Source organism: Trachinotus anak, unplaced genomic scaffold (assembly GCF_046630095.1).
Source record: "Trachinotus anak isolate AG129_WGS33_773 ecotype Australia unplaced genomic scaffold, CSIRO_AGI_Tana_v1 ptg000028l, whole genome shotgun sequence".
Taxonomy (NCBI): Eukaryota; Metazoa; Chordata; class Actinopteri; order Carangiformes; family Carangidae; genus Trachinotus; species Trachinotus anak.
This window is the reverse complement of record NW_027273879.1, coordinates 23,202,907-23,347,085: the sequence shown is the minus strand read 5'-3', so window position 1 is coordinate 23,347,085 and position 144,179 is coordinate 23,202,907. Positions and strand designations below refer to the sequence as shown.

General features: G+C 41.6%; 5 protein-coding genes across 12 annotated transcripts in view; 4 read left to right on the top strand and 1 right to left on the bottom strand.

Annotated features, from left to right (window-relative positions):
- The window catches only part of LOC139611851 (rab9 effector protein with kelch motifs), a 30,320-nt gene extending 5,703 nt beyond the window's left edge, over positions 1-24,617 (bottom strand). The window contains exons 1-17 of one of the 4 annotated variants that reach the window (XM_071466795.1): positions 24,099-24,617; positions 23,469-23,570; positions 23,278-23,350; positions 23,132-23,174; positions 21,186-21,264; positions 20,638-20,726; positions 20,350-20,496; positions 20,125-20,176; positions 19,784-19,887; positions 17,696-17,781; positions 3,365-3,446; positions 3,174-3,259; positions 2,997-3,084; positions 2,743-2,791; positions 2,525-2,615; positions 1,145-1,245; positions 803-887 (exon numbers count right to left, since the gene is read on the bottom strand). In XM_071466795.1, coding sequence (XP_071322896.1) covers positions 803-887; positions 1,145-1,245; positions 2,525-2,615; positions 2,743-2,791; positions 2,997-3,084; positions 3,174-3,259; positions 3,365-3,446; positions 17,696-17,781; positions 19,784-19,887; positions 20,125-20,176; positions 20,350-20,496; positions 20,638-20,726; positions 21,186-21,264; positions 23,132-23,174; positions 23,278-23,350; positions 23,469-23,530 — 1,317 coding nt within the window. In that variant the 5' untranslated portion in view covers positions 23,531-23,570; positions 24,099-24,617. The remainder of the gene's footprint in view (positions 1-802; positions 888-1,144; positions 1,246-2,524; positions 2,616-2,742; positions 2,792-2,996; positions 3,085-3,173; positions 3,260-3,364; positions 3,447-17,695; positions 17,782-19,783; positions 19,888-20,124; positions 20,177-20,349; positions 20,497-20,637; positions 20,727-21,185; positions 21,265-23,131; positions 23,175-23,277; positions 23,351-23,468; positions 23,571-24,098) is intronic. The other 3 variants (XM_071466796.1, XM_071466797.1, XM_071466798.1) reach the window with 3 other exon arrangements.
- A 3,382-nt stretch (positions 24,618-27,999) lies between these two features.
- mfsd14ba (major facilitator superfamily domain containing 14Ba) lies at positions 28,000-44,063 on the top strand. The gene is made up of 12 exons (XM_071465717.1): positions 28,000-28,424; positions 33,003-33,101; positions 33,728-33,790; positions 34,424-34,551; positions 34,726-34,840; positions 35,658-35,876; positions 36,254-36,367; positions 36,750-36,821; positions 37,139-37,251; positions 38,071-38,168; positions 38,539-38,702; positions 40,730-44,063. The coding sequence occupies exons 1-12, from the start codon at positions 28,350-28,352 to the stop codon at positions 41,000-41,002; spliced, it is 1,533 nt and encodes a 510-aa protein (XP_071321818.1). The 5' UTR covers positions 28,000-28,349; the 3' UTR covers positions 41,003-44,063.
- A 648-nt stretch (positions 44,064-44,711) lies between these two features.
- LOC139611237 (uncharacterized) lies at positions 44,712-53,152 on the top strand. Of its 3 annotated transcripts, XM_071465715.1 has the most exons (8): positions 44,740-44,869; positions 44,950-45,576; positions 45,795-45,914; positions 45,999-46,358; positions 46,498-46,611; positions 50,221-50,757; positions 51,827-51,943; positions 52,214-53,152. In XM_071465715.1, the coding sequence occupies exons 4-8, from the start codon at positions 46,058-46,060 to the stop codon at positions 52,816-52,818; spliced, it is 1,674 nt and encodes a 557-aa protein (XP_071321816.1). In that variant the 5' UTR covers positions 44,740-44,869; positions 44,950-45,576; positions 45,795-45,914; positions 45,999-46,057; the 3' UTR covers positions 52,819-53,152. The 3 variants fall into 3 exon arrangements, with proteins under 3 accessions (XP_071321815.1, XP_071321816.1, XP_071321817.1); XM_071465714.1 differs by lacking the exon at positions 44,950-45,576 and having other exon boundaries at positions 44,712-44,869; XM_071465716.1 differs by lacking the exon at positions 44,740-44,869 and having other exon boundaries at positions 44,876-45,576.
- A 4,704-nt stretch (positions 53,153-57,856) lies between these two features.
- shroom3 (shroom family member 3) lies at positions 57,857-123,051 on the top strand. Of its 3 annotated transcripts, none has more exons than XM_071465859.1 (26): positions 57,857-58,722; positions 65,838-65,992; positions 80,184-80,378; positions 93,926-94,051; positions 99,377-99,595; positions 100,137-100,462; positions 100,552-100,786; positions 101,511-101,560; positions 101,849-102,326; positions 103,339-103,623; positions 104,451-104,892; positions 105,049-105,182; positions 105,376-105,525; positions 105,676-106,145; positions 106,995-107,222; positions 107,422-107,629; positions 107,880-108,180; positions 111,892-111,968; positions 114,309-114,400; positions 114,576-115,374; positions 115,479-115,665; positions 116,349-116,494; positions 118,580-118,679; positions 119,009-119,174; positions 119,360-119,481; positions 119,884-123,051. In XM_071465859.1, exons 1-26 carry the CDS (start codon positions 58,558-58,560, stop codon positions 120,286-120,288), a joined length of 6,261 nt encoding a protein of 2,086 aa, XP_071321960.1. In that variant the 5' UTR covers positions 57,857-58,557; the 3' UTR covers positions 120,289-123,051. The 3 variants fall into 3 exon arrangements, with proteins under 3 accessions (XP_071321960.1, XP_071321959.1, XP_071321961.1); XM_071465858.1 differs by having other exon boundaries at positions 101,511-101,566; XM_071465860.1 differs by lacking the exons at positions 57,857-58,722; positions 65,838-65,992; positions 80,184-80,378 and adding an exon at positions 89,005-89,902 and having other exon boundaries at positions 101,511-101,566.
- A 1,967-nt stretch (positions 123,052-125,018) lies between these two features.
- Positions 125,019-134,238, top strand: LOC139611583 (ankyrin repeat domain-containing protein SOWAHB-like). Its single transcript, XM_071466368.1, has 5 exons — positions 125,019-126,517; positions 127,521-127,727; positions 130,161-130,549; positions 131,063-131,250; positions 132,269-134,238. The coding sequence occupies exons 1-5, from the start codon at positions 125,074-125,076 to the stop codon at positions 132,732-132,734; spliced, it is 2,694 nt and encodes an 897-aa protein (XP_071322469.1). The 5' UTR covers positions 125,019-125,073; the 3' UTR covers positions 132,735-134,238.
- The last annotated feature ends 9,941 nt before the right edge of the window (positions 134,239-144,179 follow it).

The following is a 144,179-nucleotide window of genomic DNA, read 5'->3' as shown; positions in this document are numbered from 1 at the left end:
GATGGCCTTCAGTGAATGAACCAACAAGCTTCTGAACCTCCAAGACCAAGGAGATGGTCACTGACTTTTGCAGGTCTAAACCCACACTTCAGCCAGTCAATGTTTGAGGGAAGGACACTGAGATGGTGCACACTTATAAATACCTAGGTGTGCACTTGGACAGTAAGCTGGATTGGTCCCTGAACACAGATACCATCTACAGGAAGCGACAGAGCCGGATCTTTTTCCTCAGAAAGCTCAGGTCCTTTGACATTTGCAGAGAAATGCTGCACATGTTTTATCAGTCAGTGGTGGGGATGCTCTTTTTTATGCTGTGGTCTGCTGTGGCAGCAGCATGTCACATAAGAACACAAAGAGACTGGACAAGCTGGTTAGAAAGGCTGGGTCTTTGCTTGGAAGGAGCCTGGACTCACTGAACACTTGTGGAAAGATGCATGCACTGTAAGATGCAGCCATCTTGGACAATACCAACCATCCTCTCCACAACATCCTTCAGGCCAGAGAAGCAGCTACAGCATCTCATCTCTCTGCTGCAGGACTGAGAGGTTCAGGAAATCCTTTGTTCCCACTACCATAAGACTATTTAACAACTCAGACAAAGGCAGTGGATCATGACACAGTCTCAAATGTTAACTAAATACATGAATAAGCTACTGAATAATTTGAATTTCCCTATTGGGGAATTATATTTTATCTTTATTTATCTTTATCTTTACTTACTGTGCCAAAACGACTCAGATAGATAGAATGGATTCAGTTAGATACATAAAGTCAATCAGTTGAGATTAGAGCAGTAATGGACCTGTTGCTGCTGTTGTCTGTGGGCCTCATGAACTTCTTTCTCTCTTTGCAGAGAAGCAGCAGCTTTAGACAACTCTGACTTCTCTCTGGAAAAAAAGGTGGAGAAACATTTAGCTGTAAAATCAACACACCTTTGATAGTTATATTGATATTCAAAGAGTTGAAATCAATCAATCAACCAATCAACCAATCAATCAATCAGTCAAATTATCTTTTCAGATATGATCCACAATTGTGACCAATATACAAACGCTGGGACATGTGTGAGAAACAATCTTAACACATGCATTAACATGTGGTCTGATATATAGATGTGAAACAAACTAAGTAAAGGAAAACGAACCGATCCAGTTTCTGGAACTCCTGGTCCAGCAGAGTGAAGGCTGTCTGGATCATTTTCATGGCCTGATCTCGAACTGCACTGAAGTCTCTGTGGACAAACACCTGCAGAAGGAAACAAGCACAAATATCACCTGTTATTATTGTTAGTGTGAGCCATAGAATGGATGTAAGTGTGAGCAGAGAGCAGCTGCTACGAGTATATCAGCTTGTGCTGCCACTGCTGTTCCCAATACTACTACTTCCAATACTATGTGGGAAACATTCTAATTCCTGTGTCACTTATCTTTTTTGTTTTAATCACTTATGAGTGTTTGTGTTATGTTTACTTACTTTATCAGAAATATAAATGATCATGTGTAACCATTTATTTAATATCATAATAGAACTAGGTCAAGACATGATGGTGTATGCAGTCAGGTGGTGCTTTTCATTTCTTGAATGTGCTTCAGGATACAATAAAACATAGAAGTAATTGGTCCTGGGATGTAACTGATATTCAACTTTTTCCTTTTTTTTTTTAACTTTGAAAAAGATTGTTGTGCTTTTCTAAAAGATATTTTTTGGGCGTTTTTGCAGTTATTGGATAGGACAGTAGAGAGTGACAGGAAAGGGCCAGAGAGAGGGGGAATAACAGGAAAGAGTCAGGCCAGTTGGGAGTCAAATCAGCAGCTCAGCTGCTAAGAGCATCAGCTCATGTGGTACGCACCCTAACCACTCGGCTATCAGGTCGCCCCAGACTGCTTTCGTTTTAATTGAGTCTACCCATCATGTGGTAGAGGATCTCAACTTATCAGGTGAATAATTCTCTCCCACAACAACTGCTACTCCACTGCTGCTACAGCTCCTGCCAGGAGAGACAGGGTGGCTGAAACCAGCCCAGAGCACCTGCAGAACAAACACCTGAGACTCCTCTCAGATAAACTATATTTATGATATTAGTTAACTAAACTTACTAATTGTGTGATATTACTAACCGCTCCCTCCACTTCAAGCTACAACCCACACTATTTGGTTACGTGATGAGATTAGACTAGGTGGCTAGCAGCAAGCCGTAGCTTAGATAGAATCAGACATTAACTATTAACAGTGGAGGCAGAGTTTTGCCTTGCTGCCACCCAGTCAACAAAAAAGAACAATGATGTTGCTGAGTGACAGACACAGCAGAAGCAGTTTGATGTCTGAAAGCACCTTTACTATCACTGCTGCTGCTACATCGACTACTGCTATTGCTTTACTGCTAAATTTTACTTTGGGGCGCTAGAAGTTTGCCACAGGCTGGCCCTTATCTTTCTGCTAATACCACTCTCAGTACTGTGATCATTAGTTTATTAGTTAGGTAGACATAAGGCTCTCTTCATGTGTGTGTTTGTGTTGTCATCACCTGCACATTAGCTGCTGTACTTGTGGACTGGCTGAAAGGAGCAGACTCACTCAGCTCATAGCGGACGTTGGGGACCTTTGTGGGGGTGAAGCTGTCACAGTCAAAACCAGAATGAAACCAAAGTGTTAAAACTGAGAGTCAAACAGAGCATGACACAAGACTGAAACTGCAGACGCACACACCAACACAAAGATCAGATCAGAAATGCAGGTGCTGACCTGTGGCTGACTCCCTGGAGACCAAACTCTGACAGAATCTCCTTCATCACTGGAGAGAAAAAGTTGTATTTTTTCAAAATTTCCCACAACTACCTCTGTCAGCTCCTCTACTGGTAAGACTAAGAATACTTAATTCATCCATGTGTTATTTTTTCTTTCAAACACTTTCATGTAGTCAGTGTATTCAACACTGCATCCTCTGGACCACAGTGTTAATGTTATTCTAAGATAAAATAAATGAATGAATAATACACCTGGTTGTCTCTCTGAGGGGTTGATCAGTTTCATCACCTTCAGGTCATTAAACTCCTGCTCTTCATTCTTTCCTCCAAATACGTACAGCTGTCAACCCAACAAACACACACAAAAAACTATATTTTATATGATAAGATATGGAAATAATAAAAATATCTATTTTAATACAATGTTACATGGCTGTGGAGGATGAAGGCTGTGTGTCCATGTCGACGTGCCGGAGGAATCCCAACATACAGTGGAACCTTCCACTTCATCTTAGCTGGAGAGACACATTGTGAAGTCATTGAAAAAAACTACTCAATCCTCTGAGTTTCGCTTGATACTATAGATACTATTTATCAGTTAATCTGAGTGTTTCACTCACCAATACTCAGTTTATGGATTTCATTAGATGATGTCACTGTGCCGTCCTCATTTCTGCTTCTGCCACCAAACCAGTAGATGTCCTTCATGGGATTGAATAAAGGGGGAATGAGGAACTTTGAGTATAATGAAACAAGGCTAGGTCAAAACTTAGTATGTGGCCCAGATCGCCTATGGTCAAATCCTGATTTTATAACTGACAAAAATCTGACAAAATCACCAAACACATCAATTAAAGACAAAGAACTGTGTGCTGTGATTTCAGATTTCACTTATAAAATGATCACTCAGTGAGAAAGTTAGAAGAGACAGACTATCTTTCTTTTCTTTTTTTTTTTAACTTTTTTTATTGGAAGTAATTTCATGAGGTACAACAGAGCAATATAACTATATACTTCCATCCTTCCATTTTTCCCCATCTTTTTTATCCCTCCCTCATTCCCATCCCATCCCTAGCACACACAACAAACACATAAACAAGAAAAACAACCAAATATACATTAAAAAATAAAGAAAGAAAGAAAATAAAGAAAAAAAAGGGGGAGAATTAATAATTAAAATAAAATAAATGGGGGGAGGGGGGGCTCAGTCATCACAGTAATGCAGAGATGTCAAAGACTCAATATGATTTAAGAGAGGTCTCAAAGTCTTTTCAAATGAATTTAAGGAGCCATTAAGGGAAAATCTAAGCTTTTCAAGACTCATGAACAGTAATACTTCTTCAACCCACCTACTATGAGATGGAGGTTGAGGGTGTTTCCATTTAAGGAGTATGAGGCATCTGGCTAACAGGGTGGTAAAGGCAAGGACAGTCTGTATAACTCTAGATGTAAAAGGCTGTAGGGGGGCCCCAAACAAAGCCAAGAGAGGTTCAGGAGAGATAGTAGTGTTATATGCTGTGCTAAGAGTTTTAAAGATTTACTCTCTGAGCTCGCTTGAACAGTTTCGTCATCTAAACCATCGACTTGTCTTCTTGACCCCGTTCCAACAAGGCTGCTCAAAGAAGTTTTTCCTTTAATCGACAACTCTATATTAAGTCTGATTAACTTATCTTTATTAACTGGTTATGTACCGCAGGCTTTTAAAGTTGCAGTAATTAAACCTCTACTTAAAAAGCCTACTCTTGATCCGGATGTTTTAGCCAATTATAGACCTATATCCAACCTCCCCTTTATTTCCAAAATCCTTGAGAAGGTTGTTGCAAACCAATTATGTGATTATCTGCACAGAAATGGTTTGTTTGAAGATTTTCAGTCAGGTTTTAGAGTCCATCATAGCACAGAAACAGCTCTGGCTAAGGTTACCAATGATCTCCTCATAGCCTCAGACAATGGACTTGTCTCTATACTTGTCCTACTAGATCTTAGTGCCGCATTTGACACCATTGATCATAAGATTTTATTACAGAGACTAGAACATATGGTCGGCATCAAAGGAACCGCACTAAGCTGGTTTAAGTCATATTTGTCAGATAGACTGCAATTTGTTCATGTTAATAATGACTCCTCTATCATCACAAAAGTCAGTCATGGAGTTCCACAAGGTTCGGTGCTAGGACCAATACTTTTCACTCTATATATGCTTCCTCTAGGAAACATTATTAGGAGGCACCAGATAAATTTCCATTGTTACGCAGATGACACCCAGCTGTACTTATCCATGAAGCCAGGTGAGACTAACCAGGTAGCCAAGCTTCAGGTGTGTCTTAAGGACATAAAAACCTGGATGACCAGTAATTTCTTACTCTTAAATTCAGACAAAACTGAAGTTATTGTACTTGGCCCAAAACACCTCAGAGATACACTATGTGATAATATACTGACTCTGGATGACATCACCTTGGCCTCCAGTGCTACAGTCAGAAACCTTGGTGTCATTTTTGACCAGGACTTGTCCTTTACTTCAGAATCAGAATCAGAATCAGAATCAGTTTTATTGCCAAGTATGTTTTCACATACAAGGAATTTTTTCTGGTGATTGGTGCAATTGATCAGCAACAGTGGGGCTCTCTAGCCTTGTTGATGAGGCTGATAGCAGATGGGAAGAAGCTATTTTTGTGGCGAGAGGTTTTGGTCCTGAAGGACCGCAGCCTCCTGCCAGAGGGGAGTGTCACAAAGAGTTTGTGTCCAGGGTGGGAGGAGTCAGCTACAATCTTCCCTGCACGCCTCAGAGTCCTTGAGGCGTACAGGTCCTGGAGGGACGGAAGATTGCAGCCAATCACCTTCTCAGCAGAGTGGATGATACGCTGCAGTCTGTTATTGTCCCTCTCCGTGGCAGCAGCGTACCAGATGGTGATGGAGGAGGTGAGGATGGACTCAATGATGGAGGTGTAGAAGTTCACCATCATAGTCCTTGGCAGGTTGAACTTCTTCAACTGCCTCAGGAAATACATCCTCTGCTGAGCTTTTTTGATGAGGGAGCTGATGTTTAGCTCCCATTTGAGATCCTGTGTGATGGTGGTTCCCAAGAAGCGAAAATGCTCCACGGTAGCCACGGGGGAGTCACACAGGGAGATGGGGGTGGGTGGGGCTGGGCTCTTCCTGAAGTCCACTATCATTTCCACTGTCTTCAGAGCGTTTAGCTCTAGGTTGTTCTGCCTGCACCAGGTCACCAGACGCTCAGTCTCCCACCTGTAGGCAGACTCATCGCCATCAGAGATGAGTCCAATGAGAGTGGTGTCGTCTGCAAACTTCAGGAGCTTGACAGACTGATGGCTGGAGGTGCAGGTGTTGGTGTACAGGGAGAAGAGCAGAGGAGAAAGAACGCAGCCTTGCGGGGATCCAGTGCTGATGGTCTGGGAGTCAGACACGTGCTTTCCTAGCTTCACGTGCTGCCTCCTGTCAGACAGGAAGTCGGTGATCCACCTGCAGGTGGAGTCAGGCACGCTCAGCTGGGAGAGCTTGTCCTGCAGCAGAGCCGGGATGATGGTGTTGAAGGCAGAGCTGAAGTCCACAAACAGGATCCTGGCATAGGTCCCTGAGGAGTCCAGGTGCTGGAGGATGAAGTGGAGAGCCATGTTGACGGCGTCATCTACAGACCTGTTGGCTCTGTAGGCGAACTGCAGGGGGTCCAGGAGTGGGTCAGTGATGGATTTGAGATGGGACAGGACAAGGCGCTCAAATGATTTCATGACCACAGAGGTCAGGGCAATGGGTCTGTAGTCATTTAGACCTGTGGGCCTTGGTTTTTTGGGGACAGGGATGACGGTGGAGGATTTGAAGCAGGCTGGCACGTGGCAGGTCTCCAGTGAGGTGTTGAAGATGTCCGTGAACACCGGAGACAGCTGATCAGCACAGTGCTTCAGGGATGATGGAGAGACAGAGTCAGGACCGGCTGCTTTGCGGGGGTTCTGCTTCTTAAAAAGCCTGTTGACATCTCTCTCCAGGATAGAGAGAGACGTTCCTTTGGTAGGGGAGGAGGGGGGTTCTGATGTGGCTCTGATGTGGAGGTTAGTGTCAGGCTTGTCCCACTGTCTTTCAAAGCGGCAGTAGAACTCATTCAGATCGTTGGCCAGACGGAAGTCGTTAATGGAGTGGGGGGGTTTCGGTTTGTAGTTTGTGATCTTTCTGAGCCCTTTCCAGACAGAAGCAGAGTCATTGGCTGAGAACTGGAGCTGAAGTTTCTCAGAGTACAGTTGTTTAGCTTCTCTCACCGCCTTGCTAAACCTGTACTTGGACTCTTTAAACCTGTCCCTGTCCCCACTCCTGAAAGCTTCCTCCTTTTGCCTCCTGAGCTGACTGAGCTTAGCTGTGAACCAGGGTTTGTCATTGTTATAACTCACCCTGGTGCATGATGGGATACAGCAGTCCTCACAGAAGCTGATGTATGACGTCACAGCCTCTGTGAACTCATCCAGACTGTTGGAAGCAATCCTGAACACCTCCCAGTCAGTGCAGTCCAAACATGCCCGCAGATCCTCTATGGCTTCACTGCTCCACTGCTTCGATGTCCTCACAACAGGTTTACACAGTTTTAGTTTCTGCCTGTATGTGGGAATCAGGTGGACCATGACATGGTCAGAGTGGCCCAGTGCAGCCCGGGGGACGGCGTGATAAGCACCACTGATTGTGGTGTAACAGTGGTCCAGAGTGTTCCCCTCTCTGGTCGGGCAGTTAACAAACTATCTGTATTTGGGCAGTTCATGGCTGAGGTTCCCTTTGTTAAAGTCACCAAGGACAATAACTAAGGAGTCCGGGTTGGTCTGCTCCACACACAGTATCTGATCGGCGAGCGCCCGCTGTGCCTCCTGCACGTTGGCCTGTGGTGGGATGTAAACACCGACCAGGATGATTGAGGTGAACTCACGGGGGGAGTAGAAGGGCCTGCAGTTTATGATGAAAGTCTCCAGGTCAGGAGAACAGTGCTGCAGGATCACTGTCACGTCTCTGCACCAGCCACTGTTTGCATAAAAACAGATTCCTCCACCTTTGGTTTTGCCGGACAGCTCTGTGTCGCGATCCGCTCTGAAGAGCTGGAAGCCGGCCAGCTCCAGCGCAGAGTCCGGATCGATCCACACAGCCACGTCTCCGTGAAGCACAGGACGGAAGATGAAGAAAAGTCTCTGTTCTTCTGCACCAGCAGCTGAAGTTCATCCAGCTTGTTGGGCAGTGAACGCACCTTGGAGAGAAAGATACCTGGGAGAGGTGTGTGGAGTCCGCGCCGGCGGAGACGCGCAGGCGCACCGGCACGTTTTCCTCTCCTCCGGCGTTTCACTGCGAGAGCAACGGTCAGTGCACCTCTGACCAAAATGTCCAATAATCCCACAGATGAGTCGAGAAAAGTAGGAAAAAAATCCTCTGGAGTTGTTTCTCTGATATTAATGAGCTCTTCTCTGGTGAAAGAGCTCCGGAAACCAAAGCAGAAAACTGAATTTATAAAGAAAATAAGGCAAAAAAATGCGCACCAACACACCGAGGCAGCCATCCGCGGTGCCATGGCAACAGAATACTTCACATATAAAGCAAGTCTCTAGGACAGCCTTCTTCCATCTGCGCAATATTGCTAAAATCAGAGCCATTCTGTGTCTAAAGGATGCTGAAAAACTAGTTCATGCGTTTGCTACCTCAAGACTGGACTACTGTAACTCTTTATTGTCAGGATGTCCCAAAAATGCAGTAAAAAGCCTCCAATTGATCCAAAATGCGGCAGCACGAGTACTGACAGGAACTAGGAAACGAGATCACATCTCTCCTGTGTTAGCTTCTCTGCATTGGCTCCCTGTAAAATCCAGGATAGAATTTAAAATCCTCCTCCTCACCTACAAAGCCATCAATGGTCAGGCACCATCGTACCTTGGAGAGCTTATAGTTCCCTATTTTCCCAATAGGACACTTCGCTCTCTAAATGCAGGTCAACTTGTGGTTCCCAGAGTTAGTAAGAGTAGAATGGGGGGCAGAGCCTTCAGCTATCAGGCTCCTCTCCTGTGGAACCAGCTCCCAGTGTGGGTTCGGGAGGCAGACCCCCTCTCCACCTTTAAGATCAGGCTTAAAACTGTCCTGTTTAGTAAAGCTTATAGTTAGGGCTGGCTCGAGTATGTCCTGACCCATCCCTTAGTTATGCTGCTATAGCGCTAGACTGCTGGGGGATTCCCATGATGCACTGGGCACTCTCTCTCTATTTCTGTCTCTCTCCCTCTCTCTCTCTCAATGACTTCATGCCATTAACTTTGTATTTTTTTCTCTCCCGTAGTTTGTGCTTCTCCTCTCTCTCCCTCTCTCTGTCCTCATTCTGCAGGTATCTCTGCCTCTGGAGCAGCAGGATCCAGATCCACCACTACTCATCATTACTATTAACCACTGTTACCTGTCATTATTATTGATAACACCATTACCTACACAGCTGTTCCTGGTCTCTCTCTCTCTCTCTCTCTCTTTTCTCTCCTCTCTCCTCCCCCCACCCCCTCTTTTTATCTTCTCCTAAACCCAACCGGTCGAAGCAGACAGCCGCCCACCCTGAGCCCGGTTCTGTTGCAGGTTTCTTCCTGTTAAAAGGGAGTTTTTCCTCCCCCCTGTCGCCAAGCGCTTGCTCTTTGTGGGAACTGTTGGGTTTTTCTCTGTAACAAAGTGAGGTCTTGACCTTACCCTGTAAAGTGCCTTGAGATAATGTGTATTATGATTTGGCGCTATACAAATAAAATTGAATTGAATTGAATTGAAAGATTTCAGACCAGAATGTGGCAAGCCTGGGACAGGACCAGAACATATGCAAATGGTCAGCTGGGGATTGTTTGCACTGACTCGCAGGAGTCAGTTACATTGGGATAAATTCGAGATAGCCTCAAATTAGTGTAGTGAACTTTGTGCACTACTTTACATTGTAGGAGGCCGTGCCTCGCACAAATTGAAGAGGAATGAACCAACCGTAACACTTGTTCCCAGTAATCATCAGGTAGTGTGACTCCAAGCTCTTGCTCCCAAGAATCCTTGGGGCCTGATGCTGGGCTATCAAGAGAAGAGTTGATAAGACTGTAAATGCTAGAAATGAGCCGCTTTTTATTCAGGATCAAGAGCCAGTAGTGAGTCAATCAGTGTTTCTGGGGGACGACTGGGGAATTTGGGGTTCTGATTCTGAATAAAATGCCTTGTCTGAAAAAAACAAAATAGATGGGAATTAGGCAAGTCAAATTTTTTGGAGAGCTCTGAAAAGGACATAAAAGTCCCTTGGTTGTAAAGGTCCTTAAATTTGGTAATCCCTTTGTTGAACCATGTCCGAAAGGTCAAATCAGTGCAAGAGTGCGGAAATAGGTGATTATTAGCAATAGGGGAGAGGTCTGAGCCCCTCTGAAGGCCTAGGTTCTTCCTAATTTGAATCCAGATTCTAACTGAGTTAGTTACCACTGGGTTGGAGGTAAAGTTGGAGGCAGTTAGAGGGAGCTGGGAGCAAACCAGGGAATGAAGAGAGAACTTGGAAGATGCAAGTTCCATATCCACTCACCCGCGCTGGTCATCTGCTGTGTTATTAATCCAGTATAAAAGTTTATGAATATTACAGGACCAGTAATCATGTAGGAAATTGGGCAAAGCTAAGCCACCAAATCCTTTGGGAGCTGTAGCACTGATCTTCTGATACGTAGATTTTTATTGCCCCAAAGGAAAGAACTTATTAGTTGATCAGTGATCTAAAAAAGGACTTTTTAATAAGGACAGGGATATGTGAAAAAAAATATAAAAACTTGGGTAAAACAACCATCTTAACCAAATTAACTCGACCCACAAGGGATAGTGGAAGACCAGACCATCTGACAAAATCTAGTTTACATTTCTCAACTAAAGGAATGAAATTTTTTGAGAAAAGTTGACTCATTGAATTAGTAATATGCACCCCCAAATATTTAAATCCACCTGCAGCATATTTGAAAGGGAATAAGGACGGAGGTATATTTTTGGCTGCAGAATTGATGGGAAGAACTTCACTCTTGTGGAGGTTAAGTTTATAACCTGAATAGGACCCAAATTTGTCAAAAATATCTAGAACCACAGGGAGAGAGGCAGCTGGATTAGACATGTATAAGAGGAGGTCATCAGCATACAACGAGAATTTGTGAACTTTCCCATCTCTGATGATGCCCTCAAACCCACCCTCCTGGCGTAGTCAGATGGCTAGAGGCCCAATAGCTAAGGCAAATAGGAGGGGGGAAAGAGGGCAGCCCTGTCTGGTTCCTCTATAAAGGGGAAATGAAACAGACTGGAGTCCGTTTGTGTGGACAGAGGCAACTGGGCTGGCATAAAGCAATTTAATCCAAGATATAAATTCCGGATTGAAACCAAATTTCTGCAAAACAAAAAAAAGGAAGCTCCACTCCACCCTATCGAAGGCCTTCTCTGCGTTCAGTGAAATAACCACCTGAACCAGAAGAACCAATGATATTTAAGAGCTTCCTTGTGTTATGAAAAGAGTGCCTTCCAAGAATGAAACCCGTTTGATCAGTTGATATTATACTTGACAGGACCCGCTGTAGGTGTTGGGCTAAGATCTTTGACAGGATCTTTAAGTCAACATTCAAGAGGGAAATGGGCCTATAACTACCACACAAAAGAGGGTCCTTATCACTCTTAAGCAGAAGAGAAATAGGGTGGGAGGCAGTCGGCCCTCAGCAAAGGACTCATTATACATTCTCTGGAGGGCAGGTGCAATGGCGGCAGAGAATAACTTAAAAAACTCAACAGTGAACCCATCAGGGCCTGGAGTTTTACCATTCTGAAGTGACATAATTGCCTCCTGAACCTCCCTGATAGAGACCGGACTCCCCAGCTCCCCACCCAAATCTTCAAAAAGAAGGGAAGAATAAAGAAAATTGTGAATCAGACCGTCCAATCTCTATATTAAACGTAGATTACAAGTTGTTTACATCTATTATCTCTAAAAGAATTGAACATCTCCTGCCTGACTTAATTAATGAGGATCAGACAGGGTTTATAAAAGGATGTCAAATTCAAGACAACATCAGACTTTACACATTATAGAACAGATCAATAAAAAACATCTAAGAGCAGTTCTGGCCAGTTTAGACGCGGAAAAGGCTTTTGATGGGGTCTGTTGGAATTAACATAGCAAATGAGGACCATGTAATAGGACTCTTTGCGGATGACATTACCATCTATCTCCAGAATCCTAACTTAACACTGCCTAAACTAGTATGCTAGTAAACTGAGTATGCTCAAAAGTCAGGATATAAATTGAACATAGCCAAAACACAAATACTCTCTTTTAATTACACTCCAAGTAAAGACATTAGGCTGAAATATAAAGTGAAGTGGGATGCAAAATCCATAAAATACTTGGGAGTGTTGATTAGTCAGGAACTCAGGATCAAATATATGAAATAAACTACAAAATAATAAATGATAAGATACAGGAGGATATTAAAAAATGGTCCACACTGGGGTTAGACTTTACTTCTAGGATTGAGGCAGTGAAAATGAACGTGCTGCCAACGTTGTTGTACCTCTTTTTGACTTTACCTGTCAGAATCCCAGATTCACAGTTTTCAATGTGGGACAAACAGTTATCTATATGGGCTGGAGCAAGACCAAGGGTAAGATTTAAAACACTCCAAATTGACAAAGACCATGGAGGTCTTGCAGTCCCAAATCTAAGGGAATACTATTATGCTGCCCAGAGGAGATACTTCGTCTACTGGTGCTCTCCGGAGTACCAAGCTAAGTGGAAGCACATTGAATTGAACATGGTTAATCCTCAACTTCAAACCAGGTTAGGTGGGAAAGAACATACGGACTATAAGGGAAAAAATTTAATCTTGGAGAATGCATTAAACAATTGGTATGAGATAGTTAAAAAATATAAATTAGAAGGAGATAGTAAACTTCTAATTTGGCCTTCTCAAACTTCTCAATTTAGTCCTGGAGAAACTGACATCACATTTGCAAGGTGGAGAGATAAAGGGATTACAGCGATGTGTACACTCCTAGAGGGGAAAACTTTCAAATCTTTTGAAAAACTCAAAAGAGAATTTGATTTAGATAATGGTGACCTGTTCAGATACTTACAGCTAAGACATTTCTATGAGACAGAGATCAAAAGAGGAGTTTCTGCAGAAGGAAACGAAGTGATTGAAATATTTACTAATGCATATAAATGTACACCTGTAAAGATTGTCTCTAAGCTGTATAGAGATCTACAAAATCAAAATGGAAGAAACTCATTGTATGTGAAATTGAAATGGGAGTTAGAACTGAATATTAAACTGTCCGAGAGTGATTGGCATTCTATGTGCAGAACTCAGCAAACTTCCACCAGCTCTAAAAGGTGGAGGGAGTTTGGATGGAAGAATTTAATTCGCTTCTTCATCACACCACACATCAAAAATAAACAATTAGGTGAACAGCAGCAATGCTGGAGACAATGCGGACAGAGTGCCAATCACACAGATGTTTTCTGGACTTGTGTAAAATTGCAGGGGTTCTGGGACAGAGTGGTTCAGATTTTGGGAGATATTTTTTCCTACAAGATACCCAGAGACCCCCGGATAATGTACCTGGGTCTGGCCCCAGAAGGAACTATTAAAAAGAAGGACCTGTATCTTTTCAAAATACTGATCTTGGCATGTAAAAAGGCCATAACAAAAAACTGGCTGAAAATTGACCCTCCAAGCCCAGGACAGTGGCTGGGTATTGTTGAGGAGATTTACTCAATGGAACGACTGACTTATTACCTCAGAATGAAAACAGGGACCCTGGACCAACAGTGGCACAAATGGACTGTGTATATGAAAAAAGAAGGGTCTAATACTCAACAGACCTAATAGTCAGTGGAAAAAGCTGAAACAAGAGTGGTGTGCCCCACCTCCACTTATTATTTTATTTTATTCCTCTTTTCTATTTATTTTATTTTTATTTTTACCTCCCCATGTTGCCATTGCACCGTTGTGCAGTTGACATGGTTTTGTAAAAAAAAAAAAAAAAGCAAAATAAATAAAAAGTTTTTTAAAAAAAAGAGTAGACAGGCCGTCTGTAAGTTTGCTTCAATATTTTCCTCGAATAAAGAAACCATCCAAAAAAGGTGGATGGAGGAGATTAGAAAGAAATATCACATAAAACCATAATAATTAAATGCCTAAAAAGAAAAAGCAACGATAATTATGAGCACTTCAGAGGCACATCAGCCAGACTAAGGTCTCATTGAAACCCACTTAGCTTGTTTACCATCATAATCAGAACAAAAAAGATGGTGATAACATAACATATGGCATCTACACTGTACATTTGGAAGTAAAATACGAAAAGTCCACATTGCTCCTGCAGCATGATGACGGTAAACCATAAACTGTAAACACAGCTCCCGTGCCTACCCGTTTCCAAGGTTACCATGACTCTGGTTGAAGAAGACTGCAGGACAGCAAGTCCAAGGGCAGCACACAGTGGCGGGAGCACACAGTACCATCGAAACAAGTGGGGGTGAAGCCCACCAATGTGGGCGGTAGCCGGGAATATCCTGATTTGCTCTACTTTCTGTCCATCACCCGCTCCTTGTAAAATGCATCCGCTCAAAAGTGAACACTTCATCCTCATATGATACTTGCAGGCGAGCGGGAAACAGAAGCCTGAACTTCACGCCTTTCTGGTAGAGGGCCTGCTTGATTTTGTTGAAAGCGGCTCGTTTCTTCGCAGTGATGGCGCTGACGTCTGGGTACACCTGCAGCACTGTTTTGCGGTACTTAAGCTTGTGTTGTTTGGCCCAACAAAGCACTTTCTCCCTCTCCTGAAAATGATGAAAGCATATCACATAGGGCCTGGGTCTGCCTCCCGGTCCGGGTTTAGGAGCTAGGGAGCGGTGCGCTCTCTCGAGCTCCGGGGGTTTGGAAAGGATGTCAGGGCCGAGGTTTTCCATCAGCAAATTAGATATGAACTCAGTCGGGTCCTGGCCCTTTTCACTGCCCTCAGGAATATTTATAATCCAGAGGTTAACTCTACAGGACCTGTTTTCAAGATCGTCGAGGCGGTCTTGCAGAGACTTGTTCTGGGCCTGTAGTATCTTCACTGTGTTTTCCGTGCTTGTTATGCGCTCAAAGTTGCCCCTGGCCAGGGACTCTGCAGCGGCGAGGCAACCATTAAAGTGATTCACCGTCTTGCGAAGTGCGTCCACTGAAGTCTGTTAGGGTTTAACGGACTCCTGGATTAACACAGACATGTCTTCCCAAAGCGGGGCTCGTTGCTTCTCTAGTTCAGAAACCAGCTGGCTCATTGAAAAAATGTCCGGTGCGCCTTTGACGAGACCAGGTGTGCTGCTAGCATCAGAGCTCGCGGCCGCCATTTTACCAAGTTTGCTAGCTACAGTAGCTGCAGCGCCTCGAGTAACTGGACAGCTCGGTGTATTGCCCACTTTTTAGAACCACTCATTTCATGGCTGTGTTGAAGTTATAACTGTAATCATTCACTTTCCCGAATCAATTGTGGTATATACAGGTAGATATTAAGAGTTCAACTGGGAGACCTCTTTCGAGCGGCTTTCTCCTACATCGTCACCACCGGAAGTCTTTCTTTTCTTTTTAAAAAAGTCATTTTTTCAGGCTGTGTTTCAGGCCTTTATTACAGTCATAGTGAGAGAGAGAGAGAGAGAGTGAGGGGATGACACACAGCAAGAGTACAGCCTTGTTTTCAGTTGCTCTCTTGTGCCGTGTTAAAGTTACTGCATTGCATGTTAAAACAAACTCAACACTTCCTGTAATTATTTCAAATTCAATGCCCCCCCCCCAAAAAAAAAAAAATGTAATTACAGACTTTTTCAGTCAGCAAATGAAATTTACTGTATAATTCATGCATCTAATGAAAAAATATAAAATTTTATTAATGTTCATTCATAAATGAACCTGAATTCTTCACTATCCCAAACTATACACACTGTTACCATGGGAACAAGAATTAGGTTTTGGTTAGAGTCAGGCCAGGAACACACTGGATGCGTGGCGTGTGTGTGGCAACTGCACATGGTAACAGAAACACTGCCTGACACATGTGTGAGTCACAGCTGCATCTAGAGATTCAGCTTCTCACCTATTTTCACGCGTACAGTTCACAGCATAAATACGCATAAACATGTTGATGATACATTAGCATGGCCTAATTTTACGCATGATCCATGTTGATGATGATACAAAAAACTAGAAGATGCATGGCAAAATACCATTGTTGATATTTTTGTAAACTTTACTGAGTGTGTTACCTGCAGTAGATTCAGATCAGTGTGCTGCCAGTTTAGAGAAGCAGCCAGGAGCACGGGAGCTGAGCAATGTGCTGCTGTGCACAGGGCCACATGAAAACAGATACTGGATTGCTTTGGTTGTGTCTTTTAAATCTGTCTAAGACACGTTTTTACTGCTGGCCCCGTGCACAGCAGCACATTGCTTTGCTGCTCTGCTAGTGTGTTGTGTTCCCTGCTGCACCTCTAAACTGGAGTAGCATTTTGGTGGTTTCCAAAAATATTAACAATGTTATTTTGCAGTTTTTTGAATGTTCATCAACAAGGATCATGTGTGAAATTAAGCTATGCTAATGTATCATTCATGTATGGTGGCAGTTTATCCCTATTTCACTTTAGTAAAGATAATGTTACACAAGTGGTGTGGCTCGTTAAAGAACAGCTCTGTGTATAGGCTGTGAGTCATGGAGCGAGAGAGAGCAAGTATACACAGTGAAGCTGGCGACCTGAGCAGAGTTAGCCAAAGCCGGGCTCCTGTGTCTTGCTTGCCACACTACAGTTCGAAGTGAAGGGGGTCAGACCCTAAGTCTGGGACAACTTTGGTTAACAGAGTGGGCCCATTTTGAAGTTTCTGACTATGTTTTGAGTGGGATCTGAATGAGTAAATTATTGATTTTTGTCACTATAGCATGCTATACCTCGTTAGATCGGTTAGAGTCTCTAGAATTCAAATACGCAGTTCATTTTGCGCCAACCATCAGCACATAAATATGATTTATTAATATCTACCAGCATGGTGTACGAGATAAAACAGACAAATATCACCAGATAACATGAACCCCAGTTAAACTGGAACACCGGCTCATTCCATTATGCGTGTCCTTCCTGCTTCATCAGCGCTGTGTCAGAGGGGGTGTATCTGTTTGTTGGCTCTCTGTGAACACACTGGGAGCCTCCCTGCAAATATCGGATCAGATTCACTCCACAAGACACCAAGCGTACCCGAGTGAAAATGCGATGACACGATTATTCACGTCGGAGAAAGCGCTGCTATTGGTTACTGCCTCTGGCAAGCATTCTAGGAAGACAGACGTCTGAAGTTTCCAACAAGACCAAACAAGTTTGGCCCAGAGGTCTGAAACCTGAAAACTGCGCTTCTGACAAGGTGTAGAGATAATCTGGAGCTTCCCATAGTTCTTAGATAAAGTATCCTAGTCATTGTTATCAAATATCTTTTTTTTTTCAGGTGAGGACAAAAAATACAAAAAATACCACGTATGAGCTGATGTAGCATAAACTAGAAAGTTTATCAAATGATTTTCAAATGATGTCCCATAAGACCATTTTAGACTTACAGTTCTTCTGTTATAAGCTTATTACATTTAAATTAGGTTAAAAACAGGTTAACAGTAGGTACATGCAAGCTATTCTTACCATCACCATCACAGTAGGGTGGTGCTGCGTTGCAAATGCCCCCCCCCACACACACAGAAAAAAAGGGAGCTCCCCTATACGCCATGGTTCACACACTGGTTAGGGTAGGGGTTAGGCACTCAGATGTGATGGTTAAGGTTAGGGTAAGGGGCTAGGAAATGCATTATGTCAATGAGTGTCCTCACAAAGAGTACAAGTATGTGTGTGTGTGTGTGTGTGTGTGTGTGTGTGTGTGTGTGTTTACTTTATCATGGTGGGCAGTCAATGTTTGTCTGCTACAGGCTGCAGGTGAGTCTCCCTTGACCTCCCATTTCTGCCACAGCAGATTCTCTAAAAACCAGATAGACAGACACAAAGGTCAGAGGTCAGAGGTCAGAATATTGAATAATCTGTGAAGATAAAACTGTTGAATCCTAGCTTTGTTAAAGGTTTGCTGAGGCATTTTTGACCTCTAGCAGTGCTATGGAATTGCTGTTCTATGAGTAGACCCTTGTTTTGTTTGAGTCGTGCATAAGGGAGCATATGCACATGTGTGCACGTGGATGATGCAGTAATCTTCAAATGGCTCTAATATGCTAAGATATGCAGCAATTCAACAAAGGCTGGAAAGAGGAGGAATGCAAGCTACGAAACATGGATGAAAACAATACTGGATTTAAGAGACTTAAAAATCAGCTTTGTTTGATTTGTGTTATGAGAAAAGAAATGCATTTAACACATTTGTTAGAGCTTAGGAATGCACACAGTGCACAGTGCATTTTGATGAGTAATACTAAACGTAAACATTACTTTTATTTGTTTACAAAGAAAATTCCATAGGGCACCTTTAAACTTTTGAAAGGCTGCACATTTTGTATGGAAGTCTGGGCTGACTATATACGACTGAAATCAGTCTATAAAATATTACATTATGTTCTCTACTCAATTTCATTTACATTTTTAGGGGTCTGAGCAGCAAATGCTAATGACAGTTACGTTTTTGCAATTTTCTCAAAAAGTAAAAGGGTTAGAGTGAAAATTCTTTTGCCATTTCAATTATTGAAATTATATGTATGTTTGCTATAATAGTCCTCTGTTTTAAATATGCCTATTTTTGCAGTCATTTTCAAAAAATCTAATATGAAAACCCAAACTCCGTCAGCTACAGACATTGCTGTGATTGAAAGAATTTTAATTTATTAATCTGTTTTGAAGTTATAAACTTTTAAACCTGGGTTGTTAACATCTATTTTACATAGATGTTCATAAATCAAAATTGGCTAAAGCTAACATAACAAAACTCAATGCACGACTCGTCGTAGTCTCTCGGGTTATTCTGTGCCTAGGGGGCGCTACAAACTCTAAAAGTTTGTATCACAGAGTCGGCTAAACTGAATCATATAAAATTTGGCTCAGATGATCTGAGGTCATTGCTCAGTCTCTGCATTAACTTTGGTAATGATTGATTAAAGTGGGCGTGATTATTACAAAACATATACATCATTCCACCTTCCAAACTTTAAAACATCACAATCAATCACCCGTACGTCCTACAGAGCTGGGAATTTGAGCACATCCACTGAATGATGATGAAAGTTTGCTTCACTGTAACCTGCGGTCAATTGAGAGGTCCATCACTCCATACTTTTCAAACTATGCAAAATCGTTGTTTGTTTGGATCAGACAAACGGTGAGTCCACAGTGACACTGATAATCTTGCTGTAGTTTTTACTGTATGCACAACATTTTTTTTCTCTCAACGTTGGATTAAAAGTCACCAAAATATTTGATGACACTCCCCACACCCCCGGAGTGATGTGTGATGTTTTTAAGGACTTTCACACCAACTTTTTGACCATTGTAAGTGTTTTAAAGTGAAACAGGCAAAAGTGCCCTGGTTTTGCACATGTGAGGTCACAGCCTCAACTTTTGTGAAGGCATCTGTAGCCCACTGTTACCCAGTGGTGCAACCAATAAGTCACCTTCTCTGGGGATACCAAGGTGAGGAGTTTGAAACTCCAGATAGTTTAAGTCTTGGCAGGACAGAAGCAGGATTTTCTGTAATACTTGATGCATATGGTATTGAAATGCTCGCTCAGACCCTGATAATTGCAGCTTGCAGCTATCTTTAAAAATCATTTCTGTCAAATTTTAAAACTCAAATGGAGCCTCTATTGATTTTAAAGACTTCAAAGTATAATCCTGACATATTTGAAGAAAAACACATCATGAAATAGACTAATTTTCAGTATGTGTGAGTACTGTCTAAACACCCCTTGATTTCCACCAAGTGTGTTTAGTTGGATATATGTATGAGTATTTCACATCAGAGATCATCTGAATCAGTGTCTACCTGTGTTGAGGACATGAAGGTCTTTACAGAAGTCTCCACCTGCTCCGTAACCTCCAAACATGAACACCCCCTGATCACCAACTAGGGCAAAACTCTGACTGTACCTACAGACACGCAACACACAAGAAACACACACACAGCCACAATCAACCCACAAATGCTCTTTTTTCTTCTCAGTGTGTGGTAGTGTTAATACACTCACACATGTGTCAGTGTTAATACACACATACTGGGTGCACTGAGTGACAATAAAAATTACACATTTTAATATAATTTGATGCAGCATTCCTCTAATGTGAAACTGTGAAACTTGTAATATTCAGTGGAACAAAGAGTCTCACAGGGCAGGAGGCAGCGACCCACTAGTTTTAACCGGCGTCCAGGTGAGAGACACTGAAACACAGCAGAGAGTCAGAGAGTTTGAGAGGTTTATACAGAAACTGGTCAAGAAATTACTGTTATTTCAGGAGGAAGTTTGCAGATTTTGTAAGTAGATTTTTAGAGAAATTAAGGGAAAGACAACAATCAAGATAACAATGATGTACATGTATTTTTATTTTTTGGACCTGTGCTGAAGACCAGGAGGTCGTCGACTGGACTCCCTCCCAGAATGCCTCCATACACATAAATATTGTCTCCCACAGCAACAGAGCTGTGTCTGAGGGTTCTGAGAGCCACACCCCCCATTGCTAAGCAATCCCAGGTCAAAGACACTGTCATAAAAAGGATAGGAAAGAAAAAAAGTAATACTGTCACTGTCTTTTCAACGCACACACACACACACACACACACACACACACACACACATACACACAAAGGGTTCTCTTCCTCCAACTGCTGTGTAACATCCTCACCTATATCAAAGGTGTAGACTCCTGGGAGACACTCAGTGGCGTTGGGGCTGGACACTCCACCAAATAGATACAACTTGCCTTTCACAAGACTGAGAGGGGAATAAGACAGAATTAGTACAGTGACAATGCATTAGATTATTTGTTATACAGAGTATTGTCATTGCTAGCGCTGCTCATCCCAGTTAGCTTGTGTCAGCTTCTGTAATGGCAGCACAAGCTAACTATGCTGCTATTATGGACCTAAACTGTGGCTTGCCTATAAATATCCAATATGCAAAATTGTTTGAGAAACATCTTTCACATTTTTACCTTTTCACTTTTTTTTAAGTTGTCTTTGATATTTAAATTTTTGTTTCAATGATTTCATTTTTATGCAGTATTAGGTAAAGCAGCTTGAGCTTCATCTATTTGTGAGGTGCTTTTTAAATAAGGGGTGTTAGCTATATTTGGGCAAACATAGACTTTATAAGTTTGTGTTAAAGAGCTAAATAACTGAGGAGGACAATAACACAAAATCACTAAGGTTGGGAGTCAGTGCTGTGGTTTACCAGAGAGTGTGTCCCTCTCTGGCTGAGGGAACTTCTCCACTCTGAGGAATCTCCTCCCATGTCACAGCATCAGGAGAAACTACAAACAAAAACAAAACCTCTGATTATTATTGATTTCTCTCAGCTCCATCAGGTCAGCAACAGTGTCTGATCAGAGTTTGTCTTATCAGGGAATCTGCTGATTGAACTGTCTGTGATGCTCCATCTGGAGGAGCAAATCTGACTTCCTAGGTATGGAGTCATAGGAATGCCATAGAAAAGATGAAATGTGTAAAAGATGCAAATAAATGTAGAAACATAAACCAGAATGAATAAAAGAATAAATAAGTAAATAAAAAAAATTGGAAATATAAAGAGAAATAAATAAAACAATAAAAAACACTTTTATCTTTTGCTTTTACTGTATTACTTTTGGTTTTACCGCACTGCTTTTGCTTACAGGCATGATTAATCAATTATCATAATAGATGTTGAATAATTTAATAACCAATCAATCATTTAATCTTTGCAGCTCTACATCATAATTGTAATTTTTATCAATGTAGTGACATATTAGAGCAGTGAATAGAACATTTCACACAAAATATCCATATCACTGCCAACTTTTACAGAATAAATACTATTCTATAAATCTGACAAACACAGTTGACATTTTAGCTTACCTTGTGCAAGACTTTATATCATTGTGGGAAGCAGCAAACTGCTCCAACCTGAACTTGAAGCTGATAGATATTTCTTTTTTTTTTTTTTGTTGTAATTTTTGTTGTAGCTCCGCAGTCTCCACAGGGAAATCTTCATTGTCATCCAGAGCGTGATCAAGGGCAGCAGGATGTGCAGTGGAGCAGTAGTCATGGTCACAATAAACCTCATCCACAAAGGGATCCTCATTTTGGACTGAGACTTCTGTGTCCTGTCGCTCGGTTCTTTGCCAAACTCCGGGCTGGTTAGCAAGCAGAGTAAAGTCTGTGTCTTGCTGGAGTTTGAGGCTCGAGCTAGTCTGCACATTGAAAATGTCGTCTGCAGACTCTGGTGTGATTGGTTATGGTTGATTTTTCACGTCGTATATTCCAGGACCACTTTGTATGCAGTTCTTTGTGCTTTGGAAATGTATGGAAAGTGAGAATACCTGGTAGAGATGGCCTGAGGTGCTGTCCTCCCGTCTTTGAAGCAAAAACTAAGACGTTTTGAGCCCACTTACTAACATATATCGAAACTAAAGTGGAATAGAATATGCCAAGTCAAAGTACTTTAGGTTGTTTTTAAGCTACAATGTAAGTAGCATATCTTTGTTAGCACAGCATAGTGCTACATGGCCGGCAAAGTTCTCAAGCTGCCTCAGACGACCTGAATAGAAATACATCATTTGCTGCAGAGCATCGAGTAAAGGCAAACACGAGAAAAGCAAAAGCAAAGAGGTAAAAGCAAAAGCAATATGTGCAGCTCAAAGCAAAGCAATATGGTGAAAACATAAGGTATTTATTTCTTTCTTTTTATTATCCATTATTTTGCTCATTCCTGTTGATATTGCCACATACATTTTTCTATTCTTTTACAGATTTATTCTTTTTTATGGCACACCTATGACTCCATACTAGGGAATAAAAATGAATGAAAATAAATTAGTAAATAAGTAAAAGTAAAATCCATTTTAAAAATATATAAATAAAAATATGCGAAATAAAGAAAAAATTATTCTTCATTTCATTGCACAAAACATGTTTTGTGATATGATAAGTGATGTTTTGTTTTGTTTTTTGCCATTACACCTGGTTTTTCTCAAAATAATATATATAAAATATATATATATATATAAAAACAAAATGGAGACCTTCTTGACAGCACAAGTAGAAGGAGAGGTCTACATGGCACACATGCACATAACAAAAACTATCTTTCAGACCTTTGGTAACTCCATAGCATACAATGTAGTCCACTTTCATTTGTACCTGTTAACATGTAGAAGTCGCAGAAGTAAACAGATTTGTTCTCCTAAATAAATGAGAGGAAGTTAGCAAAGTTACCTTGCAGAGTTCATATTTCAGTCATGTTTTATTGAAAAGAAATGAAAAAGAGGAGGAAAAATTCACATCACCTCTTGGTTGATGCTGGAGGCTCCTCCAAACAGAAAGGCAACATCTCCTGCCACAGTTAATGCATGTCCATACCTGTGAGAGGAGACATGAACACCACAGGGCTCAAACATGCAACAAAACAGCATCTTGTCTAGTTTCATCTGAAAACTGTACTTAACTTTTCATCTGTAAGAGGAAGAATGGGACGCACCTGGGACTTGGGGCTTCTCCCCTCATCTCTTTCTCCAGCCAGTGACCGCTGGCCAGTGCCATCTTCACATCTACTCTCTCACACACAGACAGACACAGGAATCTGATTCGTGTCAGTGACCACTTGTATGACATGGGCCCCAACTTTCCCCCTCTGTTGCTTTGTCTTTCAGTCAACAGAATATCTAAAGACTTACAGTATTTATCACATTTGAATCAAATGTGCTGGAAGTGTAAGAAGTGATTAGTTGTTAGCACCATATGGCATTAATGAGGCATCACACAGCGTCCCTGAACTGTGAGTCAAAGAAGCAACAGTCTGGTGGAACATTTTTTATCACTATTCCTACAAATTTCATGACCTGTTTTACATCACCTACCATTACTCTTAAACACAGTGTGCAGGTGCAAGTGAAATGAACCTGCAAAATATGATGCCATTTCACCTCTAGGTAGAACTGCAGCAATATGACAAACTTAATATGATATATCTTGATGCAAACTAATAAAGTCACTACATTTTATGGAATAAACAACACACTGAGAGGACTGTGTAACCTTGAAGGACGTATTCACTCTGGATGTTTTCCAGTTACCTTCATAAAAACAACATTGTCAGGATGAAACCTACCTGTTGAGGATTGTGTCTGTCAATGTTGTCTTCTTGGTCTTCTGGTTCTATCGTTTTGTTGAAGCTGCACTAAACAATAGATGAGTCATCTCAGCTCCAAGTCTAACAGCTGTTCTCTGCGTCTCAGTTTACAGGTAAACTACACTTTCCTCTGCAGGTACACTGTTACCTAGCAACGCCTCCAAACATACTGCTGACCCGAGCAGATGAGCATCTAACAGGACAGTGAGTGAACAGGAGCGAGAACAGAGAAAAAAGGGAAATCTGTTGCCATGGAGGCTTTGACAGAAGAATTACTTATAATAACTAAAGTAGTATAAAAACAAATGATTCTCATCATTAGAAACAGAATCACACAACAGTTGCTGGATATCTGCAGGTCTCTCTGCCTCGGGAGCAGCAGGATCCAGATCCACCACTACTCATCATTACTATTAACCACTGTTATCTGTCATTATTATTGATAACACCATTACCTACACAGCTGTTCCTGGTCTTTCTCTCTCTCTTTTCTCCTCTCTCCTCCCCCCACCCCCCCTTTTTTATCTCCTCCTAAACCCAACCGGTCGAGGCAGACGGCCGCCCACCCTGAGCCCGGTTCTGTTGCAGGTTTCTTCCTGTTAAAAGGGAGTTTTTCCTCCCCCCTGTCGCCAAGCGCTTGCTCTTTGTGGGAACTGTTGGGTTTTTCTCTATAACAAGGTAAGGTCTTGACCTGACCCTGTAAAGTGCCTTGAGATAATGTATATTATGATTTGGCGCTATACAAATAAAATTGGATTGAATTGAATTGAAATGTCTGACTGCATAGCAAGAAAAAAAAAAAAACAAGAGAGTCATCAATCTACTGATATAAAGGGATGTGTGCACAGGTAAATAACACTGCAACCTTGAGTCAGTGATGATTGTGCAGAACATATAACCCTGTAATTCAGTATTTTCAGAGCAGGACTGTGACGTGTTTTTTTTAACCTCTGAGGGAGATGAAGATTAACCTAATGTGAAGAACTGAAGAAAGAATCAGAGAGAAACAGAACGAATGGAGAGAGACAAAGACAGGGACGGAGATGGACCTCCAAAACCATTTCATTCAGGAATACTGCTTTAAACCATCAAGTCTAAATGTTTTTTTAAGGTTTACTTACATTACATTTGTACAAATTACTGTTTCTTTACCAGTAATTATGTTCAAACTGAACATAATAAATGCATTAGCTACAGCAGGTTGCTCTCAGTCAATAACAAAAGACGATGTTGGGTGACATCATGAAATAGTGTGGGATCATGGGAGTTGTTGTCTTCATTACCACTGCCGTAAGCTTCTCCCGTTAAACAGAGCCTTAAAATCACTGAAAGCAGTTTAACATCTAAAGTCAGTGTTTTGCCGCAGCTGCATCGTGGACACAGGACATCGTGGAAGAGTTGGAAGCTCAGACTGCTAATCTAATTACCTAACTGTTAATTTATGAACCAGATGTTCCAGCAGTTTTACCAGCAGCTGAGTTATCCACAGAGGTGTTATAAATGGATCAGGGGATTAAGACCAGTAGAGACATTAAATAAACCAGCGTCAGTTTAAATATTTGTGATTCACAGATGATGTACCTTGGACACAGGACATCAGGGAGGGGTTGGGAGCTAAAACTACTAATCTAACTGCTAACCTGTGGACCAGATGTTCCAGAGTTTTTTACCGGCAGCCGAACTACCCACAGAGGTGTCCTCCTCTGCATACCTAACAGAGCACGGGACTGAAACCAGTAGAAACACTGTTGTGATGAGTTTTCCCTGCCCGCTGATAAATGCATGCCCATCGCAGGAATGTGCACAACCTAATCAGAAACTCCAGAAACTGTGATGTTCTTTTGTCGGTTTTATAAATGATAGGTCGTAAATTATAAATGATCTATAGTTTTTGAATGTTTCGAGATGTAAGACTCCAGCATGCTTGATACGCTTAATGTGAACATGCTCACGTGTCTGTACACAAATGCAGACAGGGGGTGCATTATTCGGCAGGGATGATTTTGGAGCTGCCGAGACTTGCATACCCTGGTTTTAAAGCCAAGATGAAATGCTACTTGTATGTAATTCACACTGATAAGCTACAACAGCGTAATTCTGCAGGCTTGATGACACAGCATTTCATCTTGGTTTAAAAACCAGGGTATGCAAGTCTGCTAAAGTCTATAAACTATAGACCTCGGACAACTTATAATTTATAAAACTGACAAAAGAACGTTGCATTGTTTCCAAGGCATAGTTTGCCTCAGAACATATGTCTAGTCATTTTTAGACATTTGAATGTGGAAAAGTTACATATTATAACTTTAAAGTCATGTTCCACAGAAGGAAAAACATCCTCACTGAATATGAATTTTTTGTTTATGTGTTGATGAAATGTCCAGTCAAGTGTCAAGTGTGGTTGCGAAGCTAGGTTATCATCATAATTATCATTATTGTTGCTGTTGTTACTAAAATATCACATTCTTTGTCCTCACTGGGCAGATTGGTCACTATTAATGCAAATATTAGGTGAGTTATTTACCACACAGAGCTTTAATTACAAATATTGACCTCATGTTTTTATTTCCAGTGCATGCTGGGATAGTAGATGCCGGCCTGCCTGTCAAAGGGATTAACAAGAGCAAGAAAATGAAATAATAATTCTTATCTTACACGGGAATGTTCAAAAATACAACAGTGTAAACGTGGCTCTGAGCCTCATCTGTTTCTGTTTCTGATTCTGATTGATGATGTAAGACGGTCACGTTTCCCACCGTCACCACTCTTTTTTTATCATGTTTTATTCACTGACACACACACACACACACACACACACACACAACCACAGTTGCTGACACGTGACAAACCGGAATACTGCCTCATTTTCAAAATAAAGAGCACATGTTGACAATTTCAAAGTCCGATGTGTTTCCTGTTCTTCGTCAATCTCATTGTTAAGGTTTTCGACCCAAACGTATCTTGTTTTCTGTGTTCTTTACCGTTTTGACCCGGGTCAGGCAGGTACAGACCTGGGTCAGGTCTTTAAGAACCCATATTTACTCACACCGTGCCGCTTTGACAACGTCTAGTACCGCCAGTGAGACAGGATGTAGAGCGACTTGACTTTCAAAATAAGTGTCTTAATAAAAAATAAATGAAACCGTTATTTAAATTTATCAAATTGAAGTATTAATCCAGGACGAGTTGTCCGGTCTGTCGGAAAAATGTTTTTTTTAACAACTGAAATACATTATACATATATTATTACTATGATAACAATAGTTTACTAAGGTTGCCTATTGTTAATGGGATTTTAAGGGAACCTTTAAAATTGAACAGATTTTAAATATTAATGTATATTAAATGGCTTGGTTTAGGAACCTTTAAAGGCTAAAAATACAGGCCACGCTATATTATGTAATTGCTTATGAAATTAAGGTGTTTAAGGGGTTTAGCTTTTGCTCTTTGAATAAAGTGACAGATTAAGGGACCTCTCACTGCCAGATGCCCTAACATAGGTTCTGGTTTGTTTAAAGTATTTTAAACAATTACATTTATCATAGTATAGAAGATCGGTCTAGGACCCAAAACCTTGTTCTTTATCACAAATAATTGTACAAAGAATTGAGGGAAGAAACAAATGTTGGCTAAATAGTCTACATGCATTGTTATATTGTGACAATGAATGTGACAAGCTAAGCCTATTGCTTTGAATTTTGATTCGTGAAATGAAATTTGGCCGAAAGCTGATCTTTTAAAACAGATTCCTTGTCATATTCAGTGATTTTTTTTTCCAAAGAAGGTAATGCATATTGTGGTAAAATAAGCAAATGCGTAGGGTTTCTCTAAGTTCCACAAAGTTTACATTCACATTTATATTATGTTTCTGAAAAAAATCATTAGTTGGGTCAAACCGGTGGTCAGTAGGGTCAGAGTGTAGCATATTGTAGCACAAATTACGATTTTGATCTGAAAAGAAAGTCAACCCAAACAGGAAGTGCGTTGCTGTCTCCTTCTAGCTTGACAGTGTTAGTGAGCTTACCAGACGAGCTGCGAACCGACGCAACCTGGCGGAGAATCTATCGGGAGAAGTTGTGGATAATATCTGTCACGGTTCATATTTGTTATTATCCTTTAACCCAGTTTAGCCTACTTGGGGCTAAATAACGAGACATCCTGGAAGCACCTGGAGAACCGCGGATATCTACGCGGCATGGATGCTTCGTGACCCGCGGCAGGTGTGAAGAGATGGCGGGGGAGCCACCAGCGGGCACCGGCCGGGTGGTGCTGGTCAAGAAGATCGTCATGAAGGATGGAGCCGCGGTGGGTGGATGGCCCGCCATTTTACTCATTTTGTTATTACTTGAACAACCTGTACGATTGTTTATCCTGCTTCTATCCAGGGGATTTTATATTCATTTTCTAATTCCGTAGGCTGTATGTTAAATTCAGTCCAACCAAAAGCACCGTACACTTTCGCGTCAAGTTAGAATAATCTGTATTTTTTATAAAAAGAAAAAAAAAACGCGCAGTGTGTGTGTGACATAACAGGGTTTTCAAACACGACGCACGGCACATTTCTGAATTCACTGGTGCTTAAAGAAGCGGACATTCTTGTTATTTTCACAGCAAAATACTCATAAATAGGAGCATTGGCAAAGCAGCGCTGCCCAGAACAGCTCCGATTTTCTCTGTTGACGATCACTGCTGGGGTTTGTGCTTTGTGGCAAACGTCTCTGTGATACAGTACAATTGTTAGATTGTTGGTAAAATGAATGAATGAGTGACTGAATGAGGCGAAAACGAGCCCGAACAGAGCCGATCTGGTCCCAAATGGCTGTGTTTGCTGGCTGGAGATGAGCCTGTGCTGTAATGGAGACATGGCAGAGTGGGTTTAAGGTGGCCCACGGACAGCTCGGCTTAGTGCGATGATGCTGATGTGGATCCATTATCTGTTACGTAACAGCTCTCTGCCTGAAATACACCGAGGGCAGGCGCAGACTTCAACCCTCCCCAGCCTCCGTGGCTTCGGCAGCGTCCATTTTAACATCCTTCATGAAAAATGCTCAGACATTTACATTGTTTTAAGACCATGTCGAACAACAGTGTAGTTTGTAATTGTCTATCTAGTAGAAATAAAAAATTGATAGGAACAGATACTTGCTATTTAAAATGACTTTTGTCTCAAATGTGAGAAATTGTATTGTTACAGCATCAAGCAAACATGACTGAAAACTGATACTGTTCGGGTTTGAGTAGTCAGACAAAATGGGACAGGTGAGTACATCACCTTGGAATATGTTAAATTATGATGTGCATTGATAAATTATTTATAAAGATGAACATTAATAAATAAGTTCATCAGATGAATTGATAATGACAGTAATCATTAGCTGCAGTCTTACAGACACTCAAGGAGGTAGATGAGAAATTTAAAAAAAAAAAAAAAACCAATAAATAGGCTCAATAATGAGCAACTGTACTAAATTGATCAATCATTACTGTAATCTTTAAGCAAAAATGCTAAATATTTACCAGAGACAGCTTCTAAAATGTAGAGATTTGCTGCTTATATTGTTTTTATCACTGTGGTCAATCTAGTATAACTGATTTTTTTTTGTTTTGGTGTGGAGACAGTTAATTGCATAATTGGACATAATTGGAAATGTCAATTTCCACCCAGGGAATCTGATGGACATTTTTCATTATTTTCTGATGTTTTGTTGAGCAAATAATGAATCGATTAATTTTAGTTTCCCCAAGAGATCCTGACACAGCTAGTCTCATGATATATTATTTGCTGAGTAAATAGTAGAGTTGTTGTATCAGAAATGCCTTGTAGTCTATGCACCAGTCCAGTAACATGCAGTTTATTAATAAACTTTATAGTTTCACACCTGGATAAACTGCAGTTTTCCCATAGATCAATCCCTCTTTGTTGCTCTACGACACTAGTCTACACTGACTGTTTCAGAGTGACAAAGGATAATTGATTTCCAGTAAATGGTGTGATGTTAGCTGTCAAAATGTCAGCACTTTGGCAGCTGACATTAGAAAGTCCCACCAGTAAAAAGGCAACATGTACAGTAGGCAAGGCTTCCGTTTCAAGGGATGGCACAAGTGTTGGGACAACCAGTGTAGGAACTGTTATTCCTAGTTTTATTTTTTATGACTGACAGTAAAATTAGAATCAAAGATTCTGTAGCATTTATGCTTAACCTGAGCCAACAATGAATCACATCACATCCATACAAGGTTACTAGTGTACAGCTATTGAATTGTTTTTCACTGGTGTTCATCAGTACTCGGTATCGGCCAATACACACGTTCAGGTATCGGATGGTATCAGAACATCTCTAGCAGATAGTGGTTTCATGGCATCTGCTGTATGAAATAGCTCCTCTTATTTTTGGGGAAGTTAGTGAGTTCTTTAACTTCAAGAGTGTGTTATTTTTTATGATGATGTTAGTGAAAGGTCTTTGTGTCATTCTAGGTGGCCCACCTCCTCTTTAAACAGTGTGAAAATCCCTGTATGTACGATAATGCTACATGGTAATATACTGTAGTGGAGTTCTCAAAAGGGACACTGGTCAGAACTGAGGGAAGGATGGAGCCAAATATGAAGAGGTCCTTGAGGAGAGCCTTCTCCAGAGACGACCTGAGACTGGGGGTTCACCTTTTGGCACCACAGTGACCTGGAGCATATGACCAGCACGCTGCTGAAGGGGCCTCAGGACTCTCACAGTCTCTAGTGGTCCAGGGAAATCCCAGAATTAAAACCCACAGGACGTCTGTGCAGAGAGCTGAAGATGGCCATTCAGTGATACTGCTGATCCAATAACACGATAAACTGCCCAAACTCAGGTGTGCTAAGCTTGTGGAGACTTGTAGAGAGGATGAAACCAAATGATAATGTTTCCTCTGTCAGGACATTTTTATTTCAGCTGCTGGTACGGCTCCAAGAACAAAGCTGCAACTGATTCTTTTCATTATTGATTCATCTTTTGCTTATTTTTTCAATGAAGTCATTATCTGTTCAGCAATGATGGGAGCTGTGTGAGGCTGTGCACGGTGCTGCACCGATCCGAACTAGGTGTTAACTTCAGTTTGCTAACATGCTCACAATAACAATGCTAAAATGCAAATGGAAAACATCACTGTAAATGTTGGACAGATTCAAATTGTGACCTGATGGTGGTGATCTATTAAAAAGTCAGGGGATCGTCCATAGTGTCCAAGATGTTGTCTCCAGATATCATGATTGAAACCCAAAGATATTCAGCTCACGATGACGTAAAAATGAGAAAGCTAATCTCAGCTGCAAATCCTCACACCAAAGAAGCTGGAACCAAAGAATGTTTTGTGTTTTTGCTTGAGAAGAAACAATGAATCGATCATTAGAATTAATGGTGATGAAAATTCTGTACACAGACTATTCAATTTGTGGACTTATTGTACAGCAGTAGACCAAACAATAACACATTTATCAGGTACTTCACCTCCTCGTTTTGGTTGTACAGTTGTAGAAGAAAATATACCATTCATTACAGTTCCCTTAAAATGTTACCAGGATTACAGTATGTAGACAAATCATGTTATACTTTGTAAAATTTAGAAAAATAAATAAAGAAAAAATGCTTTATCTGCAGGGTTTCAAGTATCAAAGGCAACAAAATAAATAAATAAATAAAGTAAGTATTCACCCCTCTAATGATCCTCCTTTAATATCACACAGACATTATCCAAGTAATCTGAACCTTAGTTAGTAGAACATTATTCATTATCATTATTCACAGCAAAGATAGAAAATAGTCCACATCTCCACTTAAATCTGTGTCACTAGGCTGATAATCATTTCATCAGCAGTGCTCCAGTTTAATACTCGCTCTATTTTAATCGGCCAACATGTTCAGCTGTGTTGGAAAATGGGTTTATTTCCTCGTCTGTGCCTGTACACCATAAGAGAGTGTAATCATGCAAAGGTTGTCATTGGTGTGTTTTTATTCATATTTTGTGTTTTTAAATCTATAGTTAAAATGACACGTTAATTCTCTTAAATTATGTTAAAGGGAAAATCCAGATAATGCAGATAATCCAGATTTACTGATAGCATTGACATCCGTGGCGTGCTGGGTCCCAACCAGAATATCACAACTTTCGCAAGCATAAATTTTGACCAGGTGCAAGGCTCCCCAAGTTTGAGTAATTTTTCTGCTGGTCAGCAGTGAGCCAAGCTCAGCAGTGACAACGATGTTTAGACTTTCATGCTTCCCGACAAAAGAAAAGGGAAGGGTTCACCCAGAGTTCACCCAGTCTGTGAGAGGCAACCAAAGGTCAGTGGGTTTCAGTGACCGGCAGACTTGTTTCAGTTCTTGTCCTCACAGTGGGCTCAGCCTGTGGCGATGGCTCAAATGATTCCTCAAATACAGTGTGGTTCCAAGTACGTTGACAAATGCTGACAGACACAGATTTTTTTTTTTTTGCTCCAAACTTCTGACATCTAAATTTTGGAAAAATCAATACATTTTTTTTCCAATCACATGAAATTACAACTCTTAAGTGCAAAAATATCTTGCATATAAATGTGGGCTTTAGGTGGAAGGATGGAGATCAATCTAAAATCTGATCAGTGATTTAGAAAATGATCAGATGGGCCATAACTTGAAGTTAAAGGGGAACTCCCAAGCAGCAGAGAACCTAAAATACTGAATTCCACATTTTTCAAATCTTTGATTTGTTGCATGGAAACACCCATATATAACTCTTGTGATGTCAAAGTGATGTCACAGATGGTGTAATACAAATACAAATGGTGCCCCTTTAATTGAGGTGTCACGTGAAACTCTTAGTCACATTAAAATGTAACAGTGATTCTAAAATATGTGTGTGTGTGTATTTTAGCTCCAGCAGGGTATCGGCAGGCCCAGTGTGTATCATGCAGTGGTGGTGATCTTCCTGGAGTTCTTTGCCTGGGGTCTACTCACCACACCCATGCTAACGGTGAGTAACACTGTAACACTGCTACCTGGCTGCAGCACCTCACTGTGTTGCCGTCAGTGTCCCGTTTAATTGGACTCCTGTTCTCCAGACCAATGTTGAGAAAGGTCCATCTGCATTTAGCTTAAAAGTAGATCTAAATGTGAACGTCAGCAGCCACCTTTGTGAGTTCCAGTGACCAGTGTGTGTGGCTGAAGGGACACTAGTAGACACTTTTCACTCAGATGTTAGTTTTGCATTGGATCATTTCTGCGTCCCAGGTGTTTCAACCTCGGTTGCTGCCCTTTCAAGCTCTGGCAAACTTGACTTAAAAAAATGCATCGCTACTGGTGCGCAGCGCGGGAAGGTCCTGTGGGAAGTGTGTAAAAGTCCCACACTCCCATCAAGAAAGTATCAACTTGTATTGACACCAAAATTCAGATATGTTATTTGTCTATGGAAAGATTTCAAATTAGATAAGAAAGAAAGAAAAATACTCAGACTTTTTTTCAGCCTTTTGAATATCAATGCTCACCCTTGAAAAGTTAAAGATATATAGTTTGTATCTTGTGGAGAAGATACAGAGTTTGAACATTGAAGCAGGATAGATCTTTTGTATTTGGTTTTATAAATGTTTTCTGTTTTTGTAGGTTTTACATGAAACATTTCCACAGCACACGTTCCTGATGAACGGACTCATTCAGGGTGTGAAGGTAAGAAATTCAACACTTCTGTTTTGTGACTCATGCTGTAGATAACGACACATGTCAGAAGAGTAATCCAGTGATCTTAGGGCCTGTGTCCATATCGTGTTTTTTTCCCTATTAGAAGAGAGCTTATGCTGCCGCCTAGAGAGAAAGCGTTGCAACCCCACCATCTTTTTTTAGAGTGCTATGCCTTTTTTGTGTGGCTGCTCCGAGCACTTCTAGTTGAAAACCTTGGAGCTTTTTCCTCGTGTCATGGCTGTCAGATCAAGGATTGACAGGCTCGTCCAGATAAAGTACGAGGGCAAGCATCCTCTGGTTGGTGCTCATGGTGGAAATCGATGTCAAACAAACAGTAGTAAAAGGCAAAGAGGCGATGCTAGTCTATCACACATCAGTGGTATTGATATGTTGTCAAGATATTGGTGTCACAAACAAAACCCATGTGCAATGCTTCTTTTGATGGCGTGCTGGGATGTAGCGCTCCCCAGCGTCCTGCCAGAGAAAAACACAATGTGGACACACTCTTAATGGTTAAAAGATGAATCCTTGTGGAATCTTGTTTAATCAGAGACAAAATGAATAGATTTCCATAAAGCCAGGGTTGTTTATATTGTTACTGATTTATCTCTTCCTGTTAAGGGTCTGCTGTCATTCATGTCTGCTCCTCTGATTGGGGCGCTGTCAGACGTGTGGGGCAGGCGCTCCTTCCTGTTGGTCACCGTCTTCTTCACCTGCGCTCCGATCCCACTGATGAGACTCAGCCCTTGGTAGGACTCACTGTTTTCTGTTGGCACAGTAACGTTGATGCTATACACAGAGATACAGTGATGAAAAACGATGGCACTCACAGGACAGTTGCAGTGGTTCAGGTTCTTTTCAGGCTCAGAGAAGCAGAGACCTGAAGCTGTTCAAAGTGTTTCTCACGCCTGCTTCTCCTCCAGGTGGTACTTCGCCATGATCTCCATGTCTGGAGCTTTCTCTGTCACCTTCTCGGTCATCTTTGCCTACGTTGCCGATGTGACAACGGAGAGAGAGAGGAGTACAGCCTACGGTCTGGTGAGGACTCGTCTTTGACGTTTTTGTCCCTGGATTTAGAGAAAATATATAACATAAGTTTGTTAAATGTAATGCTCACAAAATGACATCGGCTAAGAAAAGCCTCTTTCTGTCGGTCTGATGATCAAACAGTTGCCATTCTCTTTCACCTCATTGTGCAGTCTGACTGTGTGTTCATGCCAGCTGATGTGAGTGGACTCAGAAGCTGTGGTAGTGGATCCTCAGAGCACAAAATGTAGCATTTTTCAAAATTTTACAAAATATGCTTGTAAGTATGCTTGTTACCATTTTTCTGCCTGTTTGAACTTAAATGTCCTTTCAATGATTTATATCTGATTTATAAACTTTTATATCATTGTAAGGACCATTGATTACAAAAGTTAATTTACAAACAGGTTTTAAAGATACAAGATTTCTGCGAAAATGCTAGCTAGTGTAGCTTCAGTAAAAGCCTCTGAGGGGAAGATTCATGAGATAACAGTCAGAAGAGGAGCCGTCAAACTTTAGCTGAACGACTAGCAACTAACTACCTGACCTTAGCTTGATAACTTATATTTAGCACAGAGTTACTCCCTTTGGACAGGCTTTGGTTTGGTCCCACCAGACCTTGCAGCCATCTGAGACCTGTTTTCAAGTTTCAATTTGCCCAATAAGTGTATGACCTAATACCTGCAGAACTAATGACGCTGCCAATTTCAAATGAAATTTCTGTTTATTGCTAATCAGCTAACAGCTGACTTTTCAGACACTGTTCTGTTATATCTTCTGATCTTTTCTCCAGACCTCTAAAATGAGTCTTCTCTCTCTCTCTCTCTAGGTGTCGGCTACTTTTGCAGCCAGCCTGGTGACGAGTCCGGCCATCGGGGCATATCTGTCAGCCTGGTATGGGGACAACTTGGTGGTTCTGGTGGCCACACTGATCGCTCTGGCAGACATCTGCTTCATCCTCCTGGCCATGCCCGAGTCTCTGCCGGACAAGATGAGGCTCAACACCTGGGGGGCACCCATATCCTGGGAGCAGGCCGACCCCTTTGCTGTCAGTAACAAATAGCATACAGTATATATGTCTGATTGTTTGGTAGGTTGAATAATACATTTATAGCAGACTGATTTGTTTTGTAGTTGCATGAAGTCTTTTCTCAATGATTTGATTCTCTGCTCTGTTTTTGGACACATTATATAGACTGGAGGCACAGTAACATTATTTTAATGATTAAATGATGCAATAGCATTACAGTACATGTGGAAGCCCTTTCCAAATATGGTAATTATAAAATAAAATGAGATAGTGGATATGAGTCGGATACATTTCACAGCCAAGGCATTATTGATGACTAACTGATCACCTGACAGCACCAGTGTTGTATTTCCTGTCTCTCTGTACCTCTCTCTGTCTGTCTCTCTCTCCTGCAGTCGCTGAGAAAGGTGGGTCAGGACTCAACTGTCTTACTGATCTGTATCACTGTGTTCCTGTCTTACCTGCCTGAGGCTGGGCAGTACTCAAGCTTCTTCCTCTACCTGAGACAGGTGAGGCACACCATTGGCTAATGCTGATTTGATGTTTCTACTAGCAGCAGATTGTTCTGCAAATCTCCTGTTGAACACTGTGTTAAACTAACTGGTTTCGAGTCCTTTGCACTGTACTACAGGAAAAATCACTGAAACACAAATTAGAAATAGTGATTCCTCTAAGGGACTTTAGAATTCTGGTTTTGTACTTAGGATTTTACCTGTGACACAACATTGTGTTGTGTCTGTGACAGCCTTTAAATATATGTTGAAATGTAAACAATATGCTAAATGTCGTGTGATTTTCATTTGTGTGTGCAGATTATTATTTTTTTCTCTCGACCCCTGCCAAGCTACCCAAAAAGTTAATAATAATACTTATTTCTGTCTGTGCCTCCAGGTCATAAATTTCTCCTCCACAACCATTGCTGTTTTTATTGGAGTGGTGGGCATTCTGTCCATCGTAGCTCAGGTGACACACACACAGACACTGCAGAGTATATTTATTTACCCATCGGTCATTTCAAGTGTCACAAATCTAGATCAACATGTTTACATACACACACACACACACACACACACACACACACACACACACACACACACACACACACACACACACACATACACACACATACAAGCATCTTTGTCAGCCACATCACAAATCTGAGCTAAGTGTAAACAACCTAATCAAATATGCTCATACTAATACAACTTACTTTAACTACTTACTGTAATAATAAATATTAGTGGTAGAAATGGTTTCTCTTCCTTCCTCTCTCTCTTTAGACTCTCTTTCTCACTCTCCTGATGAGAACTCTGGGTAATAAGAACACTGTTCTGTTGGGTTTGGGCTTCCAAATCCTTCAGCTGGCCTGGTACGGCTTTGGATCAGAACCATGGTGAGATCTGGGTGTGTGTGTTCTCAGTGTGTGTGTGTAAGCTGACATTCATCATACAGGTGTAAACTGATTTTAGACAGTGAGATATTACTGCTGTGTTGGCTTGCATTATTTTGAATGAGCTACAGCAGGGAGCAAATCCAGCTGCCTACGATCCTACCAGTGATCTGGATTATATGATACAGGTTATCCACCGACTCTAATATCATCTGACCAAGAAGAGCAGGTTGTAGTTGAAAATAGAGCAAATGTTTAATATGGCAGAATTAATATAGCAGTCTGATGTCATAAAAATTGTTTATTGGTACAGGACCATTAGAGTTAGAAATCGATGATTCCATTAACATATTTGTTCGCTGCTGGTGAAGAAGAGTATAAGACCAGTAATGGTTTTACTGGTACTCAGGTACCAGTCTGTGGTTGTTGATAAAAGACTTAACAATTAATTGACCATCACAAGTCCCGCCCCTGGTATTTGCTTGTGCTACACCTCACACGACACGTAGTTCACCATAACAACAGTACCACCTGAAATTTTGTGTCATTTTTGAAATCACTGATTTTAAACAGCTAATCAAGCTAAAGTTAGTTCCAGTTGATGGTTGGAACATTGTCTCTGGCTGATTGTATTATGTTTCCAGTTGACTGTATTACAACGAGGACCCTGTAAAAGGGGTCTTGAACTTAATGACTGTATGTATGATGATGTTCTCTGAGGCTAAAGCTACATGTCCCAGACAAAAAGTCAGCATGACGTTTGAATAAAGGACAGTTCTTATACTTGTGTGTGTGTGTGTGTGTGTGTGTGTGTGTTGACAGGATGATGTGGGCAGCTGGTGCCGTAGCAGCGATGTCCTCCATCACGTTCCCAGCTGTTTCTGCTCTGGTGTCACAGTCTGCTGATCCTGATAAACAAGGTGACAAAGAAAATCTCTTCCTCCTCCTCTCCTCTCTCCTCTCTCCTCTCTCCTCTCCTCTCCTCTCTTCTTCTCTCCTCTCCTGTCCCCTCCTCTCCCCTCCTCTCCTGTCCTCTCCTCTCCTCCCGTGCCCCCTCCTCTCCTGTCCTCTCCTCTCCTCTCCTCTCCTCTCCTCTCCTCTCCTCTCCTCTCCTGTCTGCCTCCCTGGATCAATAGGTCAGTGTGTTACTAGAGATTTCTCTGATGGAAGTATGTATTACTCGACCAGGCAGTGAAATAAATCCACTGCCAGCTGAATATGCCAGCAAAATATCAGAACATACACTGTTCCCTGTGTCAGCAGTGACCTGACCTGTCTCCTTCTCTGCAGGTGTGGTTCAGGGGATGATCACAGGGATCAGAGGTTTGTGTAACGGCCTGGGCCCAGCTCTTTATGGATTCATCTTCTTCCTATTCAATGTTGAGCTCAACACCATGGACCCCATCCAGGGAGACTACAGCATTGACCCCCTGCCTCTGCACAGTCCCACTGAGGTACTTGTAACAATGATCCATTTCACCTGCACAGTATTTCAAACAGTAATGGAGGTGTGGCATGTGAGGTTTGGGATTGCGGGACCGCCTGGTAGCCACAGAAAAATTCTTGGACATGCATCTGACTGCCCAGGACAGGCCCATATTTTTGGCTGGACCACAACAGCGCTGCCAGCCTTATAAAGATCCCATTAGTGACTAGCAACAAATCTAGTGACTTCTTGTTAAAACCTTAGCTAATTTCTATAGAAGAGAGTCGTGGTGTTGCCTCACTAGAGTTTGGGCTATCCCTCCACACACCTCTCTGTGCTGACAACACAGCAGCTGACATTAATGAGACTCTAACTTTCTCTCTGAGTGATCAGTCTACAAGTAAATATAGCTGAAATCCCAGCCTGGTCGATGTCTTTGATTTATGTGTCAGCTTAGAAATGGTTTGGATGTGACTGCTTGTTTATATGAAGCCTCAATGGGCCATGTTTCAGTGACTCTGTCCTATTTGTTGTTTGACAACAGAAACAGAGAAACGTGTAAATAAGAAAGGCTTTGTTATGAATTCAGCTGCATTAAAATACTGTGTTTATGAGCACAGACAGGAGAGAGGCAAACAGATAGAGGACTGAAACCAGCCAACACCAGGCAGAATCAGATATGTCCTGAATATGGAAATTAGCTTATTGCATCATCCTGCAACATTTAGCAGCTTTTCCAGCAGGTGTTAGTTAGGTTCCAGTCCACAGCAGTTTTCAACTACATACTCACATTGACTATATACAGTCCAACGATACACTAGGTTTTCACCTAGTCTTGTTTTTTTTCTTTTTCACTCTTTACTTTACTAGATGAGTGGTTGGTGAAAGATCTCAGATTGTGCAGGCTTATGGCCTGTTGTCCTCCCTATACTCTGCAGTTCTATGTCAGAAGGTTTGGTTGTTTTTTTATTGCCTCCGCGCTCCAGTTGTCTGTACATACATCTGTCCGTCCCATTCATGTGAACTCTCAGTAACGCCATGAGGGAACTTCTTCAAATTTGGCACAAACATTCATTTGGACTCAAGGATGAACTGATTAAAATTTGATGGTCAAAGGTGAAGGTCATTATGGCCTCACAAAGCACATTCATTTAACTCAAATGTTTATAAGGACAAAACGAAGTGATGACAGTTCATATCCAATATGGTCAAAGGTCAACTTCACTGTAACAAGGCTGTAACTCAGGAAGGGGAGACTTTGAACATATTTCCTGCAAGTTGGCTGGTTGGCAGAGGCAAACAACCACAAGCCAGTCATTGAATTTTTTTGTTAAATGAAGTCAAGCTGAAATTAAATTGCATGTTTCTTTCTGCTACATATATATCTGCTCTGTCCTACGCTCGCTGTTGATAAAAAATGAGAAAGCAAATGGGAGAAATAAACAATTAAATTTTTTTTTGTCTTAATTTGAAAATAAAATTCAAAAACCTTTGCAAAAAAACTACAAAATATTATGAAATAAATTAATATGATTTCAATTGGTCTTGATGGCCAGATTGATAAATTTATCATGGTTCTTTGCGTTGATGCAGAAAGTATATTTTGCACTCATGTCAGTACAGTTACAACTGAGTTACAATTAAACATGTTTGATAAATAAAGTGAAAAAACATGGACATACTTCAAGTCACTTATGCTCCAGATGAAAGATCTGTCCATCATCTGTACCACTTATCTGTACAGGGACATGGGGGGCCAGTCCCAGCTGACATTGGGCGAGGGTGGAGCACACCCTGGACCCTATCATACAGCTGACATATACAGACAAACAACCATTCACACCTACAGGTGTTACAGAAATTAGAATCTCCAATTAACCTAATGTACATGTTTTTGGATCGTGGCAGGAAGCCGGAGAACCTGAAGGAAAGGTCCAGAACCCAGACCCTTCTTGCTGTGAGGCGACAATGCTAACCACTGCACCACTGTACCGCCCAGATGAAAGATAAAAAAATATTAAAAAAATATCTGTTTTTTTTCTGTTTCACTCTCAGCGAGCGCTCATCCCTGGCCCACCCTTCCTGTTGGGGGCGTGTACCGTGGTCATCGCCTTCCTCGTTGCTCTCTTCATCCCTGAGAAGCCATCCTGCTCGTCCTCTTCCTCCCAGATGTCCCTCAGCGACAAGCCCCACCCAGACAGCAAAGAGTCTATGTCCTCACTGGCTGGCATCCACATCAACACGCCCCTCCCAGGCAGTGATGAGGAGACCCCTCCCACCGCCAGTGACGAGGACTTCGAGCCACTGCTGCAGGACAGTATCGTTTGAGTGACTGGTTGAAGAGCAGCAGGGGGAGGGGCTAACATCTTGTTTTTTATTGATTTACATTTTGCAAAAAAAGTCTAAGAACTAGTAACATATTTGCCACAGGGTGGAACTAAGTGTACTTTGATGGTCAGGAAATTGTTGTTGACAGCGAGAAGCTCCAATAGCATCGTTTCTTTTGCCAGAGGGAGGAACTAATGTATTACTTAACCGATCGGGAGCAGAAAGTAACATCTTGTGCGCGACCAATAAGGATGGTTCTATAAAGACAGGCCGGGAGCAAAGAGCTGCAAATAACGGTGGACGGTGGGGTCAACAGGAAGACCACAGTTTAAACAGAAGCCATTATTTGATTGACAAGAGGAGGGACCAGCTGTGTTCTTTAATGGAATAGTTGTGGTTTGGGATAAACCCACATAGTCATCTAGAGGGAGAGAGAAGTATCTTAAAGGTTTTCATGGAAGGATTATTGTTCATCTTAAAGCTTGAAGTTGTTGATTGTTTTTGTGATAAACAAGAAAAGGTGTTTTTACCTTCAGCTGTATCATTTTGAAGCTGTATTTTAATGTTGCATTTTATTTCTTACTGGTATTTGTATAAAGGAAACATGTCTGCAACATATTTACAGCAGCCAAAACATTGGTGTTAATTTGTACTCTATTTTGTTGAAAAACACTTTTTTTGTTACAGTATTTTCTTTTTGCTAGAGTGAAGGGATTTTTATTGTTTTTGTACAGTATCTTACCTTCTATGAGCTTTCAATGCCAAGGTATGAATGTGAAGATCTGAGAGTAATCTGGATTTTCATCTCACTGTAATTTTCTCGGCCAAATTTCCTCTTTAATTGTAATTTTGTTAAATCTGTTCTAAAACAAGGGAGATGTTTCAAGCTGTGGTAACATTGGTAACAGACTCAAAATGTATTCATTGTAGATATTTTAGAAGATTATGAGAAACAAAAGAATCCTGAATGATACCGAAGTTACATAAAACACCTTGCTGGATAGTTTTCCATTTGAATTTCCCTAGTTATTGTCACTGTTTGTCACTCTACCTCAGATAAGCGTCTTTAAATCAAACTCATATTTAATCACTTTTTTTTCCAGTTTGATATCCAAGTTACTTTATGAAAGTGCTGCTGGCTGCTGGCAGTGGGAAGACCTCAGTGTTGAACTTGTTAGCAGTCCAAGCACCAACAGTGTTTGCTCATAGTCTTATTTTTTCAGTGAAAAATGGTAGCAGCTCAAACTTCAAGGCATAAAGGTATAAATGTAAACCTTGCAAGTTAAGTACAAGAAAAAAAACCTTACCTCACAATAGTTTGTTTGATTTGGTGCAAGTCCAACAACGACTGGCACTGTAACACATTTTGTCCTATTATCTCAGGATTACATTCTTAAAATGTTACCAGTTTTGGTGTGTATATCCAGTTGGTGCTAACTGGTCAGCAGGTGGCACTAAATTTTTGAATATTTTATGACATTGATTTAGCTCCAGGTCACCGCTGGATTCTGAAAATAACATCAGCTTTGGTGTTCACGTCCTGTGTGTACTCCAGATTCTCACTACCAGACTTGGTGGCACTGTGACACAATCTTGCTGTCAGCTCAGCAGTACATTTGGTTTGCACATATCGTATGTCCACCAGTATTGTAATACCAAACCTGGAGAAAATCTGACTTTTTACATTTTCTTACACATAAAATGAATTTATAACATTACTTGGCTTCCCATGGTGTCATGCTATCATCTACTGCCTCTCCAGAATGTGGGTTTAGAAATACAACTAGCTGGCAGCATGACACCATGGAGTTCTGATTGCCCAGGGTCAGTGTGCCTTCGATTCCAAGTGGTGCCGGGTGCTTGGACTCTCGTACACTCTCTTACAAGCGTAGTCTTTCTTTTGTTTCTGTGACTGTGGGTTTCTCGTTCCACAGTCCTTTATTGTGTGATTAGAAAAACATTGAGGTTAGCTGTACAGTTATTTGTCTTCACATGAGGTTTTTCCCTGACAGCAGTGATAATCCTGTGAATGAACATATACTTGAAGCATCAGACAGAGATTTTACGAGCACTTTTGAGAAGATTTAGGAAAAATACTAAAGAGTATATATAACAGTATATAACAACTACAGAGCGTGCATAGTTTTTTGCTTTATGACCTGGAAATGTAAAGCTACGTGTGAATATATGGTGTGTGTATTATGTAGGTGAAGTGTGCGACTGGCTTGTTTGTTGTGGCTTATAAGAACATTTTCCTTCATTGTTTTGTCCAGTGAAGCTCAATGGGGGAGGGGTTCAGTTTCCCTAGTGCAGCTAAAACATTAGGAAAGACCAACAATCATTCTACTTTGGTTGTTCATGTTCATTACTTGATGATTCCTTCACCTGAGTGTTTACATGCACACTTTTACCTTATCCTGTCTTTGGACATATTTGGCACATGATGTTTAAAGGAAACAAAAAGAAACTGCTTATTCGTATCCCTGCAACTCTGACATTTTTTAAATAAAATTTGAATTGTGTTGGAACAGATTAATTTATCTGTCATTATACAAACTTAAACATATCTGCATTTCACTTCTGCCATCTAATCTCATCCATTGTGTTATTGTCTTTCATTAATTAAAAAAAAGTTCCATTTCATTACCGTGACAAACTGTTTTTGCTTCCATTATCATTCGGGATTTTTTGCTTTTTCCCTAGTTTACAAGTTTCTTTTGAAATAACCTAAATCACAAGGATGAGTGGTAATCCTGGTTTCTGTAGCCAGGATATGATGTTTATACGAACAAATACTCAAAAACCCAGATCGTAAGTAGGATATTAGTGTGCATTTGAATACTCAATGTTATTTACTTGACAACGGCACCCTCTCAGCTAGTTCAGCAGCAGTAAAACTGACTCAGCAGTGTAAATAGTGTAGATGCACTGGATGTCTGTACCTGTGACAAAATGAAATAGATGTAAGGATTCACTGTAAATACACTTTGTCTAGTGTCTCGTCTGGAAGTGTACCAGACATTTGTTGGTTATTGGAAATTAAAACAGAGCAACACATGCATGATGTGCCTCATTTTTTTCAGTTTTTTTTTTCCATATTCCAGCTGGTTGTTGTTTACATCTTTGCATCCCCCTGAGAGGAAGACAAAAAGCCTTGGGCACAGCAGATGACAAAACAGTATCACCACAAGGTCCATTAGTAGCTGTTCTGGCCCTTTCAACTGTATTAAATGAGCCTCTTCGGAAGATAGCGTGACCTGTTTGTCATTGAATTGTACATGTTCAAATTTGCATTTTTCTGAGCATGTTAAGGACCTTCCCTGCATTTTGGCTTAAAAATTGAGGTTGATGGTTCATTCTTGAAAGCTCCAGCACAGCTGCTAAATGGACTTTGCAATGAGACAGTGAACTGATGTTTTCAAAGTCAAGGTCAATGAACTTTGAATCTGGACATTTATTCTAGTCACATTATTAATTATTAATATTAAAAAATACATATTTTTAATTTTCTCATGTTCTTAGAATAATTTAGAATATATAAATTTTTAATCATTTAAAATTAAATCATCGACTGAGCTGTATTAAACAGTTTTTTTTTTTTAATTACATGAAGTGTAAAGAGAAGTGGCTCTGTGTGCTGTGGTGTTGACATACGGTCAGTGCCCTCTACTGGGCAATGTGGGTCATTGTTCAGGAGGATCCAGCAGTCGTCCAATCACAGCCTTGGATTGTAGGCCATGTGACCTAGCAGCCGGGCAAAGACGGACCAAATGGCAACAACAAATATGGAGGGATCTCCGTTCAGCTTTACACCAGAAAGATACTGGACGGAGGAGAAAGAGAGGACGCTCATAGCGTTTTTCTCCAGTAAGTCAACTTTCAAACTGCGACTTTTCATTCCGCAGTTAAATAAATGGAAAACTGATGTTTTCATCGATGTCTTGTAGGAAGCTGCAACATTTGCTGGCAACCGTTGCTCGATGAGACCAACAGCTGTTAGCAATGAGCGACACGGACAGATAATAGCGATGGCGACTAGCAACTGAAGTCAAGTTAGCTGTTTCTCCTTAAAATACGTCCACAACCGCTTCTTGAGCTCAGTTCATGGTTTATGAACTTGTCGTCTGTAGGTCTGAATATGGATAAGTTAAATTTAAGAAGTTTGTAGGCTTTCTAAATTAATCTAAATGGTTTGGAAATAGTGTGAAGGGGAGAAATCCACAGAAATTCAGTTCTTCGACATTTTTGTTCACAGTGAATACATGCATTATATCTATCTAGTCAACTCCATCCTTATTTTATGTAGCCATACTATTCATTGATAATTATTCTGGACATTTTAGTCTTAAATGTAACACACATTATACAATAATTGTTCAGAGTGATTTAAGACTTGTGAACAAAAAAAACTCTCACCACGTAAACAACATTTACACCTGATCAAAGCAACTCAGCTCACCAGAGACCAAAAAGCACCACAAGACCCCTGAGCACCAATGAATGGCATCCTCCCAACCACCACTGTCTAAGCATCATCACTGCGCTCTGTTTACAAGCCAGTGTACACTTCACAGGTAACACTGTAGATCAACTGACCTACAAACCCACTAACTTTAAGTTAGACAATTTTAAACTACTTAAAAATATTTGAAGGTGTTCTGGACAAATGTCTGGTTGAATTTTATGTGCGACATTGTGAAGCGTTTTGTATGATGATACAATAGCCAATAAAAATAAGAAATCTTAAGCAGCATTGCAGTGGTCAAGGATCTGGTTTGTTTTCATTTCCCAGAGCACAGTTGTCTGTGGAACCACAAGTCAGAGAGCTACAAGAACCGACAGCTGCGCTGGAAAACTCTGGAGCACCTGAGGATCCTTCTGTCAGCTCACCCCCCACCTGTTCCTTTCACAGGTAAGGCTGCAGGCTGATTTAATGACTTTTAAAGCTGGAGGAAAATTTTGGAGGAGAAAAATCTTAACTTAAACTTCTTTCCAGTGGAAGACATTAAGAATAAGTTCAAGAACCTTCGCACCACCTTTCAGCGTCAGTACAAAATGGTGAAGGCGAGCAAGGTTTGCAGGGCAGAGGATGTGTTTGTGCCGCAGTGGAAGCACTACCAGCAGCTGATGTTCCTGCAGGGCTGCTGGGACCAGGACAGCTGTGTTGATGAGCAGCCGCTGTCCCCGCTGCCTCTTCCACAGGAAGAGACACAGTCTGTCCCTACATCGCCAGGACTGATTATCTCCTTCCTTCCCACCCCATCCACGTCCTTCCCCTCCACCTCATCCTCCAACATGATGGTTAAATGTCACTGGACTGAAGAGAGGGAGCGTGCCCTGATAGCCTTCTACTCCGGTAAACAAAACACTTATAATATATATTAATACTTACTTGTTATGGCAGAGGAATTGATATACAAGACAACTAATGACAAGTTGGATTCCTACAGTGACTGTGTTCAATATCTGATTGAAGTCTTTGTTGTTGTGCACAGAGCACAACTGTTTGTGGAACAAGAAGTCTGAAAACCACAATAACCGGCAGGTCAGACTGAGGCTGCTGGAGGACCTGAGAGGCCAGCTGTCTGATCACTCAGTGTCTTTCTCAGGTAAATGTCACATGGTCCTGCTTCTTCTGATGGAGACATAACATCACATTATCATCAGGGGTAGTGTTTGAATTCCAATAAAAGAGTTGGCAGTATTCACATTCAGTATTCTTGGCCCGAGGGTTGTATATTATTTGGCATAGGAAGACTTACATTCAAGTGGCAAACCAAGGAATGCTGGAAATATTTCTAGCTGAATATCAGCCAGACACAGTGACTGTGTGCAGCTTCCTGATGTCTCGTCATCACAGTGATATGACATGATAACATCATAGTTGTACAGAGATCAAGAATAAAACCTGAGCTCATGTATATGAGCTATTTATATATATATATATATATATATATATATATATATATATATATATATATATATATATACACACACACACACACACACACACACACACTCACCAGCCACTTTATTAGGTACACCTGTTCAGCTGCTCGTGAACACAAATATCTAATCAGCCAATCACATGGCAGCAACTCAGTGCATTTAGTCATGTAGACATGGTCAATACAACCTGCTGAAGTTCAAACCCAGCATCAGAATGAGGAAGAAAGGTGATTTAAGTGACTTTGAACGTAGCATGGTTGTGCCAGACGGGCTGGTCTGAGTATTTCACAAACTGCTGATCTACTGGGATTTTCCTGCACAACCATCTCTAGTGTTTACAGAGAATGGTCTGAAAAAGAGGAAATATCCAGTGAGCAGCAGTTCTCTAGGAGAAAATGCTTTGTTGATGCCAGAGGTCAGAGGAGAATGGCCAGACTGCTTCAAGCTGATAGGAAGGCAACAGTAACTCAAATAACCACTGCTTACAACCAAGGTCTGCAGAGGAGCATCTCTGAACGCACAACACGTCGAACCATGAAACAGATGAGCTACAGCAGCAGAAGACCACACCAGGTACCACTCCGGTCAGCTAAGAACAGGAAACTGAGGCTACAGTTCACACAGGCTCAACAAAACTGGACAATAGAAGACTGGAAAAACGTTGCCTGGTCTGATGAGTCTTGGTCTCCAACATTCAGATGAAAGGGTCAGAGGTCAACAACATGAATGCATGGATCCATCCTGCCTTGTATCAACTGTTCAGGCTGGTGGTGGTGGTGTAATGGTGTTGGGGACATTTTCTTGCACACTTTGGGCCCCTTAGTACCAACTGAGCATCGTTTAAACGCCACAGCCTACCTGAGTATTGTTGCTGACCATGTCCATCCCTTTATGACCACAGTGAACCATCTTCTGATGCTGCTTCCAGCAGGATAACGCACCATGTCACAAAGCTCAGATCATCTCAAACTGGTTTCTTGAACATGACATGAGTTCACTGTACTCAAATGGCCTCTACAGCCACCAGATCTCAGTCCAACAGAGAACCTTTGGGATGTGTTGGAACGAGAGATTCACATCATGGATGTGCAGCTGACAGATCTGCAGCAACTGTGTGATGCTGTCATGTCAACATGGACCAAAATCTGTGAGGAATGTTTCCAGCACCTTGATGAATTTATGCCACGAAGACTTGAGGCAGTTCTGAAGGCAAAACCTGTACGTATCAGTCTGAATTGGTCTTATTAAATGAGGAAAAGTCATGGGGTCAGGGACAGGGGCCTCTGCCAGACGCTCCCAGGTCACCCTCACTGCCTTGCCCGCCATCTGATCCAACTCACCACTAGGTGGTGATGAGTTGACAGCTCTGCCCCTCTCTTCACCCAAGTGTCCAAATATGGCCACAGATCTCATGAAACCACAAAGTCGATCATGGACCTTTGGCCTAAGGTGCTGGGGTACCAGGTACACCTATGTGCTACCTTGTGTTTGACATGGTGTTTGTTTTGGCCAAACTATGATGATTATAGCCAATGACTAGCACAGAAGTCCAATAACAAAGCACTGCTCGGGTTTAGATCAAGGAGGCTGTTCCTACCTGTCACGCCCCTCCAGGTTTCTCCATCATTGCCCACATGGACGTTGAAGTCCCCCAGCAGAACTATAGAGTCCCAGAGACACCAAGAAGGCCTGATACTCTGAGCTGCTGTTTGGTGCATAGGCACACACAACAGTCAGAGCCTTCCCCTGTGCAACTCTCAGTCACAGAGGGACGACCCTCTCATTAGCCAAGGAGAACTCCAACACCGTGGTGCTCCACCAGGGGCTTGTGAGTATCCCCACACCCGCCTGGTGTCTGTCACCCTGGGCAACTATCTAGTCGGTACTGCTCCAACTCCCGCACCAGCTCAGGCTCCTCTTCCCCTTCGTCTGTCACCCAGTCAGCACTGATTCTTGGAGGGGGCCAGCAACACATTTCAAAAAGTTGGGACGGGGTCATATTTACCACTGTGTTCATCACCTCTTCTTTTAACAACACTGTGTAAACGTCTGGGAGCTGAGGAGATCAATCACTGGAGTTTTGAAAGTGAAATATTTCAGGATTTCAGCTGCTCAACAGTTTGGGGTCTCCTTTGTCGTATTTTTTGATTCACAATATGCTAAATGTTTCAGTAGGTGACAGGTCTGGACTGCAGACAGGTCAGTTTAGTGTCCAGTCTCTTCTACTACGGAGCTCTTGTAATACTCTCAGAATGTGGTTTGACATTGTCTTGCTGAAATATGCAAGGTACACACACACACCATCACAGATGCCGGCTTTTGAGCTATGTGCTGATAACAAGCTGGATGGTCCCTCTCCTCTGTAGCCCGGAGGACACAGTGTCCATGATTTCCAAAAAGAATTAGAAATTTTGATTCCTCAGACCACAGGACAGTTTTCCATTTCACCTCAGACCATCTTAAATGAGCTCAGGCCCAGAGAAGTCGGAGACGTTTCTGGATCATGTTTTGATTTGGTTTCTTCTTTGCATGGTAGAGTTTCAACCTGCATTTGTGGATAAAACAACAAACTGTGTTCACAGACAATGGTTTTCAGAAGTGTTCCTGAGCCCATGCAGTGATTTCCACTATAGAATCATGTCTTTTTTTAATGCAGTGCTGCCTGAGGACCCGAAGATCACGACCATCCTGTCCTGGTTTTCAGCCTTGTCCCTTGCTCACAGAGATTTCTCTGGATTCTCTGGATCTTTTAATGATATTATGAACCATAGATGCTGAGATTCCCAAAGGAGGAACATTAAACTGTTGCACTATTTGTCCACACAGTCTTTCACAGAGTGGTGAACCTCTCCCCATCTTCACTGCACAGAGACTCTTTCTCTCTGGAGCCTCTTCTTATACCCAATCATCTACTGACCTGTTGCCAGTTAACCTCATTAGTTGTGAGATATTCAACCAGGTGTTTTTTTTAGCATTGCACAACTTCTCCAGTCTTTTGTTGCCCCTGTCCCAACTTTTTTAAAACTTGTTGCTGGCATCAAATTCAAATTTAGCAAATATTTTTAATAAAACATTTCGACATTTGATATGTTGTCTTTGTTCTATTTTCAGTTAAATATTTGTTTGCATGATTTGCACATCATCACATTCTGTTTTTATCTACATTTTATACAGAGTCCCAACTTTTTTGGAAACAGGGTTGTATGTTATAATATATATAATATAATAATCCATGGACTCATGTCATGTCCCTGTGTTGTGTTTTACAGTGGAAGACATAAAGTGCAAATTCAAGAACCTCCGGACAGTTTTTAACCGTGAATATAAGGCGGTGCAGGGGAGCAGGGTGTCTGACAAACTCTACGTGTCCAAATGGAAACACTACCAGCAGCTGCTCTTCCTCTGTGAGTCCTGCGATGAAGGCAACAGCACAGATGACCTACAGATACTGATGCCACAGGAGGACAAGGATCTGGACCATGGAAACCAAACACCATCCTCCACCCTAAGCAGCCTGTCTTCCAGCTCCGCCCAAACCAATAGCATGGAGGTCAATAACACCTCTGCTCTCTCCAGCTCCAGCCAGAGCAATGTCAGAACCAGCCCTGCACTAGCAAGTCAAACAGCTCGTTCCACACTCCCAGCCTCTAAATCTACTTCACCATTGGGCAGCAAACCTTGTACAAACCCCTCTCCTCTAAATTTCTCTGTGTCCGGTCCAGTTCAGTCAGACAGACGACAGAGCACAGAGCCGCGCTGCCACTGGAGTGAGGACAAAGTTCAGCAGCTCATATCATTTTACTCTGGTAGGTGGCACCATTGTTGATGTTCAAGTGGTTGAAGCTGGTGGTGAATTTGTTAAATGTGAGACTGTGTGGGTGAGTACTGACAAGGCTTGAATGACATTTACTTCACTCTCCTGTTGGTTTTGTTCCACTTGTTAGAATGGGAAGAATTAAAAATTTAGTTAGAGTTGTCAATAGTAACTGAAATAATAAGTACAATCATCAACTAATTGTAATAATATAATTTCAGCTGGTGTGGTCAGGCTTACACAGCCAGCCCCTGTATTCAGTCTGTCAACAATAATGACAATAATGGGTAAAACACGTCTATCTGGATATTATCAAACTAACTCCGGCCTACTCTCTGACTGGCAGGGCTGTCGGCTCTCTTCAGCTTTTCCAGTGACATTTTCCTCATGCGTCTCCACCTGACAGTGACCAACTGCACTGATGGGCCTTTATTCTTCCCAACTTGTAAAAACTCCTCTTTTTTGACTGTACTTTGTGTGAAGCACTGTACGTGGTGATGGTCAAAAAAACCAATGTCACCTGAGCCAAATCAATTCCTGAAGAGACTTCAGGACCATGTGTGTTCCTGCTGTTCATAGTGACAGTGTAAAAACATGTCAAGCTAATCTTTTGTCACAAAAAGATTTATTCTGGTATCATTGTGAACGTTATGATGTGTTCTTCTGCTGAGTAACAGCATTGTGATTGTGAGTAGGTTTTAGTGAGTTGGAGTGCTTTGGACCTCCTCTTCTCACAGGAGGTAAGTTTAGTTCAAATATTTTGTGAAATACTCTCAGAGCAAAAGCTGAGGAGCTTTTAAGTTTGGCCTGACACAAACTTTACTTTTTGGAGTTTATCTAAAATTGGCCAGTTAGGAGATACTTTTGGTCTTAGGAAGTTTTGTAAGTTCTGCCCAGGAAGAGGTGAAAAGGATGACTGAGTATTTGGGAGCTGGTTCTGGGAGCTGGTGTTATGTAAACCACTTTTACATGACATGAGAGGACTAATGCAGAGGGAAGATGTCACAGGTGTGTTTTCATTTTGTTTTAATGTGAGAATTGAAGGTGTCTCCCTTCTCCAGAGCACAGCTGTCTGTGGAACCACAAGTCAGAGAGCTACAGAAACCGTCTGCTCAGACAGAGCCTGTTGGAGACGCTCAGCAGCCTCCTGTCTGAAAATGAGCCCGTCCCATTCACAGGTAACGATGACAGACTTGGTGTGATTATGTTGTTGTGACGAGATAACTTTGGTGATGAGAAATATTCTATAAATTTGATGAGGCAGTACAAGAGCAAACAACAAAAACCAGACAACTTCTGATCTGAGTGAGACATGTTTTAATTGATCAGTTTCAGATATTACAAGTTCAAAGCAAGCTGTAAACTCAACAAAATAATTTATTACGCTGTTTGCCACAAGTGGTTTTATCAGCTGAGACTATCAAGTTCTGTTATTCTTGATTCTTCAGTGGAGGACATCAAGACAAAGTTCAGGAACCTGCGAACCATTTTCCAGCGTGAGCACAAGGCAGTGAGCTCCAACAAAACGTGTGGCTCGGAGGACTTTTACCTTCCAAAGTGGAAACACTACCGGGAGCTGATGTTTCTCTGTGACTCCTGTGATGAGGATGAGCGACCTGAAGGCCTCCACTTCCACGAGCCTGGCCTCCTCCACCTGGACAGCCAAGCCCCACTCTCCTCCCTACACTACCACACTGCCAATCAAACTACTACCAAAGTGAACATCATACCACGAAGCCACGAAGCACCACCCTCACCTACTCCCCCAGACTCCCAGCACTCCTCCCCCTCTTCCTCCCCGTCTCCCTCCACATCCTCCTCTCATACTGACAGCCAAGTGTCAGGACGCAAACGAGTGAGCTGCCAGGCTCCGCCCACCATGAGTGAGATGTTGGATTTCATGAGGACGTTCTCTCAAAGTCAAGTGGTGTCACCACATGCCGGGTTCCTCAAATACGTGGAGGAGTGTCTGAATGAGACGGCACCAGACAAAGTAAAAAAACTGAAGAAGAGGATAATTGAGACGATCCACAGCGTGTCGGAGGAAGCTTAGTGTTTCCTGTGTGAGGAGCTTAAGACTTGGTGTATTGATCTTGTTCTCGTTGCTTTAGCCATCATTCCTAACAGTATTCACCAACTCTCACCTCATTCCAAGTTACAGGCCTCTGACACTCTGACACTGTTGCTATCATTTCGCTTATTGGTTACTCTACATTATTGTTATTGTCAAGAAATTTCATGAAAAGACCCAGACCAACAATGATAAGTAACTAACTCTCAGCACTTTCTAACTTCTCCACCCTGTCTGTGGGTGCATTTCCACCCACATGTTTGTATGTGCATTTTCAGTTTGTGCATAACAAATCTTAATTAGACATACTGAGAACTTGCAATGAAAAGTGCAATGGAGACAAACTTAGTGACTACGTCATGTTATATCAAGCTTCCATTCCACTGAAGAGACCAAAAACATCAGGTCTGTGGAGCAATGAGGAGAGTGTAACCTTCCCTCCTTTAATACATGAAACACACATGCAGGTCATATCTGCATCATGTTGGTGTACATTTTTTGAAGTTTGACTCTTTAATGGTTTGATGGAGAACTAGTGCCACCAGTTGTTTATTTTAATGAACTGACACCTAATATTAGTGAAACAGTAATGATTGTAAAGAAATTTCTACAACTTTGTGGTTTTCTTTGGTGACCTTCATATATCCCTTCCCACCCTGTGGTACGCACACACACACACACACACACACACACATATATATATATATATATATATATATATATATAAAATATGCAAATTTTAAGTTTTAAATACACATTGGTCATGCAGTCACATGCTGACAGTATACTAATGTGTCTGCTTGCATTACTAATGCTTGTGTGTGAAACATTGGTACTAAGAATTAGTTCACTTATTTAATGTTCAGATTTATACAGACATGAATTAGCATGTCATTTTGTATGTGTTCAACATCAAAATGCAAATATGAACAAGTTAGCATGATATGTTACACACTAGCATATTACCTTACCAAAGGAAGCACCTTAATGCTAACAATAGCTAGTAACATGCATAAGGTTAGCATCTCAGTAATTAGATTTAGAGGCTTTCTGTCATGCACCAAGACAGTTTGACAAGTGGACATTGTTATTGACACCAGAAAAGGCAGGGGGTCACCAAAGTCATGACCATGTGGGGCTGATTTACAGCTTCAGCTGGATGTCACCAGTGTGGGTAAAACCATAACACATTTTACAACAGACAGAAGTATTCTTAAAGCACCATAGTATTTTAAGAAATTTGTTGTGACTAGCTTGTTGGCAAAAAGACAAAATTGCATGGAATCAGGAAAGAGAGTTTGAGAAAAAGAACTTCATTCCCTGTGCTCATATACATTTTTACTAACTGAGCTAATCTCAAAGAATTCTACCCGCATCTAATGCTTTGTGTTATTCAAGAGAAATTTTCTGTTCAGAGGCATTTAATCACAAGTCAGCTGTCAAAGTTGAACATGGTGTTTTTATAGCTAACTTCTGTCCAGCACTGGATGGAAAATGATCCTCAGCTGCAAAATTGCCACCAGAGAATCTGTCAACCTTCACTGAAAGACCTCAACCTCCAGTTTCCTGGTGAATTTGATGCTTACAGAACAGTGGGTTTTTTTTTAACTTGAAGAATGCAGCCATTAAAAACTCACTTTTGTCACTTTTGTTTCATGAAGGACATTTGAACAAACTTCTTCGACATGTAATGTCCTCTTTATTTATTTCAATGTTAGCGTTTATAGGAGAAAATCTATATTATTACCAAAACAGTTTATTGAAATGTTGAAAGAGTTTGACTGTCGGTCATTGATAAGAACTGATAAGATTATGTCAAAATGTAACATATTTTAATGTGCCTCATTATTTGACATGGTATGATGTTAATGGGAAATTCTACCATTTAAGCACTGTAAATTTGAAATATTATCAGTCCGAGATGTTATATTAAGCTTTTCTTTTATAATCAATTTGTTGAGGTTTTATTCCAGTGTCTAGATCATTATCAGCTGCTGCACAGCTGTAAAAATATTTAAGGGTTTTAGATCTGTAAGTTGTCCTTTTTAAAGAAAAAAACAAACATCTATGCATGTAAAAAAATAAATAAATTCTATTCCTGCTCTGTGTTATATATGCAGGTCATGGTTAAATCTAAATTTCTTGAAGCAATAATGATTATTTTGTAAAACCAGTTGTGATTAACTGTTTTTTAATAATGTTTTTTGAATTGCACATTTATATAAGAATGTTCTTTCTGAGGCGTTTGCACGTTTGTTAAAATGTTAACTCAGTGCCTTATCAGAATCACAATAACTACATATCTAGTAACTTTGGATTTAATATATTATAAAATTAAATGAACAAATGTGAGGGGCTGAATAAAATTTTGTTTCTTAATTTTGTTCTTTTAAGCCTAAATTTTATATTAATAGTTTTTGTGATGAGAAGATGATTTTCTAAAGGGCAACTCACTGACTTGTGAGTATAATCAGCTCAAATTTATCTCATGTAACTCCAACTTGAATTTCCATTTGGGAAAATATGATTTATCTTCTGCAATAACGGTTGAAAAGTTGATTGTAATTCTCTGATGTTCCTCTAGATGGTGATCTGTGACCACAAGCTGCATACTTTGCTGCCTCTTCCTCAGCACTGTCCTCCAAAGGAAAAACTGAAACTTTACACAGTAATCAGCTCAAGGTCCACTTTCATGCTTGTCCTGGAGTATTTGATAGTATGACAGATTTATCCTAGACTATAAGCTTCTTATTCACACACATGAACATATATATATATATATAGATATATATATATATATATATATATATATAGACACACACACACACACATAGTTGTAAAGAAGACGGACAGACAGCGTCATCTGTCTTCTGTTTGACCTACATCCATCAGACTGAGTTTCAGGCAAAAAAACATCACTGTACCTGAAGTCTCCTGACATTTAATGAAATACCTTGTGTCACCTGAAACTATTTTATTCAGAAACCAGACTCCTCTCTCGTCTTTATAAAGCAGCTGTGACCTGTGACCCCTGTTAGCTGATATACTTGATGATACTTGAATCAAACCACATTCCCCAGAACACACCCAGCTCTGCAGGACGGCTGCTTCACTGGAACCTTTAGAAGTCAACAGTAGTGTTGAGTGACTGCTCACTGTCATAGCGAAACCCAAAGCTTTTACCTATACTGCCTACACCAGCAGCCAGGTCTGAGCCCGTCACTTTACAGGTAAGAGTCTTACATACCTGTAAGTGATTCAGAGCTACTTCATATTGTAACATGTGAATCCTGGCCCATGCAGGACACCTATGTCCTCAGTGGGGCTCACAGCTGGCAACTTAAGTTGACAACAATGCAGCTGCAACAGCAGCTGAATTTAATGAAATTGTATTGTTTGTTTCTGTATAATTTTCTCATTACAAATTTTTTCAACATAAAAGAACACAGGGTCAGAGAAGGGTTGCTACAATTTTCTAATTGTGTAATTGAACAGGTGTTTTTCCCCTGTGTGTTGTTTCAGCTCTTTAGCAGCTAAATCTAGGCAAATACTACTGACAACATTTCGCATCTCCATATACTATATCTCACAGAGTGTGCATATTACTTATTGAACCTTATAATGCAGAAGCATCCCACAGTGGTTTAAATCAACTGCAGGTTTACTGACAAAATTGAGTGGTCCAGTTCTCTTAACTGCACAAACTTGTCATAAAATGCTGGTTTCAACTTGATGAATGACACTTTGAGTTGTTTCAGGTTTGTGAGATATGATCTTCAGCTCAGGTGACACCCCTAAATTGCCATATATGGCTACCTGTTCTCATTCATTTTCAAGTTCAAGTTTCATTCACAAAAATGTCTAGTCATGGTGGCATATAGCTATATAAGGTATCCCAGACATCCTTCCTCCCATCCTCCAGCTCTTCCCCAAAACATTCTCAAGCCTGATCAGATTTGATTCCTCCAGTGGGGACGTGCCTGGACAACCTCTGAATGGAGGCAACATGGAGGGAAAGGGGAGGGATAGACCCTTGCTGGGCCACCTCAGTTGACCGCCACAGCCCTGGGTGGGGGGGGCTGGGCCCCCTTGCCTGCCCCTCTGGGGCTCTGGTGTGGCCCCTCTTCACCCCCATCCCAACTACATTAATATAATATATATAATTAACCATCATGATTTCCATTATTACATATTATTGTCCTGTATTATAATATCATCATCATACATTATTATTATTAATGCATTGCCTGAATATATGTGTGACTGCATTATACTCATTATCATTATTATTATTATTGTCATCTTTAAAATTACTGTAATGTCTAAGTTATCATTACTATAATACCTATAATGGCTATCATTATTATTTTAATTACTATTATTAGGATACACAATTGACTCCCACTACTCCACCACACACACACACACACACACACACACTGTTTTCACTTTATGTTGCTTAATAATAAAAAAATAAAATAAAATGAAAAATAAATAAATGGAGGCAACACAAGGCGCTGAGACTTTCAAAGTTTCCATATGATGAATCCTCATAACTTCAGTGGTCACCTGACTTTTCCTTTGGCTCCTCCATGAGGTGTAAAATGTCTTAACAGCTACTGGATGGATTGCAGGGAAATTTAGTACAGATGTCCCCCCTTATCCCTTAACTTCTATCTAGGTGAAAGTCTCAAATTGTCCAGTACTTTGGACAACTATAAATGTTCTGATGCAAGATGGATGTTAGAGTGGATGAATGATATAGAAACTAGTTCATCTGAAACATAGTGAGACCTTAATTTGTAATTTTCTGTTGCCAATGAGAAGATTCCTGACAAACATTAACCCGATCATGGAACAGCCGATGTAAACTCTGGCTGTCAGTGTATTGTGAATCATGCTTGATCCACTAGTCTGTCTCTGCCTTTTAATCTGGTTCCTGTGTGGATGGAAACAGTGGCAGACCCAAGGCTGCAGAGTTCAGCTCTGCTGTGGAGGACTGGCTCACTCATCAGCACACAGAGGAAACACTGCTTCAGTCCTCTGTCCCTCTTTTATTCACACCTCTTGCTTTAAATTTTTAGGATTTTTTAGGAGTTTTCTTTTCTTCTTTCTTTCTTTCTTCCTTCCTTCCTTCTTTCTTTCCTACCTTCCTCTGTGCTTTCTTTTTCTTTTCTTTCTTCCTCTCTGTCCACCCTCTCTCTCCCTCTCTCTCTGTCTCACTCTACCTCACTCCACCTCTCTCTCGCTCTCCCTCTTGTGTCTCTCTTTTCTCTTTGCTCAGTGAGTCGCAGTAAATCGTATTGTGATGCTAAACTGATTTTCGAGCTAGAGAGAGAGAGGGGGAGAGAGAGAGAGGGAGAGGTTTGAATATCAGTTTGAACAAATCTGATCTGACCTCCGTTCATCTTGGAGTTTCATCACTTTCTCCTCTCACTACACTTTTAAACCGTCTCTCCAGACTGCAGCGGCCAGTTTCGGGCTGCCGCTGGAGCCTGTTCGCTCTCTGCGCTCAAAGCAATGCACTTTGCAGGAAGCACAGCTCGTTGCTCGGACACCTTCAGCTTTCCTTGTTCTTAACGGGGAGTTCTAAATGAATGAAGGAAATGCATTCGTGAAGGAGACATCGTTTTCGTCAGTACGGTTCCCCCCTCCTCAGTCCGCCGGGCCGCAGCCGGGCTGAGGACAGAGGAGCCCGGAGCGAGCGCTCCCTGGCCTGGCATGGAGAGCGGCGGTGGCCGGGCGGGGATCCAGCAGGCGGCGGACAGGGGAGGAAGAGGAGGCGGCGGCTGGGTGCTGGTGGAGGCCCGGCTGCAGGGAGGAGCGCCGTGGGGCTTCACCCTGCAGGGCGGCCTGGAGCACGGAGAGCCGCTCGTCATCTCCAAGGTACGACACAGGAAGAGTCACTGTGGTTTGGACGCGTCATCGGCCGCTTACCTGAATTAGTCATGACACGCAGGACCATTTCCACTCACGTAAAGTAGGCTACACGATGGTAATGGTAAAAGTGGTAATGCCTGATGATACTTAAATTAACGATTATTGACGTCATGGTTTAGTGTCAATGATTGTTCAATTAATCAAGGAATGTTTCTTTATAATTCACTGGCGAAGTGGTGTCAGCGGTGAAAGACGTGGTCTATTCAGACAAAGAATAAATAGCACAATGTTAATCAGAGGACATTTCATTTAAATGTTCACGTCATTAAAAGTTTCTATTGACAAGAAAAGTGTCACAAGTGTGCACAAGACAGCCTCCTTCTGACCTAGCAGGCTGCATTTTAAAGGGCTACTCCAACAGTTTTAATACTGCTCCTCCATGACGTTAGATGCCTCTCACAGCACAGATTTTTTTGAATGACCAAAACCAAGTTCAGCAATAGAGGCTAAGATATCCTGATTTTTAGGTCAAACTCCAAACACACGGGATCCTACATTAGGTCCCACCCTAATAAACTCCAATCCCTCAGCTGTAACACAGGCTTTTATGCTGTATATTTAGTCCACAACCCCAAGCCGTTGACTTTTAAAGGACTTGTATTTTTGGCTAGTTAGTATTTAATAAAATTTCAAATTTTGATCATGGTATTCAAATTAGCGATAACAGCAACATAAGTCTAGTTATGGTAATAAAAACACACTGACTGACAAACTTACTTTAAATACTTGACTGATGGCCCATTCTGATACAGTTCAGTTGACAGTTCTAGCTGCTGAGCAAGCATTAAATTCACAGACTGGAAGCTCAACCAGCTTCGCTGCCTGAATCCTGGGGGAGCCTAAAATCATGGGTCCCGAGTCAGGATTTTATGGTGATAAGCGTAAAACACTGACATAATGTTTTTACATTTTAACTAGAAGATTCCCACTGCTGTTCACTACTCAGCATGTGTCGGTTATTCACGCTCAGCTCCGGAAAATGACATGATGCAACCAGCTGGCCCTGTATATAATTTATCTCAGACACTGTCTGACTGTGATCTTTTTTCACAAAACCATCTTTATCCAAGTGTAAATAATACAGACACCAGTGTCCCCTATCAATATGTATTTCCCATGATCTTAACCTGCACCCAACCTTGTCCCTACCCCTGGACCAGTTGTGACCACAGCACTCAATATTCCAAATGTTGCACAGCACATCTGCAGATCATTTGTAGCAGCACAAAAATACCTTTGAAAATGTGACCTGCTGATGATAATAGCTGAAAAATAACACTTGATTTTCCACCAAGGTTGACATAAGGAATGATATCTTACAAAATAAATTATTGAGAATCACTGAGGCTACCCCGACCACTCATCCCTGCGACACCTAACCATAACGTGGCCTTAAACCTAACCCCAGTTTACAGAGGCAGCACTATGGAAGGCACTTGGCAAAACACGATTCAACATTATTTCATCTCTTTCAGGCTGTTATGGTTAATAATGTGAGTATTAGCCTAAAAATCTGTGGCTCTTGTATTCTGAAAAATAATGTGATGTAGATTGAGTTACACTCTCAGCCCTGGGCTTGGATATGATTTAGGGACTGGTACAATGAGTATGACAGTCAATGGTGTTTTATTGAAATTTGGTTTGTCAGGCTATTTTAGCTAGCTGAGCTACTGTAATAAGGAAAATGACCACTAACGACCCCCCCACCACCCTCTGTCCTTACAGCCATCGTGGCCTCATTTTATTAATATGCAAATCAGCAGGCTGGTGTGTGTGTCTGTGTGTGAAGGTTATTCTGGGACGGAGGCCAAACGGCTGTAAAATAGGACAAGAATGTGAATTATGTGTTTTCCTGGGTGCTTTTCGAACACACTCATGCTATTATTTTGTACTGTATGAGTGTTACCACAGTTCTCCATGTTTCACCCAACAAGCTGTCAGTTCAACTGTGCCTTTGTCTTTCAGTTTCTGTGTATTTCACAAAATATCTTTAATTTCTCTTCTGTTTTCCCTTCCAGTCTGTCTCCTTTCTTCTGTTTCTTGCCACATATTTAACTATCATCTCTGTGTTGTCATCATCACCCGTGCTGTAGTTAGATTTTTCTGATTTGTGCTTGTTAGAAAGAATAAAACAGTGCTTTGACTAGGTGAAGAATAATCATATGAGGCTTTTTTTTTCAGAAATAGACCATATTTCACCCTCAGCTTGTTTAGCATCAGTGCAGTAGCCTACAATTGTTGTGGTTCTTGATTTGGGGTCAGAGGTCACAGTGAAGATTTGTGTTAATCCAGGCAGTTCAGATCAGGTTAAACAGTCTTAATGAGTCTTAATCTGAAGGTCTGAAGGTGAATATCTGCTGCAGCTGGTTCAACTTTGATCGACTCTTCTTACAGTAATTATAATAGTTAAATTAAAAAGTAATAGACATCTTACTTGGGCTCCCCCATGTGTCCATTTCCAATATTCCAATATTTGATAACTTGGTCAAATATGATTATGGTGCCTTGTGGATTAGACACTAGGTGTGAAGATTTGTACCAAACCTAAAAAGAATCCATGAGAAACTTAACCTGAGACAACAAAGTTAGATCTGAGCTCATGAAAACCTGAAAAAAAATCATGTATTTCAGTGAATATCTCCAGTTCATTTGATGCTCCTGGGAAAGCCTCTGACAGCTTTTCAACTGGTCCACTCAAAAGTTATAGTGGGTGATTCTCATGAGCATTGATTGATGTTTTCATCCCCTGAAACCTGTAACAGTAGACCACAACCCTACCCAGTTGGACTTAATATAATTTGGACCTGGTCTGACTTGATCAGATGATTCAGAGTTGAACTCTGATCCAGAGCTGAGACCTATGAAGACTAGAGTATAGATGTAACATGTTTTGCTAATATTAGACTGTTTGGGTCTAATATTAAATGTCCAATATTAAATGTCCAATCCAAATGTAAGCACAGTCCAGAGTCCTAGAGCTCTCCTCCCCTTCTAGGTGGCAATGAGGTGGACTAGAGAAAAAAATGAACCTGAGATGCAGTTCTGGTCAGTTCCTCAGGTTTTTGAAGGGTTATACCCTGAAGACCTGGTGTGGCAGTGAAGCTGCTGAGTAAAATATCATCATAACTGAGATGAATGATGCTTTAAAAACACATAAGAGCCAGGCTAAAAAGACAAGAGGCTGCAGACATGCACTGTGCACTGTGTTATAGTAAATACAATCAAATGTCACACTACTCCAGTGGTTCCACCGCTGGGGGTCAGGATCCCCCACAGGGTTCCCAGATGAGGCTGAGCTGTACCGTTACCCCAGCAGGACGGGCCTGCCACTTTGATGTCTGGACTTTTCTCAAGGTTTTGGCTCTTGTTGTGTAGAAACACTGGGAATATTCACCTCTAAATATCATCCAGATGAAACAATGTAATAAGGAAGCAATCACTCTCCTACTCAAAAGAAATTCAGTAACTTTTTCTCAGCAAAGCCCCCTGCTGCTGAGGATATTTTCCCAAATCACACAGTCTTTATTGATTAGAGGCGGTATGTTGTTTCAGTCACAGTATGAACCGGCTGAGTCGCTTCGTTTGGATATCGCCGTCTGCAGGATAATGAGTTTCAGCTGGAATACCAAAGTCACAGACACACACACACACACACACACACACACACACACACACAGTTACTAAGTGATACCGCGAGCCTTATTTGGGTATATTTATTCCTGAAAAAGGCAAACAGTGCAGGCATGTGATGATTCTACAGAGCTGAGGAACTGTTTATATTTTAACAGTTTTTCTGAGAGGATGTGTCATTTCGCTCACAGCACATTAGAAACAACCCACATTTAAGTTAATTTTTTGTTTTGTCCTATTATTACATGTCAGCACTAACAGAGATACATTTGAAAAGTACATAGTAGAAGCACATAGAATAAATGAACATGAACACTTTTTGCTAGAAGACCCTTCAGATTTTGGGGCTGCAGTGTGAGGCCCAAAACACATGATGCTTTTGCTGCAAAGTAACACGTGTTGTCATTGAGAAGAGGGTCAGACACACCCTGTGAGAAATTCTTGGCAGTTGTTTTAACATCCAAGAGTCCCAGTTGGGCGAGGTTTAATTTTTCAGAACAGTGCTAGATACTTTGCTTGATCAGAGTATGTAAAAACAACTATTAATAAAAGCACATTGTGGTTATAGTATTTCACCCCTCATGGTGAACCTGACCTTTCCCAGGTCATGTGATTTGTTCTGTGTAGTTATCTACAGGTTTTTGAAATGACATTTGTAGGCAGATTCATCTTTACCTGTTACTGGAACCAGCAAATCTGGACAAAACAGGGTGGACAATGACAGGACTTATAAATCAAGATCTTGGTTCTGGCTGCGTTGTGATTTAATCTCAGTATGCAAATTAGACAGTCAACAAACATGGTGTCGTTCATTTAAAGGGAAAATGATGTGGGATACTCTCAAGGGAGCACTATTAGAGAGACAGAGACAGTAGAAGGCATCTGTAGGCCACTTTCCTACTGCATTGCTGTAGTGTAACAGTTCTAACATTGTGGCTGATCAGAACCAGTGGAGCCAGCAGGAGCACCAGCTAGATGTAGCTCTGGGCCTGTATTTACAAAGAATTTTATCTTACCACTACGAGTCATGTTGAGTCGCACGAAAAGTTTCTAACTAAAAGTTTTCTCCTAAATCCTCTTCACAAAGCTGCTGAGACCAACTTTTACTTAGGAAAAGCAAAAACTCCTGAGCTGAGAGTGAGACTCTGTTGCTGTGGCTGACATCAATTCACATGGATGAGCTCGCTTTCAAGAACCACAGTGATTGGTTGAAGAAAGATCAGTCTGTGCTGGTGAAAATGCATGTGCAGCATCCCATAGTATTAAAAAAAACACATAAATAATGAATATAAATTAAATGATAACGGATTACGTGCTGTTTACAAAAGTAAGGCATTCATGCAATGCATCTGTATGATAAGGTTTGTGTCGAGAATTTAATTTTACAATAAGAACTCACATTCAGTTCACTCAGTGCAGTTGTCTAGTATGTATACCACTTATCCATACAGGGCAGGAGCCAGTCCCAGCTGACACTGGGCGAGGGCGGGGTACATCTTGGACAGGACGCCAGTCTGTCACAGGGCTCACTTAAACCTTACTGGGAGCCTATTACCCACCTGTTGTAATGTGCTGTGGTCCCAGCTGTGGGTTGAGGTAGGGTGTGATATCTGTCCCTCACCAAGTGACATGACAAACATGATGAAGATGATCCTTTCAAACAGCTGCCTCAGGCCTCTCTCCATTAAGATCCGTTAATTGCGTATAGATCCTGGCCACTTTGCAACAATGTCTACAATTGTAGTAGCATCGAATACAATCTGTGTTGATGGTGTGATTTGTTTTCCCCTGTTTACAAATATGTCCTCATCTTGCAATGATGCAATTATTTTTACATATGTTCCATCTATAGCACCAATCACACGGGGTAAACTGGCAATTGCCATGAAGCTGGCTTTCATTCCTCAAAGTCCTAAATAAAGTAGAGGCTAGCAACTTCCTGTTGTTAAAAAAAGGTTACGTACAGTCAGGTCCAAAACTCTGAGACCACTTTCCCATTAGGGAACAAAGAACCAAAGCCACAGCAGAAAACATGTTTTATTTCAGAATTCACCAAAGGCAGCAAACACCCAGGAATCAAGTCTGAGCTGGTGACGTTTGTGCAGAAACATTTTGACAACCAACTCAGGATTTGATTAAGCTTATCTCATAGAGAGCAAGACAATGTGACCTTAAAGTGGACAAACAAACACACAGTGTGATAAATGGACAGGCACAGACACACACTGCCCTGACAGGCTGCTAAGAGGCATCATTGTCAGCACTGATAAAGCCATGTAGTCATGCAGATACAGTATGTGTGTGTGTTTATCTGAGTGGGAGTTTCAGTTGAATCGTCACTTCATCATCAACATGTGTTGTTATGATTCTTACTTAAAGCCAAGCACTGCATGTATGCAGTTTGAAAGATAACTGGAAATCTCAGTAATTTTTCACTGAGATTTTGTGGATCCCTCATTTCAAATAGAAGTAGACAAAAGCAGCTGCTCTATTCTAGGCAGTGACAACAACTGCTGATTGATTTTATTAGTTGTAGCAAGCTTGCTAATTCATGTCAGCTCCATGAGTCTGTCTCCAGCTGACTTGTTTTAAAACAAAAGCATTGCAAAAGGGTTTCAAATATGTATTTGATATTTACCAACATGACAGACAGACTGTGGCTGCATCCACATCGCTGGTGATGCACAGTAGACAGAAATCAGGAAACAACATTTAATAATATTATAGTATAAATATATACTGTGGAAAGTATATATAAAGAAAAATGTATTTCAGGCTGATAAATCAAATATTCAATAATAAAGAGAAAGACAGAGCTGCTGACATTAGCCGGAACTCTGATGTTAGACCTCAATTCCCATACAACTGCTATTCCAGTCATGATCTACCTCTCAGCATTAGAAGTAACCTCACTATTGTAGATAAGAAACTCTTTAGCTGGGTATGCTAACTGCTCATCAATTTCTTGCATTTTTTGTAATAAATGGACTTTGGTTTGCAGGTCACCGCCTTCAGCAAGTGGAAATAAAATCTGTAAAGAATACTAGAGACAGACTGGAATAAAAATGACAAAGCTCTAAGACTTTTTTCCCTGTTTGGTGACTCTCTAAATAACACACACTCACACACACACACACACACACACACACCACAAGTCTTTCCAACCTCCATAACAATAGAAACCCTGATAACAGCTGTCACAGTCAGTGTGACTCAACAAGTTTCATCAGTGTGTGTGCAGAACAGAGATATGTCCTGAACGTGTGCAGCCCAGCTTACAATACCAGGGAGAGTCCAGCAGCTGACTGTGTAATGACCTGCTGCCTGAGCACATTGTGGCTGTAAAATCATTGACGTGTGCTACACATTTACACTGTGCCATTAAAAAAAAAAAAAGTAAATCTGGTGTTTGTGTTTGTGTGTCTGTGCAGGTAGAGGAGGGTGGTAAGGCAGACTGTTCGGAGCAGCCTCTGCTGGTGGGAGATGAAATTATCATCATTAATGACGTGGAGCTGACTGGATACAGACAGGAGGCCATTGCTCTGGTCAAAGGATCCTATAAGACTCTGAAGCTCACCATCCGCAGGTAAAGACACTGTGCGTGTGTGTGTGTGTGTGTGTGTGTGAGAGAGAGAGAGAGAGAGAGAGAATGTTTGACTTTTAATCTCTTTGGTTGATGGGTAATGATAAGCAGGAAATTTAGCAGCAAGGGGAAAACACCTGAGAAAACATTTAGATTTTCTGGATTTTAGTAAATCATTAGAGTCTCAAGAATCTCTGTCACACACACACACACACACACACACACACACACACACACACACACACACACATACTGTTTTACATAATTTGAAGAAACCGAACAGCTAATGCATGAATGTTAAACGTGTATATATCACTACATATAGATAGATATACACTCAATTTCTACTCTGAAGCACTGGAGCTCTCTTGGCTCAGATAACTTGCTCTATCTGTTAGCTAGTTAATTAGCCATCAACCTCCTTTAACAAAGGCTAAGATATTGTTTCATACACACATTTATCTATATCATATGCAAACAAGTCCAGTAGTAAACTACTTTAATTAATATTCTCCAGTTTTGCTTTGTTTAAGCTGACTTAACTTGAAACCTAGCCAGTGCTAACTAGCAAATAGCAAACATAAGTCACTACTAATCTAACCTCATTAGCAATAAAATTCTGGGATTTATTGAATTAATTTAAACATTTTATCATCAAAGTGCACTCTATACATTTTCTTTATACATATTCTCAATGAGAAAACACTAAAAAATTTTCACTGTTTGTTGATAATGGCCACAGACTGTATTTGATAGACAGTCCCCTCTTGCAAAGTTTTAGTTATTATTCTAGTTGTGAGTTGGGAGTAGATAGAACAATAAGGTAGTGATGTTGCAGTAGACACACATAGATATATAAGCTTAGATCCCGCATCTGGCATCCTCACATGCTGTGCAAAAGTTTTAGGCACTTTAGGTTTAGATTCTTATCTGATATCAAGGACATCACCATGAGAGGCATCCGATTGGTACCAAATGAAATCTGCGGCTGTTGTTTGTTGGAATTATGTCTATATATATCTATATTATATATGTCTGGCAATGGTAACAGATGAAACTGCTGAAAAATGAGTTTAAATGATGAGTTTAACTGTGGTTAGACATGCATGCATTAGAAGGCATCGCTCCCTCATACGATATGACAATACAGCAGCTGCCTTGACGCACTGCCAGACTGAACAGCAATGGCCACTGAAGAATCCACTTGAATATGCACACGAAAGCTAGCTTCTCTCAGCCAGTTTAGTTAGCATTCTTCTAAGGTGTGAACAACAGCACAGAGGATGGTTAGCTATACACTAAAGTAATCTAAAAAGTGGACACTAAACTATTAAATCAGAGATGGACAGATACACTCACCAGCCACTTTATTAGGTACACCTTGCTGGTACCAGGTTGGACCCCTTTTGCCTTCAGAACTGCCTTAATTCTTCGGGGCATAGATTCAACAAGGTGCTGGAAACATTCCTCAGAGATTTTGGTCCATGTTGACATGACAGCATCACACAGTTGCTGCAGATCTGTCAGCTGCACATCCATGATGTGAATCTCTCGTTCCAACACATCCCAAAGGTTCTCTGTTGGACTGAGATCTGGTGGCTGTAGAGGCCATTTGAGTACAGTGAACTCATGTCATGTTCAAGAAACCAGTTTGAGATGATCTGAGCTTTGTGACATGGTGCGTTATCCTGCTGGAAGCAGCATCAGAAGATGGTTCACTGTGGTCATAAAGGGATGGACATGGTCAGCAACAATACTCAGGTAGGCTGTGGCGTTTAAACGATGCTCAGTTGGTACTAAGGGGCCCAAAGTGTGCCAAGAAAATGTCCCCAACACCATTACACCACCACCACCAGCCTGAACAGTTGATACAAGGCAGGATGGATCCATGCATTCATGTTGTTGACCTCTGACCCTTTCATCTGAATGTTGGAGACCAAGACTCATCAGACCAGGCAACGTTTTTCCAGTCTTCTATTGTCCAGTTTTGTTGAGCCTGTGTGAACTGTAGCCTCAGTTTCCTGTTCTTAGCTGACCGGAGTGGTACCTGGTGTGGTCTTCTGCTGCTGTAGCTCATCTGCTTCATGGTTCGACGTGTTGTGCGTTCAGAGATGCTCCTCTGCAGACCTTGGTTGTAAGCAGTGGTTATTTGAGTTACTGTTGCCTTCCTATCAGCTTGAAGCAGTCTGGCCATTCTCCTCTGACCTCTGGCATCAACAAAACATTTTCTCCCAGAGAACTGCTGCTCACTGGATATTTCCTCTTTTTCAGACCATTCTCTGTAAACACTAGAGATGGTTGTGCAGGAAAATCCCAGTAGATCAGCAGTTTGTGAAATACTCAGACCAGCCCGTCTGGCACCAACAACCATGCTACGTTCAAAGTCACTTAAATCACCTTTCTTCCTCATTCTGATGCTGGGTTTGAACTTCAGCAGGTCGTCTTGACCATGTCTACATGACTAAATGCATTGAGTTGCTGCCATGTGATTGGCTGATGAGATATTTGCGTTAACAAGGAGTTGAACAGGTGTACCTACTAAAGTGGCTGGTGAGTGTATATTGGGAAACACATTCAGCAGTTTACAAGTGAGTGGGAGACCTCCAGTATGTCTGTCAGAGGGTGTGTCATGTCACCTAGCATCTCTCTTAGTATTCACATTTGTACCTTGCAAGGTGCAAAGGGTGTTTGGGTTTAGGGTGTGACAACTAGCAAAGCTACTGTTGCTACTGGAGCTTCTATTTACAGGAAGACGCATGACAGGCATGACACAATACAGGACTTTAGACTTTAGACACTAACAGTAGAACACACACAGTAGAACAAGTGTAGAAACAAACATGGCCTTGTTTGAAGGTGTGGTGAGGAAGGTGTGAGAATTATTGCTTCAGACAAGCAGAAAGCAGTTGTGTGTGTTTTGGTCTGATTGGCTTCCTGTAGGGATCTGAGGGGGAACCATGAAAAGTCAGCTGTTCTGAGGTCTGTTTTTATTAAAGTAGATATACAGTATAGTCTGTTGAGCTTATTCCAGAGCTTATATGTATGTCCTTTTCTGTTCCATTGAGCCTGGTCAGAGGCACACTAAGACAGTGGACCTTGGTTTGCATGTTGTGGCAGTGTGCAGTGGACAGTGCAGCTGGTCAAACTCCGCGGCTGCGTACCTGAGCCACATTCAGTGTCATGCTGGAGTATTCATTTTCCGATTGGCACCGATGGCCAGCAAAGGTAGAGAACTGTTGAAAGCTGTAGAGTCTATTCTACTTTCTGCTGATTCCATGAACAGAAAGATTGTGCTGTGGTACCTTTGTACTTTTTTTTTTATAACTTCTGTTTAATTTGTGTCATTCGTCATTTCACTACTGTAGCACTGGATGTGTGATATAAGTAGCCAAGCTGACAGGAGTGGTACCTGGTGTGGTCTTCTGCTGCCGTAGCTCATCTGCTTCATGGTTCCATGTGTTGTGTTTTCAGAGATGCTCTTCTGCAGACCTTGGTTGTAACGAGTGGTTATTTGAGTGACCGTTGCCTTCCTATCAGCTTGAAGCAGTCTGGCCATTCTCCTCTGACCTCTGGCATCAACAAAACATTTTCTCCCAGAGAACTGCTGCTCACTGGATATTTCCTCTTTTTCAGACCATTCTCTGTAAACACTAGAGATGGTTGTGCTGTGTCAGTATGTGTAAGTGTTTCTTTTTTTTTAGCCAGGCTGGCAGTTTTACCCTGATTCTAGACTTGTCCTGGACTCTCTCTCTATCTATCTCTCTGTGTGTGTGCATGTGTGTGAGAAAGGGCAAGAGAGAGAAAATACTCTATTTAGCAGGTGTTATAAAAATGTGACTCTGGCAGGTGTTTGGATGTATTGTGTGTGTGAGTTTCTGTGGCAGCTGGTTTTATAGTTATAGTATTGTGTGTGTTTGTGTGTGTGTGTGTGTGTGTGTGTGTGTGTGTGTGTGTGTAGGTGTGTGTCCTCCATCCCCTGTGCCAGCTTGACAAGGTGTGTGATGTCGACACCAAAGATTTCCCCTCACAATGACTTCCCCTCGGCTCCATACCTGCTGCCGTCCCTCTGATGAGTTTGTTGAGGTGAACCCTGACGGGCTGAGGACAGAGAAGTACAGTGACATACAGAGAGACAGAACCCTGACATTAGCGTATTCTGAGGAGCTGCCCAGCAGAGCTGTGAGTGTGTGTGTTTGGAGTCTGCATATTTTTAGGGTGTTTTGTTAACTGTGTCAGTGTTTTGTGTGTTTCTCATATGGAGAACAAATTAAAGTAAGTTAAGGTGGGTGGTGTAACATTAAAGACTTTACTGTATCACTGTAAATGTCAGTATTTACAGTAAAGGTGAATTTCACTGTCACAGTAAAAGTTTGTAAAATAAAAAGTGGTAGTTGAATTTCCAGTGCATTTTTAGGAATAAATTACAGCAGAAATGTGAGATATGAGAAGCAGCAATATAAAGATAATATTAAATAGCCTACGGTGCTTTGTGCTGGTGTCTTTCTGAGTAAAGTCAAAAGTTGCCATCACATTTTATTTAATTTTGCACAGTTCAACAGTCTGTAGTTTCACTGTTATGTATAGTTGGAAAGAGACTGCTGACCATCCGTAGGTAATGGAGGTGAGGTGCAATAAGTCCACCAGCCTTATTCATCATCAGTCTTTGTTTGTGACACAGTTTACAGGCAGCAGACTCACGGTTTGAGGGGAGAAGCTGCTCTGAGGCCTGTTCATGTTCTGCAGAACCAATTTAAAACACTTTAGATCATGTTTTACAGTTTAACATTAGCTTACATACAGTTAATTCAGCTATAATTACATTACACGTTTCTCCTCGTATATGTCATTTGCCAGATGTGGACAATATGCAGCTATAAAGTTTACCTTGAGTTAAAGAAGCTAACCGTGTTAGCAGCGACCTCACACAGTGCAGCCAGGAGCCTGTTGCAGTCAGGTAGCAGGTTCTCCATAATGGCAGTTCACAAACCAATGGGTGATGTCACGGAGGACTGCCACCTGTTTTTTTCAGAATGTATCCAACTGTTGATTTTCGCAAACCAACTACCTCTGGTATCTCTCTTCAGATTTCAGATTTTTTATGGTCATTATTATCTTCATTACTTGCACAATTTCACTCACACCTCAATGCAACTCTCAACTCTCAGTCAAATCTGAGCAACGTGTGAAGACATAGCTGCCCAAGAAACATTTAGTAGCCGAGTTTCCAATTACTTTTGAACCCCTTCGGGCCTATTCCTAGGCGTGCGCAGTTCTGTCTTGATGCAAACCAACTAAAATTAGAATTTAGTGTTGTATATATTATTATATTTCAAATTGCTCATGCACAGAGCCTGAAGAAAAGATATGTCACTGTCCAAACATTTATGGCATGGAGTATATCACTGTACATAACCAACACTATGGACTATGGACAGCATGTCTCCTAGCAACAACTGTTTTATTCTCTTTGGAAAAATATAAAAATGTGCCCAATAGCTGCAGTGAAGTGAGGTGCATACATGTTTCAGTTTGACTTAAGAAGCTCTTCTAACAACACTAGTTTAAAACCTGGTATATGTCTGGAAGGTCTATGTTTCTGATTTTACAGCTGCAACATCTGACAAAATTAAAATTATTTGGATAATTTGGATAATGGAGGCTAAGTGTATTGGAAGCACTCCTCTGCTTCCCTGCAATTCCTGAGTAGCCAGGAAACCAGAGCGGCTTGGTAGACTGCTTGTAACAAGAGGTGAAACCCTGAGGCTCCGGTTGGCATCCATACACTTCAGCCATGTACCAGGTTTATACCCAGTCTTGTTTGAAAAAAATCTCTAAATCTAGTGACAATGCACGAAGTAGGCAACGCTGCAGGCTGTATACACCCCCTACTACAACCTGTTTGGACCAGAAACTCCAACTCAGTGACGAGGCATTTGTCTGCCCAATGGTGGGAATATGATCAGTCAGTGGTTCAGCCAAAACTATATTTACTGTAATATACCAGTGAAAATGTACATATAGTTGGTATTCTGAGCTACTGGAGATACTGTATTAGATAACAGGACTTTTTCATTTAATATATTTTTTTCTGTGCACATGTGAGGGCCATCTGGTGCGTTGGCCCTTGAGGTGCACATGACTCCGTAATGTAGAGGGGACCAAACGTGATCCATCTCTGGCCCCTAAGTGTCTGCAAGATCTGGACAGTTTTAGGGTGAGTTAGTTGTATCTATTTCTTGGCAAACAACAGATGTGTGCAGTGACTCTCCAGGGTCTTGTCATCACAGTGAGGTTGCCAGGAAACAAGTTGAGACTCTGCACAAAAGCACTGGGTGGATGGATACGCTGCTGTTTGTCAAGAAATAGTTCCAGCACGTATCTGTTACCCTGATTTTTGCTCTGTCTCAGAGCAAACTTCAGCACGCGAACAAGTTTAGATGATTAAAACAGCACAACTGACCTCTGAAACATTTTTATTTAATTATTAATGAACTTCCTTATTGCGTCTGTGTGTGTGTGTGTGTGTGTGTGTGTGTGTGTGTGATAATTTCTGAAGAACTTGTGTATTATGTACTTGTAAATTAGGAGGCTCAAGTGTATGAATTTATTTAGTGTTTACGATGCTCCTTGTAGTTTTTTTTCAGCTGTGTGGTATAATGAGTCATTAGCTTTAAAAACCTTTGAAAACAAGAGGACTGTGGGCCTTGTAGGCTGTTTTTTGTATGCGAGTCTTAGATAAGACTGGATAAATCATGTATATGATACATGTACATAAACCTTTAAATCTCTGAAGGTTTTTTGTGTTTAGTCATTGTAGTATTTAGCACTGATATGTACCTGTATCAGAGTATAAACTTTGTAGGACTGTTTATTTTTGTATGCTTACAAGATAGATAAGACGGGTCATGTAGGTGTCTGGTCTCTGATATATTCTTTGCTTCTTTTTGAACATATTCAGTTGGCCCCTCTAAAAGAACAGCTGGCTCAATCTGGTGTCCTGTGGTGTAAATGGACCAGAACACTAGACCTTTATCACTTCTATGATAAAGGTCTATATTATAACGGTTTGTCTTTTCAGATTGTGTCTTTAATCTTGTAGTTTTATGACCTGGGGGTGGCAAAACCAGTCTGGACCAAAGAGGTCTAAAATATCTCAACAATTATCAGATGGATCACTATGAAATGTAAAACAGACATTCATCACATTGAGAAGATGAATCCTAATGTCTTTGGTGATTTCATGACTTTTCCCATGGCTCCACCAGTAGATCAAAATTCATCCTTTTCCTGAATGATAGGAGCAGTTCTAAAATTCAATTTGATCCAGATAAACTAATGACATTCAAAAATCAGAAGGACAGCAATCAACTTCAATTATTGAAACGTGTGTTGGCAAATGTTGCTAACATGCTAAACTGAGATGGTAAACATTATACCTGCTAAACATCAGCAGCGTTGCCAATGTGATCTTGTGAGCATGCTGATGTTAACATTTAGTGAATAAAGGCCTAATGTCTGATGTGAGCAACGTGTTTTATGACTGACACAGATAAAGATTTAGAGAACAATTCTAAAAGAAGATCAATAGGTTTCGTTAGCAGTTTATTATTGATCTTCAGAAGTTATAAATGCTAACCCAGGCAACCTATTTCATAAAGAGAAAAGTCTGCCTAAAGAAACTACCCAAACCATTTTTAGTATCTAATGTTTTATTTGGAATTAAAAGTATTACATCAAGTGTTAATTCAAACACCCATCATCAGTTTGATTCCTGCAGTTGTAATATCCCCATACTCCACGCTGCTTTGTTGATCTCAGCGTCTTTCTGCCTTCAATTTCATTGTGGATCATTTACTGCACATATTTCAGACACAACCCAAAATGAAGCACACTCAAATGTGACATTTGTTTACCACAGGTAAACAAACACCACAACACCACACAGCTGTGGTCGATGGGTATTGGTGGAGCTCATGGGGCTGTCAGATCCTCCGTCATGACACTAAGAGCAGACCCACACACAGCATCTGGAGGTTTGTTCTGTCAGTGTTTTCAGTGTGAGCAGACTCTGCAGTCAGTCGTAGTAGTTTGCTGAGCAGGTTTGGCTACCATGCCCTCCTGTCCTCCACCAGTCTCAGTGTTTGCACATGCTTTGTTTAGTTTTGTTTGTGTGACTCAGACAGAATGCAAAACTGACCACGGACAACAACACCTGTCCCTCATTTGGCTCAATCACAACACGAGTTTCATTTCCGGGTTGTTCTGTTTTCTGTCTTTGTTATTCTTTGAGTACATTGTTTAATTTGATTAAATATGTATTTTGCGTCTTAACCCTTTTAGACATTAACTACAGTGAATTACAACTAAATACAGGGGATTATTGGTAGAAAGATATGGATGTACAGTCACAATGGAATTCAACTGTATTATTATAGCAGAATTGTAATATTATAGATTCATAGAATAATTTGAAGTTAAATCAAAAGAATGTCATGGGCAATATGTGAAAGATGATAAAGAGTTGCTCAAATGTATATACATGGCCAAAAGTATGTGGACACCTGGACATTATTAACAAGTAATTCCTGAACCATGGGCATTAGTTTATTGCTATAACAGCCCGCACTCGATTAAGGAGGTTTTCCAACAGATATGGAAATTGCTGCAGGCCAGTCAGCTTCTTTCAGACCTAACTGGGAAAATAATTCCTTCATGGATTTGCCTGGATTTTTTTTAGTGTTAAATGAATAAACTAAATTAGTGTAATATGTTGTTATGTTATCTAATTTCAGTTTTACTGGTATTTTCCAATGCTGGTTTATTCCGGTATTGTGGTTTTTACTTTTATGCAAAGCACAACTTTAAGAATGATGCACGAATATCATCTTCAACTATAAGTCTTAAAATATATTTTCAAATATAGCTCAGAACTAGTGAGTTACACTGCAGGGAGGTGAGAGAATGAAGAGCTGAGCAGAGATTGAAGCAGGAAATGAGTCATGCTGTCAAAATACTGTCAGGTGTGAGCCTGTGTCAGTGTGTGTCAGGAGGTCATGCAGGCAAACAGTGTGTGTATGAGATGATGAGGTATGATAACAGTGATCTGTGTGATAGCATAAGCTATAGCTGTTATCAAGGTGCTATGACCTTGGACTACCTTACACAGGTTGTAATCTGAGACTGCTGGAGTCAGTTAGAGTCATCTAATGACTGTCAGACTTGAATGTTTGCATTTCTCTTTAGAATTAGTGTTAGTTTATGTTTATGTTGGTATTCAGTCTATTTTTATCCATTCAAGTTTTTTAAATGAACAAATTAAAAATGTAAATGAAAACAAGTGGATTAAAACTAGAAATCTACTACTTATCTAATCTACTTAGATATTTAATCTAAGTGAGGGCTAAGAGGAATTTTAACACTTTGTCTTCTTGCAAGTTTTGATCACAGTTGTGTCATCCTCTTTGTCTTCTTCCATTCATCTCCAGTGACTCTGGTTTTGTGCTCTTTTGTTGTTGGTTGACGTAATTGAGCCGAATGAATGTTTGACTTTCTCTGCTCAAAATAGAAGAGGAAGAAGTCATTACAGGGATGGACCACCATAATACTGTTCCCCTGGCAACTGCTCTGTGTTTGTATCTGTGTGTTCTTGTGTTTAAACATCGTGAGGAGTGAGATCCATTCACACAGTGGCTTTATGAGGACTCATCTGGCAACCCTACAAAACAATGTTTATATTGGACAAATCTGCAAACTTTTGTATCACATTAAATAACAACATGTTGAAAGCTCTTGCTTCCCACAGTGTCTGTGCATGGTAATACAGTATTGCAGTAAAGTCAAGGTGAGTCTCCCGGGAATAATAAGTGTAAATGCAGATGATCTCTTGTCACATCTTTTATTATGCTTTCACCTGTAACCTATTTAATGCAGTTCAATCAAAGTCTGGACTTCCCTCTGTAGCTATCCCATAATATTCCAGAACCAGGCACCTTATGTCTAGACTGCTTCTCCTTGTTTGTCATTAATAATGACATATGAGATCCAGTTGCAGTCTTGACTATGAATGCTTATAATCAGTTGAGATGTGGAGAGACAGAAAAGAGGAATGATTTGCAATAAATGTCCAAACCTGGGAGGGAACCTAAGATGTTGTTTATGGTCAGGTGTGAAGTGAGAGGGCAGTTTGTAGGCCAGTATACTCCAGGTCAACAGTAGACAGTTAATTCTGGTATTGAATGTAATCTTTCATGTGAATCATTACTCTGCCATCTCTTCTGTCAGATGTGTCCCCTGTCAGTCCAGTCCCCTGGATTCTGTGTGGGAGTCACAGATAAATCAAGAAGGATTTACAGTTTTCAAAAAAAGTCTTCAATGTTTCAATGAAGACTGGGTTTACCGGTGCAATAGCACAACCGTGGATGTCTCTACAGGGGTAGCAATTATAAGCTCAGTGTTTTCAGTTTATTGAAAACACTTCATTCTCACTCTTAGCTTAGCCGGGGCGAGACCTCCGGTGCGGACATCCAAATCCTCAGGCTAGATGCACACAGAGGTCTGCTTCACACGCCCATGTATTTTCATCCGCGATGATAGATTTGTCTACAAAAACAGATTTTGCTGATGCCTATTCTATTGAGGTATCTGTTCCTTTAATATCTCTGGTTGTGTGAAGCCTTTGCAGACACTGTTGTAAATCAGTGAGCAGGAATGATTTATGGTGACATGGACAAGATCTTTCCTCAGTGTGGTAAAGTACTTTGATTTGTCAGGTATTTAGTTTTGAGAGTCCCGGAAATCTAGCGGCCCTGGAAGCTCCATGTTTGCGTGGTTTTGGGAATATGAACCACTAAAGTACAGAATCAGCTGACATGATGATGACCTTGAGGTGGTTTTTCTTTATCCCTACTTGAGGCCCTGTCTTGAAGAGACTTGTTTTCATCCTGATGATCTGCTCTTTCCGGTCATCCACTGTGTAACTGGTGACCTACACAGAGGTCAGGAGGCTCTCAACTGTGGCTCAGTAGAAGTTGATAAGTAGTTGTTGTGGGAGGTGGGCCCGTTTTACGTTCCTGAGGGAGTAAAGTCTCTGCCCCTTCCTCACCTGGTAAGGTGTTTGGCTGAGATGTAGACCCACAGAAACTTGAACCCTCTCTACCTCCTCCCCTTGTATACAGAGGGCAGAGTGCTCAGTGTGTCTGGATTTCCTGAAGTCTATTACCATCTCTATTGTTTTTGTGGTGTTGAGGTCCAGGCTGTTGTGGGATAGTCCTCCCAGAGGCTGTCTCGACATTGTCAGTTATCAGTCCTACTAGATAGATAGATACTTTATTTATCCCCATAGGGAAATTATTGTGTCCAGCAGCTCATATACATAAAAACCTTATACAAATACCTTAGAAAGACAAACTAGATAACAAACACTACACAACTCGGAGCCACCTGGATGTGCTGCCACTCAGACGGCAGATGTGCAGTATGGTAGTTTCATGTGCAAATTTGAAAATGGCTTTGGAAGATCGAATGGAGGAGCAGTCCTGTTTGAAGAGGGAGCAGAGTATAGTCTATAGTCATTTATCTCGACCAGGCGTCCTACTTTAGATTCTGGAACAAGACATGATGTCTCCCACATGAGACATCATGTCCCTGTTTGCAGACTTAAGTTGAACCTCCTCTAACCATCCCCGGGCACACACCATCCGGGCCGGCGGCCTTTCCAGGATGAAGCCTGTTGGGCTCCACCCTCACTTCATCCACTGTAAAGGACAGAAGACTTGACCCTAGTCTGGAGAAAGTTGCGGGAGAGAGAACAGGTGAGGTTGTGTCTTACCTGTTGTAAAAAAGTTTGAATTCTGAGATAAAACCCCTCAGAATTCAGCCTGATACATTCACTACTTTTTGAGCCTGTTGCAAACTTCTGTAGGATTGAAATTAAAATAAAATTCTCTGTTTGTTTTGACAAACAGCATGAGGTTCAGGTTAGAAGGTGTTTTATTCAGACTCCTCTGGCTGAACGCTATTGTGAAGCACCTGAAAGCTATTTAACTCAGGTAAGCTCACTGCTAGGTCAAAGGTACAGAGAGTGCAGTGTGTGTGTGTGTGTGTGTGTGTGTGTGTGTGTGTGTGTGTGTGTGTGTGTGTGTGTGTGTGTGTGTGTGTGTGTGTGTGTGTGTGTGTGTGTTATGAGATGTAAAGTGGTACATGACAACATGGTCCCAGCTGCCACACATTCCTCTGACCAGCTCAACAGGTTTCATTTTAATGAGCCTTTATCTGTGCACCTGTGTGTGTGTGTGTGTGTGTGTGTGTGTGTGTGTGTGTGTGTGTGTGTTTGTGTGTGTGTGTGTGTGTTTGTGTGTGTGTTTAGATGCCTGCTGTATGAAGTCTGTTCTGAATACACATCAGTGGAATGTCTTCAGTTAATAAAGTGAGTCTGGGTGTGTTTGTGTGATTTGTTGTTGTGTATTGTGTTCTTTATTCACCTCTGGCTTTAAAAGGGTTGTCCATTTAAGTGGCTCCCTTTTTCTTAACAGTGACTTCAACATTCTCTAGTAATGCTGTGCATCTCTAGATCAATACAGGCAGGAACATGAATTCAAATACTAAAATGTGTAGAACTTCAGTTATATGTATGTTTGTGACACTTCATACATTAGCCTATATATCAACAAGACACTGTGGTGGTTTGACTTGCGGGGCATGGGAGAAACAGGAGAACGTATTGGATGGTTCAAGCAGCTGCAGTATGAACACACTGGTTTGATGCTGGACCACATGTGTATTTCCTCTGTTGGTGTTTCAATCCTCTGTTGTCTCGATCAGTGTTTTTTACTTTGCTTCTTGTGATTGGACAGGATTGAATGCCCACATAAAAACTGATGATATAGAAACTCTCACACATGCACACACAAAGAGCAGCTTTGTGTCACTGTGTTGCAAGTCACTTGGCCAAGATGTGTATTTTCTCATGTCATGCAAGATCCTTATGTCTTTAAATAGAAAGTTATTTTATTTTAACAGGGCCAATAAAGGGCTGACTCTGACTTTCATGTAACCTGGCAAAACAGGAGGGACTGCAATCAGATATGTGATCTGGCCAAAAGAGACGCATACTTAATGTGGATAAGTGTTAAAGAAAGTGTCTTAAGTCCCAACTTGATTTTATACAGATATGTGACACTTGAAATGACAAGTGTAAATCGAGTTGAATTGTTCATGCTGGCTCACTGTCACACAGTCAGGGCAACACCTCTTCTGTACCTGCTAAGTCAAAGTGCTGTGATAAACATACAAACCCATGAAATGTAAAATAGACTATATAAAGGGATTTAGTAGATTAGTGGGGAATTTCACTGCTTCACTGAACCAGTTTACGTGGAATAGATTGTATGTGAATGTTGAATATGTGCAGCACTGATACCTGGTGTCTAAGCTATGATGTCATCGCTCCCCAAAAGGAAACATCAACAGAAAGTGGAAGTAAGTTGTCACTGATGTGTGTGTGACTCACTGGGCCACGTACTGAATGACTGAAAGTAATTTTCTTCACTCTTTGGTCAAAACCCTAAGGAGTATTTCTACGTCCAGGATCCTCTGACCTCTAAAGTTTGATCTCCTCACTGGTTGCAACAGGTGACCTTTCAACTGTAGTTTACTGAGCACATTCTGTAAGCCACTGTGGTGAAGAGAATCTGATAAATGGCTCAAATGTAAATGTGATGAATTAGGATCAGAGACCAGATATGCAGATGGTCCTGTTTAAACCAGTTGGACTTTGAGGCAACACACCTGGTTTATTTTGGCAGGCGTGTGATGATTCTGTAGGTGTGATAATGGTAGATTAGCCAATCTGCTGTGGGCCAGAAAATCAGGCATGGATGATGTTGTTAGGGAAAGAAAGATAGGGAAAGACCAGTATTCTGAGAGCAGCAAGGTAAATGTTCAATCTCATATCTTTACCTGCAAATAATTAACATTAAAAACCCTATGACAACTCATAAATCATAATCTGTCTTCTGGTAGGCTTTCCTTGTCTACATTTATTACAATATAAGTCAGTGTATAAAATATAAAACATCATTCATGATGAGGAGCAATTTCTCATCAAAATAACATTTTCTGTCTCTATTTTTTCATGTTTTTCCCTAGAGATCAATTAAGTATTTTTTATCTTTACTTTTATCTTTTTTCTCTTCAGGGAGTTTGATCCAGGATACATCAAGGAATTAGGCGCTTCACTTCCCTTGCTCCCTGTTCCTCCTCCTCCTCCTCCTCCTCCTCCTCCTCCTCTTTCTTCTCCATCACCATCACCACAACAACAGCAAATACCATCGACATCCCACCACAGCAGACCATGTTCAGCAGGAGGAGTCCAACTACGCATCAAGAACAGGTAGGAGAATCCCCTCAGTGACTTTTCACTAAACCCCTCTCTCGAACAGCACTTGAACTGGCATTACTTAGCAACTGTAACTAGGCAAAGCACATCTGTCAATCTTTGGATTTTTTCCTGTTAAAGCAGTGTGTGCATGGGGGTTTAGTGAGGACATATTCTCTCTATAAAAAGTTGAATGATGATTTATTTATTTTACTCTCTCCTAAACCAAAACTAAAAAAGGAAAAGTGTTTGGGCCTCAGCTGCAGTTGCTAGCAAACTCAGATAACTAGATTACAAGTAATCCAGAGTTATTTCCAAGGAGCATTTCATAATACATTATTTTGTGGGGTTTTCAGCTGTCAGATAGTAGGTTAACAATAGCAGCTCTGTGCTGCTCTTCATTGGATTTGGGAAAGTTTACACCCCAGCAACCCCAGTAAACATTACCCAAGATGCCTGTGACTATTCTCATTTGTCCAGGTCATAGTATCTCAAAGGAATTTTAAATCGAAAGCAACTGGACTTGGTTATTTGTCTAGGAAGACGTTTCACCTCTCATCCAAGAGGCTTCATCAGTTCTTTCTCGCACCTGACCAGGCTGGGACTGGTCCAACTATCTGGTGTGGAGACCCAGGTATTTAACCTCTCAGATGTCAGAGGTTAAAAATACCTGGGTCTCCACACCAGATAGTTGGACCAACCTCTGACCTCTTAGATGTCAGAGGTTTAAGAGAATTACCTAAGATAGAGTTACATTCAGCAAACACACTGGTAAGGCCTCATCCTAATTTCTGTGTTGTCATCCAAGTATGCAACCTAAGCAGTTGAACAGGGTTATGCGGAATGAAAACCTCGAAACCTTGTGAAATGCAATACCAGACCAATCCTTTTTCTTTATCTCCATGACCTCTACATCAGTCGTCCACTGGTGAGGATACTGACTTTGGGCAATTCATTGTTATTGTGGGAACTTAGCTGTAACTACTCCAAAAGTGTTTTCCTCACTTGTTATATACAGCTAGCTTGTTCAGCTATACGGAAACTTTAAATAAGAGATTATTAGTCTTGAAGGCAGGTTGGACGGACGCGGCACAGCTTTGATGAAAAGTGTTGTAATTAGTATCATTTAAATGACATTTTCAATTCAATTCAATTTTATTTGCATAGCGCCAAATCATAATATACATTATCTCAAGACAGGGTAAGGTCAAGACCTTACTTTGTTAAAGAGGAAAACCCAACAGTTCCCACAAAGAGCAAGCACTTGGCAACAGGGGGAGGAAAAACTCCCCTTTAACAGGAAGAAACCTCCAACAGAACTGGGCTCAGGGTGGGCGGCCGTCTGCTTCGGCATTTATTAACTTTTTTTTTTTAAACTGACATAAAGACAGACATTGCACATGAGATGGCGAGTATGTGAGAGAGTAGTTCAGAAGAGAACTCCTCAGAGTTTTGGCTGCAGCTGCTGTGTCGCTGTTATCATATATGATAACGGTTCCTTCCAGTTTAGATACATCACAAATCAGTTACAGATTTACTGTTCATCACTGAGGTCATCACCCCTGATATTAGGATGTCCTGTCCCCCATAGATAATGGATGGATGGATAGACTTGTGCCCATCAGTGCACCCATGGGTGTGTTGGTCTTAAAACGTGGTGTGGTCAGGCATTTTGTTGGCGCATTACTATCTTGAGACAATGGAAAGTGATTGCATCATTGATCAGTCAAATCAAATCACTCACCACTAATAGGATCCAACTCTGTGTGAAACACTGCGGCATTATAGTAACAATCCACCAAGGTACAAGTGCACCTGGCTTTTAAAGGGAGATGGTACTCTGGTTTATTGTATGTTATATCCAAAGCTCTCCAGTGAGTAATTAAAAGATTAAATTCAATCCTTTTGAACCATGCACCTGGCGCACTGACCGTTTATTAGATTTAAAATGAGATTAGATTAGCAAAAGTGATATGCACAATCTCAGCTCAACAGATAAACAGAGTGAGCTGAGGTTGCCACCTCACATTATTTATTGTGTCTTCAGCTGCATTTTGTGCAACTTGAGCCCAAATGATATATTTCTGATGTGACATTAATCATAGGCCTAGATGATGCTAGGATTGTTTTGTACACACATCCCAAGAGATAGATTCATTACATTACCCTTAGTACAAGGGGATCAGGCATAGTGTTAGGTTCCCTATTAGGTTAGGACCCCGGAGCAGAGACGCACAGAGACAGGAGTTGGAAACTGAAGACTTCTTTAATGACACGAACCAAAAACAGTCCAACAAAGCAGGCAAAAGGAGGCAGGAGGCTGGCTGGCAGGAGAGTGGCTGGAGAAACAGAGCGACGGAGAGGCTGGAGGCTGGAGGCTGGAGGCTGGAGGCTGGAGGCTGGAGGCTGGAGGCTGGGTAGCCAGGGAACAGCATGCAGGGCAAGAGCATGGAATAATCTGGCAGAGAGTGGGTGATGAACCAGGGGTTTTAAACTGGCTTAATGAATGATGGGCTGCAGGTGGGTCAGGCTGCCAGTGCTGCACCACGCCCCTGCCACACACAAGCTCTGCAGGGAAAACAAAAGGGAGGGGGAACAGAAAGAACAAAAAGTGCAACAACCAAAACATACAACTCAAAACCGTAACACATAGAAGTGTACCGAGAGGCAGTGCTAGTGAGACATATTAGGGTGTTGAAGGTGTTAGGAGAGGAAGTGCTCTTAAAGGAGATGAGTCTTCAAGAGATTCTTGAAGGTAGAGAGGGACGCCCCTGCTGTGATTGCATTCAATAGCTTGTTCCACCAGCCACAGATGCGAACAGTCTGGACTGTGGTTGTTTTGTGTGCATGGATCAGAATCAGTGCATTTGAAAGAGTAACTGCATGTGCCACTTATGTTCTGGTCCTGTTATATTCTGAAGAATGAACCCAACATGTCCAGACAGACAGCTGCCCATAATGTATATTATGATTTGGTGCTATACAAATAAAACTGAATTGAATTGCCCAGTCATGAGCTACACCTAGCTAAAAATAAATCAGTTCAATACAACAGCACAAGTCCTGCTTTCATGTTTGGTTTTTGGTGAAACTGTCAGCAGGTGTCGATGTAACTGTACGATCATGTTAGACTGTGTTTCTAATATTTTGTCTGCCTGGAATGAAGGAAAGAAAAGGTCGAAAAAATATTAGTCTATGCATCTGGGTCTGACTAAGGCACAGATGTGTGGCTGTGTTTCCTCCTCTAACCATCTTTTTATTTATTTTTTTTATTTTTTTCTGGCTTTTTATGCCTTTATTTAAAATCGCAGTGAGAGAGAAACAGGAAAGTTTGGGAGAGAGAGAGGGGATGACATGAAACAAGGGAATTCAAACCAGATTCAACCCCCAGGCCGCTGCAGTTAGGACTAAGCCTTAATGGTACACGCTCCACCAGGTGAGCCACCTGGCGGAGGAGGCGCCCCCTCCTCTAACTATCTTGATACTCTCTGCTCTTTCACCTGTCAACAAAGCGGGTGGTTGGCGGGGCACAAGACCTGATCCAGGTTTCTCATTGAGGAAGTAATATTAATCATAGTATTTTTACTGGAGAGGAACTTGAAGGATTTGTTTGGCCACTTCAGGGCAGATGACTAGATGAAGACACAGCACTGACATACCAGCACCATTTAAGTTGATATGACTGACTGACTGACAATCAGTTGCCTGTTTGCACATCCAGCAGACAGAGAGCGATATGATCATTCATTTGGAGTTATGCATCCATGCTTCACTGAACAGCTGCCTATTGCTGCCAAAAAGTGCAGAATCAGGTGATGATTTTCCCTGCATTCATTTTCCATGCCACCCACTTCACTTAGTAATTTGATCTGTTGTTGATGTAAAAATAATGATTCGAGCAGCTTTAAGCGAGTGCTCTGAGTTAAAAAGAACAATCATCATGCTTTAGTTGCTGTGGGCTTGTAACAAATGGAAAAACACTGAGAGTGAACAATTTGCAGATGTATTCATTGCAGATGTTTTCTCGTTATGTTGATATACAAATCAACCAGCATTATATTTCATGCTAAATGCAAAGTACCTGTATGTGAACATAATCTTTAGGAGCAGGACTGACTGTGGTTTCAGTCTGCACTGGTCCCTCATATCACAGTCAGCTGTTGTCTAATTCACCCTGATAATGTTTTTGTGTGTCAGTGTTTGTTACCCTGCTAAAAGTGTTCAGCCGATACAACTGTCTCCTTTCTCTCTGTCCCTCTCACTCACTCACTCACACACTCACACACACATTTTAGGTCAACTTTGGGGACATTACATAGACTTGTATTAATTTCCCTGGGACTGACCCTAACCAGCTTGGCTGACTCTAACCCCACTCTGGTCCGTGACCTAACCCTTCCCTTACCTTAGCCACTTACCCAGAAATCTGCTTTCTCCCAATCTGCGACACAATTTTTGTCTGTATTACAATTACAATTACTGTCTTTAGTCTGAAATATGTCCCCAAAAATAACCCCTGACACACGCACGCACAGACACACACACACACACACAGAGTTGTAATGTGTATAAACTCAGTCTGTACAGACAAACAGTCTATAAATACTGACACTCTGCTACAGCCAGTTTCATCCTAATATGGAGGTCAGCTCCTGGAAATACACTTGAAGTGTGTGTATTTGTGTGTGTGTGTGTGTGTGTGTGTGTGTGTGTGTGTGTGTGTGTGTGTGTGTGTGTGTGTGTGTGTGTGTGTACTTGTACTTGCTACATAGTAAGGACCAAAAAAAGTATTTTACTAAAAGAGTGAGGACATTTTGGGAAAGTGAGGACATTTTGGCCGGTCCTCACTTTTTGAGACACGTTCAAATCACATTTTGAGGGTTAAGACTTGGTTTTAGAGTTATGGTTAGAATTAGCTTTAGGTTAAGGTTAGGGTCAAGGTTAGGGTTAGGCACTCAGTTATCATGGTTAAGGTTAGGGTAAGGGGCTAGGGAATGCATTATGTCAATGAGTGTCCTCACAAAGATAGAAGTACAAGTATGTGTGTGTGTGTGTGTGTAATGAACATCACAGCCTCAGGAGGGTGCTAGTGTGACTGCAGACTCTTTTAGTCTTGTTTATTGTGTCCTGTTGTCCAGTCCCCCACCATTATCATATCTTTCTTACATAACTTTTTTCCTTGAAATATCTTTTCCACTCACTGCCTCAGGATGTATAGAGTGCTTTTATTTTGGAAGGGAGACCAAACAGTAAACCAAAGTTAGATCTTAGCAAAGTGTCCTGCTGATGTGCTGTTGAGTAACATGTTTGCAGGAGAATTCTTGTAATATTAGACATTAGAACGTATTCTACTGTTCGTCCCATAGAGTCAGATAAACAGGCAAAATGACGCTATTCTCCCACAATCCCATGGGCTTTGGGTGGTTATCAGACACCACCAATGGGAGAGGAGTGGAAGGAGGGGGGTGGATGATAGAGAGGATGTTTGTGATTGGTTCAAAAACAGGAAGTGGGCCATCAGAGCCCCATGAGGCTGGGTGTTTATCTGGAGAGGGCAGACAGACTGATGTATAAACACACACAGACACACACACACACACACACACACACAGCCTTTCTATGTCTCCTTCCCTTTCCTTTCCCTTCGTTTCTTCCCTTCTTTTCCTTTCCTTTCCTCTCCTCTCCTCTCTTCCTTCCTCCTTAGATGTTTCTTATGTTGAATCACCACATTTTTCTGAAACAACATCATGACAGACACACACACACACACACACACACACACACACACTCACACACACACTTAATTTCCAGTCCAATGCTTAGACTTTTGGTGGTGGGCAGGGCTACTTTGGTTTGCCTGATGCATCCTGGAAGATTTTCCAGGGGTGCTTGTGGGGGTTTCTGAGCTCCTTGAAGATGTTCCAGGGGCCTCGAAAAGGTTTCAGGGGCAATGAAGAGGTTTAGTGCCCTTGATGGGCTCCAGGGTTTCTAAGAAGGTACCACAAGACCCTGAGGAGGCTCAAAAGGTCCTTCAAGGGTTTGCAGGGAGTCTTTGTGTAACTGAACACACACACACACACACACTCACACTGTTACAATGTGTCCTCTGGATCTACACTTTTGTCCACCTCTCACTCCTATTTTGCTTTTTCCGGGTAGATCAGAGAGATTATTATTATGGGCTGAGAAGCAGTTTCCCACGGCAACAGATAAGTTCTCTGTTCAGAGAGACACACCCTGCACACACACACACACACACAGACAGACAGACACACACACACACACAGGACTGTAAAGACAGTTGGAATCAGACTGCATCAAAATAAACAATTTATTTTTCTTAACGGTTTGTCATAAGTATGGTCTCTCAGTGCTATAATTCTTATGGACTGTAAGCTAGCAAGCTAGTCACCAGTCAACCCTCTCAGCTAGGTTTGTTAAAGTTAAGGCAGAGTTCAAATCTGGCAACCACACTATGGACAGGACTTTTTTAAATGCAGCATGTAGTCCCTACACCCAGCCAAGGTAGGTCGACAAAACAGTCCAGTGCTAATTGCTGCTACAACCACAATGTCTCCTTTTTACATATTTGTTTCTATTCCAGTTAAACAGATACATGTACTTCAGACTTTGGAGTTGTTGTGTGATTGATTGTTTCTTCTCTGGGTGGAGCCAGACTAGAGGTTTTCCTTCTAGCTGTGTCCAGTATTTATGCTAAGCTAGTCTAACATGTACTGGACACTAAAGACATCCTAAAATGTCAGAGTTCCTTTTGTCTTACATAAGCACTTTATAAGAGGTCACCTGTCTGTAACAATACAGTTTAAGATAAAGCCATAAATCTGTAGCTTTTTAGTCCTTTAATCTTGGCCCTGGTCCCATTAGGTTAGAGTTAGCGTTGGTCATTGAGGAGGCTTTAGGGTCCTGGAAGAGATTACAGTGGTTTCAGGGGTCCTTGAGAAATTACCAGATGTTTCTAAGGAGGCTCAAATGGTTTATGCATCTTTGAGGACACACAGTGATCTTGAGTGGGTGTCAGCCAAATGCTAACATCAGCATGCTAACATGCTCATAGTGATAATGCTTACATACCTGGTAACATTTCCTCTGTTCAACATCTTTATATTGTGTGTTAGCATGCTAACATTTGCTAAGTATCACCAAGCAGAGAGTACAGCTGAGAGCCTCATTAGTTTTGCAGATATTTTGTCATGAATTATGAGCCAAATTAAAAGTTTGACCAGATAGATGTATACATGTATGTCCGTCCGTCTGTAGCATCATCCAGTCCAACATAGGGCTAGCTAACTGCAGGGGGGCCTGTAGGGAGCTCGTAAGGGGTCTGAGGCTAGGACCAACCTCTCCATGCCTTTCATGAGTGGGAGGTCAGGGCCACTAACTGCAGTTATTTAAGGTAGAGGGACATGTTTTTTTGGGACTGAACCAAGCAAGAGGCTTTTCCAAAGCTCAGGTTGAACAGGCGCTGGAGGACACCACAGAGCTGGGTGGCACAGGCTTTAAAGACTCTGGGGCTCATGTGGTCAGGTCCAGCCACCTTCCCCTGATGCAGCCTCTGCAGCTCCTTCCTGATCTGATCTCCTGAGACCACCAAGCTGTCGTGAAGAGTTGAGTTGTAGCTGCTGTAGGCTGGTGGGGTTGGTGTTGATGATGATGATGAGAGACTGAAGGGTGCTGAGTCAAACCTTTTTGGTCACACCGTGTCAGACTTCCTTCTTCCTGTTTTCCTGAAGCTTGTCTTCCACCTTCCTCCTGGGATTGTTGCCAGGGAAGCAGTGTACCACACATGTTGGGATGGTGTTACCCACACAGAAACCGATGTAGCCAGTGACACAGTCAGTTAGGCTATTAATGTCCTCTCCATGTGGTTCACAGAAGGACAGTCAGGAGATTGTTGGTGATGTCCAACGCCCTCCTTTCCCTGAATTTAGGGGGGGTAGAGGAGTGAAAGACATGATTGAAGTCACCTGGGATGGGAATAAAAGTACTGGGATGTTGATCTGGTGTTTGCAGCCTGGATGTAAAAGTAACTTGGCCAACACTGATAGGTAATTCCTAGTCTTTGTCGATCTGTCTCTCCTTGTCTTTGGACTCCAGTTGATCTAACAGAGATAATCTGAGAGTCAATAATAGTGAGTTCATTGTTCACTGTGGAACCACATGCTGCATCATGAGATGTCTTCCTCCCCACGGCTTCAAAATCCATTTCTGTTGCTGTTCTCAATAATCTACTGTTTTCAACAACTCTCTCTCTCTCTCTCTCTGTTTATCTGTCCTCCCTCTTCTCACTCCTCCATCCTCCTCCGCTCCTGCTCTGCCACTCCTCCCTCCCTCTCTCACCTTTGCACTTATTCTTGCTTCTTTTGTACCTCTGACTCCCACCCCAAGTTATTCTCTATTTCATTGTGATTTCATAGTTGCTAAACAGGAATGACAAATGACAAAATTGTGGTCTTCCCTTGCTCTCATCCTGTGGCCTTTTTTTCATCCTCCCTTTTCTTTATCTCTCTCACTATTTCCTTTATCAGTCAGTTTCAGTTGCTTCATTCCTCAGTATCTTCTCCCTAACAACTCATATCTCTGCAGCCTGCCTCCCTTTCTTTCTACTCATTCCTACCTCTCTCTTTTTACTCCCTCCTCTCTCTCTCCTTCTCTATCCTCAGAGGCTTAGTGTCTTTCGCTCACACACATCAACAGCTACTGTTCAGACCAAGTTGGGCCAAGGATGTTTACTTCATGCTTTTATCGTATGGCGGCCTAATGACAGTTAATTGCTTCATTTGCTTAACGAGCTTGGGGCCGGGGGCCGATGCAGCGCAACTCAATCAGACGTGCCAGCCCCAGACTGGAACTGGAGCAGAGACAGAGCAGAGTATGGTAGAGACAGGATCAGTAGAGGTGAGCCTTTGTGATGGAGTTTTGATAAGAAGATTTGAAAAGAAGTAGATGAACATAGAAATTACAGGAGTAGAGCAGTTCCCTCTGTGTGGGTTGCATCATTTTCAGTGGAGACTCAGCAGAGAGTGGACTGCACCATTAGAGACTCACTAGACTTAGAAAGGGGCTGTTAATTTGTGTTAACTTTGTTGTAGAGGAAAGGGAGGTTTTAAGGTTAAAGCTTAGAAAAAGAAAAAGTACAGAAAAGCTTCAGAAAAGATGTGGCAGAAGAAAATGGCTGAAAGTCCAAGGGGAGAGGTGCAGTCCAGTAGATAATAGTGTAGTAGGACAAAGACAGAAGAGTAAAGGGTGTGGAAATGGAATACTAACATTTTCTAAGAGAAGAAGAGAAAATTTGATAAGTTGAGCAGGACAGAAAGCAGTAGAGCAGAAACTAGAATAAAGTGGACCTTGAATCAAGCCATGGAGCTGCTTGAGGTGTTCTACCGCAGGAAGCTCCGCAAGAAGCAGAAAAAAGCGGAGCTGGGGCGGTCGGATGGGGCGTTGTGTCGGTCGCCATCAGAGGCCAGCGTCAACAGCCTGGCGACTGGTCTGATCTCCAAAGTCCTCAGGTTCACCTCCAGGTAAAACAAGTCTCATGTCTAATATTCAGTCAGATGAGACTAAGAGAGAACTTTGTGTATGTTACACAGAAGACAAACTTCATGCATATACCACTGCGGAAAAAAAAAATGTTTCATACAAACATGACTTACTGGTTTAACACTTTTTAACATTTCTTCCTGGCAAAGGAAGCCATTTGAGATGTTTCTTGTAACTTATTCAAAAATTGTCAGTGTTGATCAAACTGAATGTGAATTCACTTTTTTCATCATGAAGTGAATTGCACTGAAAATTCAGGGTTTGGACAGAACAACCTTTGTACCAGATGAGATTTGTTTAAAACTGTAGACAACAGTAGCGTGCACAACTCCAAAGTACACAAAGTACATAAGTACACAAAGTAGGTAATGTATCAGGTATACGGTTGTTGCATCTTACACCGAACAAACAAAATGTGGACACACAGATAGTCAGATAGTTTAAAATAAGTCTTCCTGTTTAGTGTGGGGCACATTAAACAAGAGGACTATTTATCTGTGAGTGCATCACTTTGATAACTTGAACATGACATTTAGACATGAAGTTCTGTGATTCAGACGAAACTTTTTTGTCTTTGAAATGAACTTGATGTCTTATACATGACCTTGGTGACTTGTGTATGACCTTTGCAACCCTGAAATTACTGTGGCAACTAGATTAAAACTTCTATGAACAGGAAATAGAATTTGTGACTCAGACGTGGACTTGAATGGTTTTGGTGGTTTTGGCATGACCTTGATAGAAAGTGTGTTATTGTGAATGCAAGGTTAATTTAATACAAGAGGACATGCCTTTTGATTTATCTGCATTGATGTGGTGCAGATTTCAGAATTATTGGATAATTGGATTTGAAACAAACCAAATCAAACCACACCATACCCGGGCCAATCCCCCCGGACCTGCTGGAGAGGGTGAATATCAGTGTAACAGCGATGATAATGTTTTGAGGTATTCCAGTCATGTCCTGTCATTACCCAGGGTCCTGTGGTTCAGAGACATTCAGTCTTTCATGTCTCTGTCTCCTACTTACTCAGATAAAATCTTTTCCTGTTTATCTGTGAAAATAAATATGGAGCAGCAGAACATGTCAAATATGACGAGGATGAGGAACAATTATTCTAACTGCTGTGCTCGTCAATGTCTTTGTTATCATAACTGGTTAGATAACACTTTCAAAAATGATGATGCTGATGTCATAAAGATTATCACTGCAAACAAAAACCTGTTATTTTATCACTGAAACGTCTCCATGAAGTGAAGATTTCTTTAACTATGTTATTTATTCTGTTTTTGTACGTGCAGCGTCACATATACAAAACACAATCAAGAGAAAGAACATTCTCATTGTCCATTTTTGCCTCACACTGCAAATATTACATTTGTAGTGTGTGAAATATAGCTTTTATATATAATATCAATTTAAGATGAATTATTGCAATTTCTTGCACAATGAAATAACAGCTAATAAAGATCATGACTGTCGTCAAAAACTCAATAAAGTCTCCTTATCTAACCACTTGACCTCAATGGGAAAACGTCATGAGGTCAAGGAAAGATGTGAAGGACAATTCATTAGGACTTAGGTAAACAGGCTTACAACAGGCTTTTTTAAAAAAACAAAAACAAAAAAAATCTACTTTATTTATAACACAGGAACAATAAATACTTGTTTCCTAACCCAAAAGCAAAACAAAGTGGATCGAAATTTTGAAGATAACGTAGAAGAAATATACAAATAGAAAGCTTTTCCATATGTTATGCATTGTGTCACAAGCATAAACTAATGTTCTGTTGTTTTTACATTTATGTCGATCTGCCATGGTAAAACTACAATGGTGGCTCCAGAGTATGCTATGCTAAAGGATATAAAATAGGAAGCACTGAAGCTCCTTTCCTTATCATGTAGAGAATTCGACCAGCTCTTATCATGGCTGCCACTTAGATACTTCTACGTATAGACACTTCCACTCAGTAAGAAAGCTTCCCAAGCAAAAAAAGAATGTAACTCCAGTATATAACATTAAAGGGGGCTGAAATTAGGTGCACTCTAATAAATTATATGATAAATTCAACATCATGCACATTACATCAGTACAACCACAGAGTCGGACTCACTGCTATGCTACTATAAGTTTTCATTCACTAACTAAATCCAATAACTTCTGCTTCTACTGCTGCTGTTTTTCCAATGGCTGTGAGGTTAAGATCAATGAAACGTCCTGCAGATGTTTTAAATCACAAGCCTTGCAAGAAAGGGAGGGATTATCCCATTTGAGCCTCTGTAAGACTTTTAATGTGAAGCATCCATACAGGAAGTGTTTTATCGACAGTAGCTTGATATCAGACATCAATCCTAACTGATGTGGAAGTTGGTACTATACAGTTTTCACTGATAAGGGTTTATTGATTTGATGCCTTATATGCATGAATTCTGGGTAGATCCTGGACTTTAATGTGAAAAAAACACTATAAATACAGTTATGTGCAAATTTTTTAGGCCCTTAGGCATCAGTCCCAAATTGATTCTGCAGCAGGACAATGAGCCCAAACATAGAGCCAGAGTCATAAAGAACTATCCTCAGAGACAAGAAGAACAAGGAGTCCTGCAACAGAGGGACTGGTCCCCACAGAGCCCTGATCTCAACATCATGGAGTCATTCTGGGATCACATGATGATGGAGGGAGGGACAGAAAACACTGAGACAAACTAAATCCACTGAGGAACTGTGGCTTGTTCTCCAACATTGCTGGAACGACCTACCTGTCACGTATCTTAAAAAACTGTGTGCAGCTGTTGATTTGATTTAGCTTTTTCTGTTTACTGCACTATGTATGAATTGAACTGATAAATAAAAACTATTCATTGAATTATTTTTGAAAGCATCCTCACCTAAGTTTTAGTGTCTAAAACATCTGCACAGTCATTCATTGGCCCCTTTTTACTGATGAGAATTAACTGTAAAACATTTGCAGTTTTCTTTCCTTTACAATTGACTTGTCATCGGTCACTTTGAATGCATGTGGGTTCGATTTTGTCAAGTTAGAAAAATGAATACTAAAATCTCCCCAGAACATTTCAAACTGCTCCTGCAGGATGAAACACTTCTCTGGTGTCTGACATATAAATAAAATTACTGTTGCATGAGTGGAAAAGTTTTACACTTTTTGTGTAATATTCATGAAGTTGAAAGTATTTAGTATTTTCTTTTTTGGATCTGAAGGGAAGGGCTGTGCATGTGTGTGTGTGTGTGTGTGTGTGTTGTGTTATCATGGGAGGACACACTGAGATAATATTTAATGTTGAGATAATCAGAGTCTACTACTCTGGTAGTAAACTCACTTCAATGGTTGTGTGAGTGAAATCTGTGCAGAATGACGGAAGACAAACGTGGTTTAAAGCAGAGAAACCATAGAAACCATGTCTGTGGTGTAAGTGCTGGATGTTGGTCAGCTTTCTGTTAAACAGTCGTCAGTTCAGTTGTTTGGTTTTCAAATTATATCGTCATAACATACGTGACATATTTAATGGCTAAAACCATTTGGTTACATGTAATGGTTACATTACATTAAGTTTCTATTGCAGATGTTTTGGTCCAAAGGGACTTACAATAAGTGCATTCAAATTCCATACATAAATATGTAAAGCTAAATATGTAGCTGGAGGCAGAAGACATTAGCTTACGTTTGTATGAAGACTGGAAACTGCTGGCCTGGCTCTGTCCAGAGGAAACAAAATTCACCCACCAGCACAGTTTATCATGTCATGTCTGTGTCTGTGTTCTGGACTATTTCTTATCCGGGTCCAGTAACTTCCTGTTGTCTCTGCTGGTTGCCTAGCAACAAAAGCTGCTAAAAGTGGTAAAGAGCTAAGAATTGACCAGAGTTTAGTTTGTTAGAGTGTCATTTGAGGTGATGGTGTGAACTTTGTTGCAGCACTGCAGACATGCCCATGAGTCCAACACTGTTCATATACTAATGCAGTCTTGTGTCTTGTGACCCAACAGACGCAGTGAACCAGCATCTCGTCCTCATTCATGGCATTCAACAAAGCTGGGTGAAGTTCAGCAGGAGTTGGAACAGGACAAGATGGACACAATGAGCAGCGCCTGGCACCACACCTATCACGCCAGGTCAGCACCCAGGAACAGCTCTGATAACAAAGGGCCATAATTTACAGATGGGCCCCTGTTCTAACTCTATCCCATATTTATTCTTCAGAGGAGATGTTGTACTAGCCAGTTAGCAGCCGTGTAGCCGACATGATGCTACCAGACCAGATATTTGAACATAAAGATGATGGTGCCCAATCAGACTTGTCCGTCGTCTGTCGTTGTAATTACTGATGTCAAAGAGAGGGAAGAAACAGGAATTCTGCCAGAGGGAAGCTGGTGTGTAAAAGTGCAAAATCAATTATAAACAACAGGAGGCTCATAGAAAGTCTTTCTCAGTGTACATGTTTACCAGTTTCATTTTGCATTCCCATGAGACTATAACAGGGGCAACTTCTTCCAAGTGGGAAATAACTGATATTTGTATTTAGTGTGAATTTCATGAGAACTGGATGCAGAAGAAACGGAGCCGATAAACAAGTGAATGCAGGAGGTGACACGATGTACTGTTACTGCTATGTCGCTTTGATTGGACGTGTGTGTCACAGCTTTTTAGCATTTTTAGATTACACTGGGTCTCAGTCTTTTGTTGAGGTTTTTGGTGTATACAACACAAGCCGGTCTCTTCCTTCAGATGTACTGATATTCCATCAGCACAAACACATTTCTGTTTAGTTTCTTGTGGAGTTGAACTTGTTTTAAAGCTACTCTGTAGGAGTTTCTGCTCTTCTGGCTCAAACACACAGTTTATGGCTGTGAGGATGCTCTTAACTAGCTTAGCTTCTGTGAGAAAAGTCTTGTATGCATTGTTCTGAGTCACTTCAAAGCCATTTCACAGTACATCATGTGTACAAGAAATGCAATTCTTCAGCAGATTTCCTGTAACTTTTGGTGTTGGTTGTCCACCATTCAAGGATATTCATCACTAGAGAAGTTGGCAGAGACATTTCTAACCTGAATTCCTCCTTGTAGAATCCAAGAACACATGTAGTCTTAGATAAAAGGACAATAACAGTGAGGCAATACATGTTATAACAAAGGATAAGAAACACAGTGATACTTATACTACTCTTTGTTACAAATATACCAGTAGTTTAAATGTTGTTTTAGTGTTACAAACTGTGCAACGTCCTTTATCAGGCTCATATCAACTTGTCTGAACTGTCTGAAAAAATGGATTTTGGGTTTCCACCATCAGTCAGCCTCTCAAAGGGTCATAGTTCATGTTCATGTCAGCAGACATATATAACCTTTCACTTCTTATCTTCTGTCTGACTTGCAGGAACTCTGTCTCGACATTAAACATCTCCTGCTTGAAGATTTCAGCTCCTGGGTTTAAATCATATGAATTTATCTCAGTTTTCACTTTTTTCTGTTTCTAATGGGCCATTTAAGTTTTGTAAGTTATGTAGATGATAGAAAAATGACAACACTGCGCTGCATTAGGAAATTATCTATGAAGAAATTATGACAAGCAGAGTCATTTACAGCCTCATGGTTTTCTGAAGGAATTTCTGGACAGTTGTGGTTTGACATAACAACTTAAAATAACACACAAACAGTGTTTGTTACAAGAGTTGGCTGGTGTCTCAGCCAATCATGGTTCACTGTATTTTCACTGAACATTCACAGTGTTTGTGTAACATTAACAATAGTTCATGTCACGAAGGGAGGAATTTGTTCAGCTGACAGAGGTGCAGAGATTGATCAATATGTCTCTCTGTTATATGATGTGACCTTTGACTGTCTGCACAGTGTGTTTTGATTGTTGATAGATTGTTTGATTGATATATGTGGCAATCACTTCAGTTGGTGACCTCAAGCCTTTTATTCTTTACCTAAATGCATTACGATTTCCAGTTATTGGTGGTTTAAATGATCAAAGATCACACATTGAACTATAATAGTTGAGTAAATATAATGATTATTGATTAGTCAGTGTAGCCCCAGGGGGAAGTAAACCTGGAAACTTGGCAGTGCTTCTGTTAGTGTTACCTTGAGAGAGAGAACTATTTTAGAAAGTGAGGAACATTTTGGAAAATGGAAAAATGTCCTTCAAAGGACTGTTTACTTGGATCAAAGATTTATTTTCTATCTGTCAAGGTTAGGTTTCAGAAAATTTTCCAGACATTTTTTGGAAATTAGGAATTTTTTTGGAAAGTGTCCTCACCATTTGGGGAAATTGAAATACTTTCAGAAGCTAAGGACATTTTTGAAAAACTGGGACATTTTTGAAAAGTGAAAAAAAAAATTTTTTTTTGGAAAACAAGGGACTTTTGAGAAAATTTTACAAAGGGTTGTTTACTCAGTTCTAGATTTGAAATAAGTTACCCTAAGGTTAGGTTGAGGTTCTAGGGAATATATTTTACCAACAAAGGTCCTCAGAAGTGTGCAAAAGTTCAAATGTGTGTGTTGGACGTGTGTCTACCTGAGGATCATGGGGCGTTTTCTCCAGGCTGTCTTGTAGTGTGAAGGGTTTTAGGAATCCGTGCCATATTTGTAAAGCATCTAAAGGCTAAAAGTAGATTGTAACCTGTCGATTTAGGAAAATCTCCTAAAGAAAAAACTAAAAATAATGGGCGTGTCAGTCCTAACTTTAGGACTCCTAATTTTTTTGACTAGGAGTAATTCACAAAGCCACTTAGTGTTAAAAGTAGCAAAAGTAGTAGTAAGTCTGGGAGAAGTTCCTAACTCACTAAGACCAAATCACAAAGAATCGTAAAAGGGCTGCGGTCACCTCACAACGCTGCACTACGCTACTTGGTAACAGGGAAAATGTAACTTTGCAATGCTGACAACAGGGAGATCTCTTCAATTCACAAAAACAATAAATGCACTCTGTAGACCCCACATCATAGGACAGTTCATACAGTTCCCTTCAGCTGTTCACCAACTACAGAGAAATAAAGCAGCTTCATGGCAGTGGCCGGTCTACCCAGTGTGATTGGTGCCATAGATGGAACACATGAAAAAATTATTGCACTATTGCAAGACAATGACATATTTGTAAACAGGAAGAAAAATCACGCCATCAACACACAGATTGTATTCGATGCTACTACAATTGTAGACATTGTTGCAAAGTGGCAAAGATCTACACATGATTCATGGATCTTAATGGAGAGAGGCCTGAGGCAGCTGTTTGAAAGGATCATCTTCATCATGTTTGTCATGTCACTTGGTGAGGGACAGATATCACACCCTACCTCAACCCACAGCTGGGACCAGCAGTTGTTACATTACAGGTGGGTAATAGGCTCCCAGTAAGGTTTAAGTGAGTTTTACTTTTTATTTTAATTATTTTCTTTCCATTGAGTGAATTGAATGTATGTTTTTATTGTAAAATAAAATTATCCCCGTCCACACAAACTTTATCATACAGATGCATTTTGGAAAATCCACTACTTTTGTAAACAACATGTAGTCTGTAATTATTTAACTTGTATTCGTTTATTCTGTGTTTTTTTATCATGACTGTGGGATGTTGCACAGACATTTTCACCGGCACCGACCGAACAACCAATCACTGTGGTTCTTGAAAGCGAGCTCATCCATGTGAATTGATGTCAGCCACAGCAACAGAGTCTCACTCTCAGCTCAGGAGTTTTTGCTTTTCATCAGTAAAAGTTGGTCTCAGCAGCTTTGTGAAGAGGATTTAGGAAAACCTTTGGTCAACCTTTAGTGCGACTTAGGAGAACTGTTAGTGGTAAGATAAAATGCTTGTGAATACAGGCCCAGATCTCTTGTCTCAGACCAGTCAGAACTTCTGCAGATGATTTTGCTTCAGACACTATCATAATAAACACTGGTAACATTTTATTTGGAGAGTTCATGCACAGAGTTTACAGAGTATTTGCAACATTTCCTGTTTTGCTAATGCAAACCATAGTCATTGTTGAATATTTGTATATACATTGTTCAACATAATGTTAAACAAAGATTAATGAAATATTACAAATACGCTGTAAACTCTGTGACTGGCCAACTATCCTGGTGTAACCTAAAAGTTAATGTGTTCCCTGCATTAGTGACACTGAGCTTCCCAATAATTGCCTTGTTTTAGTGTCTTGTTTGTTGTGTTTTATGTGAAGCTGGTGGTCATTAGAGGAACTGTGCGGGTGTTTGTGTGTGTGTGTGTGTGTGTGTGTGTGTGGTGTGTGTGTTGGGTGGATTGACATTGATGCCTGCAGAGAAGAGCATTCCTGATGCCCCTCCCCCTCACCTCTGGGTCTCCCATGGCAATAATCCTGTCATGTCCCGTTGGTAAAGTAGAAATCTGAAGAAAAAGTTGGTTGAAACACTTTTGCAGCTTTGCTTTAGTCGAGCTGAAATGAACAAACAGTGGACAGAGATAAAGGTCAGACTGAGATGTAAGTCTGAAAGTTACTGGCACAAAAAAGAGAGAAACACAGACAGAAACAGAGAGAGACTGTCCTCTTTTCCAGAGCAGTAATTGCATTGTGTTTGGTTGAAGAACTTGGTAGGTCAAACTGTGATGTAGACACAGACAAACACACACGTTTGCATTCCAGTCAGTTACCCAGAGTGAGGTAACAGCAGATTCAGCAGAAAATCACCGACTTTACAACCAACAGTCCGAACATATCAAGCTTCTTTCAGACATACACCTAGTTCTGTAAATGTTAAGTCTTCTTGAGAGCACTGTAATTAAATGATCACTTAATTATTAAAAATCAGTTTTAATGCGATACAGGGTAAAAGTGGAAAAAAACATAAAACGTCAACATTATTCAGACCATTACACTTTTCTATATTTTCAACCATCATCCAAGGCAACACTATGGCTAAAGTTGCAAATTGCATCTTCTCTTTCTACATTTGAGCACTGGCACATTTAATAAATCAGGCAGCCTCTACAATGGTCGTTAATTAAGGCTTTGAGAATAAGGTATGAAATGGTGAAGCCTGCAGAGAAAACAATCTTCTTTGTTGGTATCATTAATTTTACACTCCCTGCTGCTCCATATTGTGCCTCTTTCCATGTGAAGAGTCAAATGAAATAATTTTAGTTCTCTCTTGACATTTAGTGCAATCAAAATTTAAATATTACACTTCTTTTATTATTTATGAATAAATACCTGCAAAACTAATGGCATTCCCATCAGTCACAGCTGTGCTTTGTGTTTACTGGTCATTAGGAAATGTAACCATCTCATGTGTTAGACATGAGATGGTGTATATAGTAAATATTAAGAGCTAAAAATCAGCATTTTGGCAGTGTGATCATGTGCATGTTCGTATGCTGATGTTAACTTTAAGCTCAAAGCGGAGGTGTGTTGAGTGTTTGTGATGATTTACTTCATCGGTCTTCTCTGTGTCTCTCAGCGCCTCGACCACGGACCTGTCTGGAGGCTTTGACTCCGGTGGCAGCTATCTGAGGAAGAGTCCAGACCAGTACAGCTCTAGGGGCAGCATGGAGAGCCTGGACCCTCCCCAGTCCTCCCAGCTTCACTCCGGAGCTCAGGCCCACCATCCACTTGGCCACCACGCCCACAGTGGGCCCCACCCTGCCTACTCCTCCTGCCACCAGCTGTCCTCTGCCAGGTACTGATACTGTCTTAAAGTTAGTGAAGTACAGATATAGTTCCAGGAAGTGGTTATCCAAGTTTAGCACAAAGACTGGAAGCATGTGGAAACTGCTCCATCAAAAACACAAAAAGCTGATTTACATGTTGCAACGACTACACACAGCATCTGAAAAGTCCTGTCCTTATACTGTGGTGATGAGTTTTGAAGGCAGTCCTGAGCCTATGACCATGGAAAGGTCAGAAGAGCTTTATTGTGTACTGTGGAAATGCAGGGAATTTTAGCCTTGAGAAACATGGTGCCAAAGTCATTGTGTCACTGTGTGTTGTTGTTTTGTGTGTGGTTCTGTTGTAAGTACTATAATCAAATACAGCTTAAATAACCATTTCATAATGGAGCCTGCTGAGTCCTCCAGAGCTGTAAATATCTTATAAATATTGCTATATTATGTTCAACTGAAACATTGGTTGGTAAAATTGTTACTCTTAAAAAAAATATGTTGATAATATGTTGTAAGTATGATCACTCTTTAAATGAACCAATCAATGTGGTGTTCCAGGTCTTCCAACAGCATCGACCACCTCCACAGCAAACAAGACTCAGCCTATTCCTCCTTCTCCACCAGTTCCAGTATCCCAGAGTACCTTGCCTCCACCCCCTCTTTCAGCCCAGAGCGCTCCTATTCACTAGAGACCGTCCTTCAGAGAGGAGGGGGAGGTGGTGAGATGCAGCAGGCTGACATCCGTTACATCCGGACAGTTTATGATGCTCAGCAGGGCCTATCTCAAGAGCATGAGCTACATTCCACCTCTGCTGCATTGCTTCGCAATTGCGAGGCCCGCGGCGGGGGTGGGCCAAGGCCCGAGCTGAGCCAAGATGTGCAAGGTAAAGTTTTTATTTCAGGAGGGGTTTTCAGGTAGTGTAATTGTGATGTGATGACATCACTGTTTTTCTTTGTACTATTGATTCATTAGGTGGGGTCTGTTACCGTGGCAGCAGCAGCAGCAGCAGCAGCAGCAGCAGTGGTGGCATGCCAGCTTCAAACAGACACAGTGTGGGTCCAATATGGGGTCCGGCATCGAGCCGCAGCTCCTACGAGAGCCTGAAAGGGGCACCAGCTCCACCGAGGCGCAGCGACAGCTACGCAGCCATCAGGAACCACGAAAGACCAAACTCCTGGTCCAGCCTGGAGCACACACGGTCACTACGGTGAGTTGCATCTGTCAAATCAGGGTGAATCTGGATTTTCAACCAAAATTATTTGACAGTGATAATGATATAAAGAATATGAGACAACGAAGAAAATCTGAACATCTCATTTATCAAAGATTTGTTGGGTGTAGTTCTTGAAAAAATTTGCTACTATATATTTGATAGAAGAACTAGGTGGTAACATTTTGCTAAAAAGTGCAGTAATAGATACACTGGGGCCCAAAAGTGTGAGTGAGACACCGTTGTATAGAAAAGATTCATGTAAAATCCTCTATTGTAAAATACACAGTGGAAGAGAGAATTGCACTGAAGTGATGAGATACGATACAGTAAACTACAATATGATACAACACGTCGTTATGAAACAATATGATAGATGCAATAATAATACAATAACATAAAATACACTACACTACGATTCTATTCAATACAATACTATACAATGGACTACACTACAACACCATCTAAAATACGACACAATGCAGAATGGCCCTGTAAGGTACAATATAATGGTGCATTTTGGTAAGACACAGTATAGAATGATGCATGGAGTGATATATACCAAAATGAAATTGTTCAGTATAGTATGATAGCAAGTAAGAGTTAGGTACAGTATGATGAAGTGTATTTGAAATATTGTATTGAAATATGATGTACTTGTGTAAATGAAATGTAGTTTATTCTAATCTAGTTTTATCTAATTTTACTGTATTTTACTCAGGTCTCTGCAAAAAGGTTCCTGGCATCACTCAAGTGGCCCTGTGTCCTCAGGTACAGGTATATTTGAATTTGATCACCATGCTTGTTCACTCATTTTAAGAATAGAATAGTCTCGAAATGTACCATTTAATTCATGCTCTACCACTGGTGCAGAAGTGTTCCTCAGGCTCAAAATACTGTATATCCATGCAGGAAAGATGACAGGTTAATAACATAATTTTTTTTACTGTTGCAGATGTGAAACACCTGCTTACTCTCTAGTTATCAGACAGCTAGTACATGCTATTTTATCGTTAATCCTCTGCTTTATTCTTACAACCATCACTACTGTGTTTCCAGCTAAAGGTTCATATGGCACAGAGTGTCAGCTCCACACAGTGATAGAGAAGAGTCCAGAGAGTAGCCCCACCACAAAGCCCCGGCAGGGCGGAGGCTTCCCCCAGCCACCTTCACTGCCTGAACCCTCCTCTGGACCCGCAGGCCCCACTCCCCAATCTGGTCGACTCATTTTCCCCACGGGTGTGTACCCTGTCCCCCAGCCTGAGCCCCACTATGCACAGATGCCCAGCTCCAACCCTGGGGAAGGTTCCTCTTCAGTCTACCCCACCCTTGCCAAGGAGAGCAGCCAAAAGCAGCACAAGGGGCTGCAGGGAACTGGAGGAAGGGATGAAGGAGTGACAGACGGCCACAAGGATGGAAAGATATCAACTACGGAAAACGAACACCAAAATAATATTTCTTCTTCACCATACCGGCACTCCTCTTACTTAATATCTGCCTCTTCACAGTTCAGGACTCAAGGACACGAGGCAGACAGGTAATGATTTGATTTTTGCCTGGACCGCAACAGCAGGGCCAGCTCTATAATCTGGAATGTCCCTGAGTGACTGACTGACTGACTGAGTGACTGATTGACTGAGTGATTGTATTTCCATCAGTGGTCAGCTGAATGCCATGTGACTGAGTTGGAGTTTAATTAGAGGGTTGTTTACAGCCCACAGTGCTGACAAGTTAGTGCGTTGTCCCCTCTTGCCTCCATTACAGCAAATAAACTACTTTCATTTCATGTATCATTATCACTAAATGAGGAAGAGGAATAATTGAACATCCAACACACCGAGCAGAGAGAGCAGGAGAAAGGGAGAGAGAGAGTATTGATAATGATAATGTGAATGGGGAACTTCATGCTTGTCTATTTAAGATGTCATTTTGTACTGTGGAGGTGGATAAATTATATTCATAGATAAAATGTATCATGGATAAAATGTATCCATCTATTCATTAACCGTACCCGCTTATCCTCCTGGCCATGGGGAGGCTGGAGCCAATTCCAGCTGACAAGTCCCAAGTCTATCTCAGGGCTGACATATGAAGACATTCACACTCACAGGAAGGTTCAAAAATTGTTCATATTGCCCCACCCCTTAAAGAGCACACAACACACCACCAGTGACCCACATCAGACCAACAAGACACTTCTAAAACAGCCAAAAACCGCAGAGTTTATTCAACACAAATGCATACAAATAACCAGGATGCCAAAATCAAGACCACAAAAAACAAAGTAAGGAGACATCAACCAAAATCAAATAAACCCCAGGCTGAGAGGCAGCAGAAACAGCAGTCCCCATGCTGGACCTCTGGCTCACTGGCACCAGAACCTTTAAACCTTCCTCCACTGGTCAGGTGCATGTCGTGGAGGGTTAGTTGGGAACAGTCTGGGTGGAGCTAGAGGGGAGAAAACAAGGAATAGACAAAAGGCACCAGGAACAACATGGTGTCGTAACTATATTAGTCCCTAATTCTAACTCAGTGTTTTACTTTATCAGGCCTCAACAGGAAGAGTTTCACCATGGACACTACAAACCCCACCTGAAAACTGCTGAAGGGCAATCTGAGGGTCAGACAGGGGCCCAAAGGCTCCACCACCAAGAACCTCACAGTCAGAGCTTCCAAGGGTCCTATACTCATATAAGCCAGGGAACCCACAGCCATGCGTTCCAGGAACAAAACCGCGGTTTCCAGATACAGTCAGCCCCTGGACCCAGGCCCCCATCCTCACATGAGTGGAGGGAGCCCTACATCCCTGTCCAGTCCAGGGGACACAGGAGCAGGTAAGGAGGGATGAGTGTTGTGTGATGTACACATGCTGAAAAAATTTCTGATGATGATGGTGATGTCTACACAGCATTTTGAGATTACAGATTTTGTCTCTGTCACTTTGTGAACTCTTAAAAATCAGGAGAGGCGCTGAGTTATGTTTGTTTCCCATCAAGAGGTCTGCTAAAGGTCATTTGCAGCTCATTCAGTAGGTGTTTGGGCCCTCAGCTGTAGAATTATCGTCTGCTCTGAAAAACAAGTGGCTGAAGCTTTTCCTTTTCTTCTTAATAAGCTTGGACGTCCTTTGAGATGTGTGTGTTGTATGTGACACTGGGCTATACAAATAAGCTTGACCTTACTTGACTTCATGGTATAGTAAAGCATGGTCTTTGAACCAGTCAGGGTGCTTCAACATGGTCTAAAGGAGGGTTCCAGACTGAGATTTTCGCAGAAATCAAAGGCACGGTGAAGGATTGTGACAGCCAATATAATTGAACAAATTTCTGTGTAATACCACTTAGGCTAAGTCCTTTGTGCAGTGGCCCGGGTTTGAGTCAGACCTATCGCCCTTTGCTACATGTGATCCACTCTCTCTCTTCACAACTGTCCTATCTCTCTCTCACTGTCACTGCAATAAAGGCAACATACCCAAAAGGTAACTTAAAAAAAGAAGAAAGAAGCAGCTTCCTGACAGTGAATGGTTGGATGGTTCATCCAGTTGTTGGATGGACTGTATGTACCAGGAGATATCGCATGAAGTCAGTGATGGTGTCTTCTTTTTGTCCCTCCTTATCTCTTACATTTTGTCCTCCATTTTCTTCTCCTCCCTCCCTCCCTTCAGATCAGTGGACCATTCCAACATTCATTCAGACCCTGTGGCATTCTCCAGGCCCACCCTTGGACAAGCACCACCTACCCACTCACCAGTTCATCCTCAGCCTCAGGCTCCACCCACCTCCGCCTTCCAGACTTCTCCACGTCACCTTAGTGACTCAGCCGCTCTGCAGTACCAGCATTGGGACCACAAAGAACGAGACAAAGACATAGAACATCCACTGACCCGTCTGGAGATTGCCCTTGCTGAGGTCCAGCAATGCACCATCTCTGACAGTGTCGTCCCTGGCAGTAGCCATGGCAACAGTAGCCTTGCTGATGGCAGCCAAGGGCCTTCCCATAGCCTCTCCGTCTTGGAGAAAGTGAGTCGTTTTGAGCACCGGGAACGTGCTGGAAAGCAGCGTTGTCACAGCATAAACAACGCCTCCAACAAAGCCACTCAACTGCTGGTAACTCCGAGCACACTGAAGATTTGTAATCACCATGTTTTCCGTCTCACCATGAGAACCTTTTCAAAGTCCACATTTGTATGTAAAAAGCACCATGTAAAACAGAAATGGCTGTGACACTGCTTAACTGTTCTGTGTTTTTTGATGTTGAATCAGACAACTGAGAAAGGCTACAGCGCCCCCTGTGGAGCAGATGACCTGAGAAACATGCTGGAGAGAAGCACCAATGGGACCAAAGCTCACAGAACTCTGAGCTACAGAGGAGGTAACAGCGACCACATGAAATACAGGTGGGGCTGCTGATAACTGTTACAAATATAGCTTAAGATTTTTTATGCTACACCAGATCCATATATATTGCCAAAAATGTCTTCAAAGTTTAATATATTTATCACAATTCTAGCCTATGGCCACATTTGCATTCACGTAACACCCTATCAAAAGGCAGCCTTATGTCTTATGTCACCTCTGTGTGGTGTTAAGGGCCCCAGCAGATCCCAGTTCAGCCCTCCAGAGGAGTCGCAGCAGCTTCCAGCTGGATGAATCCAGGAACTCTGACAGCAGCAAAGACTTTCCTCATAGACAGGACATCCGGGAGATGCTTGGCTCCATGCAGGACACATCCTACAGCAGGTCAGAGTCCTTTAGTGGTTTAGAGACCTCCAGCACATCATAGTCCTTCCCTAGATCAGAGTCCTTCACTAGGTCAGAGTACTCCGATAAATTAGAGTTTGACCTTTCAACAGGTCAGTGTTCTGATATTGGAAACTTGTCTCTAATCAGATCTTACAGGGAATCTTTGAAAGACGCCCAGTCTAAGGTCCTGCGGTCCACCTCCTTCAGACGGAGAGACCTCAGCTCCTCAGTCAGCTCTCCACCTACAACTCCTCCTCCTGTGTCCTCTAGCAGCCATCAGCCTTCACATGTCCCTGCCAAGTACCACTCCCTGGAGAAGAAAGGCCCCAAAACCATGCCGAAGCCGCAGGGCATCATCATCACACCACAGTCGCCACCACCGGTCACTTCTCCTCACACCCCAAGGGAGCGACAGGTGGTTAGCCCGGAGAGTCAAGGCCTGAGTCCCCCAGCCCTCCCCAGCATCCCACCAGTGGGACCTCCTGCTCTGATACGGATCTGTGGCCGCAAGCGTCTGACAGCAGACCAGAAGAAGCGCTCGTACTCTGAGCCAGAAAACATGAACGAGGTCGGGGTTTCAGACACTGAGACTGCTGCCCTCTTCAGGCGTGGAGGAGGTAAATAAGATATGCTACCAAAGCAGATAAAAAAACAGCTATGGCACTCTACCCTTCTACCCTGATGGTAACCAGACTTTCCCAATACCTACTGCAAGATGTGTTAGCCATCATAGGATTCAGGGGAACCTACCCTTTCTTTCTGGTGCAGTGTAAGGATGCCATATTTGACATAAAAAATCAGCCAGGGAAAAAACTTGTCATTGAGAATCTCATGGTTCGGACACAATTTAAAGCTTGTCTTGATCATATATGGTTCAAAAGTTATTTAATGCTTTGTAGAACATGTGCACACGTAGCATCAATGCTACACTGGGTTTGTAGGGATTGAACTTTAGGTCTGTGCTTACTAAAGCTCACCTTTGGGAGAATCAGACTTTGTATACTTTTCGTGTAGTGACCAAAATGCTTCTTTAGAACAAAGTATTAAAGAGCATGAAGCAAATGCTTGGTAAGATTTGTAGTTTTGTATAATTTTTGGCCATTACTCTAGAATTCACAGGCTAATTAACTGCAGCTGAACTAGTTGGTGGGGGCATACAACCATGAGGCAGTAATTCTACTCAAACAAAAACATGGTTTTGTAAAAAACAAAAAAAACATTTCTTAAAAGTGAAGAATCAAAAGTTTTGACAATGCTATTGAATAAATTGTAATGAAACCTGTATGGTAGGTTTGTGTCACACAAACACCAGTTCTGGCCACCACTGAGCATCTGTATTGAAGATGCTCACAAAATGAATGAGCTTGACAGGAATGTTGCTGGGTCTGTAGCATGGAACATCAGAAAGATATGTAGTCTGTATGTGGCTAACCGTGGCCTAAGAACCTGATCTCTCTCTCTGTCAGAGACCAGTGTGGCAGACCGGCGGAAGATGTTTGAACTTGCAGCTAGTCGCGTCGGGGGTGGGGCTCCTCAGAATGCAACGTCAAAGCCCGACCTACGGCAGCTTCAGCACGATGCTCTGGCCGAGTACATGGAGAGGAAGAGAAGTTTAAAGAGAGATGACGGAGGAAAGAGGAGTGGACCAAGGCCTCGCAGTGCTTATCTACAACCTGAGAACAGCAGCCATACAGGTAGGTGGAGGCGAGTGATGATGTGTTGATAGGCAGAAGAAAATCGGTGAGTGAGGGGTGATGATTTGAGGGATAGATATTAGACAGAGCAAATATTTCATTGAGAGACTAAGAGAAATAGGTAGAATAAGCAGATCATAGCTTTCTTCTTCTTTTTTCCCTCCTACTCTCCTTCCTCCCCCCTATCCCTCCTCTCCAGTCTCCTCCTATTACTCAGAAACCCCCAGCCTCTCCTCCGCCTCCAGCCTGCTTTCCCTCCAGGACTCTGGCCCAGAACAAAGCTTCTCTGGGGAGAGGCGTCTCTGCTCCACCCTTCCTCCTGGAGCCGACCTGCGCAACCTCCAGTCCAATCTCTTCTACCCGGGTAGGGTGACAACTCCAAGGCCTCCAGTGCATCCACCACACAGGTAACCAAACCCCAACACCTGCTGCAACACTTTTTGCCATTCTAATGGTTCCACTACTTTAGTCCAGACCAAAATATCTCAATAACGTGGATTGCCGCAGAGTTTGGTACAGACATTCACCACCTGATGAATAATAATAACAATACAATAATATAACTATTGTTATATAACATTTACATTTTCATAAGTTGAATTATTGCATCATTATTACAGTTTAATGATAACAGCTTTTCCTGGTTTCTATTCCCAGTGCTCCTCCTGAGCCCCAGGCCAACATCCTCCAGGATCTCACCGCTGAAGCAAGTCTCAGCAGACACAATCAGTCTCTGAGCAGAGACCCAGGCCTGGCCCTCCAGCAGCAGGACACACAGCCTCGACTCAGCCTGGGACTGTCCAAGCAGCTCAATGGGGCTCTGCAGAGGGTGGGGTCAGATCGGAGCTCCGGGAAGTCAGCATCTGCTGAGGATCTACTGGAGCACTCAGAGGAGAGACAAACAACTCCTCAACACTTCCGCTCCCGCTCCTCCCCCACCATGGAGACACAAACCCAGGTGACACTGCACTCCCACAAAGGCTCTAATTTTAGTTGCGATAATTGCAGTTACTAAAAATGTAGTTAATGTCTTTTGTTTATTTTGTAGGAATGTGTACAAGTCAGTAGGAGAACAGTCATAGCAAATTACATAATCAGAATACAATAATTATATAATATAATAAATATACTAATAACTAGTCTAGTATGTTTGCAATATTTCACCTTCGGCCATCCATGATGAAACATTATATAATAATCCAAGATGCAAAAATAATCAACAGAGGTGACATCTCCCAAACCCCAAATTTTAGGAGAGCGAATAAAAAACAATAATTAAATACAATGAATAGAATAAAGATAAACAATGTTTGCATATGATACAAATATTACAACGACATCAACACTTGTCCTCGTCATTCATTCAAATGAGTGAAATCTAGTCACTGTGGTGGTTAATCAAACATGCCCACATACCTGGTAGATCACTTTGTAACACAAACAATGTGTTTATCTCATGATTGTTCCAACAAATGATAAAATAATTCTCACTGTGCTGATTTTCCAGAGTTTCATAGTATTACGAAATTCTGCTTTGGTGTCTGATAAACCCTCAGATTCACTTATCTGTTAATCAGCAGGGTTTACTCTGTGTTTCTGTAACTTACTGAAACCAATGAGCCAACATTTACACCTACTTCACGCTGTTTCCAGCTGTTTGAACTTCTTTCTCTTTCTCTCTTTTTCATTTGTTACGCAACTATTTGTGCCTCCTAGGAGAGATGCACCGTTATCCCCATAACTAAACTAGCTCTAATCGAGTATACTCCACCCCTCAGTCTGTCAGGTAAATCTTCAATCTCTACATTTAAGTGGTAGAAACTGTTGGGGACTAAACATAAAGTGGGCTGGAAGAGACCAAGTAAGCAACAACTTTTGAAATCAAGGTGTGATTGTATTTGACTTGGGCTCCGAACCAGACTCAAACACTGGAAGTACAACAGGATGTCATTGATTGTGTTCTGAACCTTGAGAAACACTAGAGTTGTTCTGATCGATGAATCATACTTTCATCATGATCACGATATCAACATGTGCAATAAATATATTGCAAAAGAAAAGAATCATTTTATGTCCTTGCACCATGTATTTACACGGGTCTTTCATGGCGCAGCGCCTGAGCCTAATTAACCAGAAATAACTATGCTTAATGTTTTCTACTGCACTGAGATGTCAGGCTTTTTCCCAAGCTTCTTTTTTTTTAAAAATAATAATAACTGTACTGTATTGATGAGATAAGATAAAAATAATGTTATATAACAACACCTGATGAGAAAACCTCCTCTGTCTCAGTGCTGCAACCTCAATTTAAGCCTCCAGACATTTTGGACAACCCAGCATTCACACTCAGCAAACGGTGATTTGACCTTGTAGATGGACCCTGGGTACCTGGGCCATCGTTACAGTTTGATGGTGACTGTGAGGTTAGCTGGCATGATGGTAGAGGAAGACATAGGGACTGTATATGCACACGTATTTGTACACAAGTATTTGTGTAATTTATCCCAAGTCACATTGTCTTTGCAATATTATGCAATGTTATTGCACATCACAGATTTTCCTTATATTGTGCAGGCCTACTCAAGAGAGCAAATTAACCTCCTTGTGATTCCTCTGGGAAATGTGAGTGCAGAGTTGTTTGGAAATTCATCACTCAGGAAATGAATGGCAGTGTGATGGTAATGTGGAAAAATAGCTGCCCAGTCAGAGCTGAGCATGTAGATCACGTGCTCAACACTAAACATACCTGCAAGTTTCAGGCTTTTGAGATTCAAGAGCTCCATCCAACACTGAGGAACAGATGACAAATGAATGTATTTCCAGTGAATAGTGATTCTGGGGCAGAGCTGCCGATTGCACAAGACGCTAGAGTGTGTATTTTATGTGAATTATTTTGTGTGTCTTATCTTGTAGTAGTGAACAAGGTCAATAATTTAAACATATGTCATAATATCTGCACATGGTTAGAATATCAAAAAGACATTTTCATAACAAGGATAGACAATCTCAAGACTTTGCTGCAACCCCACTGTTCACCATCTTATCCATTTATATGTTTGACATTGCCATCTACTTTGGGCTAAAATGAAATATATCAACAACTTGAGTGGATTGCCAAGAAAAAGACATTCAGGTTCCCTGTGACATCACCGTCTTTTTGACGAAATTTGCCATTTAGGGACATTTGGAAATTCCCAGAATCCTCACAGTTTCCTGTGAGGTGCCAGAGAGCCGGAGATGGTGGCAGGGCGCTGTCCGATGTGGATGATGGCAAAGATAACACACACACAAACACACACTCACACACATATACATATGGCATACACACCTCTACAGAGCTCTTCATGGAATGCAGTAAAGGATAAATTTGTCATTTATCTACCTCAGTGATCAGAGCAGCCTTTGTCACATAAACATCCTCACAGTTCAGTCAGACAGACAGACACTCTGTCCTCCCTGCAGGGTGGTGTCAGTCCTTTAACAACATTGAATCTTTGGATTAGTGGTCTAAAAATATACATCATGGACCATACTGGTGATTTTGCACATTTGCACTTGGTGAATAACTACAAAACTGCACAGTTTATTATTATGAAAATCAACTGGCAAAATACTTTTTGAAAATATTCTGTTGATGTGTGAGTCATATTCTCTTTTTTACAGCAAGTGTCCTTGAATGCAGCACGGACCACTTGTTTGATATAATAATGTTTGTAGTCTGTGATGGAGTGGTAGTTTCAGTTCTCTTGAACCTCTCTTTCTCCCTGCATTTCCCACCTGTATCTCTACTGCTTCTATGAAGACAATCTTAAAAAATAAAATAAAAATGTAGCAGGGTTTGAATGGATGTCTGTCAGTAAGATTTCTGTAATTCTTTAACGGAAATTCCTCTGGAAATCAACTGCTCACTGTATCATTTACTGGTTCTTTCTTAAAGCAACAGTTTGACATTCTTCAGATAAACCTGTTTGCAATCATCTCATCTCACAAGAAGTAGATGAGCTGATTTATACTGCGGTCATGTCTGTCCATTTACTAGAACCAGAAGGCTTTAGAAGTAGCTTTTTTTCAACAGACAGCAGGAAATCACTGTGCTGAGCCATAAAATAAAATCACAATTTAATTTTTACACTTGTTTTGGTACAAATTAAAAACCTGTAAATTATTGAGCTTTACTGGTGCTGGTAGGTTGATGTTTTTACCTTTGGATGAGCTGGCTGTGTCCCCCTGCTTTAGTGTTTATGCTAAGTTCACCCAATCGGCTGCTGGCTGTAACTCAATACTTAATACATAGTGGTAGCTTCTCATCTCACTCTCATCAGGAACAGGACTAAGGGTAACTCCCAAAATACTGGTTTAAAAACTCAAATAATTAGCACACTATACATAATTAGCTGATACTTATGATGTGTACTGTCTCAGAACTTTGAGTGCATTTCCCCTTTAATTTGCACCAATTTTTTAAATTTGTACCAAATTATATTCTTGGTAAAAACCATTCAGAAATAATTACCATGATAACTATGCTGACATACCTTAAAGGAAAGGATTACGCATTACAGAAGGCTGATCCACAAGGGGGAACATAATGATATGAATCAGGGATGATATGAGATATGAATACAACATAAATGCAGAATCTTAACAGAACTTTGTCTGTGTGTTTCAGGATTTCCCCCCAGGTGATGTCAGGATGTTTGGTGTGTTCATGTCTGAACTGGGATGCTGCAGTCAAGCTGAGGACAGGTACCTCACATCTCCACATAGACCGTGTGATCATGTGACCAAACAGCTGATGCTTAGTAGGGTAACCCTAACAACATGTAACTTTAACTATTTCGAAAAAAAAAAAGACTTCTGTTTGTTTGCTGCAAAGTAACTGAAGGATCATTGGAATCCATATCCATTGCTGTGCCAACTGTGTGTGTGTGTGTGTGTGTGTGTGTGTGTGTGTGTGTGTGCTTTAGGCTTTTAACTCTTTTTAAATCAACTGTGGCTTTATGAGTCCATGTGACCTGCTCCTGACATCACAGAGAGAGGAATGAGAACAAGGAAGGAAAGAAAGGCATGAAACAGAGGAGATGAAATGAAGGAGGAAAAGAGAGTAGACATGCAGAAGAATAGAGACAGAGTTAAAGGAAGAGAGATGAAGGAAGGGAATAGAAGGAGGAAGAAGACAGATGGGAAAGAAATGAAAAGAGGAAAGAGGGGGTGTGGGGAGAAGAGGAAACAAGGAAAGGACAGGAGGAAGGAGAGAGGAGGAATGAGGGAGGAAATAAGGGGGAAGGAAAAGAGAAAGGATGTTAGACTATGGAGAAAAAGAAGGCAGAGGGAAAGATGGAATAGAGAAGGTGAAACAACATGGAGAAGGTGTGGATTGAAAAGAGGAGAAGAGAGAAGAAGAGAGAAGTACAAAGAGAAGAACGAGAAGGGAAGAGGGAAAGAAGAGGGAGGATACAGACAAACGAGGGAAAAGACAATGAGGAAAGAGGTAAAAGCAGAAAACATGGGAAGGGATGGAGCAGAAAAAGGTCATGCTGATTTTTAATCCATCAGTTTTGCTGAATTCATCTAAACCTCAGTTTATTTTCCACTTCCTTATTTTTGTTCTTCACATACTGTGAAATTAAACTCCAGGTAGATTTTTGGAAGCTCCTGGAGAGGAAAGGAGCATCTCTTTGTATTCGGGGAGGAAAAGAAAAGAGGGAAGAGGAGACCTGGCAGTTTAGATAGGTGAGAGGTGATAGAGGAGGAGAAGGAGGAACCAGGTGAGAAAGGAGACAGGAGGAATGGAGGGTTTGGATAGAAGGAAAAAAAGACAGAAATAAGGAGTTCATAAGAGGTTAAAGGGAGGATGAAAAGAGAGAAAGAGTGAGGAGGAGTTTAAAGGAGGAAGAAACTGAGGAATTCAACAAGTCTCCCTGGAACAGAAACACAAAAATAAACCAAATACCAGCTCCAGCCCACAGGGATTTATTCACTTGAAACTCCTAAATATGTTTGTCAAAATGTGAAGGTGAGAGGTTACTTCAGGAATTCTGTGTATGTGTGTGTGTGTGTGTGTGTGTGTGTGTGTGTGTGTCCAAAGTAGCAAGTAAGATAAACTAGTAAATGTCAACTATGATCCAGAGGATACTGGAAGGCTCATAACCCACAGCTTTACATTAGATATACTTTATTTTCATTTTTTTAAATTTCAAACTCATCAGTTTTTAGATTTTCTTCCACCTGCAGTAGGCTGTCTGGACAGACTGCAGTGTTCATTAAATCCACAATATGAAAGTGATAGACAGATCTCAGATTTGTACCAGCAGTGGAACTAAAAATGTTGATCCTGAGGGTGGCGCTACAGAAAAGGTCATGGGGTTATTAAAATCTCATGGGCTCATCCCACAGACGCTTGAAGAGAAGTGGCCAGCCACATTCCTGCAACTAAAAAATCCCATGTAGCCCAAAAAATTCTTGGCAGAACATCTTGAATTGCAAGCATAATCAGTTATTACCTTCCTCATTAATCTTTAAACCACAAGCATTTCATATTTCCATAAAGTTCTCAGAGCCTAGAAAAGCAGTTTTTGTGTGTGACATGATCTGAATGTAGAGGTTATGGGATGGGCAGGTGGGGCCAACGGACACTGATGCACATGCACATGTGCTACGGCACAATGAAAACACGAACCAGGAAGAGAGAAAGGGTTTTGGATATACACCTCAAATTTCATTTGAAGGGGGGCAGATGTTTGAAAAAGTGAAATATGTGGCCTGTAGATGTGGAGAGATATTTCTAGTGATGGGACAGCAGTGTCAGTCCCATCACTAAGGTTGAATCATTTTATATGTGGTCAGTGCAAAACATCATTACCATCTATTTGTTGTCCTAAAATATTTTGAATGAGCTTTTATTTTTGGTTGTATAATGTTAGATGTTCCGCTTTTTTGTTTTACCTCACAACCATAGAGTGACCATAGAGTGAAATGAGCTCCTCTCAGACACACACATGACTTCAACTAGACAGTATTAACTGTCTGATTATCTGACATGTTCATCCCTTTCTTTCATTCTCTATTGATCTGCCTTTCTCTCAGACCTGCAGATACCCAGGTGTCAGGGGGCCTTGTCTCTCCTCAACCATCCCAGAACAGTCTGGACACCATCCAGCCTGCAGGACCTTGCCAAGGTGAGTAAAAAAAAAGTAATTCATTCAAATAATTCATTTAAACCGTCAAACAGTATCAGACGTTGTAGCGTTGTAGACCTATCGACTCCTTCATGAATCTTGGTGATAACTGCTTATTGCCAGCACTGTGACTCCTCTTTGAATTCGTTTACTCTTCCTTGTGTTCTGATCCTAGACGCAGGCTCCTCCTACACTCCTGTCACCCGGAGAGAGCGACAAAGAAACAGTGATCGCCAGCGAGCCCACAGCACCTCCACCTTGGCGGCCTCCGTCGGTCTGCCCTGCCCCTTCTTCCCACCCGGGACTCAGGATGGTAGTGGCACTGAGTGGCAAGCTACCAAGAGGCTGAGCCTGGCCAGCCTCGGTGCCATCACCTTCCCAGACATACTGCAAACAGGTGACAGTGACGGCAGCAAGGGTGCTGCCATGAACACAACTAGCTTTGATGAATCTCTGGTGACAGACAGACAGACAAGACACAGTTTGAGTGATGCCAGCATATTAGAAGACACAGAGAAGGACATGTACAGAGGGAGAGCCAATAGTTCTGAGGTTAGAGGAGGGCACTCTGCAGAAAACGCCAAACCAGTTTCACCAGTGATGGCAAGACCCCTGTCCCACTCCCAGCTCGCGCCCCCACCAGACAGGAAGGACAGGAACACTGTGTCCTCTCTTTCCTCAACCTCCCATCCGTCCATCCGCCACCTGTCCTCACTGCGAATCTCTGAGTCCAGCCTCTTCAGCTCCTCTGACCAACAGCCACCTTTAGAAACCTCCACAGGCCTATTGCAGGAAGACTTTGATGAGGTCTTCCTCCACAACCCCGCCCCCGTGTCACCTCCTCCACCAATCAAAGAGACAAGTATCATGGAAGACTTCCTTCCTCCTCCTCCCCCTCCCCCTCCTCCTCCTCCTCCTTCTCCTCCCCCTCTTGAGTTAAAGCAAGAACAGACTGGACACCAGTCTGTGGAAAGGTTTGTTGTCCAATATTTTTATATTTAAACATAAATTGAAATGTTATTGTCATGGACTTTTATCAATTTTTCGGCCATTTCTCTGTTCTCTTCCCTGTATTCAGTCCTAGTTCGGAATTCTTAAACAACTCCAGCGTTCCCACCAGAGAGTCATCCCTTCCCATCCCTCCAAGGTCCTCATCCTCCACCATCACCACAACCGAGGACAGCCTGGGTCTTGAGTACCAGCCCCTGCCCAGGAGGGAAAAGACATCTGAGGAGCTGCGAGTGGAGGCGTTGGCCCGGCAGCTGGTGGGTTCCTCTGGTCAGCAGTTACCCTGAATAAATGTCGCTGTCACTTGGTCCAACTCTGCATTGGTCCAGATATTTCTGATCCAACCTATGTAATTCTGACGTTGCTGTTATCTGTGTCACCATGTTTAGTTCAGAGTCAGAGTTAATTGTCATACCTTGTTCTGACTTTGCTCTTGTAACTAGTTTTTATCTTTGGCTTCAGCCTATTTTTGACCTTTATTTTTATCTTTATTCTGCATCCTTTACCTGTATCTTTTATCTGATTCGTTTCTGATTGCATGCATGTTGTTCTGACTTTACTTTGATCACTGTATGTAATTCTCACTCTACCTTTGCCATCAGTCCCAGCTTCAGTGCTGCTGATGGTCGTACATAGTCCTGTTGTAGTATCTAGTTCTGACTCTGTCTTTGTTTTACGTAATTCTACTTTTATCTTCATATCTAGTTGTCACTCTGCCTTTTTTGTACCTAGTTCATACTACACATAGTTCTAACTTTGATCTTGTTATCATACTTTACCTTATTCTGTCATAGTCAGTTTATCAAGTTCTGACACTATCTTTGTTTTCACACATAGTTATGCCACCTTCATCATACCTACTCTGACTCCCTTTGTCTATGTAGCAAGTTCTCTTTTGTTTTTGTATGTGCTTTTAATTCTTCCATTTTCATTGTGTCAGGTGTTGCAGGACAGCTCTGTGGTGCCCCTCCTGGACATATGGGGGGCTAAATCCACTGTTGAGCTGATGGAGGAAATCTTTCCAAACAGTAAATTAGTAGATAAATCACAGTGGAAGCACAGGGGCAGTAGCCAGTTGGATGACAGGTAATTCTGACACTGTGTGTTCTGTCTTTGAATATTCTTCAACCAAATCAGTGATATTTTAAATATACTAAGACACCAGGTTTTATTATAAACTAAACACGCCTTTCTTTTTCTCCTTCTTTGTTGTCAATATTTTTATTTCTATCCCTATAAGCCAGTTCATCGGGAAGTTACACAGCTTTTAAGGCTTTGTCTGGGAATCCAAATGCAGCACTCAAGAGGCAGGTGGTGAGAATGAGTTGAAGAGAGTTTATTGGGGCGGCCCGGTAGTTGAGTGGTTAGGGGGCGTACCATGTTGAGCGCAAGACGCTCTTAGCAGGGCAGTCACTGGTTCGACTACAGACCGGTCCGACTCTTTCCTGCATGTCATTCCCCTATCTCTACCCCCTTTCCTGTCAGTCTCCACAAAGCTATAACAAAGGCATAAAAAGGCCAAAAAAAAAAAAAAGTTAGGGTTAGGGTGAGTTTATTGATAACTAGAGAGGACTGTGCAGACTGAAGCCAGGGGATGGGGATCAGGAGCAGGCGGCTGGATGGAGGGGTCTGAGCTGAAGTAGGTGCAGGGATTTGAGCGTTGCTGCCTGGAGTCTCACAGAGAAGGGCCAGGAACCCAAATCAAGTAGTAGGGCAAGATGAGGAGCACCTTGGTGTCCCTGCCTCCAGCACACCAGTCTCTTCTGTAATCAACACTGGATGCACTGAACATCAGACTGATAATGTGGTTTAATGCTGAAGGAGGATCACAGTGAAGTGCTTTATGTAAAACAAGGATAAAGACACCCATGTGGACTGTGGCCACAGGACAAAAACTGCAGAAGATGAGATTTATGTAACTGAAGTATAAGATGAACATTTGGGGGAAAGAATATCCTGTAAGCCAACATTTATCATTCTTCAGTCTCGTCTTATCTGCCGCTGACACAGAAAAAACAGCCCTCTGCCGTCTCTGCATGTTGTGGCCTTTGAAGTCAGTCACATCCTGAATGTGTTTTGGTTTGTTGGTGAACATCATGTTCAGGGAAGGAATGTTTGTCTCAGAAAAAAAGACAAATAATAATCCACTAATGATTAGAAGGCAAAATTTTTCTGTTGTACATCGTCAGCCAAGAGTCACAGGAAGTGTTTTCGCTTTGACCAATGTGAAACTCCTGCAGCTACACTCTTGTAATGTTGTGTTCATGTGCAAGTTAGGTGTGGTTTTTCTCTAAGTTCTGAAGTTGCTTTAAAGTTGTTGCTGGTGCTATTTTTATACATACAAATATATTTGTGCTTTAGAAAATAAGATCAGATATGGAGATGATCTCTTTGGTGCTGGTGGTTCACAGGTCTGGAGCCAGACTAGAGTGATGTAACATCAAGGAGACAATATGATTTCCAGGGGTGGTGTTTAGCTCAGTGTCTAGAGCACCTGCCCCACGTGTTGAGGCTATAGTCCTCACTGCAGGTGGCCCCGGTTCGAGTCCCACGCCGGGCGGCCCTATCCTGTGTGTCTCTCTGCCTCCCCATTTGCCTGTCTCTCTCAACTGCCCTATCCAATAAAGGCATAAAAAGGCCAAAAAAAAAAAAAAAAAAAAGATTTCCTGTTGACTAAGTGTTGAGGTTAGACGGTGTTAGCATTATCAGTCAGGACAGGAGAGACCAGACAAACCTGATCAACACGTAAGAGTCACAGGTTTCATTGTCTACATAAGGCTGCAGTCTCAGCTCAGAGAAAAAGTGTTTTTTTATTTGTTCTTCCCTCTTGCCATACTGGATGGATGTTTGTCCCTCACCTTGTTTCATTTGATTGGTTCATGTTGGTTGAAGTGACATAAATCTAGATATAAAGACAGGTGGCTCCCTGCAGTTTGACTGGTTGAACGACCCTGACACCTTGTGGCCAGAGTTGGCACAATATGAGGGACATGTCTGATCAAGTAAAACAGTTCAGCATCAGAGCCATCTCCTCCTAGTTCAGGTTTTCATTGTGAACTGAACAACAGAGGTTCCCCATTTGTCTGTTTATGAAAAATCTAAGTAATAACAGACCTGAAGGAAGGAAATGGCGTAACCAAAAGAATTTTAAATGTAAGTTTTTCTCCTTAGGATCAAAGATGGCATCAGCAATCCTGCTCCAGGGGGAGCAACTGATGGAGGGACAGAGACCGATTTGGATGAGGATGAGAAAGACCTCAACACCAGAAAGGTAAAAAAAAAAACTTTAACTAAAAAACTAAAAATTTAACTCTTCACTTTTATTATTATTATTATTATTATTATTATTATTATTATTATTATTATTATTATTATATCCATAGCTGTGCACAAAAATGACGCTGAAACACAAACAAAACAATGATTAGAGGGAAAAGAGCCTTTGGAAGTGTCTTGCATCTACTCCGTGAAACAATCTTTTACTTTGTCAACAATAACTCTTCCTCTGCCACTGCCCTTCCATTCTGATTTGATCAGGAAATTGAATTTGCTTTATTATCAACTCCTGAGTATTTCTTTGTTTCCATCCCTGTTCACCAGGTGGAGCTGTGTGAGGCACTGAGGAGCAGCGTGGATGTTCTGCAGCGGGAGAAGGAGGTGTTGTGTGAGGAGCAGAGGCATCACCAGGCACTCGGGGCGAGCATCGAGGCGTTGGTACAGGAACGCCTCAAAACCAATGAGAGGGACAAGTACAGCATGTTCATCGGTACGACATGTGACAGCCACTGTAAAAAAAAACAAACAAAAAAAACATAAAATAATGAATGTTTTATTGACATGTTTCATTAATACTGAACAGCTGCAGCTTCCATGAAGCTTGGCTTTTGTACTTGCAATGTGTCAGAAACCTGTCGTTGACCTGGTTGTGTCTGGTTGTTCATTTGTTTGCAGGAGATCTGGAGAAAATTGTGAACCTGCTGCTGTCTCTGTGCAGCCGGCTGTCAAGGATCGACAGATCTCTGCTTGCTCTGGAGAGAGGGGAGCTGACACTGGAGGACACAGCAGAGGAGAGGGTGAGACAGGACACCAACACAGATATGGCTCTACCTGTGTATCAGGTTACCTGTTTACCTGCATGCCTATTCATCTGCCCATCCATCTGTACATCTGTCTGCACCGAACTGATATCATTAAGGCCTCCTCAAATCAAAGATAATGAGATGAGTCTGTCTCTGTAAATGTTTACTCTCTTGGTTTATCTGTTTGTCCGTTTGTACCAGACCAGGCAGCACCTGGACTAAAGTTACAGGCTGCACCACACTAGTACAGTATTACCACACTCCTGCTGTTGCTTCAGTTACCAAAGTTCCAGTTGTAGTTTCCAGTTGGCTGCTGACAGGAACAGTTTGGAAGTATTAGTAATAAACAAGATTGGGTATAAACTGAAGAAATTGTCTTTTTCTCCTCCTCCTCAGGACTCCCTCCATCACAAGCGCTCTCTGCTCCTCCGTCAAACTGAAGATGCCTGGGAGCTGAAGGAGAACTTGGACAGGAGGCAGCGCGTCGTCCATGCCATCCTGTCGGGCTACCTCACCGAACCAGAGCTCCAGGACTACCGCCAATTTGTCAGCACCAAACCCTCCCTTCTGATTCGCCGACGGCGCTTGGAAGACCTTATACGGCAGGGGGAGGAGCAGCTGACACGATTGGCTGAGAGCCTGCCGGTGGAACTGGCAGAGGCTAATGGTTGGTCGAGAGCCTGTCCGTTCTCATTGCCGAGCACCGTGGCCTACTCTTCTCCTTTTCCACCACCACTTCCACAATCTGTGATGCCACGCCCTGTCCACTCAGTCAGGTCCACCACTGTGACGTCATTGTGATGTCACGGACATGCCATTGCCACAGGTGTCAGTGAAGGATGGGAAATGAAATGAAGAAGAGATGCTTGGCTCCCTAAAAATTCTCTGTGAGCTTGAGTGATGCTCTAAACTGAAGAGTATTTCATGAAGGAAGAGCCTGAAGGCTCTGTCCACACTGAAACAACTATGCAGAAGGAGAAAGATACATGAAGAAGAAAAGCCTTTAATGTGCCTCATTGTCATTGTATTCACAGCTGACTGTGTATTATGTTAGTTCACCTCAACATCAGAAGTCAGCGTGGTGTGGACTCCACCAACCCACTGCTGCCAATGTTTCTAATCATCCTCTGCTTTTTATTTTGAACCGACTGTCAGGCGTTTTCAAGTTGGAGATTCCCAAGAAGGTTCATTGTCAATGCTTAAAAGGACAATTCTAGTGTTACAGGTACCTACCAAGTATTACCTGGGGATTTCCAAATCTTAACTCTCTTAACATGATATATTTGCTTTTGATGTCAAGAAATATCAGCTTTAAATTATGTTCCCTTTGCCAGATAAATTAGAAACTCAGAACACCAGCTCTGAGAACTGAAGAGGGTTAGATGGTAGGTTAGAAAGAAACCAGAATTAATGGTAGATAAAGATATGCTTTATAAAAAAAAAAGTCCCAGTCACACTGGAATTGTCCTTGAACAACCATGACGGTGCTTTCAGCAACTTAACACATTCAGTTCAGTCGTTCCTCCAGAAACTCTTGACGTGAGTAGATCTGTCATCAGAATACTATCATGCGTAAATGATTGTCACCCTGTCAAACTTTCGAGAAATTTTCACCAGACCTGCTCAGCTTTCGCACATGTACAGTCAACTTACAAAAATGAACACCAAAACTGGAGGGAGACTGCAACAAGCTACTCTGTGCACAGATCGTGAAGGGGAACTGCTTCGAGAAAACTGTTATGATCACTGTCACATCATATTGTAACACTACAACTAATACTACTACTACTACTACTACTACTACTACTACTACTACTACTACTACTACTACTACTACTACTACTGTCTGAGTGTCTGGAGCTTGTAGCACTCTTAGCAATTTGACTACTGTTTGCAGCAAAATTTACACTGAATCATAAAAAATATTCTCTGTTTTCCTTTTTAAAATTTCCCCCCAAAAAGTCCTAATAAGGAATATTTCAAATTCCTGTAGAAGAAAGATTTTGACAGTTTAATTTCTTGTTTGATTCCAAAACAGAATTATTTTCTGTTCCTGAGGCAAAGTGTTTCAGCATGTTACTGGAACTGCAACATTTACTTTCACTAATAACAGAAACTGAAAAACCTATCAAACCTAAAAATATTTAATTTCTGATGACATGGCACACCAACAATAAGCCAGTCCTCAAATATAAGAAGATAGAACCAGCAAATATTTTAATTGATAAATAATGTAAACAACTAATCAATCATCTTAATTACCGATAAATATGCTGCTGATCACATAACTGATGAAACTGACAAGCTGTTTCACGTGCGGTCAGTTGTCTCAGCTGTCAGACAGAATGAATGCTGCACATTGTAACACTAATGAGTCCAACACTACTTTTATAAAATCCTGTGTGTCATCGTCTGTCTCAGAAAAATGATTAGAACGCAAAGGATTTATCGAGTCAAAGAATTGACATCATCAGTAACTGACGTCGGCTGTGTCAAGCCCAGTCAGAGATAACAGTGATGACATCGCTATGGCATCATCAGTGTTATTTTCTCCTGTACAGAGCATGTTGTACATCTGTTTTCACAGGCTCAGTAGCATTAACCATGACAACACTGAACTCCACTTCATTGTTATTTGAACTGTTCTACTTATGGATTATTAATTGCTGCATTTTTCTGTGGTCGTGAAAACTTAACACTAACAAAAGATAAAGTATTTATTTATGTCTAAATCATAAATGTTACTAATTTGTGGTCAGATGAAGTGAAGTAAATATGAAATGGACAAAAGTTGCAACATTTAACAGTAAGAAAACGCTAAGATATTAAAATACTAATTAATTGAAAATAAATGTAAAGGTTGCACTGCTTTCTTTTCTCTTAATCTGTTAAGTCACAATCATAAAATATAATTTCTTATTCACACAGCACAATCATTTTGTGATGTCAAGTTTTATTTTTAAACTCTTGTCATCTTGCTTTCACTTCATAGCCCACAGTCGTCCTCTCTGGGCTCCCACAGTGTTCTGAAGAACACACTCTCTATACTCAGCTCTTTCAACTTCCAGTGAAAGATCAGGTTTATATACAAGCCACACGTTTTATAAAACTTTGAACTGTTTTGCTATGTAGCAGGTGCCATTTTGCCTCCCTTCATTTAACTTTATCTGGGGACTCCGAATGGCATAAAGACTATCTGTTCTACAGGGTCAGTATTTATAATGTAAATAACAGCTGCAGCGGTATGTGGAATCTAAAATGCAGATGTTTTCAAACAGGTGAAGTATTGGATCAGTAGAGGATTTTACCTGTTCACTCCTTGAGAGCACCTCTTAAATATTCTCCAAACACTACAGCACACAACCTGCCTTATGTCTTCATTTAAACCCACATTTTTATGATTGATTAGTGTTTGTTTTGTTTTTTATTTTCAGAGGCACAACAGAATATCTCAGACATGTCTTGGTTTATCTTTGAATGAAATTCAATGTTTTCTTTGAAAGACGGACATTTGGAAAACAGCTCCTGGTTTTTGCAAAATAAATGTATTTTTGTAAATGCTCAGACTTTGTGTCCGCTTCAAGTTGCCCTGTGCACACACTACAGGCCAAAAGCTCATTTCTCCTGATGCCTGTTGGACTGGGACATAACCAGGCTGATGTTGTCTGAGCCATGAAACCGTAGGATGTTGACATGTAGGATGTGTAAGGTGAAAGTGGTCGCTTATAGATATAAATGTGAATATTTTGTTAATTTCAGGTTTATTCAACTTAGAAAGTCTAGTTGTAATTTCCAGATTTTAGAACTCATAAACATGAATGAGTTGAATGAATGAACTCGCCGGAGACTCTTTTTGTAGTCTGAAGAAATATTTTTGTGATAGAAAGTTATTCAATTCAATTCAATTCAATTTTATTTGTATAGCGCCAAATCATAATATACATTATCTCAAGGCACTTTACAGGGTCAGGTCAAGACCTTACTTTGTTACAGAGAAAAACCCAACAGTTCCCACAAAGAGCAAGCGCTTGGCGACAGGGGGGAGGAAAAACTCCCTTTTAACAGGAAGAAACCTGCAACAGAACCGGGCTCAGGGTGGGCGGCCGTCTGCCTCGACCGGTTGGATTTAGGAGAAGATAGAAAGAGGGGGAGGGGGAGGAGAGAGGAGAAAAGAGAGAGAGAGACCAGGAACAGTTGTGTAGGTAATGGTGTTATCAATAATAATGACAGGTAACAGTGGTTGATAGTAAAGATGAGTAGTGGTGGATCTGGATCCTGCTGCTCCCGAGGCAGAGAGACCTGCAGAATGAGGACAGAGAGAGGGAGAGAGAGGAGAAGCACAAACTACGGGAGAGAAAAAATACAAAGTTAATGGCATGAAGTCATTGAGAGAGAGAGAGGGAGAGAGACAGAAATAGAGAGAGAGCACCCAGTGCATCATGGGAATCCCACAGCAGTCTAGCTCTATAGCAGCATAACTAAGGGATGGGTCAGGACATACCTGAGCCAGCCCTAACTATAAGCTTTACTAAACAGGACAGTTTTAAGCCTGATCTTAAAGGTAGAGAGGGGGTCTGCCTCCTGAACCCACACTGGGAGCTGGTTCCACAGGAGAGGAGCCTGATAGCTGAAGGCTCTGCCCCCCATTCTACTCTTACTAACTCTGGGAACCACAAGTTGACCTGCATTTAGAGAGCGAAGTGTCCTATTGGGAAAATAGGGAACTATAAGCTCTTTAAGGTACGATGGTGCCAGTTATGTGTCAGTAATACAAGTTAAATTCAGTCACAGTCACAATGCTAACTATGATGAAGGTCAGTAGGTTACTGACCCCTCCCCTGTCACTGGGAGCAGCCTCACATGTTGTCTTTGCACTGACTCTGGTACAAGCTGGTTTCAACAGCCGCAGCTTTAAATGGAGAACTGACACTTTAAACTGAGAAAATGCAGAACGCAAGTAAAGATGCCTGTTCTGACTGTCCCTGTGACTGAACAGTCAATTCAACTTCACATCTAAAGTTTATTGAACTTGTTTTCTTAAGTTCTATTAATTTAAATCGGTTAGTTTTAAAACTCATAAAACCACTTTGAAATAACTGAAATAACTGTCAGTGCAGAGATTTATCACCAAACTTTTAAACATATTTCAGTCATTTAAACAAACTTATCCAAGTATACAGACAGTCTGTTGTTTCATTTGCATTTTAAAGGAACAAAGGATTCTTTGCTCAGTAGGATCCATTTGATCTTTTAAAATAAACTTTATTATTATTTAAATTATCAGTTATGTTTTTTAAATTCAATCACAGATGAGGAAAGTCTCATGATTATTAGCAGTTGTTTAACTACTTTTCACTAGTTGCTTCACTATTATTTACGCAAAGGCTCTTCAGTGTAGAATGTAAAGAAAAGTATTTGACTTGTCACGGAGACATCCGGGTTACCTGCAGGAATGCAGAAGGTTGGGCGAGGGTTCAACACCTGAGGTGGGCGGAGTTTCGTTTCTGTGTGACAGTAACTGCTCCCAGACCTTTGAAACCAGCAGGGAGGGAGACAGAGGCGGAAAACAGATCAAAAAAGACCGGAATGGCCACAGATTTCACCCAGGACGCGGTGCTACATTTCCTCCAGAGCAACGGGGGCTCGGTGAAAAACTCGGATCTGCTTCTGCACTTCAGAAACTTCATCCGGAACCATGCGGACCAGGACCAAAACCGGGAGCTCTTCAAGAAGTTTGTCAACTCCGTGGCGACTGTCAGGCAGCAGGACGGCGTCTCTTACGTCGTTCTCAGGAAGAAATTCAGAGGACACATCCCGGGCGACGCTGGAGGGGGCTCTTCCGGGCCTCCGCGACTCTCCGCCGGGAAGAGCACTGGGCCCTCCCCGGAGAGCACCAACCTGAGCCCGGCTGTGAGCACAGAGAAGCCGAGACTAGAACCACAGGTGCCTGCGGTGACAACGCTCGGGCCGCCGGGAGACACCCCCAGCAAAACAATCCTACCTGCAGCTGGAATCATGCTCAACAACAACAACGTGGAAACGAATTGGAACCTGAAACAGCAACAGGTGAACAGCGCATCTGAACTTCCTGGTAGATCAGCTGCAGCTCCAGGGGTGAGTCAGATCTCTGAGAAGACAGAGCTGAAGACCCCTAGGCTGCCTGAGCCTCCACTCCGAGACCAGTGCACCAGGGGGGCACAGCAGAGGGTGGGTTTTGTCCTGCCTCCTGGGATCTCATCAGTGGCCCCTGCAGTCAGAGATCATGGAGAAGCCAGCCAGCAGGTCCTGGTCCCTCAAACCCTCAGAGGGAAGGAAGCGTGTCTGCAGCAGGAAGGAGGTCTACATGAAGAGCCTCCTCTTCATCCTCAGGTCACTCCACGCCGCTTCAGATACAGGCAGAGCTACAAATCAGCTGTTTCTTATGATGAAGATGAGGGGGAAGAGGATGAGGTCACAATGAGGCGAGGTTCAGCAAAAGGAGTGAGTTGTCCTCTAGGAGACACAGGGAGGGCCATCTCCAACTCTTTGCCCTGCATCATAGACACACCTGCACCTCCCTCTCTTGTCTCCTCTTCCTCCTCCTCTTCATCAGAAAGGAATCTTCCAAAGATTTACATCCAGGATGTGGAAGGGGAAGTGTTTCCCCCTCGTGACCCAGGCTGGAGCTCTGAGTCAGGTGAAGGGCTGAAAGGACAATGGACTGGGACAAGGCTGGAACCCACCTCTGTATCCACCAGACACAGCCAGCCTTCAGAGTCAGCACGCTACTCTCCATCTCCAGACCCAGCTGAAGAGGCTTTGCCCCACTGCGATGTCCACCAGGACCACCCATACTCACAGGCCTCAGGTGTTCAGCTGGAGCCAAGCCAGGGGCTTCATCAAAGCCAAAGGTCGTGGCTTTCATCCAGCCACAGCAGTATTCTCTCCCCCTCATCTGATGCTGGCTTCTCCAGTAGTGACTGGCCACTGTCTGGCTCCTCCAGAGGATCAGGGTGGAACAGCAGCTATGAGGCTCTACAGGCCAAAGCAGGTGCGGCAACAGTCTGTATATCATATATCATATATATATTTTCCCATATATATGGCAACAAGTCTGATCTTTATTCCTCTGTATCCTAGAGCATCATAAAAGATTAATAACACATTATTGCATGGGATCACATGTTCCTGCAACCACATGAACACACACACACAGTCTAGACTCAAATCTGCATAGACTGTCCTGCTCACTAAGCTCACTACAGCACCAAAGGTGTATTAATCCACTGCTGTAAATAGTCCCGAACAAATGCACTATTTACTCCTGTTTGAATAATATTTGCTAAAATCTACAGTGAAGTCAGACTATTTCAATGTTAAAGGTCACATGAACAGAACATACTGTTAAAAGAACTGTGAATAAAACACAGTCTAAATATTCTGGTATTTGACTGATTTTGATAAGAGCTACAGAATCATTTCAGGAAGTCAGTACAAAAAAGTACTGATGTTTGATAGCAAGCCCAAAACATTAACTGAGGACGTGTAACCCAGACCCAGTATGTAAAACAGTTTTTGTTCTTAGGTAACACGTAATGGAAAAAGTGTTTTGTATTAAAAAGTTTGAAGAAAACAAAATTGTCAACTCACTTTCTTTGATATATCTCAGATATCCTAAGACAAGCCACCAAACCTTGATTTTTAAGTTTTCAGGAAATAATGACGTTTACACCACTTGTGAAGTTTTGCTTTAATTTATTATGGAATTGTCTGTTTTCTGCTGTATTAATCTGCACAATCAGGAGATTTGCACAACCAGGAGAGAGAATTTAGCTTTTCAGTAAGGATTCTTGTGATAACTGCTTACAAAACCCTTCCCTTTTCTGAGATTTGACATCAACTATTTAAAAAATTTGAGTTAAAATGTTTTTTTCCCCTGAAAAAATAACAGATGAAAAAGCTTTCATAATCTTCATATAACGGCAGATCAGTGTTTAGTTGCAGCTGTTGAGAGCAGAAAATGGACATTATCATAAATTGTGATGTATCAACAGATGAGACTGGGCATGGGGTTCAAATCCAGGAAGTACTACAGCGAGCCCAAGGGACTAAGCACTACGCAGACAGTAAAATCACAGCAAGACGTCTCCATGACAACCAGGATTTCATGGTTCAGATGTCCCCATTCTATCACTCCGCTGACCATCTCCACAGCAACCAGGAACCTTCAGTCCGTGTGTTGCCATGGCACCTCTCTACAGGTCAGAGCTAAAAATACTAGCTGATTGATCAACAATTTGATAGATGATTGTTAATGCATTGTTATTTATTGTTAATGATTAATTTCCTCTCAAAGAGAAAACTAGCATTAAGATAGCATTTTACATGCTTATCCCAATGTAAGCAAGTTTATGTTGTAAGTACAGCAGAGATGGTGAATGCATTAGCATGTTAATAAATAAGATAGGAAAGATAAGAAATACTTTATTTATTCCTATAGGGAAATTCACAATTATCCAGCATCTTATTCATGTATTTAGTTAAATTAAGACTGTGTCATGATCCACTGCCTTTGTCTGAGTTGTTAAATAATCTGTTGGTAGTGGGAACAAAGGATTTCCTGAACCTCTCAGTCCTGCAGCAGAGAGATGAGACGTTGGCTGCTGCTGTAGCTGCTTCTCTGGCCTGAAGGATGTTGTGGAGAGGGTGGTTGGTATTGTCCAAAATGGCTGCATCTTATAGAGCACAGTCTTCAGTGAGTCATAGACCCAGCCTTTCTAACCAGCTTGTCCAGTCTCTTTGTGTTCTTATGTGACATGCTGCTGCCACAGCAGACCACAGCATAAAAAAGAGCATCCCCACCACTGACTGATAAAACATGTGCAGCATTTCACTGCAAACGTCAAAGGACCTGAGCTTTCTGAGGAAAAAGATCCGGCTCTGTCGCATCCTGTAGATGGTATCTGTGTTCAGGGACCAGTCCAGCTTACTGTCCAAGTGCACACCTAGGTATTTATAAGTGTGCACCATCTCAGTGTCCTTCCCTCAAACATTGACTGGCTGAAGTGTGGGTTTAGACCTGCAAAAGTCAGTGACCATCTCCTTGGTCTTGGAGGTTCAGAAGCTTGTTGGTTCATTCACTGAAGGCCATCATAAGATCCCTGTTCTCTCCTTCCTGCCCATCCCTGATACACACCACAATAGCTGTGTCATCAAGGTATTTCTGGATGTAGCAAGACTCAGAGTTGTATTTAAAGTCTGCTGTATACAGGGTGAACAGGAACAGAGCCAGAACAGTCCCCTCTGGAGCCCCATGTGCTGCTCCCCACTGTCCCTGAGACACAGTTACCAGCCTGATGTACTGTGGTCGTCTTGTGAGGTAATCCACAATCCAGGACGTGAAGGAGGGATCCACACCCATCCCTTCTAGCTTGTCTTTGAGAATGGAGAATGTGCTTGAAAAATCAAAGAACATAATCCTCACATAACCACCTGACTCATCCAAGCATCCAAGATCAGACAGATCATCCACTCCAATATGTTCCTTGTAAGTAAACTGTAGGGGTCTAGTGCTGTTCAACCTGTGGACTCAGAAGGTGAAGAAGCAGCTGCTCCAGGGTCTTCATGATGTTGGATGTGAGGGTCACTGGTCTATAGTCATTTATCTGAGCCAGGCGTCCTACTTAAGGTACCACAGGACTGGGACTCTCACTGTTTGCAGACTTAGGTTGTAGATCTTCTGGAGAGGCTCAGCCAGTTGAGCTGCACAGTCCTTGAGCAGCCTGGGGCACACACCATTCTTTCACACTCACACTACCTCTTTCTTTCTGTGTGACCAAGTGTGTGACAAACCATCAATATCTTTAAAGAGAGTGTCCACTGTTATTCACATTTACCTACAGTTCATAATGGCTCTTAATAAGGTTTTTCACCCTGCCTTCGATTGCGGTCATATGGAATTGGTGTAAACACTTGACAGTGCCTTAAAGTGATAGTTTGGGTTATTTCAAGTGGGATTGTGTGAGATGGTTTTCTATAGTCAGTGTATTACCTGCAGTAGATTCTGATCAGCATGCTCCCAGTTTGGAGAAGCAGCCAGATGCACCGGCACAGAAACTGAGTGATATACTGCTGTGGACGAGGCCATCCATAAAAACTTGTTTTAGCCACTTAGGAACACACAAAAAAGCTCATATCAGGTTAAGTTTACGTGTTGTTTCTAATATTTTCACTGCTTTATCTTGCTGTCAAACAGCCCTTTGCTTTGGAGCTACATTTTTTTCAACTGTTGAACTACTGTATCCTTACTGACAAGTGCATCTACTCTTAGCTCTGACTCAAACAGCTGATCAAATGGTTCAGAACTGTAATTCCAAAGGAAAGGTCTGTTTGATAGAGAGGTGAAAATGAGAGGTGAAAATGTTCAGTATCATATATTGTTCAATAAAATGTATCATACACTTAAACTGACATTAGCTTTTTTTCTGTGGGCATTTTTTAGGTGGCTAAATCACATTTTTGTGGATGGCCCCGTCCACAGCAGCACATCAATCAGCTGCTGCTTCTCCACACTGGCAGCGCACTGATCTGAATCTACTACATAAAACTACCTCACACAACTTGAACTATCACTTTAAGATGTCTTCAGATAGGATACACAGTAAGCATGCAGAGCCCTTTACTTTACCCCACAGGTGATCTCTATGATGACCATGAGGAGGCGGAGTTGAGCGAGGGCTCCACCAGTTCGACACAGCTCCGGCAGCGCCCAGCAGTCACCAGGCGGCTCAGCAGCCAGTTGAGAAACAGGATGTGTCGCAGCCTAGGGGCCGACCTTGACCAGCTCCTGCAGGAGGAGGCAAGGGGAAGAGGAGGAAGTGAGATGGCCCGACTGAATCGCCTCCACCTGCTCTCCTCCTCGCTCAGCCTTCGCTACAACCTTTCATCTTCGTCACTGTCATCATGCTCCACGCCGCCTCGCTGCCAGAGCCTCGCCGACCTGGTTGAGCAGAAAGGAGGGAGGAGGAGCCTCCCTGCTGCCACCACCTCCCCCACCGGTCATCATGAAGGCCCCGGTAGGCAGGTGAGATTTATTCACAGGACAGTTTTTCTTTTTAAATGTCATATTCAAACCTAATCCACATTCCTTAGTAGTAGTTTGGCTGGTAAGCGTGAACAAGGTCACAAGTACCACTTTCCACTCCAAAATAATTTACAAAGATATCTTTATGTGTTAAAACTACAGGTGTGACAAACTTTGATTTGAGGTGGGAAAACCAACTGCAGATTGATTAAAACTGATAAATATCTTCATGTTTATGCCCCTTATTAACATACAGTTTGACTTAGCATCTTGGCATTTTTACAAATGTTAAAATAACTGGAATATCTGTCAATCAGTGACCCTTTGTGTCCTGTATGGAAAGATGGAAAGCTACTTCTGTTTGCTATTGAGTTTTGATTTTTCACCCAGGTGTATGTTCTCATAGACAGATTGTTTCTTTCGCAGAGAATTTTTAGGATGATAAGACACAATAAAACTTAATTGACTCCCTAGAGGAAACTTAACGAAGCTGATGTTTGTTCCTGTCATCAGTCGTTGGTTCCTCTGGAGCCTAGGGAGCACACCTGGCTGGTAAAGGGGGCGGCGGGTGCCTGGCCTGACATCTACTCCTTGTTCAGAGAGGACTCCTCCCTGCTCAATAAACGAGACTTCATGTCGGGCTTCACTGTGCTGCACTGGATCGCTAAGCACGGTGACCACAGAGTCCTCAACACCTTATGGTATACAGCAAACAGTTTTATTTATTTTAATGCCACTCTCAGGAGAGACTTTACATTCATAGCTACTGCTGCGGCTCTAAGAATATAGCTATATGTTGTTTGTGCTGTCTTAACACTCCATTTATCCATCCATCCATTATCTATACCACTTGTCCGAACAGGGTCATGGGAGGGAGGGGCTGGAACCAATCCCAGCTGACATTGAGCAGCAAACAGTTTTTGTCCAGGGTACCTCCAGGAAAGGATACAAGTGTATCACATTTAGAGACAAACAAACATTCACCCTCACATTCACACCTACGGGCAGTTTAGAGTCACCTAATGTGCATGTCTTTGGACTGTGGGAGGAAGCCAGAGTACCCAGGGCTGTAGAGCAGACACAGGGAGAACATGCACACTCCACACAGAAAGGCCCCAGGCCCAGGGTTCGAAGCCAGAACCTTCTTGCTGTGACAGTGCTAACCACTGTACCACTGTGCCGCCCATTGTCTCACACTGTCATATTGTAAATGAAAGAGGTTTCTCTCTGTTTCTCAGTTCTCTGCGTGGTAGCCATTCTAGTGCATCTCAAACTCAGCTTGTCAGGTTCAGCCCTACATTTGGCTCAGTCTAATCTTGTGTAATGGTAACTTCTAGCATGAAACTTTTAGGATGTTGCATTAGCATTAATCTCAAAGTATAGCTGAGACTGACAGGAATGCAGTCATTAGTTCATGTTATGAACTGGGCTTGGAAATGTAGCCGTGCTGGTGGCACAAGAGGTGAAATCAGAAGACCACCAAATTCATCCTCTGGACACCATGAATGTCTGTGGCTAATGTCATGACTTTCCAGTCAGTGGCTGGTGAGATGGTTCACTCTCACCAAGGGACCAACATAGCTAGAATAACAGCTAAACAAAGGAGCTGCCACATATTTCTCTGGGATGAACTGCTGTCACATGTTCCTTGAAAAGATAAATACATAAGAAACATCATGTGACCAGGCACTGATCTGCTCTCTCTGGCTGCGGTTTCAGGTATGGAGTTCAAAAGGCTGGTTTGATGTTTGACATAAACGCCAGGTCAACTTGCGGCCACACGCCTCTTCACATTGCTGCCATCCATGGCAACAAGAACATAATGCGGTTGCTGGTCAACAAGTTCAACGCTGACTTGAGGCTGAGGGACACAGCAGGAAAGAAGCCCTGGCAGTACCTGAGCCGCAACATGCAACCGGACGTCTTCCAGCTCCTGGGAGCACCAGCACGGGCTGCTGTGGCAGGAGTCAGGGGAGTCGATACCAGCTGGGAGCAACAGCAGCAGCAGCCACAATACCGCCGCCGTCGACTGCATCATCTCTCCTCGGCTTCTTCAGGACAGAGGCCATTGACTATTGCAGGCAAGACGAAGGTTAAAAGGTCATCGTCGATCGCTGCATTCCTCAAACATAAATCACTGGGTCGGTTCCATGGACATCAGTCTGACTCCTCAGTTGGATCTTGAATTCAGAAACTGGATTGGTTTACCGACTACTCAGCTGAACAACTTTTAGCTGGCTAGCTGATCTCACAAACATAAACAGTGTTTAATTTTAACTGCAGCACAACCAAGATCAAAAACTTGTGTTACACTGTCAGATACTCCCCACAGCAAACACTGATTCTTGACACTAACATATTCCCTAGCTGGTTTGCTTAAGTCATAAATAGTAACCTAATTGCTGTGCCACAAATACCAGTTGTCATTCCAAAAACATTCCAGTGGCGTGGTGTAGCTAGTGTTAAAGTTTATTACTCTAATGTGCCAACAAACTAAATAAAATACAGGTATTGTGTATATAGTTTTGTCAGAATTCAACAGGCTTATTATGTTAACCATATATGACATAGCTGTGGCTAACTCCGCTAACTTAGCTAGCTGTTTCTATAACTTCTTCCTACAAGGCGGCTTCCAGAATTAGAGCCTGGTCAGACCAGCATTTACTGTATATTTTCTAAATTTTGGACCAAAATTAATTTCAGTTGCATTGCCACAGTTGGTGTATTTGTTCACAGAGATAACTGCAATCTGTCTTGATACTGCAAAGAGAACCAGAAAGTCCAAAATGGTGTGAGCTATTGTCTTAACTGTTTTGCACCATCTAATTTTAAGAGGCATCTTAATAAATGCCATGCAAAACAGTCATTGTTATAATTCAGCCGCCAGATTGGAGTCTAGCTAACTAGCATGTTGCCAGTTAGCTTGCCTCCTATAGTGCCTTTATCAAACTAGCCCCTTTAATAGTGATGTGTCACCAAGCTTCCAGCACAACCTTTTCACGAAGGCTGGCAAAATCTACTGGTGGAACATGAGGGACATCCTGTTTATCAGTGGGATGTGGATCAGCAACAAGATACCAACCAACCAACCATCCAAGAATCAGCGTGAGCCATTCAAACAACAGTGGCACGCCATTAACCGCTTCTATACAGAACATGGTACAGTACATGATGCTTCACTGAAACTTACACAGTAATTACACAATGAAGTCACTGAGCGATGGGTGTTTTAAGGTGAAGTGATTTATAGGTTGACTCTTTTTTTTTTCAGTCTCTCATTTTTGCAGTTTTGGCTATCATATCTATCAGTAATAACATTGTACTCACTACCTCGTATGTGATAACATGATGACATCACAAAAAGAAGTCTGACTTTACCGCATTGAGATGTAGTGAGCCTGAGAATTGCTAGTTGGTGGATTTTGTTACCTTTGGACAGAGCCAGGCTAGCTGTTTCCCCCAGTTTCTAGTCTCTGTGCTAAGTTAAGCTAATCACAAAGCTGGGTGTAGCTTCATACTTAACTTCCTCTCTTCTAACTCCCAGCAAGAATGCGAATATGTACATTTCCTAAAATGCCAAAGGATTTCCTTTAACGTGGTGGTACAATTTTATTAGCACTGAGGGAAATGATGGTCAACCCACGAAAATTAGAGCTAGGTTGAAATAAACTGTTAAATTTCTCAGGTCATGGTGTTGTAGTTAATTGTGTTTTGTCATTGGGTGTTTGTGTTCATTTTTCCATGCCTTTATGCATACAGTCATGTTATGTAAACTGGTGTGTATTGGTTTGTTAATTATTCTGATCTGAAGTTTACCATAATTTGATGTTCTACAAGGGAAATGTACACTTTTTTTCACCCCCACTGAAAAATAACTTTTTACACTGAGTGTTACATGTATTTCACAGTTGGAGACTTTTTGCCATTTTTAAATGCTGGGGATTTATTATCAATTATCAGTTTTCAATCAAGTCCATTTTCATCAGACTATTTTATATTTTTTGATACTTTGATACAAACAACCCAAATTGAGTGTAAAAAGAAATGTAAAGAAATGCAAAGCTTTAGATTATTAAAAAAGCATTGAAACACAATCTTGATAAAGTCATCACATTCAGGGGTTTGCCACTACAATATATCTTGGTCTGTCACTTAAGGTGGCTAATGTTAGCAATTGGTTGCTAAATTTAGATAAAATTACTATGTAGCTGACATGTTTGTGTCAGTTCTCCACTTGTGCTCCTCACTGAGCTACAGTAAGGTGCTTTATGATAATGTCTTTAAAGGAGCAAACTTTTGGAAATGAAAGGAAATTCAATGTGCCATTATTGGCAAGTGCAGGATAGGTCTTTAAATGTTGGAGCCAAAAACTAAGCTTTTGATTATTTTAATTATTTTTTTGTTGTCATCACTTTTCTTGTTCCTTTGATGACAGACCCACAGGGTCGCAGTCACAGATTCACCATGTGGCAGTTGACTGTACATTTAATTAATTTGATGGAATTTGCACCTTCAACAAAGGTGGGTCATGTATTATTACCTGAATTTTCTAACCTGTTTTACCTGTCTGACTTTATGAAATCAAATTTTAAGACCTTTATTGCTTCAGATTATACGTTGCTAACCTTGTGCATATTCCAAAATAGTATGGTTTTTATTCAAATTAGTATAAGTGAACTGACACACAGAGATTGGTTTGTTTCTGGACCATGTGGACTGTAAAGATATACAGACATATACCTCAAACAGTAACCCAGTGACATACTGTTCCATTAGCTCATTTAACAGGCATGTTCATGTTCAGCATATGAACCATTAACCTGTAGATCTTGTTAAAGGCAGTTTCAAAACTGGTAACAACATGTTCAGTGGGAGAAACATTGCAGGCTGGTGGGCATGTTTGCACATGTTTCAGTGTGTGTGTTTGTGTGTGTGGTCTTGTACTGTGAGAACCAGTTTTGGACTTTGAACTGAGGACATTTTTACCAGTCCTCCTAGGTAAGACTTGGTTTTTGAGTTAAGGTTAGATTTATGTTTAAGATATAGATTATGTGATTTTGGTTCCTATAGAAGGTATATGTGTGTAGAGTTTTTGTTTGAACAAGCTCAGTCTGTGGTGCACATTCTGAAACAGCTCGTTCAACCTGGAGTGGATCAGTTACATAATGCTCTATGACATGACATGAATGACACACACACACACACACACACATATATATATATATATATATATATATATATATATATATATATATATATATATATAATATACTGTATATATAGTACTATACTTGCAGGAGACACCAGGCTTAGCCACACCACTGATGTCAGTGCTGAACCAGTCACAGCTGGACTTTGTCCTGTCTCTGTTCAAAAGTCCAACACCAAAATAGCACTTTTTACAATTATTGTAAAAGTGAGTAGATGTGAGCAGGAACATTCACACATGTCTGTCTTATGGTTGTTATAGACTGTGTGTCATAGACTCCTCAGATGCCACCACATCAACAACATCAACAACAGTTAATAGAAGTTAAAGAGAGGGGAAAGTGTGACACCTGCTGGACAGACATAGATGATGATGCAGCTTGTCTAATCACCTGTTTTCTCTTCTGCTAGGCCAACTTCTACTAACCCCTAAACTAAACGTCTAACCTCCTAAACTAAAACTGACATACATGCAAACAAACACATGAGTGTACTCATCTGTGAGCTTCTCCCTGGATCTTCAAACACACTTTTCCTGTTATCTGATGTATGTCTGAGTTTAATCATGTAGGAATGCAGAGGTGGTGTACAGACTTCCAGCAGAGAGATTCCCTCCTTTTGCTTTTGCTGCACTGAACACCTCCACGTCACAGGGAGTCAGACTGACTGGCTCATGAGCTGTGGCAGTGGCCACCAGCTGAAAGACCATAACAAAGCATTATTAAATCAGTCACCTTTCATTTCCTGCAGGTGTTTGTTTGATTGCAGGTGCCTGGTTGTTGTCTACCATGATCCCAGCCTACATTTCGTCACAGTTACTCAGTGGTAACGTTTGCTCTTATTCTCTTTTCTCTGTTTCCCATAGAGAGAGAGAGTGTGAAGGCCAGCAGGATGAAGATAGGCTATATATTAAGAAGCACCTTCATGCTGTTCAGGAAGGAGCAGAGGTCAAAGGTTGTCCCCAAATTGAGCATAAGAGAAAAATGAAAATAATGGACAGAGGGAGAATTTCTTTGTTCTGTATATTTAAGACTCTCAGTGTCACACAAAGTCACACAGTTGTTCTTCTTTTTTTGATAGAGAAGGATTTTTGTTTCTTGTCACATGACCAGGGAACAAATCTAAATTTAAATATAGCCACAAGTGGCAATTATCGGGGTCTAAGCGAGCATTTCAATACCATAAGTATCAATTATTATTGAAATTTTGCCTGGGCAAAACCAGGCCTGAAGCAAGGTTTTCTGACCTTGGTATCCCCAGAGAACATGACTTACTTGCAGGTTTCTTCCTGTTAAAAGGGAGTTTTTCCTCCCCCCTGTCGCCAAGCGCTTGCTCTTTGTGGGAACTGTTGGGTTTTTCTCTGTAACAAAGACCCTGTAAAGAGCCTTGAGATAATGTATATTATGATTTGGCGCTATACAAATAAAATTGAATTGAATTACTGGCTGCACCGCTGGGTTAACTGTGTGCTACATACACCGTCACACAAGTCGAGGCTATGACATCACATGTGCAAAAGCAGGGAACTTTTGCCTGTTTCACTTTAAAACACTTAAAATAGTCAAAAAAGTTAGTATGACAGTTCTGAAAAAAATCACACATCATCCTGGAGGTTTGGGGAGTGTCATGAAATATTTTGGTGAGTTTTAATCGAACACCTAGAGAAAAAAATGTTGTGGATACAGTACAAATTACAGCAAGATTCAGTGTCACTGTGGACTCACTGTTTGTCTGATCCAAATGTTGTTTGGAAAAACTTGATATCTACCATCTAGAGAATGACTGTGTCAAGTTTGGTGGTATTTGAATGAATACTTGTGGAGATATACCACTCACCGGCTACTTTATTAGGTACACCTTTTCAGGTGCTCATTTATGCAAATGTATAATTAGCCAATCACATGGCAGCAACTCAGTGCATTTAGTCATGTAGACATGGTCAAGACGACCTGCTGAAGTTCAAACCCAGCATCAGAATGAGGAAGAAAGGTGATTTAAGTGACTTTGAACGTAGCATGGTTGTGCCAGACGGGCTGGTCTGAGTATTTCACAAACTGTTGATCTACTGGGATTTTCCTGCACAACCATCTCTAGTGTTTACAGAGAATGGTCTGAAAAAGAGGAAATATCCAGTGAGCAGCAGTTCTCTGGGAGAAAATGTTTTGTTGATGCCAGAGGTCAGAGGAGAATGGCCAGACTGCTTCAAGCTGATAGGAAGGCAACAGTAACTCAAATAACCACTGCTTACAACCAAGGTCTGCAGAGGAGCATCTCTGAACGCACAACACGTCGAACCATGAAACAGATGAGCTACAGCAGCAGAAGACCACACCAGGTACCACTCCGGTCAGCTAAGAACAGGAAACTGAGGCTACAGTTCACACAGGCTCAACAAAACTGGACAATAGAAGACTGGAAAAACGTTGCCTGGTCTGATGAGTCTTGGTCTCCAACATTCAGATGAAAGGGTCAGAGGTCAACAACATGAATGCATGGATCCATCCTGCCTTGTATCAACTGTTCAGGCTGGTGGTGGTGGTGTAATGGTGTTGGGGACATTTTCTTGCACACTTTGGGCCCCTTAGTACCAACTGAGCATCGTTTAAACGCCACAGCCTACCTGAGTATTGTTGCTGACCATGTCCATCCCTTTATGACCACAGTGAACCATCTTCTGATGCTGCTTCCAGCAGGATAACGCACCATGTCACAAAGCTCAGATCATCTCAAACTGGTTTCTTGAACATGACATGAGTTCACTGTACTCAAATGGCCTCTACAGCCACCAGATCTCAGTCCAACAGAGAACCTTTGGGATGTGTTGGAACGAGAGATTCACATCATGGATGTGCAGCTGACAGATCTGCAGCAACTGTGTGATGCTGTCACGTCAACATGGACCAAAATCTCTGAGGAATGTTTCCAGCACCTTGATGAATCTATGCCATGAAGACTTGAGGCAGCTCTGAAGGCAAAAGGGGTCCAACCCGTTCTGAGCAAGGTGTACCTAATAAAGTGGCTGTGAGTGTAGATGTTAATTGATTTTGCATAGTTTGAAAAGTATGGAGTGATGGACCTCTCAATTGACCGTAGGTTACAGTGAAGCAAACTTTCATCATCATTCAGTGGATGTGCTCAAATTCCCAGCTCTGTAGGACGTACGGGTGATTGATTGTGATGTTTTAAAGTTTGGAAGGTGGAATGATGTATATGTTTTGTAATAATCACGCCCACTTTAATCAATCATTACCAAAGTTAATGCAGAGACTGAGCAATGACCTCAGATCATCTGAGCCAAATTTTATATGATTCAGTTTAGCCGACTCTGTGATACAAACTTTTAGAGTTTGTAGCGCCCCCTAGGCACAGAATAACCCGAGAGACTACGACAGTGCTAGGAGCACATGTCTGGAGTCGTGCATTGAGTTTTGTTATGTTAGCTTTAGCCAATTTTGGTTTATGAGCATCTATGTAAAATTGATGTTAACAACCCAGGTTTAAAAGTTAATGATTTCAAAACGGATTAATAAAATTGAATTATATTGATAACTTTGTGTCAGCATTGTCTGTAGATGACGTAGACCAAATCAGAACGGCCTCGGACTAGTTCAGTTTGCGTTTACTGAAAATGACTGTCAAACTCAGCATTTTTAGAACAGAAGACTATTTAAGCAAAAATACAGATTATTTCAGAGATCAAAATGTCAAAAGACTTCCCACTCTAGCCCAAGCCATTTTTGAGAAAATTGCAAAAACGCATACATCATCATCACAGCACCACCTTTAGGACAATTATTACAACTTTTTGTGTCTGAGTAGTGGGTGAAATTTGTAATCTATGTGCCAATTTTCCTGTGTTTTTACCAGTTTTTGCTGTATGATTATTTTTAGCAGAGAATAATATATATATAATAATAATAATAATAATAATAATGATGATGATGATGATGATGATGATGATGATGATAATAATAATGAGAACAAAAACAATAGGGATCCTAAATAGACATAAATAAATTGTGGGAGTTTGCATTGTTAATGTGGATCTGTGTGTGACTGCTTTCATGCTTGCACCAGTCGTAGTAGTAGTAGTTGCTGTGTGCGTTGCCGCTGTGTTGTTGTGTGACCACAGGGGAAGTCACTATCAAAGGAGGAGCAGGCCAAATATTATGACGAAGCAGAGAAGTACGGATAGCGCTAGATACTTCACTGTAACACTGGGCACCAAGATTCAAGTGCCCAGGTACAGATGCACAAATGTTCAGTCTGGCTCTTTTTCTACTTCACAGAAATACAAACACTAATATCTCATTGTGTCTTGCTCAGGCTACTCACTCACACAGGAGAGCACATGATCAGCAAATGTATTATCTGGCAAAACAAACAAGCTAAAGCAAGTGAAACAAGCAAGTGAAAGATAAAGTTATGATTTGTAACTTTTCCACATTCAAATGTCTAAAAATGACCAGACTTATGTTTTTTTTTGAGTTATGTACTAATACAACTCGCTTGTGATTTTAATTATGGTAACCATTTCATTTGGTCGCTTGTCAATGAAAAAAAAAGGACTTTTATCCTGTTTGAAGCTACATTTTAAGATACACTTTTTACAGCTTGGTTTTTTCAACTATATATTTATACAATCGGATGAAGGATTGTAATCATCAGACGTCTGGATCTTAAGTTATCAACAGCCTGGCAAATGTTAGGCAGCCGAGGTCCCATCCACTCATGGATGTCCACATATCCCCTTCGAGATGTCCTGTGTCCGCCGAAGAGCGTCCATGAAACACTGATTTTTAAAGTGACACTGCTTTATTTGGTCTTTCTACTGGTTTTAATCTTCTGACACAACTTCAGGTTTTAAGGCCCATGGTTTTAACAGTTGTACCGTGAACTGTTGAACTGAGCTGAAACTCAGTATTTACTTAAAGTAAGTAAGGATACCCCAATTGATTGGCCGCCAACATGATCAGCCAATTTTCATTAAAATACGTGATTGGTAGATTGGAATTAATGGTTTTAGTCACCAATCACCTTAAAACAAACCAGAGTTGAGACCAGGAGGCAGAGCCGCAGTCTTACACTCTTCTCTGCGCCTCTTAGAGCAGTCGCTGCCATTCACCCCCTACAAACTGTGTCTGTCCCCCGACCACCTACATTTAAATATAATAAATCAAAAGTGAACAGAGGAGGAGTTAGACATGAAAACCTAATAAAAATTAACACAACTGTTAGTCCAGAACCAAATAACAGGAAAATTAAATGTGGATTATTGAATATCAGATCACTCTCATCTAAATCTCTACTAGTCAATGATCTGATAACTGATCATAACATTGATCTGCTCTGTCTGACTGAAACCTGGCTGCAGCAGGATGAATATGTTAGTTTAAATGAATCAACACCCCCCACTCATGTTAACGTTCATATCCCTCGAAGCACAGGCCGAGGAGGAGGGGTGGCAGCCATTTATCACTCCAATTTATTACTGAATCCCAAGCATAAGGTTAATCATAATTCATTTGAAAGCCTTATTCTTAGTCTGTCACACCCAAACCGGAAGACACAAAAACCAGTCCTACTAGTTACTGTATATCGTCCTCCTGCCCCTGAGTCTGAGTTCTTATCTGAGTTCTCAGAGTTTTTATCTGAGTTAGTTCTCAGCACAGATAAAGTCATCATAGTGGGTGATTTTAACATTCATGTAGATGTTGAAAGTGACAGCCTGAGTCATGCATTTAATTCATTATTAGACTCAATTGGCTTCTCTCAGCATGTTAATGAACCCACTCACTCTTTTAATCATACCCTTGATCTGGTTCTGACTTATGGGATTGACATTGAATACCTAACAGTTTCTCCCAGAAACCCTCTTTTATCTGACCATTCTCTGTTAACATTTGAGTTTTCAGTCATGGACTACACAGCATCTGGGGAAAAAATCTATTACAGCAGGCGTCTGTCTGACAATACCGTTAGCAAATTTAAAGAAAGGATCCCATCAGTACTTAGCCCACTGCCATGTATCAATGCAGTAGGGAACAGCTCTCTTAACTTCACAGCCACACAGGTTGATGATCTTGTTGAAAGTACTGTAGCCTCACTGCGTGCAACTCTAGATACTGTGGCCCCTCTGAGGAAGAAGGTAGTGAGTCAGAGAAGGCTAGCTCCATGGTACAACTCAGAAACACGAGCTTTAAAGCAAAATTCAAGGAAGCTAGAAAGAAGGTGGCGTTCTACTAACCTGGATGAATCTTTAAAGGCTTGGAAAGACAGCCTGTTGGCATATAAACAAAGTCTCCATAAAGCCAGAACATCCTATTATTCATCATTGATAGAAGAAAACAAGAACAATCCCAGGTTTCTGTTCAGCACTGTAGCCAGGCTGACAGACAGCCACAGCTCTGTTGACCCATCTATACCTTTAGCCCTCAGTTGTAATGACTTCATGAGCTTCTTTACAGATAAAATTGTCTCTGTTAGAGAAAAAATTCACCATCTCCTCCCCACAGCTGGTTCAGATGTATTGTCCAGTTCAGCAGCCTCAGAGTCCACTGTAACTGGCTTATATTTTGACTGTTTCTCTCCTGTACATCTCTCTGAGCTCGCTTCAACAGTTTCTTTATCTAAACCATCATCCTGTCTTCTTGACCCCATTCCAACAAGGTTGTTCAAAGAGGTTTTTCCTTTACTTGACACCTCTATATTAAGTCTGATTAACTTATCTTTATCAACTGGTTATGTACCGCAGGCTTTTAAAGTTGCAGTAATTAAACCTCTACTTAAAAAGCCTACTCTTGATCCTGACGTTTTAGCCAATTATAGACCTATATCCAACCTCCCCTTTATCTCCAAAATCCTTGAGAGGGTCGTTGCAAGCCAGTTATGTGATTACTTGCACAGGAATGGTTTGTTTGAAGACTTTCAGTCAGGTTTTAGAGTCCATCATAGCACAGAAACAGCTCTGGTTAAGGTTACCAATGATCTCCTCATAGCCTCAGGCAATGGACTTGTCTCTATACTTGTCCTACTAGATCTTAGTGCCGCATTTGACACCATCGATCATAAGATTTTATTACAGAGACTAGAACATATGGTCGGCATTAAAGGAACCACACTAAGCTGGTTTAAGTCATATCTGTCAGATAGACTCCAGTTTGTTCATGTTAATAATGACTCCTCTATCATCACAGAAGTCAGTCATGGAGTTCCACAAGGTTCTGTGCTAGGACCAATGCTCTTCAGTCTATATATGCTTCCTCTGGGAAACATTATTAGGAGGCACCAGATGAATTTCCATTGTTACGCAGATGACACCCAGCTGTACTTATCCATGAAGCCAGGTGAGACTAACCAGGTAGCCAAGCTTCAGGTGTGTCTTAAGGACATAAAAATCTGGATGACCAGTAATTTCTTACTCTTAAATTCAGACAAAACTGAAGTTATTGTAATTGGCCCAAAACACCTCAGAGATACACTATGTGATAATATACTGACTCTGGATGACATCACCTTGGCCTCCAGTGCTACAGTCAGAAACCTTGGTGTCATTTTTGACCAGGACTTGTCCTTTACTTCACATATAAAGCAAGTCTCTAGGACAGCCTTCTTCCACCTGCGCAATATTGCTAAAATCAGACCCATTCTATGTCTAAAGGATGCTGAAAAACTAGTTCATGCATTTGTTACCTCAAGACTGGACTACTGTAACTCTTTATTGTCAGGATGTCCCAAAAATTCAGTAAAAAGCCTCCAATTGATCCAGAATGCGGCAGCACGAGTACTGACAGGAACGAGGAAACGAGATCACATCTCTCCTGTGTTAGCCTCTCTGCATTGGTTCCCTGTAAAATCCAGAATCGAATTTAAAATCCTCCTCCTCACCTACAAAGCCATTAATGGTCAGGCACCATCGTACCTTGGAGAGCTTATAGTTCCCTATTTTCCCAATAGGACACTTCGCTCTCTAAATGCAGGTCAACTTGTGGTTCCCAGAGTTAGTAAGAGTAGAATGGGGGGCAGAGCCTTCAGCTATCAGGCTCCTCTCCTGTGGAACCAGCTCCCAGTGTGGGTTCGGGAGGCAGACACCCTCTCTACCTTTAAGATCAGGCTTAAAACTGTCCTGTTTAGTAAAGCTTATAGTTAGGGCTGGCTCGGGTATGTCCTGACCCATCCCTTAGCTATGCTGCTATAGAGCTAAACTGCTGGGGGATTCCCATGATTCACTGGGCGCTCTCTCCCTATTTCTGTCTCTCTCCCCCGCTCTCTCTCAATGACTTCATGCCATTAACTTTGTTTTTTTTTTTTTTCTCTCCCGTAGTTTTGTGCTTCTCCTCTCTCTCCCTCTCTCTGTCCTCATTCTGCAGGTATCTCTGCCTCGGGAGCAGCAGGATCCAGATCCACCACTACTCATCTTTAC

Bases quoted from the DNA above. Each gene is read 5' to 3' on its own strand.
- mfsd14ba (XM_071465717.1), top strand. From the start codon at position 28,350: ATGGCGGGGGAGCCACCAGCGGGCACCGGCCGGGTGGTGCTGGTCAAG. The intron at 33,102-33,727 runs GTGAGTAACACT...CTGTTTTTGTAG, and splicing joins TCACCACACCCATGCTAACG to GTTTTACATGAAACATTTCC. The intron at 37,252-38,070 runs GTGAGATCTGGG...GTGTGTTGACAG, and splicing joins GGCTTTGGATCAGAACCATG to GATGATGTGGGCAGCTGGTG.
- LOC139611237 (XM_071465714.1), top strand. From the start codon at position 44,773: ATGGCAACAACAAATATGGAGGGATCTCCGTTCAGCTTTACACCAGAA. The intron at 46,359-46,497 runs GTAAACAAAACA...TGTTGTGCACAG, and splicing joins CCTGATAGCCTTCTACTCCG to AGCACAACTGTTTGTGGAAC. The intron at 51,944-52,213 runs GTAACGATGACA...TTGATTCTTCAG, and splicing joins TGAGCCCGTCCCATTCACAG to TGGAGGACATCAAGACAAAG.
- shroom3 (XM_071465858.1), top strand. From the start codon at position 58,558: ATGGAGAGCGGCGGTGGCCGGGCGGGGATCCAGCAGGCGGCGGACAGG. The intron at 100,787-101,510 runs GTGAGTTGCATC...TATTTTACTCAG, and splicing joins GAGCACACACGGTCACTACG to GTCTCTGCAAAAAGGTTCCT. The intron at 105,183-105,375 runs GTGGGGCTGCTG...TGTGGTGTTAAG, and splicing joins AGCGACCACATGAAATACAG to GGCCCCAGCAGATCCCAGTT.
- LOC139611583 (XM_071466368.1), top strand. From the start codon at position 125,074: ATGGCCACAGATTTCACCCAGGACGCGGTGCTACATTTCCTCCAGAGC. The intron at 126,518-127,520 runs GTGCGGCAACAG...ATGTATCAACAG, and splicing joins GGCTCTACAGGCCAAAGCAG to ATGAGACTGGGCATGGGGTT. The intron at 130,550-131,062 runs GTGAGATTTATT...TCCTGTCATCAG, and splicing joins ATGAAGGCCCCGGTAGGCAG to TCGTTGGTTCCTCTGGAGCC.